General features: G+C 43.8%; 2 long non-coding RNA genes and 2 pseudogenes across 4 annotated transcripts in view; 3 read left to right on the top strand and 1 right to left on the bottom strand.

Moving 5' to 3' along the window:
* The first annotated feature begins 22,491 nt into the window (after window positions 1-22,491).
* On the top strand, window positions 22,492-31,460 carry LOC309618464. The gene is made up of 3 exons (XR_014238500.1): window positions 22,492-24,913; window positions 28,969-29,048; window positions 29,210-31,460. It is a non-coding gene; the product is annotated as an uncharacterized lncRNA (long non-coding RNA).
* A 6,219-nt stretch (window positions 31,461-37,679) lies between these two features.
* LOC309618444 lies at window positions 37,680-45,371 on the top strand. The gene is made up of 2 exons (XR_014238487.1): window positions 37,680-44,154; window positions 44,840-45,371. It is a non-coding gene; the product is annotated as an uncharacterized lncRNA (long non-coding RNA).
* Window positions 45,372-65,549: 20,178 nt separating this feature from the next.
* Window positions 65,550-126,310, top strand: LOC309620463 (annotated as a pseudogene). Its single transcript, XR_014249771.1, has 6 exons — window positions 65,550-65,587; window positions 66,932-67,137; window positions 110,880-111,009; window positions 112,625-113,041; window positions 123,556-123,621; window positions 125,001-126,310. The product of XR_014249771.1 is annotated as an uncharacterized misc_RNA (transcript).
* A 16,936-nt stretch (window positions 126,311-143,246) lies between these two features.
* Window positions 143,247-144,179, bottom strand: part of LOC309620401 (selection and upkeep of intraepithelial T-cells protein 1-like) — a 12,724-nt pseudogene continuing 11,791 nt past the window's right edge. Inside the window, exon 2 of the transcript in view lies at window positions 143,247-144,179. This exon is cut by the window's right edge and continues 9,842 nt beyond it. The product of the transcript in view is annotated as a selection and upkeep of intraepithelial T-cells protein 1-like (transcript).

The raw sequence follows: 144,179 nt of genomic DNA, 5'->3' as shown, positions 1-144,179 counted from the left end.
TCGTCACAGTTCAAGGTGGTCTTAGAGAGAGGGGGCACGTGAAGGGTGGGTAGGGCTTCAGCAGGCGCAGCAGGAAGCACTTGCCCAACGAAACAGGACAAGTGCATGGCCAAGATGGAGCCAGAATGGACGTCCGTGGTTTGGGGGAGGCAGCTTGAGACTGCGGAGTCAGTAAGTCCCGGGTTTCAAGTCTGCTCAGCCTTGAAATTTGAGACCAACTGGTTGCACATGGCTTTACATCTTTGTGTCTCCCTGGTCTCAATTTTTCCCATCTTTTCCATGGAGTTAATCCCGTCTCTGAAGATTGGCTGTGAAAACTGATGAAGTAATGCGTGTGCACATGTCTACCAGCCCAGGGACTGGTGGGGAGCAAGTCTCGGGAAGTGAATATCACGTGGTCCCTGTTAATGGTGAGAGCCCCTTCTCTTTTGCTGCACTGGGCTGCTTCCATCAACTGCAGGAGGAGGAAGAAAGCCAAGTGGCGAGGGCAGGAGAGCACGGCTTGGTTGTTTTCCTCTCCACATCCAACACCTCTTTCTGGCTTTATGGAAGCCATTATGGGCAAGGCGCCACCTGGCAGTACCCATAGCGATTCCCATTGCCCATCCCATTGACCACTGTGCTCCATATGTCAACCACACCCTGGAGCTGCCATCCCTATTATTATTGCCTTATTTCATGGGGTGGGGGCATGGGGAGGGGACAGCAACATCAGGGAAGGAACCAGGGCTTCTCTGTGTGTTTTTTCCTCCCTACCATACTGACCTTCATGTCCAGGCCATACGGACCTCGGAGGAACCTAGCACACCAAGGTGAGCTGTGAGCTGTGGAGCAGGTGGAGGAGCTGGGGACACCCCCCCCCCCACACAGCATCCATCCTAAGTCACATTGGTCATTGGCCCTGTCCCCGCTGCCCTGCCAGGACTCCCAGCTTGGCCCTGCCCCAGCTCTACCCTCTGGCCTAGGCCCCCTTCTAATTTGATTTAGGTTTCTGGGGAGAGGGGCTGGACTGGGGAGGGGTAGGCTCACACCTTCAGGTTAACCCTCTCTCTGCCAAGGAAGGAACATTTCTGAGGCGATTTGTTTAGATGCAAGTTCTTTGTTCTCTTGATCATTCATTCTTTCAATAAGCCCTTTCTTACGTCTCTCGGGCACCGTTCCCCGATGCTGCATCCTCAGCATTGAGGATAAAGAGGCAAGTCAGGACGAGTCCCTGCCCTGGATATGCTTACCACTTCTTTGGGAGGCAGAAAGGGAGACCTGTAATCACTGGGTACGCTGAAGGACATGAGAAAGATACTTGGGGGATACAGGGATCAAGAGGTTGATTCTAGCCCATCTCCGTCCGATGATCATTCATTCATTCATTCACTGAGCCTGGGCCCTGGTGGGGTCCTCAGAACTGGTGTGGGGCTGGGGATGGGCAGGCCCAAATTTAACTTTGAAACAGGCCATTAAAGAGACAGTGTCAGGGAATTGAGGGGGGTGGGAGCAACCTCTTCAGGAGAGGAGGGTTAGAGTGGGGGGCAGGGGGCAGCTCCCTGGATGAGGGGGAATTGACTTCGGCCTTGCAGAACGGAAAGGCTTTGGTTTCTTGGAGATACAAAGGTGGGCTCCTGGAGACCCACATTTACCACCTGCTGGGTGTCCTGGGATAGTTCTTATTTAAACTACCTGGGTCTTATTTGAAATATCAATTTGGGGCTGGTTTTTATACACATATTTATGTAATAGTAGTTTCACTAAAGGCTATATGTGCTCACAGACTTTTTAAGATGTAATTGCTTTGATCAAACTTTTCAGAGGAATAAATTAATCAAATAAGAATAGGCCATTCCCGATATCACGTGTCTTGATTTCTGGTCCAGAAATATCGGCTCTGTGCTTATATCCACCAGCTGGGGTCTAGTTTGACCTCTTAACCCAACCACAAGGTGTCCTCAGGAAAGGTTCTGCCCTCAGTCAGCTCCCCTGAAGTGGAAGGGGTAGTGGGGAGAAGGAGATGAAGGGATGAGGGGTCCCAGGTCCTCTCATCAGATGCAAGGTGGGGTAGCATTAGCACTCCCAGCTTGAAATGACCCTGAGCCCCAGGAAAGGAAGTTCAAGGATAGAGAAGGTGTGGTTCTCTTACTGGTTAAGAACAAGTGATTTTGAATCAGCTCTGTCTTTGGGCTAGTCAATTACCTAATGTACCTGTGCCTGGTATGTCTTCTGCGGGATTACTGAGGGCATCATATGAGATCATGTAAAACACTATCAACTTGTATCTGGCACTTAGTAAGGTGGCTGATTTAGTAGTTGTAGTTATAGCACTGGGAGCCTGCAATGGATATGACCTTTGGGACCAGAACCTTCACAATCCTTGAGATCCTGTTACCACCAGGACTGTTACCTAGCCCTCCCTCACCACTTCTAATTCACACACACCTGAGCAGGTACCAGTAGAGGCCAGAGGTTGAAGTGCTCAAAAATCATAAAACAAAAGAATGAAGATGATGACAGACCTAAGGTTGTCACTGTGGGAATCGGGGACCCCCCAGGCCCCCAAAGCCAGCAGTTTCTCTTTGGATACAAACTTCAGAAGAGCCCAGTGGCTCTGTGCCTTTACAAGGCCCTTTATTCTCCTCTGTATTCTGCTGGTTCTATCCATTACCCCTGAATGGAAATGGAAGCTTAATTTTTCTCGCTTGAAGCCATTAACACTCTGGGCTCTTGACAGGAAACACAGCTCAGCTTTAATTAGCCACAGCAAGCTCCCTGCATGAGCTTCTATCACAGCCCGAGGACTTCAAAGATAAAGGCTTCTCCATTCTCTCTAATCACAGCTATTAATGAGCCAATTAAGGCTTTCTCTGGGGCCAAGGCAAGCAGCTCCCTTAGTACCTTGGGCACACAGCTCTGCCCTGCTGCCAGGAAGCTTGAAAATGCCTGGGACTGGGAGCTCTGGCTCTGCAGCGTATCCGCTGTGGGTCCTCGGATGGAACTAATGTCCTCGATGAGTCACTTTCCACGACAGGGGAGAATAACACTATCTCTTCCAAGGAGCGATTCTTATAACAGGAATAATTGCAGGTCAGTGCTTCTCAAATTTTAGCTTGCTTCAGGAGGCCTTATTAAAACCCTTGACTGGGTTCCATTCTGGGCTCCTGACTCAGTTGGTCCGGAAGGGGTGGCATGCAAGAATTTGCATTTCTGACTTATTCCCAAGTGATACTGATGCTGCTGGTTCAGGGACACATCTGGAGAAGTGCTGCTCTACGCAAGCGTGAGGTATTACTTGAAGATTTTGATTGCACTCCCACCTATAAATGTCCCCCAACGTCTTTCCTTCACCTGCGCCTCACCTGACAGTTTCCAGGGGCCTCCCACTTGGGCTATGAACACGTGGACACACCAGTGTTTATGGCGGTGCGGTGGCCAGCCAGAGAGTATCTCCAGGTGCTATCCGTCCTGGGCAGAATTTGGCAGGACCACTTCTTTGCTTAATCTCCGTACTAAGATTCCAGGTCTTGGTGTTGACCAGAAGCCACTGAAGTCTCCAGCATCTCCTTTGGGAGGGGAAATGCGTCGGGACTTCCTGATTCCAGAGAAGGCAGAGAGTGTGGAGTCCTCAAAGTCTTCTTGACAGATGCACTGCCTGGTGGACACTGGCGAGATGGAAATAAACAGGAAAGAGGGCAGCTCAGCATGGGGAACGTGAGCAAAGCGGTGTGGCAGGCTCATGCATGTGATTTTAGGGGACTAGTTAGGTCTTCTACTGATGGCCTGACTAAAGTCTAACTGGCATCCCTCGGGCTGCATTTTGCCTGTTTCCTTAAGCAACAGAGACAGACTTGTACTCATTTCAACTGCTGCCTTCTGCTTGCAATGGCTGAGAGCGTGACTAGTGTCACCCTGTGCTTCCGGCTTTAAAGACAAACTTTTGTTGTCAAAGATGTTACCAGTTCAGGTATTTAGGATGCTGGGTTTCAGCTGGGGCTGTGGCCTCCGTGTCCAGACCCTTGTGATGCTCACCCCCACCAGCCATGACGTTCTTCGTCCCCCACCCCACCCCCAGGTCTAATTCAGCCTTCGCCGCCCACCTTGAGTTCTTCAGAGAGCTCGCCCCTGAGCACGCCTGCTTTGGCGGTATTTGCTTTCTAGACAGCATGTCCCAAAGCGTGTGCCCATGGGCCTCAGGGGATGTGAGCAGCTATAATGTGACTGAGGTGTCCCTTGGGGAGTGCTGGACCAGGTGAAGTAAGTCAGGTTTCTTCTCTGTAGGACCTCTCAGAGCCTTGAATATACTAGTGGAGGTGGGTTGGAAGACTCAAGAGGGATGCTTAACAAGCAACATTTTCCAAACTCCTTTCACCACACGGTGTATACTTTTCCCACAGAGGACCTTGCTTTGGTATAGAAGAGTTAAATAAGCTTCCGAGTCCAGTGGACTTGGGTTCCCCATCCTGGGACTCACACCTCTTTGAACCTCAGTCTCTTCATCTGTAAAATGGAGAGTGGTCCTTAGCTTGGAGGGCTGTTGGAATGTTTAAGTGAGGTGAAGTATGAAAGATGCACTGCCCAGGGGGAGGTATACAGTAGGGGCTCAATCAATGTGAATTTTCTCCTCTCCTTTTTGCTTTTCTGGTGGAAGCTTAGCATTTGAGTCAAATATGAACTGTACCAAATAGGTTGTGTGGCAAGTACTCAGCCTGTGAGGGTGAAACCGCACTTGAATTCACAGGGTCGGAGGAGTGAGAGCTCAGAAGGGACCGGGCCATCCAAGCAGGCTTCCTGGAGGAAGCTGTCTTTGCTGGGCCAGACTCTGAAGCTAGTTCTCCAGCAAAGGCCTGGGGCAGGGGAGGCAGGAGGGGGAACCTTTAGAACTGCATCTCTCTGCAAGCAAGCTCCAGCGGGAATCCTTTTCTTTATTTTTCTTTTCCACCCTGGAGGCCCATTTCCCCACCAAATCCAGCCAACACAGCACTTGCCTTCTCCTCCCACAGCCTGAACTTGGCCAACATCTCAAGTTCCAGAGGTGTGAGCCTCAGAGTGGGGCCCTCCTGACTTGTGGAAATTCACTGGGCCCGCTGAAGCCTGTTATACTGTTACTGTCAGGAAGCTCAGGGCAAGCAGGCCACCAGGACCCGGGGTGCTGGCCCGGAGCCTACCTACCCTGACCTTGGCCACAGGGGTGGGTGGAAGGAGTTCACTCAAAGCTGAGGAGGAAGCAGTACTGGAGATTTTCTCCCCCAGACTCTGTATCACCCCCTGAGCCCTGACCTCCACTAACCAACCATTTCAGGAAACGCCACTTTGAACCAGGCATATTTCCTCCTGAACTCATTTAATCTCCTGAAGTATCATTACAGTTTCCATTTTACTGATGAGAAAACAAAGACGCAGAGAGTCAGCTTGAAACTAGGTCCATTTGGTTCAAAGTCCAAGCTTTTTCCACTAGTCCTATGGAGACATTATTTCCCTTTGTGCCTTTCCTAGTTTGTCTGGCATGTCACCACCTCCAGGAAGCCTTCTTGGTCGTCACCCGAGGCCATGCTTATGTCCCCTTCTGAGTGTCTACAGTTGGAACCACAAGACACAGCTCCTGTCAGTCCATCTTTCCTGGCAGGGAAGGACGGGGTGGGTGTCCTATACTGTACCCTTAGTGCCTGGCACGGCCCACATCATAATCTCTGCTGAGAGAAGGGGTGAAGAAGTATAATTTTCAGGAGTATGCAGACCTATCAGGTGCTTTGCATCTCCGTCCAGTTCCGAGGCGCTCAGCATCTTTTAACCCCGCCAAAATCCTCCACCCTTCCTTACACCCGACGGGCTGGCCTCACAGATACTCACTGACTAGGCTTTCCAAGGCATCGTCTGCTTCACCTCCTGTGACTCAGCTTGCTTCCTGGACTTCAGCAGGACCCCCAGGTATTCATGAGCAGACTCCTGTGTCTGGACACCCTCAGGAGGGCCCTGTAAGATCTCGGCTCCAATTCTCTTCCTCCAAACCAGCCGTGGTCCAGCACGTCTGCGTCTGACCCGGAGCTCACCCTCCACCCGCCAACACCCGCTTCAGTGATTAGCGAAGGTGCCAGGGAAATTACAAAAACCATGTGACAGGTAAATGGCTGTTCCTGCAACTTTCTTAGGTTTCAAAGGGAGGACGGTTTGCTCCAGCATGTGGGCTGGGAATTCAGGCTTTGCAAGCACTTTCCAGAAGGCATGGGCAAGGCAGACCTTACAGGAGTCTGCTTTCCCTTCAGTGGAATCCAACTGGGCCTCTCGGCCCCTGGGACTGAGATCGACCATGAGCCAGGCTCCATCCAAACACTGTGGCTTTGTTCCCCTGCATGAAGAGCAGACATGCAAATGGGTTGTGAGCAGGAAGGTAACAAAGTAAACAGAGGGTGCGAGAGCTGGAGAACACCTTGGGTCACTAAGTGCAATCTTTTCACTTTCAGGACAGGGAAACTGAGACCCAGAGCAAGGCGTTGACCTAGTGTTCAACAGCTTCTTGGAGACTGAGCCGTGCCTGCAGGGAACCCATCGGTGTCTCTCTAAAATCTTGGGAAAGCTAGAGTGATAAATGAACGTCTGGGAGGAATTGTGTCCAGAATCTTCTCTCTGTACGGGCTGGTATAAATGTCACAGGCACATGGATTGCACTTGTCCCATCTGTGGCTAATGCTGGGCACGGGCTGCTGAGGTGTATAAGGGCAGTGAAGGCTGGCTGGGATGTATAGCCAGACGCTTGTCTTCCAGCCTCTGGCCACCTGGCTCTGTCCTCCAGGAATCTGGATGCCCATAGAACTCACAGGCAGACTACATCCTGGAACAGAGCTCACCTCGGGCACGAGTTGCCTTTGGCATGGGGAGACAAGAATCTACAGTTGCCAAACACCGCACTGTTTCTACAGGGTCCCATGAAATACCTGTGAAAGCAACTTCCACACATCAGTACTGGGGCTCCTACGGGTGGTCCTTATGTAGACATATATTGAGCAACTCTTATGTGCTAGCACCTTCAATAGTTCCCTATTGCCTACAAGAAGTGGAGTCTAAGCCCTTCCCACAATGCTCAAGACCCTTATGGACTTATCTGTCCTTTTCGTCACGTGTCATCTTTGAAAATTCAGTACATACCATTCACAGCCATCATTCGGAAAGCACCATCCCCTTTTTGGCCTCTGAATCTTTTTAAAATACTGCCTGGAGTGCTCTTTTCTCTTTCTATATCTGGAGGACTCCTCATCCTTCTCTCTAACCCAACAACCCAACAAAGAAAGTGACACTTCTCCATCAGGCCTTCCCTCTCCCAATCCCCAGGCAGTTGTACCTTCAAAATATATCTCAGACCTGACTCTTTTCACTATCTGCACTGCCAACTCCCAGCTCCAAGCCACCATCAGCCCTTGCCTGGTCTACTCCGTTAGGCTCCTAACTGGTCTCCCTGCTTCCAATCTTTTCCCACCACAGGCTGTTCTCTCTGCAGCAGCCAGGGTGATCTTTCATACATCATAAATCAGATCAAATCACTTTTGTGCTTAAGACCCTCAATGGCTGCCCGTTGCAATCCGTACCATGGTTGACATCATCTCCGCTGCCTGTCTCTCCACTGCCATGTCATCCATTCTCCACCTTTTCCAGCCACATGTTCCAGCCACAGTGACCACCTTCTTGTTCCTTGAACAACCAAGGTTATTCAGGAACCTTTGCCTTCCTATGTCCCTGGAAGGCTCCCCCACCCCAGCTCCTCTCTCACGGTGGGCTGTTTTCATAATTTGGGTCTTAGCTCAAATATCACTTCTGAGAGGGGTCTTCCCTGACCATTCTATCCAAAGTAGCCTCCCTTATATCTCCCGTTTATTGTCTGTGCAGCAATCATCCCTATATTAAGTGACTTTTTGTATTTCTGTGTTTGTTTTCTGTGTCTCCTGCTGCAGTAGAAGCTCAATGATAGCAGAGCTGTTCTTGTCTTTAGTGATGTATCCCCAGCATATAAAACAGTCCAGGTGCTGAGTGGGCGATTAATAATAAACATCTGTGAAGGACTGCCTTAAGCGGAGCCCTGGCAGACAGAGCCTTACGGAAGAAGGAGATCTTTGTGGGCTTCCTATAGGAAGAGAAACCTGGATGAGTCATAAAAAGACGGCAGGATTTATGTAGGCAGAGAGATTCAGAGATGGTGTCCCAGGAAGTGGGTCCCGCCAGGAGAATAAGCTGAACGGTCGGAAGGAGAGAAGAGGGCAGGGGAGAGCATGGCTGGGGCAGGGAGGCTGAGTGCTGAGCAGAGAAGGAGGTAAGGTCAGCCCTGTGCCCAGGCGAGAGGCTTGGGGCGGGGGAGTGGGGCAGACTCTGGAGCTCTTTTTTTTTTTTTTTAGCATCTTTATTGGAGTATAATTGCTTTACAATGGTGTGTTAGTTTCTGCTTTATAACAAAGTGAATCAGTTATACATATACATATATTCCCATATCTCTTCCCTCTTGCGTCTCCCTCCCACACTCCCTATCCCACCCCTCTAGGTGGTCACAAAGCACCGAGCTGATCTCCCTGTGCTATGCGGCTGCTTCCCACTAGCTAGCTATTTTACGTGTGGTAGTGTATATATGTCCATGCCACTCCCTCACTTCGTCCCAGCTTACCCCTCCCCCTCCCCGTGTCCTCAAGTCCATTCTCTAGTAGGTCTGCGTGGAGCTCCTGAAGGCCAGACAGGAGAGCCCTTTTCCCTTGCTCACCTTTGCACTGTTTCCCTGCAGCCTTCCTTTGCACGCACACGGTATTATTTCTAATTGAAAAGGTAGACAGGAGCCACAGGAACTTAGGAACTTAGGGCGTCACATAATATCCTCATCCGTGAATGGAAACGAAACGCACCCCTGCTGGGACTGAGCAATGTCTGTGCCAGTATGAGGCCTCGGAGAGGCTGGGGCAGAACTATCTGGATGGGCGGGAATAGCAAATTATAGAGACTTTGCCGGCAAATGGGCTCAAATGGGATCCAGCCACAGAGTTTTAAAACCACAGATGTTCAGAACACACTGCCCTATAGGCTCACAGAGGCTCTCAGCCTGACCTCCAACGTCCTTCAGCCTCCCGTTCAAAAGGACCTCAGTGACTCCTTGAATGCCTCCAGGGATGGAGAGCTCCCCACTCACATGCTGGAAGGCTCTCACTCTCGGAAAGCTTTCCTCATATTGAGGTGGCTCTAGTCTTCCTGGAACACCTTGACTGGACTTCCGTCTGCCCCCCGGACAGTACAGTGAACACACAACGGCAGCCGTCACACCTCCAGGGCCTTCTCACCAGACCTCGTGCTCTGGGCCCTTCTACCCCTTCTCCGTGTACTTCCAGTTCCCTCCACGCTTGAAGTACCTCCTCTGGGCTTGCCCCGGTTTGTCACCACTCTGCTTCCAATGCTTGGAGGAAAGTCTCCACAGGAGGGTGCCCTGGGAGTCCATCTCACACGCTTTTAACTCCTCCTTCAAGACCATATGGCATTGCTGGTGGGAATGTAAAATGGTGCAGCTGCTGTGGAAAACAGTATGGTGGTTCCTCAAAAAATTAAATGTACTGTATGATCCAGTAATTCCACTTGTAAGAATAGACCCAAAGAATTGAAAGCAGGGACTTGAACACTTGTATACCAATGCTCATTGCAGCACTCTTCACAATAGCCAAAAGGTAGAAGCAACCCAAATGTCCATCAGCAGATGAATGGATAAACAAAATGTGATACATCCGTACATATTATTCAGCCTTAGAAAGGAACAAAATTCTGACACATGCTACAACATAATGAACCTTGAAAACAGAATGCTAAGTGAAGTAAGTCAGATGCAAAAGGACAAATACCGTGTGATTCCACTTATATGAGGTACCTAGACTAGGTAAATTCATAGAGACAGAAAGTAGAATAGAGTCTACTAGGAGCTGGGGGGAGGGAAGAAAGGGAGAGTCATGGGTACAGACTTGTAATGGGTACAGAATTTCTGTTTGGGATGATGAAAAAGTTCTAAAGATGGATATTTGTGATGGTTGCACGACACTGTGAATGCACCTAATGCCATTGAATTGTACACTTAAAAATAGTTAATATGGCAAATTTAATGTTATGTATACTTTACCACATTTTAAATGGCCACATATATCTACCCTCCATTCTCTGCCAAAGAGCAGTCAAGCACCAGGCATTTGCAAAGTACCTACTAAGTGCAGGGACTCTCTGACACGCTGTGGGCCACTGGGACTGGCAGTAGAGACTATCCTTGTTCATAACGACGCTAGCTTAAGCAGGTACCATGAATTACTTTATTTAATCCACGTTGCCTTCTCAGGTAACTATTGTACAAATTTAGACAAATAGGGCTTCCCTGGTGGCGCAGTGGTTGAGAATCTGCCTGCCAATGCAGGGGACACGGGTTCGAGCCCTGGTCTGGGAAGATCCCACATGCCGCGGAGCAACTAGGCCCATGAGCCACAATTACTGAGCCTGCGTGTCTGGAGCCTGTGCTCCGCAGCAAGAGAGGCCGCGATAATGAGAGGCCTGCGCACCGCGATGAAGAGTGGCCCCCCGCTTGCCGCAACTAGAGAAAGCCCTCGCACAGAAACGAAGACCCAACACAGCCATAAATTAAAAAAAAAAAAAAAAAAAAAAAAATTTAGACAAATAGAACTGAGACTCAAAGAGGCTGATTAGTTTGCTCAAGGTTACACGGGGACGGACTGAGGATTCCAATGCGAATGTCTGATTCCAGAGGCTAGGTTCTTAGTCATGCTACTTCTTGGAAGAGACTTGGGAAATGCTTAAGAGCGAGAAGATACACACACACACACACACACACACACACACACACACACACACACACCCTCTGAGATGGTCTGCTGGGTGAAAGGTGTGCAAAGACCCCTCTTGGAAGGGAGCAGCCTTAAACTCCATGAGTGGCAGCTGGTCTCTGGCTCACCCTTCTACCCTCAGTCAGCATCTGTTGAATGAGTGCCCATCAGTGTGTCCTGAGAAAATCCTGAAGGAGGTGGCATTTCAACTGGGCCCTGCGGTGTGGGCAGAAGGGAGGGAGGAGGACCTTAGCGTCCACTTTGTCCAGGAGCCTCCGCTGACCTCGGGGCTGGGCTTCTGGGAGCCTGTGCTCTCCTGCCCTCCTCCACCCCCTCCACCACCTCCACCCTTGAGCTTCCCTGTGATAGTCCATTGTTTACTGCTGGACCAGAGGGGCTCTCCCAGTGGCTGGTGCCCCATCTAACCCTGTCTGTGCCCGGTGTCCAGCCAGGAACTGTCCTGGAGCCGGTGATCTGGGGTCTCTCACTGGAGAGAAGAACAAGAGGAGAGTGCTGGAGAAACCCGACAGAAGAGTTCAACCTTGAACCTTGTTCAATTCTCCTTATTTCCCTGTAATTAGAACAAATTCCCTGTTAGCTCAGTTTCCATTCCCGAAGGTGGAAGGAATTCAGGAAACTTCTTCCAAGATGCAGAGCCCCATTCTCAGTCTGACTGTCTAGACGTATGACCCTGAGGCTGCCCCCGCCGTGATCTCGCAGAACTGGCGGGGGCTGCGGTGGCAGCTGGCGCACATTACCTCTGGGGCTGGCAAGGCCTCCATTCTGGGCCCAGGAGTCCTTACCCCGAGAACAGCAGCGCTGGCTGAACCGCGGAGGCCCACACCTGGCTGACAGTCGCCAGTGCAGGTGAGGGCCGGGCTGCTGCTGCATCGCACAACGTTGGGGGCACACTTCACATCGAAGGCAAAGCGGATGGGCTTCCCTGGAGATGCGCAGCGCGGTCCCCAGCGTGTGAACCTGCTGCCCTCAGAGCTTGCCTGCCCGGACCCCTCTGCCCTGGGGCCCGGATCCCCTGCTGCCAGCACTGCAAGTTACTTGGACTTAGCTTCTCTCACCGAGCAACACGGAGTAGAGGAAGGAGTACAGGACAGACCTGGGTTCAGACTTAAAGTAGTCACATTTTAGTAGCTTTGAGGCCCTGGAAAAGCTATTTCATCTACTGGCGTCTTAGCCTTCTCATCTGTAAATTGGGGATAGTAAAACCTACCTTCAGGGTTCTTAGGAGGATTAAATGAGATCATATTTATAAAGTGCTTAGAACAGTGGCTGGCACATAGTTCGTTTTATATAAGTGTTTGTTAAATGGATACGAATTTATCTCAGTATTCCAAGCATCCAGTCTTGGAACTTGGAAGATGGTTTAAAAAAAAAAAGATTGTGGGATAAATGAACACCTGAATCATGTATCTGAGTCCTCACCTCACCACCCACATGTGGTGTGACTTTGGTAAGTGATCTGCCCTCTCTGAGCCTCACTTTTCCGTTTGTACAATGGGGGCGCCTGACATTATCCTGACAGTCTCTTTGGGCTTGAACATTCTAGGACCCAAAGCTTGAGACACGGGAGCCCACCATCCATCCTCAACTGGCTCTAGTCTTGGCCTACTTTATCCTCCGATCCCTGGTGGATCCAGGCTTTCTGAACTGCCGAACTCGACCCCTTGGAAATGCCAGGTCCAGGGATTGTCAGCATGGATTAGTTCTGGGAAACACTACAGCCAGCAGAGTGTCCCCAGTGAGGGCGCTTATCCTGCCTGGCCACGGAGGGGGTGAGCTGAACATTCCAATCAGCCAAGTGGCCTCAGGGGAGCATTAGAGAAAAGGACAGTGGGAAGCTGGTGTTGGAGATCTCTTAATCCTGGGGAATTTAGAGTCACCACAAAGTGGACTCCTAAATGAGCAGGGATTTGCTTCTTCTCCCAGCCTCAACAGACTGCTTCTGCACAGGCAGAGGTTTTAAATAGCAAAGGTGACTTGGCTTGATTTGGCCAAGCTCACAGCTGGACACATTCCTCCTTTGGTTCCCAGGGTTCAGAAATAGTCTGGTGGGGGCATGGAAGTGCCCTGGGAGAAAGGAGATGCGGTCTTCTCAGGTGTCCCTGAAGAGGACATAGGCTGCGTCAAATAAATGTGGAGGGGGCGTCCTGAACTACCATGGGGCATTTTAGGCTTAGTGGGTCTTGGAGTTGTCGTATGTGATCCTCCTAGATGGAGACACTGAGTCCCATGAAAGAAAAAAGATCTGCTCAAGGTCCCCCTTGAGCAAAAGAGCGCATGGCAGAGCCAAGGGTAAGACCTGGGTCTCCGGACCCTAAAGTTGGCTGACTCCTACTCCTTAGATATACAGCTTCTGCACCAGCTACAACCAGCACAAATCAGTGCAATGTTTTATTCAGTGCATGTTTACCAAGACTTTTTGCCACATGCAGGTCTTGGGCGAGGCACAGGGACGGGTGGGGCTGGGATGGGACAGAGATGAACGAGGCTCCACCCTTGTCCTCCAGCTGCTAAAGCAGGGACTTTGCAGCCTGAGAATGGATGCTTTAGGAGGGAGGAGCTAAGCGAGGGGAGCACATCTGGCTGGAAGGAGGAAGGGGCTGGGAGCTGGATAGCTGCTCCTGTTTTCTCTTTTCTCATTTTCACTGGTCTGCTCTCCCCTGTTAGTCCGAGGGAGGGATTAAGGCTCCCTCATTAGCTGGGGCGCTCCCTCTGGTCTGTCCGCTAAGGCAGCCTCTCCTCTCCCAAAGCCCAGCACGACTCCCCTGGATTCTCCCTTCCAGTGGCCCTCTGGTTTGTCCCAGCCTGGCTCTAGCCTGCCTGAGGTGAATCCTCTCTCACCTGGCGTGTTCCTGGGCTCCAGTCCACAGTTGTCGCATGCCTCTTGCTCATTGGTGCTCCAGTGGCCTTCCTGCAGCAAAACAATCTTTAGGAACTGAGCTTTGTGGAAACCTGATGCTGCCTCCAATTCTCTCCAGGGCTGTCCTGGGACAGGTGCAGCCAGACAGGTTCTGGCAGCCCCAGAGGTCAGAGTCAGGACCAGTGGGAGAAGCACAAGGGCAGGATTCAGCTCCGGGGGAGGCAGCACGGTCTGTTAGCCAGAGGCTCTGGTGTTCTAAGGGAGGACTCTGGCGGCAGGGTGGGGAAGAGGAAAGAGAGGGAAATGGTTTCCGCCACCTTGGGAGATATACGAGCAAGGGCTTGAGACCTTGTCACTTGCTCCCATGTTGTAGAGGGTGTTTAAGCATCAGATATAGGCACCACATTCCAGACCAGGACCTAGGATTGTAAGCACTCCAGCACACTGGAGTTCCATGCCTGCATCCCTTCTCGGGCGGGGCACAATTTGAGAACATTTGTGGTTGCAGATAAGCATGTGGGTCAGATTCATCTCAGCCTCCTTAGCCTTCAGCATGGAGCACGGCACTTGCTAGGGTCAGACGTGCTTGCTGAGTGAACGAATGATTTGTGAGTGCTGAGATCCCAGAATCACACCCGAACTGGGCCCAGTCTCTCCAGCTGAGGGATGGCTGGGGACTTGGGTGTGGAGCAAAGGCTCCCCTCTGGCTGCTAGTCTCTGAGAGCTCCCCCACTTCAAAGGACTTGTAGATAAGGAGGGCTTTCTGGGCTAAGTGAGATCCGGCCCTCCCCCAGCCTCCCCTCTCCCCAACCCCACACCAAATGTGCACATGAAAATCTAGCTTTCTTATCTGCCTAGGCTCAGATTTGGCACCCTGGGGCTTGAAAGGCTGACAGAGCAACTGATGGTACATCCAGATGTCCTTAAAGACCTCCAGCTGTGGGCCATGAGACATTGTTCCTTCTGAGGTGCCAGCCCCAACTTCCACCTGCATGAAGGTGTGAGGACCTGCTTGGCTAGGAATGGTAGAGGCTGCACTAGGAAGGCAGAGGATCCCAGTGAGAGTGACAGACCTGGCTGGAAGGATCCCAGGAGGGGAAAGAATGCTAGAGGACAAAGAAATCGGAGGATGAAAGCCTACAATTTGAACGTAGAATTCCCTGCATTAGGCAGAGTCCTTAACCTCACATTTGAAGAATGGATGATTGTTTGGCTGGAGGATGGATGGCTGAAATGGATGGTGGTCCATTCAAAGATTTATTGAATGCTTCCTTAGACTCCATGTGATGAATCAGACCCAGCCTCTGTCCCCAAGGAGCTCACAATACACAGACGATGACACCACAGTTGTAATTCGACTTGGAGATGGGCCTTGAAGAATGGAGGGGGTTGCGGCTACATGCTGAAGACGGGACTGAGCAGAATTCTCAGTGAAGTTCAGGGGTCACTCCCCTGGGATCTGAGATGTCATGAACCACTTTGAGATGAAATTCAAAATGAGCAAATATCTTGGTTGAAGTTTATGCCTTCTTAAAGTGGATTTCAGGATGGTTAAGATACAGTGGCCATAAAAGTTCATGAAAAGCTTATGGAAAAAAATTAAAAATTGAGAAAACTGTACCTCTCCATGCAGTTTGTGTGTGAATTGACAACTTGATGGGAGGACTACTCTCTCTACACTCTTTTATTTAATACAATCCAGAAGATTATTACACACACACTTTTCAGATAAGAACACTTGGGTTCAGGGAGGTTAAGTAACTCATTCAAGGTCGCACAACCAAAGTGGCAGAGCTGGGATGTGGTGCCACAGTTGTGACTTGAAAGCCAGCTGATCCTTCTTATATCACTGGATCTTAAGCTTTCCCTCAGCAGAAGGACCCCTGGTACAACTCCTGCAACTCCAGAGCCTAAGGAAACAAGATCGAAAGTCTTAGTTCTGCTCAAAGTCCTGGAAGCAGGAGAACAGGGTCAGCTTGATGGAGAAGTGGTTATTGTTCAGTGGGACTGAGGAGAGCCTTTGTTCAAGGCAGAAGAGGGAGATGGGTGAGGGAGGGAGAGCAGGCCCCTTTCCAGGGGGCTTTGAACCCCAGACCTGGAGCTGCCCTTATGTAGAGTTGATGCCCAGTAGCTGTTGGTTGGAGATCTTTACAAACCAACACAATGCAAAAGAAGCTTGGTATGGTAGAGGGAAAAGAAGGTTTGAGTTACTTGAATTCAGTTTCTGCTGCTCCTTTGAACAGAATTTATGGCAAGGACTTCAGCTATTAGTAACATTTATTAACTACTTACTTTGTGCCAGGAACAGTTCTAAGAAAATTACATAAATTAACTCATTTATCCTCACAATGCTCCTGTGAGGTGGATACAGCTATGAACCCATTTTTCATATGAGCAAGTAGAGGCAGTGGTTGTGCACCTTGAACAAGTGACCCATCTTCTGGTCCCAGATTTTACACTTAGAGCATAGAGAATTGAGCTAAATGAGATAACTCGTGTGAACATGGTCCCCCCACACAATTGGTATGCAAGAAACATTTGTTGAATTGTAGTCTGACATTGGTAATGAAGTGACAAGGCCAGTGTTTTCTGACTCCAAACTCTTTGGTTCCTTTGCCACTCCATCCTCCATCCCAAGGGTCCAGCACGTAGTAGGTGAGCATTCAATGTCTCAGAAGTGGTTGACGAAATTTTTGTGACTTCCAGGGCCTGTCTTGGACCAGCTGCTTCCTTGTACTCCACCCACAGAAGGGATGGGGTGTGTTTTCTTGAGGTGGGAAGTCCCCCCCACAGATACTGCTTCCCTGACTCACGGGCCTGGTCTCAAAGGGGAGCATTTGTGGGCAGCCTCAGGGGAGAGGTGGCGGGGATCCCCTGGCGAGGTTATGCTTCTCTTTCTGCTGTGTCAGCCCTTGGGCAGGGTGGATCCCCACTCTCTGGGTGGTATGTGCAAGACTGCGTAGGCTTGTCTGAGAGCCAAGGGTGGATGGGGAGCACGTGTGCCTCCCACTGCTGGGTGTATGTGTTTGTCTTAGTGTGAAACAATCAATCTTCGTGCCCGTTGCCTTCAAGAAGTGGATTATCTGGTCCTTCGAAAACAAAATCACTCAATTAAGGAAATGAGAGCTCAGCAACGTCAGGCTGGAAGTTCTGACTATGGGTGTCAGATGGTGGGTGTCCTGCCTGTGCTCTTTGCAGGGAGATCTCGCTGCCTGCCTAGGATTGCTGCGGAACTGGGGACAGCGCCCTGAGGACGACAACATCGGCTCTTGCACGGGCCCTGGAGGGAGGAAAGTGGGAGATGAAGCTAAGGAGAAAGGTAAGACTGTGGGGCAGAGAGAGGCTAGAGAGAAAGGTGCAGTGGGCCGGGGAGCAAGCCCGCAGGGTTCCCAGCTTCTGTCTGTCTCGTGGCTCCGGCGCAGTGGGAGGCGTGTGACCTCTGATGTCACGTACACCTGGGGCTTGTTGCAAGACCTGGGGATTTGCCTAGAGTCCAGTCTGTGCAGAGCTGACCAGGGAGGGTCCTCATTGCACTTGGAGCAGGGAGGTGGGTGGAGTTATTTTTCCGAGTCTGCCTGCAGGCTGAGATCACAGGACCTGGAGTCAGCCCTCCCCCGAGCCTGCAGAAGGATGCATTCTAGGCCACCTTGGCTTTCTCAGGAAAGCCCAGCTCACGATGACCTGTCAGACCTGCCAGACCCTCTCCCCAGCCCTCCTTGGAACCTTCCAGCTGCAGTCTGTTTGCACAGCTGGGATGGGGTTAGACGATGGGTCGGGAGGGGCTGCCCTCTGGGTCCTGAGGCTCTGGCCAAATATCCTTAGGCCACTTGGAAGTAGCCCAGAAGGATGAAAAGGGGCCTGCAGACCCGTGAATGGGACTCGGAGTCCTGGGCTGCTCAATTCCAGCTTCCTGATCTCTGTCGGGTCCCTGGGCCTCTATGAGACTTCATTTCCTTATCTGTAAAACAGAGAGAATAAAACACACAGCAGTCTTTTGGGAGAACTAAGCCTGGTCATACACATGAGTAACCAGCCTAATGTCTGACACATAGTGGGGGGCTAAAAATGTTAGTTCCCTTCCGTTTCTTCTCTATCCCTTTTCTCCTGTTTTCTCACTCTGCAGAGTCGTTCATTATTATTCTGATATGCATTCACTGAATACCATTGGCAGCAGGCACTGTAGATGCCATGGTGGGTGAGGCAGGCCTTAGCTCTTGAACAACTTACAGCCTTGAGGCAGAAACAAACAGACAAGGGCAATGCCACACAGCAAGTAGGAACAGAGCTGCCTTCTCAGAAGAGGTGCTGCTGGGCTGATCTTAAAGTCTCCTCAGACTTTCCTGAGTGGTCAGATGCCCTCCTGCTGCCCTTAATCCTTTAAGCACTGCCTCCTCCATGAAGCCATCCAGGCTTTCACCTGGCTTCCCGCAAGGTGTTGTACTAAATACTTTACCATCCAATGCTTGGAACAATGTCGTGAGATGGGTAATATTATTGCCTCAGTTTACAGATAAATCGCTGGGACTTAGAGAAGTCAGGTACAATGACAAGATGTCATCGGAATTCAGCCCTGAGTCCAGGGTTCAAGCTCTTTCCACAAAGCTAACTTGCCTCTTCCTGAGGTCTTCTTTCTACCCTGGGCTCCCTCAGAGCCTTTCAGAGGAGTTATCACTGGCTTTTAATGATTTGTTGACTGAGCTGTTGTCCCCACAGTCTAGAAACCCTTCAGGAGCTGGACCGTATCTGATCCCATCTGTGATGAGGGGCCCAGCATCCATGTGGCACAGAGCAGGCACATTGGTTGAGGTGGAACCAGGTCAGAAGCACATCACGACTGTCTCCCCACTTCCATTGGACAGAGTCCGTGATTGGAACAGTCACTCTCCTCTCTGGATTCCACCCTGGCAGCATGACCTCACACCGTTGGCCCGGGTCCCTACCCCCCTCCTTTCTTCCTGGTCCCAGGTGCTCTGGGGCTGGCAGGATGGAACAGGATAGGATGTGTGGTGGCCATATATGTCCAGCCAAGCAGGCCGACCCAGGAGGCAAGGATGAGAGTTCCTGGCTCACACCAAGGTGAGGGTGAAGGCCAAGGGCGGAGACATGCCTGATAAGAAGTCACACCTTGGGGCTTCCCTGGTGGCACAGTAGTTGAGAGTCTGCCTGCCGATGCAGGGCACACAGGTTCGAGCCCTGGTCTGGGAAGATCCCACATGCCGCGGAGCAACTAAGCCCATGCGCCACAACTACTGAGCCTGCGTGTCTGGAGCCTGTGCTCCGCAACGAGAGGCCGCGACAGTGAGAGGCCCGTGCACCGCGATGAAGAGTGGCCCCCGCTCACCACAACTGGAGAAAGCCCTCGCACAGAAACGAAGACCCAACACAGCCAAAAATAAATACATAAATAAATAAATAAATTTATAAAAAAAAAAAAAAGAATTCACACCTCATCAATCCAGTAAACCTCAGCAAGGCCTTGCTAAGGAGCGTAAGGAATTGAGGGTAGGACAAAGGGCTCCGAGAATCAGCCCCCAAAGCAGGAAGGAGATCTGGTCAACTCCTCAGACGTGGGTCCCTCTGTTGTTGGCGTCTGAGTGGCTGCTTCTCTTCCCCATCAGAGCCTAGCTATGCTCAGCCCATTTGCTTGGGTCGCAGCAGGCCCCGAGGCCACGGGAGCCTGGGAAGGAGCTCACCCGGGGGAGTGACTGACAGGTTGTCAGGCGCCCGACTTTTGGATGGGAACTCAGGCAGATCAGACGGCAGCTGAGATCCCAGGGGGAACTGGCCCTGGTGATGGATGCTCTGAGTCTCTCCCGTCTGCTTCTGCTCTGTCTCCCTTGCCCACCCCCCAACTCCCATCCCGCCTTCTTGTGCTCTCCTTGGTCACTGGCCAGTGGTGCTGGGGGTGGCAGAGCCAGCAGATCCATCAGGCAGGGGATGCAGGGAGGCTGGAGCCATCAGTTCATGAATCAGCTCAGCTCTGGTGCTCCTGTCAGTGGGAGACAAAACAGCGGCATCTGGAGGTTGTGCCCCAGGGGCCCAGTATACGCAGGGGAGAAGGAGGCCTCTGGGACCAGGCGGACCTGGCCTCAAACCCTGATGCCACCACTCACCAGCTCTGTGACCTCGGGAAGCCACTTGACTTCTCCAAGCCTCAGGGTCCTTCTCCGTAAAATAGGGATAATAGAACCTGACTTGCCTAACTCACAGGTTGTTGAGAGGATCAAATGAGAGAGAGGGTTTCCAAATTGCTACCAATGGACATTCCCATTATTGCTAAGCACACAGTGGGCTAGTGGCAGAATCCAGCTTACACCCACCTCTCTGCCTCCCTGACTTTTGTTCTCACTCTGTACTAGCATCGGTTTCAGCTTGGTTTGGAGGCAGAAGAATAGACTTGATGACCTCGAGAGTTGAGCCCCTCTGGGTCTGCCTGATTCAGTTCCAGGGGTTGAGCGCACATGAGAATCGGGCCATTGTTGTGTTTGTTTAACTGATTAAATGACTGATCGGTGAATGTGGCTTCATGAAATTGTACCTTCCAGGGAATTCCTAAGCTGATGGCTAGAGACTCGCGAAGGCTGTGTGATGGGGAGGAGGCCTGTAGGAGCTCCAGCCCCTGAGACTTGCAAACTCTTTGGGGAGGTGGGACACCCATGTAAGAGCTATTAGCTAAAAATACAGGGCAGAGCATCCAAGATACCACGTCTGGTCTGTTAATAGTAGCATCCCCAGTGCCTAACGTACATAATCAGCGTTCAGTAAATCCCTGTCAAATGAAGGAATAAAGAACGACCGGCACATCTTTGTATGTTACCCCAAGCCACGTGGCACTTCCATGCTCCTGGGAGATTCGGTGAAAACTTGCTGTGAACCTCAGACTGCTCAGCTGTTCCACAGTTGTTTGTCGCGCTTGTCTGCCCCTGCTCATGAGAGGGCAACCTCTTCCATGTCGTGTCAAACCACTAGACTCACACGCTGTTTTGCACTTCCCCTTTTTCTACAAAAATGTAATCGCCCTTGGAATTGTGCCATCACTTTACTGAAGATTTGAGGGTGTCACAGAGGAGGGACCACTGGTTTTGCCAACTTTTACAAGTTTCCCCGTTGAACTCCCTGACCTTGGCCCCCTCCCCAGCCTTCAGAGAAATGTAGTTCAGGGGGTATCTCCATCCCCTTCCTCCCCCAACCCACGGCTTTTCCTGCAGGTAGGAGGACTGCCAGTCTGCTTTCCCCAGTGCCAGAAATGCCAAAGAATACAATATTCTCTTTTTTTTCCTTCCACATGAATCTCCCAGGCCCTGTGAGTCCCCCAGAGGACCACGAGGCAGGTTTGGACTCAGGGCAGAGAAGCCCTTTCTAAAGCTGAGAGCTATCTAGACTGCCGAGCTCCCTGCCATGGGAGGTGAACCAGCACAGTGAAGCTGCAGAAGCTCCTCTGGGGTGCAGATGTAAATCCTCAGGTATCTATTCAACTTGGGGGTTGGATATGACAGCAGGACACTTGTTGATTCATCTAATCGGAGGGGCAACTCTAGCACTAATAAGCATCAGCGCTGCTCCAGCTTTTATTACATTCATCATGTGTAAGGATATGAAGCTGGGAAGCAGGCGACCCAGGTTTATGGCCCCAGCTCTTTTATTGACTCTCAGGGTGGGCCTGCTCAAATCCCCCTCCATCAGCGGGCCTCAGTTTCCCCATTTGCACAATGCAAATTCTCCAATGGGGACTGGGTGCTTCCCTGGGGCCCTGCAGCTCTGAGACACTGTGATTTCCTGGCATCTCAAGAATAGAAGGTGATGTGTTTTTTCTGCAACAGGAACTGAGTGTCAAGTTTGTGGGAAATTAAGAGTGACTGCATCTTCTTATCGCTCTGGCTCTGGGCCCAGCTGGGGCTCTGTCTGGCTGCCACAGAGGGGGAAGGCGCTCCTTAGACCCTCCTCTGGTCTGTGGAGAAAGTGAAGCTGGACCTTGGTGTTCTGCATGGGGTGGGCCCAGCCAGCCTTCTGACCTCTGTGCAGAGACACAGCACGGTGGCCTCTGCACCGGGAAGGGGGGATGGGGAGCATCTCTCTGCATCTCTGTGCTGCTGGGGTCAGCTTTTCTCTTGGGATGGGGCTGGGATCATGGAGGCCACTTCTGTCTGTCTTCCTCTTGCAATGCAGGCTCCTTGGGAGGATATGGGAAAGCATGGCTCTTTCTGACTCTCATTGAGATTGGTCCAAATATTCCAAAAATTTTCCTATCTAAGTTCTCAAAGATCTTCTTAATTATTAGTAACATTTGAAAGAAAATCAACTCCCACATGCCAGGTTCTGTTCTGGGCACTGAGGTATAGCAGCAAATAAGAAAGAAATGGCCTTCGGCTCTGGCCCCGTAGCACACACACCACCCGCCTCTGCCAGCTTCTGGGACCCCAGCCAATTTGCCATCAAGCCAGAGCACAGGCAGCTTGGTCAGGTGAGGCGAGATCATCAAGTGCTTCAAGAAGAAGGGATTCTGCCTTGTGGCCAGAAGTTCCTTCAGGCCTCTGAGGAACATCTAAAGCAGCACAACATTGACCTGAAAGACAACCCTCTCTTCCCCGAGCTGGAGAAATGCATGAACTCAGGGCCGGTTGTGGCCATGGTCTGGAGGGGCTGAATGTGGTAAAGATAGGGCGAGTAATGCTTGGGGAGACCGATCCAGCGGAATCTAAGTTGAGCACAGTACAAAGGGACTGCTGCATTCAAGTTGGAAGGAACATCATTCATAGCAGTGATTCAGTAAAAAAGTGCTGAAAAAGAAATCAAGCTGCGGTTTTAAGCCCAAAGAATTGGTGACTACAAGTCTTGTGCTATTGACTGGATCTGTGAATAACAGTGAAGCAAAGCAGCAGTCTCCTTCAGCACCGCTTGATGTGTCCCTGGGCACGGCTCTGCATTCCATGGACTTGGAAACAGTAGGATTAATCTTTCCTTCCTAAAATACTTGCCAGTAAAGACTTTGGAAACTGAGAAAAAGAAAAGAAAGATAGATAGACGGAAAGAAAGAAAGGAAGAGAAACAGAAGGAAGGAAGAAAGAGAAAAGGAAGGAAGGAAGGAAGGGAAAGAGACAAGGGTTATGATACGAGGCAGCCCGTTCTCTGACCGGAGCTCACAAAGGGCTATGGGACCATGGTGGGACTGAGGGGGCTGGTACCCAGATGTGGTAGGTCCAGACAAAAATTCTGAAGTCTAAGCAGGAATTTGCTAGACTAAGGGAATGTAAGGAGGAAACTGGCCTGTTCCAGGGAGAAGGAGCAATGCCTGCAAAAGCCCATCGTAGGGAGAGAGCAAGTTTCATTCCGGGCCTTGCAGTGGCTGTTTCTTACATGTGAATGACTGGTGAACGGCAAGGAGTAGGAGTTGGGGAGGGGAGTATAGGGCATGTGAAGGAACTGAGGCTGGCAAGAGAGGGCCAGGATCAGGCAGGGTCAGAGCCATGAAAGTGGAGGAGGCTGAACATTATCCTGGAGGCAGTGGGAGCCAGGGAGGCCTTTTAGCTGGAGTGACATGGTTGCATACGTAATTAGAGAAGATGTCAGTGATGCTGTGTGGAAGATGCACAGGAGGGAGAGGAACCTGGAGATGAGTTGGGAGACTGGTTCTTTGAACCAGATGTGGGATGATGATGGATGGTCTGCAGTAATAGAAATAGGACTGGAGATAATTTGTGAGACTGAAGAGGTGGAATCAACAGAACCTTGGTTCCCATGAACTCCCATGAATTCTGAATCATTTCGTTTTCCAAATCCACTGTATCCTTTAAGCAATTCAGGTATCACATCCACTAACACAGTAATAATAAAGGAACTAATATGGAATTGTATGGGCTTTATTTGTGCAGCTTTGGAAATGGGTCTTATCCACTCACCACCCATCGTGACATAATAGGAAATCAGAACTCTGGATCATCAGGAGCTGAATAACTTCACCTCACTTCGTCAATATAATCATAGCCTAAAGCAGAGAAACCTGACGTTTTAGTTACCTGAGTTGCAGCTGGTCACCAAGATCTGGTCTCTCTTGTCTCTGCCATCACCCTGCACGTAGCTGTCCACATTACAGTCAGAAAGATCTTTCTAAAATGAAACTCGGATCTTGCCTTCAAATCCTGTGGGAGTACCAGCGTTCCTCTCTCCCCTCTCAGCACCCTCTCCCTCAGTGGGCCTCATCCACCTCCAAGAATACCACCTATAGGCTATTTATTCTCAAATACATCTCATGGTCAGAATGCTATCCTGATCTTCAGACTCCAAATCCTACATGACAGCCCAAGCTTGGTCTTCCATCAGCCTCCCATCTACCAACCTCTGCCTCTTCTAATGCTTCCCAGTGCTGTAAATGCTTCCACCAGCCATGTGGGACTCATTCCTGGTCACCATCTTCCCTTTCTCTTACCCTCACGCTCAAGTCATTCTGATTTACCTGCTTCTTTCCAGCCCTGCTGCCGAGGCCCCCACCCCCGAATCTAGACCCCTGTGTTCTCTTGCTGGGATCCCTTCAGGAACCTTCTATCTGGAATCCCTGCTTCTGTCTTGCTTCTCTCTAAGCCATTCTTCATACAGCAGCCAAAGGGACCTTTTAAAACATAAAATGGAATATGTCATCCTCCACCGCTCTGCTTAAAATCAAGTAGCACTTCCCACTTCTCTTAAAATACCATCCAAAGATGACAGGGCTCAGCATGATCTGGCCCCTGCCTACCTGTGTTGGATTTGTAGCAAGTCAAGTTAGCTATGCTGGAACTACATTTCCCAGAATTCCCTTCACTGCATATCCCAGGTGTGCAAGGGGGCACAGAGAGGGTTTGTGGGAGATTTGGAAGGAGGAAGCTGAACAGCAGTCATATTCTTTTACACTCGAAGTGCAGGGTTCCAGGCAGTGACTGGTGCAGCCGCTCACGCGGCATGGGGCAGGGCTAGCCTGCAGTTCCTCTATCTCCTGCCACACCGTCCTTTGGCTTCTTCTTCTCGGGCCCAGGGGAGTGTTCAGCTCCACGACGAAGGGCCCCGCTTCTCCTGCAGGCCGCCGGCATAACCCAAGGAGGAGTTTTGGAGGCCCTGAGACCTTCAGGATTCCATCTTCACTTCTTTCCTCTTCGACTCTCTGCCCTGGTGACTTCAGGCCCCAGCATCAGACACAAAGACAACAGGCTCAGATAGACAGTTACACCACCTGTTACAGCTGCAGAAGGTCAGCTCCCTGTAATGAATCCCTTGCTCTTACTCCTAGCAGTTCTGTTTCTGGGACTGGACCGCGCCGTGACCAATGCCCTGCCTCACCAGGATCATCCTGGGCAACGCCCCCTCATGCTCACTGCGGCCAGCCTCCGTGGCCTTCAATTTGTTTTTTGTTTTCTTGAACATGTGATGCGCCTCCCACTTCTGAGCCTTTATGTGTACTCTCTTCTTCCTTCGTGTGTATGCTCTGCTTCACATTCTCTGCCTGGCCGACTCCTGTTCTTCCTGCGGATCTCAGGCCTGTTATGTTTTCTCATGGCACTAAGTACTTCTTTGTTTAATAGCCCTTAATGGTTTGTGGGGTTTTTTTGTGTGTGCATGTGTACATGGTGTGACCATTTCTATTATGTCTGTCTCCCCAGCAGGCCATGACCTTCATGTAGGCAGGGCCACATCTGATAGCTTCACCTCCTGTAGCCCAGCCTAGCCCTAGCGGAGTGGGCGCTCCATAGTAGTTCTTTCGTGATGATTTATCTCACAATTGAATGAAACAAAGAATGAGCAGACAAAGGGAAAAAAGAAAGAAAGGGAGAAGGAAAAAAAAGGATGAAAGAGAGAGAGGGAGGAAGGAAGGAAGGAAGAGAGAGAGAGAAAGAGGAAGGAAGGAAGGGAGGGAGGGAGAGAGGGAGGGAAAGAAAGAGAAGGGAATAAAAAGAGGTCTTATTTGTTGTGCAATTTTCAGCTAAGTTACCACTTCCCCAGGAGGTTGGGTTAGAGGCCCCTCTGGGTTCCCTGCTGTCACATCCCTTCCCACACTGGATCCTGAGTGTCTCCTGCTTTCTCCTCTCCCCCACCAGACTGTAAGGTCTCTGAGGTGGGGGCTGGGTGGGAGGAGCACAGTGAACGTGTGGCAAAGGTGCTGGATTCACGGGAAACCCGAGGTTCTCAGCCTGGCGTTCCTTCCAGGTCTTTTACCATAAACTCCCTGCTCACCCCCGGGGCTCAGCTCTTCCTCTCCCCAGAGTCTTCACCGTTACCTGAACAGTCATGCTCCCCTGGCCTCCAAGCCTTTGCACACGCAGTTCCTTGCTTGGGCTGGCCTCCGCTTCTCTATCCGACAGCATCCAGATGCTCTTCCCGCCAGCCTTCCAGAGCAGGCGCCACCCGGCCGGCCAGAGGGCAGGCTGCCGGGGGCAGGGAAGGCTCACTCAGCCTGCGGGGCTGATGACTTTTTTCCAAGGGTTTTCTTCCTCCCAAATGCTTCCCCAGTGATTGAAAGGTTTGCCTGAAATAACGAAGGTCACTGAACCAAAAAACCCACCAAAACTGAAGGGAGGGCTCAAGTCAATCCTGGATATTGTTTCCTGGGTTCTGGGGACCATAACTCCCTTCACTGCCAACACTCTCAGCTCTGCCCCTGCTGGGGTGTCCTACAACACACCCTGCCCTCCACCCCCTCCCAACTCAGCGCCCTTCCCCCTGCAGGCTGTGGAGTTAACTTGGGATCAGTAGTATGGCTGCCTGTGGTCCAGAGATCCAGTCCTTATGCTTCATTCATTCATTCATTCATTTATTCACTCACATGTATTCCTTTTGGACTGGGCACTAGGGGTACAAGATTAAGAGTCTCTGACTAGGTGAGAGGCATGTAAACAGTCACAGCCTCATATGGCAGAGGGGATCACAGGGGGCCAAAGAAGAGAGGACACGGGGGACAAGGGAGCCTTTTCCGAGGAAGTGACATCTAAGTGGATACCTGAAGGATTGTAGGATTTGGCTAGGCAGAGGGGCAGGTGTTCCAGGCAGAGAGAACAGCAGGTCAGGCCCTCAAGCAGAAGTGAGGGCTGAGAGGCTGACTGGGACCACATCACAAAGGGACTTAGAGGGTCACAGTGACAAACTTGAACTTTTCCCAGCGGGCAATGGAGAGCCACTTATAGGTCTTTGTCTATCCAACTGTGAAACGGAACTAACCACCTTGCATGTGATTCTGCTGAGGAGGGAGGCCTTCTAGTGCCTCCTCTGCTGTTATCTACCTCACTGTGGGGCCTGGGCCTGTCCTTCCCTCCCCGTACCCCAACCTGCTCCACGCCCAGGCCTCTTCAACTAGAGAATGAGGCACTGGGACTAAAGGCTCTGCCAGCTCCGAGATGCTCCTATTCTAGGATAATCTCTTTAGTTAACTAATTAATTAAATAAGATTTTCTGAGCACAAATTTGATGGCAGGCATTTTATTTATTTATTTTTTATTTGTTTATTTATTTATTATTTATTTATTTTTTAAAAAATTTTTTATTTATTTATTTATTTTTGGCTGTGTTGGGTCTTCGTTTCTGTGCGTGGGCTTTCTCTAGTTGCGGCGAGCGGGGGCCACTCTTCATCGTGGTGCGCAGGCCTCTCACTATCGCGGCCTCTCTTGTTGCAGAGCACAGGCTCCAGATGCGCAGGCTCAGTAGTTGTGGCTCACGGGCCTAGTTGCTCCGTGGCATGTGGGATCTTTCCAGACCAGGGCTCAAACCCGTGTTCCCTGCATTAGCAGGCAGACTCTCAACCACTGCGCCACCAGGGAAGCCCAATGGCAGGCATTTTAGAAGAAGATGGGGATCCCCAGTGCTCTCCTGCAGGAGCTCACGGTGTGCTGGGGAAGAAGATACCCGGAGCTGTACCCATAGCATGAAGCAGAATAAGTTCAGAGCTGTGGGAGCCAAGTGGAGTGAGCAATTCATTCTCCCTCAGGGATCTGGGGGCAGCTTCAGAGAGGAGGTGGCAGATGACCTGGGCCTTGAAGGCTGCACGGGGTTATGAAGATAGGGCCTGCTTTGTTCTGGGAGAATGAGTCACCTGGGGGGCTGGAGGCAGGAAGTGAGGCCTGGAGACAGGTAGCCACCAGGCCCTGGAGGCCCTGAATGCTGCGCTCGGCGTGTGCTCCACCTTCTGCAGGGCGAGGGGAGCCCAGAGGAGCGGGCTGAGCTCATCCGCTCTGTCTAGAGCTGACTTTGCTTCAGTGACTGGAGTCAAGATCATGTTGTGCAAACGGGAAAGCAAGGGTCATTTTAGAGCCCCAGCTCTCAGCCGGGCTGTGAGCCAGGTGCCCGAAATACGGGATCTTCCCTGTTTTAACCCTGATGAGAACTCTCTAAGACAGAAATGCTAATTTAGCTTTCACGGGAGGAAACTGAGGCTCAGAGCGGAAGCACTCTGCGTGAGGTCACACAGTGAGAAGGTGCTGGAGCCAGTGTCCCCGAGCGCCTGACCCCAGAGCTCTGCCCTTCCCCCCCGCCCCCAGCCACCCCTGACTGCTCGGTACCAGCCCTGGGCTCCGACCGTGACTTCTACCAGAGCCAGTGCCTGTGTCCAAGGCTCTGTCCGAGATGTTTCCGTCTGACCTCTGGGGATGGTGGGGTGTGGAAGGGAGTGAGTGTTGGAGGGGATGGGGAGGAAGTGCCCCCCATCTGTCCTGTCACTGCACACCCTCCAAGAATGGGCACCAGGCTCCCCACTGCCCTGGGTGGGAATAAACTCTTGAACTCTCCACAGAGATAACAAGTGCTATCTCCTCCCGGGCCTGAGTGTCGGCAGATGGGGCCTCTCGGGCCAACCTCCGGCTGCTTCCACCCACAGCTGTGAGGAAAAGCTGTCTGAAGATGGTGGGGGGCCCTTCAGGTTCTGCTCTCCCTTGGAGATGCCCCATCGCTTGCTTTCTTAGGGTCCATTCAGCACAGCCCCTGTCCCGTAGAGCCTAGAGTGAGTATGCAAGACCCAAGGGAGCTGTGGGGTCACATCCCAGCTTGGCCACTGCCCTGAAATGGGGCTGTGAGCAGACTGCTTCTTTGTGCTACAGCTTCTTCATCTGTAAAATGGGGATGATAACCCCTCCCAGGGGCCAAGTGAAACCGATGCCTGAACACAGCGAGCTCTTTGCAAACAGACGATCACTACAAAGCAGAGACAAAAAGCTAGCCGCACCGCCTGGGTCCAAATGCCCAGCTCCACCCTCTCCAGCTGTGTGAACTTTGGGAACTCTGGGAGAGTTTTCTTCAACTCAGTGCCTTGGTTTCCTCTTCCAGAAAATGAGGGTTTTGAGAGTGACACTGTTTAACTCAGACGAAGCACCCAGGACCGTGCCTGGCACAGTGGCAGGTGATATGTAAGTATCAGTTATTTATTTTTGGTGTTTCTCTCTACTTCACCCTCTGATCACTGGTCCTCCTGGGCCCTCCCTGCTCAGGAAAGCGCCAATGTCTCTCACTCTCCTTTTCTCCCCCTGGGCAAACCGCTCTCACACCCACATTCTCCCTCCCATTTCAGGGGGAGGGAGGCTCGGCAATCCCTTTCCAGCACGCGAGGAAGGACTGAGGCTGATGGGGACACAGGCTTTGTGGCCCAGCTTGGAGTGAGTAGCCTACATCACTCCGTCTCCCACAGTGCCTGCCTAGTGCTGGAGAACAGACCATCCTTCTCCTGATCCTACAGACAAAATGCCACTGTAGTGATTCATGGACTCAGGATCCCGGAAAGCCAAGACTGAAAGGGGCCCCAAGGGGTACCCGGCCTGTTCCACATCCCTGCCCCTTGCCCCCGATCTCCTAATAGAAGGCACCAGACCTCCAATATAATCTCAGGGTAGCAAGCCTGATCCAATGTCCCCTGCTGCTCAGACTAATGGCCAAGGAACACTAGGTCTGGGTCTCTCAGGCCTGGGGGTGAGCCTGTGTCCCTCCGCAGTCACAGCTGGGCAGACCGGCTCTGAGCCTTTGCTATTTGAGGGCTGTTTTGATAACCTCTTACCATTCCTCCCCTCTTGCAGAGCCCCACCTGATCACCCCACACCCTGGGCCTCCTCTTATCTCCTTGCTCTAAGCTCCCCATCCATTACTGTGCACGAGTTTTATCTGAGTCTCCATGGAATGAGATTGATTTCTATGAATAATTGGAATAGCTGACTGGTGACCCAGTGTTGCTGCCACCAGGGTGACTGGGGCTTCAAAGCTCACATCCAGCTCTTCCCCTCTCTCCATTCCCATGGCTGTTATCTGGTCCAGGCCACCCTGACCTTTGGCTTGGATCACAGTTACAGCTTTCTGACTACTCTCCCTGCCTGGTTTACTGCTCCTTCCCTCCCACCCCCTTCTTCCACTCCCACCCATCTCCTCTAGAGCAGCCAGATCCATCTGGTAAAGCTCAAACCCTTCCCTAGGCTTGCCAATTAGGGCCTTTCTGATCCAATCCCAATTTAACTTTTTGGCCTTATGGTAAAGATTCACCCTCGTGTTCCCTAGGCGTAATCAAAGAAGGTCTTCTCCCAAGTTGCTCCCTCTGGGGGTGTTCATTCATTCATTCATCAATCACCGTTGAACACCTACCTTATCCACGGGCACTAAGAATGCAGACAGGAATAAGGCATAGACCTGTCCTTAGGGAGCATGTGGGCTAGTGGGAGAGGCAGATGCATAAACAGGCCATCTGTAATGGAGTGAAATAGGTGAGGTGTCTAGGGAAGCACAGGGTTGGAGGGGGTGGAGGAGTGGAGCTGTGAGAACCTAGAGAGTCCTAACCCAGCCTGGAGTTAGTAGGGAAGGCTTCCTGGAGGAGGGGGCATCGACTGTGGTCTTGGAGGATGAGAAAACTGACCAGATAGACAAAGGACATTTTCCTGTTAAACAAAGCTTACTTCTTGATCCAGACCAATTCAAATACTGCACCCTCTAAGAATTCTTCTTTAATTGGCAAGACCCACACTGCCCTCCACCCAGGGCTGGCCTCATGAGTGTGCAGCTCGTGGAGTCCCTTAGAAGAGCCCACACTTAGAAGAGCCGCATGCTTGGTTTAATCTTCTGCTGTTGCTGTCTGAAATTATTCAGAATTTCAACAATTCACATTTGCACTAGGCCCCTCCAAGTTAAAGAGCTGGTCCTTCCTCCCTCAGCTCTTGTCACTTTCAACCTTGTATTATGCTTGTACCCTCCTCCCCAACGAGATGCCTTATCCTTTCCCTGAGGAGCATCTACAGTTCCGGGAGGGTCTGACTCATCCCTGTCCTCAAGGTCCAGCACAGAGGTGGGCACCAAAGAGCCTCTGTGAAGATTTTGGTGAATGCAATAAGACCCCACTGGAACCCAGCCATTTCATCAGAGCCAGGACAGCAACCCATGGGAGGGGGCGGAGTCCAGCTTGCACATGCTCCAGGAATTCAGAGACAGGAGAGATGGCTGTGGCTGGAGGTGGCAGGAAGTGCTCCCCAGAGGACCCACCACTGCTCTCCTGTCAAATGTCCCTTCTCAGCTCTCCCCGAGGTCTAGTCTCAATTCTCACCGCACTGATCCCCTCCCCCTTCTGGGCCTCTCCCTGGGCCTCTGGGCATAGCAGAGAGAAACTGGGAGGTAGGATGACAGCATCTTAATTTCCCTGCTAATTACAAGTGCTGGGAAGAGAGGTGCTAAATGCCACATAATTACCCAGGAGGAGACACGTGCCAGACTCCTGGCTGCTCTCAGCCCCAGGAATTTCACTTTAATGGTTTTCTTTTCTTCTTTCTTAAAAAAAAAAAAAAAGATAAAAAGAGTTAAGGCCTGGCTTTCTTTCTCCTTAGGCTTAGGAGTTAAAGAAAGCAGTCCCTTTCTTAAAGCCCTGTCTTTATCAGGGACCGAGATCCAGACCCTCCGCATTGGGTCTGGGGAGAAGGTCTGAGGATCGCAACTTGAGTTAGGCTGTGGGTGTGGAATGGGGTGGGTGGAAGGAGGAGCCCCAGCCTTCTCCTCCCTGCTTGCTTCCTGGAGACACACACACACGCCGCCGCCGTCACCGTCGCCACCATGGCTCCACCTTTGAGAACGGGAAACCCGAGATGCAGTCGTGTTCAGGGTTGCAGGCATGAGGAAGCAGGGAGGGGTCCCCTGTGGGCCCCCCTGCATGGGGTCCGCCACTCATCCCGAGGGCAGGGGTGGGTGCAGTGTCACCCAGTTGCTTGGCCTCACTCCTGTGCCCTGATGCCTGCCAGCTTCAGGCATAGCTTGAAAGGCTCCCAACAGGAAGCTATTAAGTTGATGAGCATTCTTGTGGTCCTGGATTGATACAGCGACGCTCTGTTTCGTAAAGCTGTTGTAATTTCCATAATAACATTTTCCTCTTCTTAAGTAAACTTGGACCCCAGCCCGAAGAATGTGGCTGGCTTTGCCTGGGGAATTCAGGACCTGAGATCGTGGAGGGAGCGGGAGCACTCCCTGGAAAGGTGGGAAGGGGAAGGGAAAGCCACAGCTCCCGGAGCCCAAGGACTGGGACTCATAGGGGCCGGTGGAGTCTGGCTGAGCAGGAATCTCTGGAGGACTCATAACTCAGCCCTGGGCTGGGCCATGGCCCCTCCCTCCTCCTGGGTGTATCCCTTTTATAACACAGGGAGGCAGCCTAGAGCAGTGGTCAGGAATACGGACTCTAGGTTTCGATCATAGAACCACTATATACTACTTGTGTGGTCCTGGGTAAGGCACTTAACCTCTCTGTACCTCAGTTTCCTCATCTGAAAAATAGGAATCATAAATGTACATAACTTACAGGTACATTGTGAGGATTAAATAAGATAATATATGTAAAGTGCCCAAAAGAGTACCTAGTGCAAAGCATGTGCTCCACACATTTTTCAAAGAAATCCACACAAATCACTGTGTCTCATAGGTAGTTTTATAATTCTAAGTTTCTCAGATTCTGGAGTCAGGCAATAATAAAATCTTGACATTTTTGAGCCAATGAGTTAAAAAACTCCTAAGATCATGTAGTAATGGAATCAAATAATAGTTAGCAATGTAGAGTCTTAGATTTACAGAATCCTGGACTATGAAACAAAATGATATTCACATCCTAAGGTCTTCAAGATAAGCCCGACACTGGGCATTCAGTGTCTGCTCCCACATCCCCATGACCATGAGTTTACTACCTTCAAAATTTGCCTCCCGGGAAGTTAATACTGAATACAGATCTCTCTCCTTTGGCAGCCCCACTTGGTCCTAGTTCTCTCTGAGCCACCACAGTGCATCTGCTTCCTCCTCCCAGGAGAGCCCTGAGAGACTGGGAGAGATGAAGACATCAGGTTTACCCAATGCCTGCTCTTCTCCTAGCTGCTTTCTCTTAGAACAAGGCTCTCCATTGTGTCACTGATAGGCTGCCTTGGTCTGACCAAGCCCTGCCACCTAAGGTCCCACAGTGAATACCATGTGAACTTGACCATGGTAGGGCTCAGAGGGACATCTGTTACCCTCCATTATCTTTTTTTGGTATATATTTTTATCTTCCAGTTTTATTGAGATATAATTTTTCCAGGTTTTAAATATTTAATATTATTTTCAGATAATATATTCATATATTTCCTCTGACTTTTTTTTTTTTAAAGGAACTCCTTTATTTATTTATTTATTTATTTTGGGCTGTGTTGGGTCTTCGTTTCTGTGCGAGGGCTTTCTCTAGTTGCAGCAAGCGGGGGCCACTCTTCATCGCGGTGCGCGGGCCTCTCACTGTCGCGGCCTCTCTTGTTGCGGAGCACAGGCTCCAGACGTGCAGGCTCAGTAGTTGTGGCTCACGGGCCCAGCTGCCCCGCGGCATGTGGGATCTTCCCAGACCAGGGCTCGAACCCGTGTCCCCTGCCTTGGCAGGCAGACTCTCAACCACTGCACCACCAGGGAAGCCTCTCCCCTGACATTTTATTAAGAAAAATTTCAAACTTAAAAATCAAAAGAATTATACAGTGAACACTTTTACATCATCGACTAGATGCACAAAAGTTAATATTTTGCTAGATTTGCTCTATCAGGCATCTGTCCATCCATCCCTCCCCCTCTATCCATCCATTAAGACAACTTATTATTGTGTGTGTGTCTGAAGTTTATTAATGGTACACACTCTTCCAAGCTATTTAAAAAATCTACTAACATCATTCTATTTTTTTTCATGTCCCTTTTAAGAAAATGGAAGTATAGTTGATTTACAACATCATATTAGTTTCAGGTGTACAACAGAGTGATTCAGTATTTTTATAGATTGTACTCCATGAGGTATAATTGACATACAGCACTGTATAAGCTGCAGGTGTACAGCATAATGATTTGACTTACATACATCATGAAATGATTATCACAGTACATTCACTGAACATCCATCATCTCGTATAGACACAACACTAAAGAAATAGATAAAAAACGTTTTTCCCTTGTGATGAGAACTCTTAGATTTACTCTCTTAACTTTCATGTATAACGTACAGCCGTGTTCATTATCTTTATCATGTTGTACATCACATCCCTAGCACTTATTTATCTTATAACTGGAGGTTTGTACCTTTTGACTGTCTTCATCTAATTCCCCCTCCCCCCAGCCCCTACTTCTGGTAGCCACAAATCTGATCTCTTTTTCTATGAGTCTGTTTGTTTTTGAGGTATAATCCACCTACAACACAATGTTAGTTTCTGGTACAAAACATAGTGATTCGATATTTCTATACATTTTAAAATGACCCTCTATCATCTTTTGATGTGGTCCAGGATCACGTTCTTTCTGGCAAGTGAGCTTCTCTGGAGCTCAACTCTTAGAGCCCATTCCAGTGAATAATTTCAGGAATGAGCATGTGTGTATGTGGGCATGTGCATGTGCGTGCCTTTGTGGGTGCAAACGTATAGAAGTTGGGAAGGGAGCCTTGAGGCCGGATCTCAGACGCTGAGAACATGGAGACTAAAGAGGGAAAAGAAAGGAAGTGAGATGATTGAAAGTCCTTCTGATGGGACACTGGCCCAGCCCTCACCAGGAGCAGCACCCACTCAAGTCGCGGCACGTGCTGCAGGATGGACAAGCCCCTGTCTTACACGCCTTCCAACTGTTGTGCAGAACACCCACAATTCCAATGATTGTTTCATAATTTCCCCGTACCCATTTCCTTTTAGAAGAAGCAGTCTGCCAGTGGAAGGCCTATTAGCCCCTGATGTTAGTGTGACCTCGAGTTCTGGGTATTTCCCCAAACATAACTGGCAGGGTATCTTGGTAGGGGTTGGGAATGAGGCATATGACTGTCTGGTGTGTCCTGCACCAAGATGTCTGAACAAGGAGCAGTTGGGGCCTAGATCCAGTCTGCTCACAGGATACACAACTTGGCAAGGGGCTGCGTCCAACCGGAGGAAGGGGCATCTTTTTCTAACACACACACAGGTGTCCTAAGGTCTAGCAGCAAGCAAAAGGGTGGTGGAGAGGGTGATGAAATAATGAAAAATGTAGGCCCAGAGATAAAGGAACTGAGAAGTGTAACAAATTTGTTTTGCCGCGAGAGGCACAGGGCTGATTCAAACTCAACTCCTTTCCTTGTTGAGCTTCAGTCTAATCAGGAGACATCCAAACAGACCATGATGAGAGGCTGGAGGAGGATGGGGATGAGTCTGGAGGAGGACCCTGCTCTGAGTCCTAGAGGCTAAACAGGAGTACACAGGTAGGAGAGGCTGGGAGGGGAAGCCTAGGCAGCATGGAGATGCTGGAGGATGGGCAACATGATAGTGTGATTTATAAGAAATAGATATTTGGTCATTCAGATGACCAAAGTATATTCCTTGTATAATTTTGGTCTTCGTCCACTGTTCTTGGCTCATAGCTCCGAAAACCCTTGGGATTTCCTGGAGGATAAGAGCAATGGGAATATCTTTTGTCATAATATAGGCTTTCTTGTCCTCAGTTCCAAATGTTTCAGAGCCATCAAGGTGAAATGGGTGTCTTGTTATTCAAGATGCCTTGTTTCACGATAACTGGGTTTAGATTAAAAGGTGGCTGTTGGAAAGCACCTCGGGGGGGGGGGGCTGATTGCCAAGGGAACCAACTGTGTGATTACAGGGTTGGAACTTTCAGTCCCACACTCTGATTCCTGGGGAAGGAAGGGGGCTGGAGTTTGAATCTATCTCCAGTGGCCAATGATTTAATCAATCCTGACTAATGAAGCTTCCATAAATACCCAAAAAGACTGGGTTCTTAGAGCTCCCATGCTGGTGAACCAGAGCACTTCCATGTGTCACTGTGTCTGGTCCCAAACTCCACGGAGGCAGAGAAGCTCTTTGTTCCAGACCTTGCCTTACATATCTCCATCTGGCTGTTGACTCATATCCTTTAATATCCTTTGTAATAAACTGGTAATCTAGTGAGTAAACAGGTTTCCTGAGTTCTGTGAGCTGTTCTACTAAATTAATTGAACTTGAGGAAGGAAGTGTGGGAACCTCTGGTTTATAGCCGGGTGGTTGGAAGCGCAGGTGACAACCTGGGCTTGCGATTAGCCTCTGAAGTGGAGGGCAGTCTTGTGCGACTGGGCCCTTACCCTGTGGAATCTGCCACTACCTCCAGGCAGGTATCGGCAGAGCTGAGTTTGATTGTAGAACACCCAGGTGTTGGAGAATTGCTTGGTGCTCTGGGAAGCCACCCGCCACCCCTCACCATGTTGGAAATGGGTGTTAGAATCATTTTAGGAGTGACTCTTAGCACCCAGCATAGGGCTTAGCATGAAGAAGTCCTTCAACACATATTGGATGAATGAATAAGTGATTAAATGAAGGTGTATGGGTGACAGTGAGGAGACTGGATAAAGTTGGGGAGATGGGCAGAGCCTGAATCTGGAGGCCCCCGCAGCTATATGTGAAGATTCTCCAATGTTACTCTTGTCGATGATGGGGAGCGATTGGATGATTCGATTTGTTAGAACGATCCTTCTGGCAAAGGCATGGAGGTGGCCCAGAGGGGTGAGGTTGGAGCAGGGTCACCATCAGCCATGTGTTGTCACCGCTCTGTCTTTGAGCTGGAAGCTGGGTGAGTGGGACAGGGCAGACCTGGCGCAGGTGCTTACTTCTGAGAGTTAAGGAAGGTAGAGCTAGGCGCACGGCTGAGCTGCCTGTGCAGCTGGAGGAAGGGCAGCAGGCGGAGGCACTTCTGGGCTCTCCTCAAGACTGGCCCTCGTGGGTGTGGGGCTCATTCTTCACCTGCAGGAGCATTGCCTGCCCAACCTGAGCCTGCAAGTCAGAAGCAGCATCTGGGGTCTCTCCCAGGATCGACATGAGACAATCTCCCTCCCAGTTCCAGAGCTTGGAATCCAGTGACTGCCTAAGTTGCCAAGCCAGCAGCTCTGGACCCCCAGGAACTTCCTCTGGGAAAGCAGTGTCGTGGTACTGGGTTCCGTGGATAAGGAGCTGGAGATGATGGGAGTGCCTAGAACGGGCTCAGAGGGGCAAGCCTGACGGTGCTGGCAAGCGGGGATGTGCAACTGGGGTCTGAGAAACAAGCAAAACCTGAGAGAAGAGGGTGCTGTTTGAGCCCCAGCTCTGCGAAGTGACCTTAGCCAGGACACCACCCCTCCCCGCCCATATCTGGAGAACTCACATAGCATGGGTCTCAGGAAGGGGCTGGGAGCTCTGTAGCCCTTCACTCCTCTGATGGGGACTTGAGGCCCAGGGCTTTCTAGCTGCTTTGGAAGAGGCAGGGGGAGTGAAGGTGTGTTTGGAGAAAGAGAGAAGCTGAAGCTCGCTGAGGGCTGTGGGGTGCCTGTGTCCCAAGGATGGGGAGCAGGCACTGAGCATGTGAAGGAGGCGGGGCGGAGGCTACCCAGCTGCTCTTTCTTCCTTCTTTCCTGCAGCCCCGCCTTCCAGAACTCCTTGATCAGCCCTCACTTGTGTCTGTGGCCACATCTCTAACTTAGGCTCCAGCTCCCTGCCCTTCTCGCCTCCCTCCTTCCCTGTCTGCCCCTGGTTGCTCGCCCCTGTTCCCTCCTGAGCAACTTCCCGTCTGCCTTCGGAATGCCCACCAGCCCTCAGCTCGAGTGCTTCCCCTGCCCAGCAGCCCTTTGCCTTTGCTGCCCTCCCTTCCTGCTTCACCTTCAAGCCCGGAGCCATGTCTCTCCCTTCTTCTCTCAGGAAACATTCTGTTTCACCTTGAGTCTTTTTTGTGCCCGGGAGAGTGGAGTCAGAGGGCCCGGTTTGAACCCCTGCTCTGAAGAGGGATGTAAATGTGGGCATACTCCTTACCCTCCCAATGCCTCCATTTCCTAGTTTCTAAAACAAGGGTATATTGGGAGTTCCCTGGTGGCCTAGTGGTTAGGATTCCGGGCTTTCAGTACCGTGGCCTGGGTTAAGTCCCTGCTTGGGGAACTGAGATCCCGCAAGCTGTGCGGCACAGCCAAAATAAATTTAAAAAAAAAAAGGATCTATGCCTTTGAGACAGGGCATCCATCTGTGCTGACATGCCTGGGATGGCCCCGGTTTATGCCTATTGTCCTGTGTAATTATTAATAGAGCCCCCTCACTCCCAGAAGTGTTTCTTTGTATGATAACTTATACGTTCGTCCTACTCCTGAAGCTCTTATGAAGATCAAATTAGATAATCCCCTGAGATAATCCGTGTACTCCTGAGCAGGGTGCCCGGCATAGAGTAAGTACTCATTAAACTCACTTTTGTTCTTTTGTTCCCCACAGACTGAGCTCTTTGAGGGAGAGACTGTGTCTGATTCAGTTACAGTTACCAAATGAGAATGGCCAATTATCTGAGAATTTAGAGCACAGTCAAGCCCAATAAATGCCAAGGTGATGCTGAGGGTGACCTTGTCTCTCTCTCAAAAGCCCGTCAGCAACATTATCACAACCTCCTTTGGGCACCACGCTGTGGCCTGGGAGCAGGGGTGAGCCTCACTTCCCGTGCACCTACCCTGCGTGCTCTTTCTTTGGGGTGTCAATGCACCCTCACGTTCATTGGAAAGGTGGGTCTGATGCTCCAGGACTGTGGCCATAAGAGTATCTCTGTTGTAGGATGATAGGAAACAGGGCCGGGAGTGGGGAGAGCTGAAACCGAGGAGTTAGCAGAGAAGAGAGGGCTCAGGGTTTATGAGCCCCAAGAAAGGAGTCTGTGTGGTCTTAATCTGGCTAGAGACGTGGGCACAGTCAAACCTGCATTTTGGCAAGATCACTGGCCCTTTTGTGGGGGATGAACTGGAGGGGTGCGAGACCACATGGGAGATGATGAGGGCAGGGCCAGCGAACTGGAGAAATGTCTAAGGATGTCTAGGGTAGTGTTCAACACGATGCCTGACACACACTTGTTGTTAATATTGGTTAGTAATAGTACCATTCATTATCAACATAATCATAGGAAGAATAATAATAACACCTATTTATTGAACATTACGATGCATGATGTAAAGGGATTTACCCACATCGTTTCCTTTAATCCTCATAACTATCCCATCAGGTCGGTGCTATGACTAACCCCATTTTACAAATGAGGAAACTGAGGCCCAGAGAATTTTGATATCTGGCCCAAGGTCACACACAACTGAAAAGAAACAAATTCAGGATTTCAAGGCACAACTGTTCAACTCCAGAGCTTATGCTGTCTTCAGCCTCCACACCAACTGCCTTGGAGGAATTTTTCAATTGTCCTGAGCACCGAGGAGAGAGACCCAGCAGAAGCCCATGTCAGCTGACCCTGGAGGAGAGAGGGAGGGTGGTTTATCGTGTAACAGGGTCGCTGAGTGAGACGAACTCTGAGGGAAGTATCCTGGCAGCCTCTGTCCCCGACGTCGCCTTCCACCGATACAAGCCAAGGCTGACCCAGAAAGGGAGGGAGAGAAGGGATCCCCCTGCCCCAGGCTTTGGTTCCTGAATGCCTCCAGGATCACCTGTCTTCCAGTCCGAGTTATATACGATTGACCCATGCAGCTTCCTCCAGAGACCACCATCTCTCATTTAATTGGTGGAAAATTGGTTGCTGTCAGGAAATCACCGATTTTCCACCCATTACTGGGGGACCAGGGCTGTGTAGCTGTGGGGGACTCTGGGTGGGAAGCACATGCTGATTAGGCCTTGCAGTTAACGATCAGGTTCGTGGACCTCTTCAAGCAGAGGAGACTCAGACTGCTCCCAGACTGCTTATTAACTCCCTGCGAAGACCCAATGGATAGGAGATATGGTTAAATGGAACACAGGGCCACAAAAGAGTTACTATTCATTAGGCTTTGGTTGTGGGAAGGGAGGAGAAAGGGAAAAAACTGTGGCCTCAGTCCAGGAACGTTAAACAGCCCCATAAGCTGGCAGAGAACTTTATAATTGCTGCTATTAAAATATATGTATTTATATAGGTGATTTGTTGGAGGAAAGAATTTTGGCATTCAGAGGAGATGCCTGCTAAGATCTCACCCAGGATTAAGTTGTTAGGACTAGATATTAACTAAGGCTCCGGGCTCCGATCCCTTCCTAATTAGCTCACAGAATATAATTTGCCTACAAATGCTACTGTTACAATCAACTTGAATTTGTCTGGAGCTTTCCTCCAGCTGGATTGGGTGAGTTTTACCCCATCATCTGAGCAGAGGGGAGTGGAGGGGCAGGAGGTCTGGGTTCCACTCCCACCCCTGTCCCTGACTTGTGAGGAAGGGGCTTCTTCAGTTTCCTCACCTGCAATAAAGGGGTAGAAAGGGAAAGGGGTAGCTCGGGGATACATCTGAGAAGCTCTTCTCACCAGAGATGTTCTGAGACCCACAGTGTCGGTGAAGATGCAATACTGGGCTGAGGTTGAGAGTACATTGATGCCAAACTTCTGCAGTCTCTACAACCCAAGAAATACAAAGGCCTTGCCTAAGGGAAGTCAGGGAGTACCCTTACAGGGCCAGAACTTCAACTGCCGATAGGGCTCTTTTCTGAAGATTGGGAGATGAGGGCATTTGTCAGTCTCGGTGACAGGCAGCACTATACACCCAGCCCTCTCACCCAGGTGGACCCCTCTGTCCTCTGACTGTCCATCTCTATTCCTTGAACACTGTGTTCATGCTTTCCCTGCTCCAGACATTCTTCCCTTCTGCTCACCACCTTCTCTACTTGGCAAACACCTGTTCATTCTTTAGCACCAAATTCGTGTCCCTTTTTATTAAACCTTTCCTGATTGTCCCAGGCAGACAGCGCTAGGTAGGCCCTCCCCTAAACTGCTTTTCTTGAATCCTCTAGTCAAGTCTTCAGTTAACCTTGCCTTGCAAGAGGTCATTGTTTGCACCTTGGTCTCACCTATCAGGCTGTGAACTTCTTGAGGCTAGGACCACACCATGTCTGATTTGCTTGAAATCTGTGTAACTCATCCCAGAGTAGGTATCAAAGTTGGCTGAGCTTGATTTATGTTTCTGGCTTCTGCAGTGTCTTTGAGAAAGGATTCGCAATACTTTGCCTCTGGTTTCGAAGAGGAAAATGGGCTTTGAGAGCGAGTGGGGCCCTGGTCCTTGGATGGTCTCTGGGGCTCTAGGGTCTGGACTCTGTTCTCAGCTCAAATACAGGCACTTAAGAGGGGGTCCCATGTTCCTACCCTACCGGGGACTTCTGGGCTTACAGGGGATGATTTGAGGAGGCAGGGCCTATATCTTCCTCTCTTTCTTCCTGAGATCCCTAACACAGATCTGGGCGTACTAACGGGATCTGGGGGAGGAAGTGAAGCTGTATTGCACTGAATTCAGTTGGTGATGATGGAACCCACCAAAGAGACTTCAAACCCGGGCCCCTAGGCAGAGGACTTTGTCTGTGGCTCCCTCGGTTGGGGGCTGAAGATCAAAAGCAAGAGAGGTGCTGCTGACTAGAAATATAAACAGGTTCAAGAAGGGCTTAAAGAAATTCCTGGATGACAGATCCCTAGCAGGTAACAGGTCATTAATAACTGAGAAAGATGATGATAGTAATAATAACAATTAATAATTATACCTCCAGGAGAGCTTTTATACTTTTAAAAGCTTTTTTTCTTGCCACTATCACCTTAGATACTCACCACCTGCTTGGGGGAGGTTGTGGATGCTCAGAAAGGTGAAGGGACCTGCCTGAGGCCACACAGCTCATTCGGGGCCGAGCTGGCACTGGATCTGAGGGGCACTCCTAACTGCCTCCCCAGGACGTTCTTAGCAGAGGGGGCACTATTCAGAGGAGGTGTGGGATATGTCCTGAGCCCAGAGCCCCATTTCTGTCCTTCTCCCCCGATTTCAATGGCTCTGGTCCTGTATCGTTATGCTGCTTTGGTAAGTTCCTCACTCCGGGCTGTACACAGGGTCCTGTCCAGCTCCATCGGTGACCTACCACATGACATTGAACAGGAGTCTTCCACTCGGTTTCTCCATTTGTGCAAGTGATGGTTAACCTCTTGGATCCACTGTTTCCTCTTTGTAAAGTGGGTGGCAGGAGTACCCGTCGCGAGGGGGAGATAGCCCAGTACATATAACATGCCCAGCAACCTGCCAGGCACATAGAGGGCACTCAGCAAATAGGAGTTTGGGGCAATGCCTGAGGAAAGGGGCCCCTGGGGTGGGACACTCCAGGCTGACTCGGAACAGACTGAGGGGCAACTTGCTGTCTGTCTGCCATTCTCCCACTCAAAGGTGTTCCACCTGGGTTCTGTGGATCCGGATGCACTTCTGGAGAATTCCCTTGAGTTTCATGGACACTTTGCAGTGGTTCTTTAGAAAGTTATTGGTGACCTGTGGTATCTTGCTAGAATCCTGAAGGGGCTATTTTATAAGTGGAGTGAGGCTTTGGGAATTTTGTGACTCTGCCAGATGTGCTCACATCTAAACGGGTGAGGGTATTTGTTCTGAAGCTAGTTCCTCTTATTTTATGCTTGCTCTACCCTGTTCTTTGGAGCACTTGTTCTCAAGTGAAAATCCTGGTCCCCCTTGGGGAGTGAAAGGGACCAGTGCTGCCATCTACAGACAGAAAAGTGATTAGATTCACTTCACGAAGAGCCTGTTTAGGAGCAACAGAAAAAGAGGAAAAAATCAGTCGCCAATCCCAACTGCCTCTCTCATCTTCCTACCCTAATGTTTTAGAATCTGTCATTGTTCACCACTATTGTCTTCAGATGTCTCACCTTAATGGAAGTTTCTGGTTGCAAACCAAGATACATACGGTGCCACTTCCATTTGGGACCACCACTGGAGCCCTGACACCATCACAGTGCCTTGTAGAGCGTACAAAGAGTTCAGATATCTGATCATCGATTGGTCATTATATACTGTGTCACTGCTTTGGTGTTGGATCAAAATTTGTGAAGATCCCGTGCAAAGCTTTGGTTTAGCAGATCCCATTGGGATGGGATGATCCAAAAGGAAGCACCAGGAATTGGCCAAATGGGAAATTTTTGTTCCTGTGGGATCAGTGGGGCCAGAAGAACTCCCTCCAGATACAACTTGGGCCAATGCCTGGAGAGCAAAGAGAGAATGTTCTGGGGTCAGAGATCCATCTGGTGGTGTGGGGAGCAAGGAGGAGATATGTGAGTCCCTGCACCCCAGATCTCATGGTGGAGTTGTGATCTACTGCCAACTTTCCATGGCCACAAAGATCGTGAACAGTAAGTGAACTTGCACTGGGCACCCTGGGGATACAGAGCTATTCTACAGAGAAGAGCAAACACGTATAGACTAATCTTAGAGCAACAGATGCTAACATGTCACAAGGAACCCAGTGGAATTTTCTCCATGTGTCAGAGGAGGAGGACTTGGGAGCTCAGAATGGAGAAGTGTCCTGCCCAAGGTCCCCCAGCAGGTGGAGAGCAGAGCCAGGGCTCGAACCCAGGCTCCCTGCTGCTCACCACAGGCTCTCTGGGAAGACTTTCACAGGAGACCACCCGAAACAGGACCTTGCTCTCCACCCAGACCTCCCCTTCCCTGAGGGCTACGGAGAAGAAGCTTAATCTTTAATGAACTGGCTTTCAGTTTAACTGCCCCCTTGGCAATGATTAATACCCAGCGACCTAGTCTGGCATCTGGTGATCCTGACCAAGACTGACCCAAGAGAGTGTTGGTGGTCTGTAGGCCCAAGTGTGGGCTTGCGTGCAGCTGGGCAAGGTTGAGGGGTGCTGCACTGGCCTCCTACCTAAAAGAATCTCTTCTGTCCTGTGCCAGGACTTCTATCATTAGATGTCACTGCTCGGAAGGAGGACATCACAAATGCCCCTGGTTCGGGGAGCTAGGAATAGAAGTTGTGTTTAAAGTCCTCCTTGGACTGTTGATTTGACATTTCTGGTGTCCAGCGGCTTAGAGGAATTACAGGATTCACGCTTTTTAGTCAAAGGTTAACAAGCTAGTGTGACATCACTGGATGCACAGCACAAGGAGACCGGAAGCCTTTCACGGGCAAGGGCAGGGTCTGGAGAGCAGAGCTGTGCGGGGAGAGAACTCCAAGACTTGGAGCTGCGAAGACCTCAGTGCTGAGTCTAGCTCTGATCGTCACTCACTGTGAGAAGTGGGTAAGCCGCTCTCAGCCTCAGTTTCATGGTCTAGCAAGTGGAGAAAAGAATACTTCTATCTGGACTCTTTTCAGGATGAAAGAGAAAGTCTGTGTAAAGTATCTTATCTAGAGGAAGCACGGACTACACGGTGTTTCTTCTCCCGTTTTCTCCCTTCTCTGGTTCACCTTGGCTGATCCTCTGCAGTGGGAGAAGAATCCAGATTTATCCAGGGAGGAGGGTTTTCCTCATGTGCTCTGGGATGCTTACAAGGACTGGTTCTCTCCCTGTGAGACCAGACAGTTGGCTCGATATCAAGACTCCATCCTTTCCTGCCTCTGTAGGTACCGGAACCAGTGAGCAGAGCTGGGCTCACTTTCCTCAGTATCCGCCTGCCTCTTCTGATGGTTTTAAGTGTGGCGAGCTGAGAAAGTGCCTCGGTCTGAGTCCACCACCGCTTCTTGCCTAGGTTTTGTTTCTTAGCACCAGCTGACGCCAGCTTTGAGTTCGGCAGCAGCTCCCTCCCACTGCTACCTAATGGGTGCTCTTGGACGCCAGCATCCGGCATCCCTGGCTTGGTTCAGAGATTTGGTATTTCAGTCCCCTACCCACGCTGCGGTACGCTTGTCCCCCGAGTCATCATGAGAAGCATGACCTGACAGGACCAGTAATTGCAACAATGTTATCCTTTCCCTCTATGCTCCAGCCCCTGCAGGACTGCCCTCGGCTGCCTGAAGATGACTTCCTCCTCATGTCTCTGTGTCTTCCTCTTTGCTCCTCCTTGGAACGCCTTTCCCAGAAGCTCTGTCTGGAGACCTGCTTGTCATTCAGCTGGGGTGTTGCTTCTCTGATCCCTGGACTCTGGGCCCCCCAGTCCTTGGCTTCCTCGGTCCAGCTCTCACCACTCTGCATGGCGTCGATGTGTCTGCCTGTCTCTCCTACAGACTGGAACCTCCTTGAGTAGTTCCCGAGTCCTGGCCTGGGGCTCAGTGCCCAGTGCCATTTTCTTGAGATCACTGAGGTGAAGTCCTGTGTGAAGGCAAGCAGGAAAGTGGCTCCTGCCACCTCCCAAGGGAGGATGGATTGGGAGGCCTGGGTTGGGGGTCAGGCAGGCTGAAGCAGAGAACCATGAAGCCCACAGCGGAAGCCATGGCTCCTTCTCTGTTTTGGTTTTGCTTTTGTGGGCTTTTCATTTCAGAAGTTAATCTAGTTAATGCCAACAATGTCATTTCAGCAAAGCCAGCAATTTCCTTTTTCCCTTTATTTAATGAGCCCCCGCCCCCCCCCCAATCACTATAATAAAAGGCATGCAGGTGGGTAATTACAGAGGTGTGAAATAGGGGTGCTGGACCAGGGCCAGCTAAGCACTCTGGAGCATCCATTGGGAGGCTTCTGGGGAAATACCCAGCCCCGCTATTCAGTTTCCGGTAGAAAAATTGAAGCTTAGAGAGAGTGAGGAAACTTATATAAAGCTACATAGCAGGTAGAAGGCAGGGCCAGAACAGGAATCCAAGTCCTTAAACTCCAGCTGGGTTCCTTTCCACTACTCAATGCCAATCCTATCCCCTTATGTGTATCCTGTGGAGCTTGCCATAGGAGTTCCACCTGCCATCCATCCGTCCATCCATCCATCCGTCCATCCATCCACCATGTACTCTATAGATACTCATTCAGTACCTACTACGGGCAGGCACTGTGAATACGGTGGAGATGAAGGCGGTCACAGCCCTGTCCTTGTAGAGATTGTCATCTCAGACAACACTTAGCCTGTTGGAGACACACTATGTGAACAGATGGTTTCAATATAGGGCGGTAAATCTATGTTTATTGTAAGCACTGGGCACCTAATTCTGCCCTTGGGGCCGTAGAGAACTTCTCAGAGGAGGGAATAAAGCATTGCAATGAGTCCTGATGACAGGAAGAGTTTGCAAAAGGTTGTATGCTAGGGCATAAAAGTTTTTAAAAGAATCTGGAAGGATATTTACCCAAATGTTAACAGTGTTTATCTCTGGAGAATGGAATTTGGAGGGTAGTGGGTAGGAGAGGTTAGAGAACAAATTTTTACTTTCTACATTCCACCGTTGGTATTATTCAAATTAGAGTGTATATGTATTAGCATTTTAATAATAAAAGATATTTCTATTTGGAAAAAATACTAGAGGGTATTTAAGGAACATCAAGTGGCTCAATGTGACAAGTGCAGAGTGCTGGAGGGAGAGAGGGAGAACATGAGGCCAAGGAGGTGGGCTGGGGTCAGTCTAAGAAGGTCCTGGAATGCTGGGCTAAGGAGTTTGGATTTTAACCATAGGGGCCCATGGAGGGGAGAGCAGAGGCCACATCCACAGAGCCTAGCAGTGCCTGGCACATTGTAGATGCTCAGTTAATCCATACCTGATGTGGAATGAATGGGAACGAGCAGATAATGTGGAGTCATCTGCGGTTTGAAGCGGAGTGTTGTGTTGTGGTGTTTTGCTGCCATGTGTTGGTGGCAGTGATGGGCAGTGGGGAGCCCCCTGTGGGAAAATGTGTACTCGCAGAAGTGGGGAATTGGTACGGGGAATCTTATAGGAAGAGAGAAAAGGATGCTGTGGTTTCTTCTCAGACCAGAGGAGCGTGGAATGGGGCCAGATCCATGGGCTTTGGCATAAGTCGACAAGCATGGGGAGCACTTTTTTATATAAGAAAATTCTCAGGACAGAGGCTTCTCCAGACCAGACAAGAGTTTTTGGTGTCCTTTGTGACCACGAACCATCACTTTCGCCTTCCAGATGTGTCTACTTCAGTCTCTCGCCCCTTCAGTACATCTTCAACACTACAGCAGGAGTGATCCTCCTAAAATGCAGTTCTGACCACATTGCCCCCTTGCTTGAATCCTTCAGGATAAAGTTCGGTCCCCTCACTTTGGCTTGGGAGGGCTTTTTGACCTGACCCTTGCTTATTTGTTCAACTTCATCTCCCAACATCTTACTCAGACCCTACTCTTCAACCAACTCCATTGCTCTCAGTGAACTGAGCAACTTCCTGCCTCTCTCATGGCCTGGATCAACTTGTCCCTTCTCCTGGGAATGACCCTACCTGTACACCCTCCCTCTACCTCCCATTTGCCTGATGAACACCTAGCCCTCCTTTAAGGTTCCATTTTTGGGTTATCTTCCCATTTTGGGTTATCTTTTTCATGATCAGAAAGAAGCCATTTCTGATCCCATCCCCCATTACTACCAGCGTTCACTCCTCTGGGTGGACTTATCATGCCCTCCCTGTGACCTTAGGCCCAAAGTGCTCTGTAATATTAACTAGATTTACTAGTAAAGCACCGTGGCACCTCATGAACTTAGTATTTGCATATCTACCTCTCCCCTGCCACACACCCCACTTCCCCCTCTTCTCCAGCTATAAGCTCCTCAGTGGCAAGGGTTATTTTCCGCTATCCTTAGCACCTGGCACAGAGGTTGGAACATACTAGGTATTCAGTAGATATTTGCTGAACCAGCGCATGAATGAGTAACATGACACCTCTGTAATGATTTCTCTTGTAAAATAGAAAATCAAAGCACACTCCTATCTTCCCTTACCTCGAGGTGCCAGGAGGGTCCAAACATCCCTGCAACAGAGAGCCTCCTGCATTGGAAGGCTGCCAGGCAAGGAAGCAGGAGACCTGAGCTCTCATCCTGGTCCCTCTGCCCTTGGGCGATTCCTTGCCCTTCTCTGGCCTTTAGTTTCCCCACTTGGACAGTGAGGATAATAATCCTGGTGTTACTTCCCCATAAAAGTGTTGTGAATCTCAAAGATGAGACCAAAACCACTCGCTGTGCAACTGCAGGCGGGACTGAGGTGTCAGCTGGGAAGACGTGGTCGTCTGCCAAGTAGCCATGCCCAGGTGTTCTTGGGTGGTGGTGGGGTCCTCTCCCACCGCTGATGCGGGCTGCTAAAAGCTCCTCCTCCAGCTCACTCATGTTGTGTGGCTCAGAGAATGTTAATTATTAGGCCCCGGCCCGCCCGGAGAGCCTCAGATGAAAGCAAGCTCAGAGTGTGAAGTCTAATCGATGCCCTGCGCCGAGCGTCAGGGCCTCTGCTCGCTCTGCCTGTAGATGGATCATTAATCCAGGCACTCCGGCCTGGAACACGGGGCCCAGGAAGTCCTGAAACATTCCTGACCGCCCACGGCTCAGACCAGCAGCCCCACGAGGCAGCCAGCCTGCCACCGTGTCTCAGAATTTTACAACCGCAAAGTTAGATGCGATGCAGAGAACAGCTAGTCCACGGGCAGAAATCCGGGCTCAGTCTGTACACTCGCCCGGACTATGCAGAGAGGAGCTCCTTGATGAACAGCCTGGACTGAGGAGATGGATCTGCGTGACTTTGGGCCTTGTTTCCCCTTCTGTAAAAATGGGAGAAGGATACCTACCTCACAGGACCAATGTTAGGAATAAATGAGTTTGTGTGAAAGTTTTAGGTTGAGATTTATGAGTGATACTCACCTTTGAGCTGTCATTATCACTGTTAACATTATAAGCCCCTGTCCCTGGGATGTGTTAATTCTTTATCCCTGGAGTCTTCTTCAACTGACAAGGGGTTGCTTCTCTGTTTGAAAACGTTGATATCCCCGGTGCCTTGAATATAAAGTCAGGACCCTCTTGCCTTGTGTCCAAAGCCCTTCAGCCTGTAGCCGCAAGCTTCCTTCTCAGCTGCATCTCCTACTTCTCCCCACCCATCAACTGCCACCCAAACGCAGAAAACTAACCTTTGATACCCACTTAGCGTGGCACATCCGAGCTCCTCACCCCTTTTTTCTTGGTGAATTTCCACCCATCTTACAAGGCTCTGCTTAGCCGTCCCCTTCCCTGAGAAGCCTTCCTGATTCCCTATTACAAACCTCTGGTGAACTTAGTTTTTGTTTCCCCTGGGTCTCTGTAGCATGTTGTAGCTCTCACTGCCGTAATACTATAGTATTATAATTGTTTGGGTTTTAGCTGTTTTTCTTCTTGAATGAATAGGGCATATTAAAATACATCTTCCCTGGGAGGACCAGCTCTCTTATTATGGCTAGTTATCACAACAATAGCCTGGTCATTGGTTCCTCAGCATGATTTTTTTCAACAGCTGTGTACCCGGGTTCTAGACAAAATGGCTCTAGAATCAGACAGACCTGGGTATGAATCTATACTCAGCCACTTCAAATACGTAAACTTGCCTGTTATTTTGACTTTCTCAGTCTGTTTCCTTTTTTGAACAATGGGGATGTTAACAAGGCCTACCTCTTAGGCTTCTTGTGAGAATTGTAAGAGGTGTCTACACTGAAGGGTAGACCTTCTTGCCCTGAGGCTCAGGACTAGCAGTCTTTCTACCTGGGTCCCAGTCCTGCCTCTCTCTGCCTCTCTGTTTCCTCATCTGTAATATAAGGTGATTCTACTATCAGAGTCTTTTAGACTTGGTCGTATGGCTGCACAATACAGGGCATGGCCTTCCAGGTCGAGGCCATTCTTTTTTTATTTATTGATTGATTGATTTTTGGCTGTGTTGGGTCTTCGTTGCTGCCCGCGGACTTTCTCTAGTTGCGGCAAGCAGGGGCTACTCTTCGTTGCGGTGCACGGGCTTCTCATTGCGGTGGCTTCTCTTTTTGTGGAGCATGAGCTCTAGGTGCACAGGCTTCAGTAGTTGTGGTGCACGGGCTTAGTTCCTCCACAGCATGCGGCATCTTCCTGGACCAGGGCTCGAACCTTTGTCCCCTGCATTGGCAGGAGGATTCTTAACCACTGCGTGGAGGCCATCCTTTATCTGCATCCTTTATCCATATCTTTATCCACACAGCTCCATTCTTACTCATTTCATAGATTGTCTAAGGTTTCTTAGATTGGTCTCAAAGGGCCCTTCTTGCTCTGACCTCCTATGATGCCTTGATTCCAGGAGTGAGGCAGGTGAAGGGGGAGGAATTGTGATGAGGGTGTGAGGTTGTAGAGGCTGAGAGGCTGGTCCAGTCATGTTCTAGGATCCCTGGCACCTGGGGCAGGTGAAGGAAGCAGGTCTGTGTCTGCCTGTGCACCTCCCCTCACTCACGCCTTGCACAGTGTCCAGCACAGAATAGGTATTAAATGAATCTGTTGAATGGAGAAAAGGAGGGTCCAGAAGGAGTGCTTCTTCAGACCAGGTAAACAGAAGTGATGCCAGCCCAACCACTGCTGCCTGTCCTGAGTACTCTCTCAGGGAAATAGCCACTGGACACACTCACCCAGCCTGGAAGGCTCCCACGTTCCAATTTCTCTGTGGCCAGCACAGCCACCAGATCATACCTTCAGACTGGCACACGGAAACTTCTTAGAGAAGAGTGGGTCTGAGGAGAGAGGAAGGCTGAGGGAGCTCCCCACTCAGGGAAACTGGGGTCCTGAGATGGTGTGGAGCATCTCAGGGAAGATGTCAGGAGCCCCTGAGTAGAGACAATGAAGGAACTCTGGGGGTTCCTAAACATTTGTCCTGTGTCTGTATCTGTGACTTTGTTACTTTGCGTGAGTCTTCAGAGGGAGCAGCTATAAACTAAGAAATGGGGAAGGACCTGTGGGGTAGATCATCCACAGGGTACAGGAGCTGAGGAGGCTGAAGTTCCTCACAGCAAAGAGCCCACGATGATCTCGGGCAAGGACAGAACTGCAGAGCTGAGGAGGGCAGAGGGTGGATGTCCTGGGTTTACAGGAAGGAAGAAACACGAGGGTCAATTTGGGAATAAGATGAGCCTTGTGGGCCCGCTCTACACTGCTCTATTGTGAGCTCTTGGAGGACAGAACTGGAGCTCAGTGTGGCTTAAAGGACAGGAAGCCTTTTGCTGGGAAGCCTTTGCTGTCCCAGTGGGCTCAGCATTGAGCCTGGCCCACATTGGGTGCATGACAAACGCTGCTTGAACTCAATTTCCCCTCTTCCAGTTCACTCTCTTATTTTAGGCTCTGATCTTCCTCCTCCAGATGGAGTTCTCCCATCTGGTTACAGAAACTGGATCAGTGGAAAGAGAAATTCTAGGATGTTGGAATTTCAGGAACGTTTCAGGATGCCAAGAAAAATAGTTCCATGATGAGCCGATGGCATCATAATGGTAGATCTGGAAATGAGATCAGATTCTGTCTGAGTCACAGTCTCATAGGATCAGAGACATGGAGGTCATCCCGTGTACTCCATGATGTTACAGATGGAAGAGCTATGGCTCTGGGAAGAGTAGAGCTAGATGGTGGCAGAGACAGGACTGGAACAGAGGGCTGCAGCCATTAACCTCACTCTGATCAGATGCCAGGTCCCTGCTGCCGGGTCCTTCTAAGAGCTGTCTGACATGTGTAGCTTTGCCTTATCAGCAGGAAGAAAAGCTGACAGCAGGCAGTCTTTCCTCGCCAAGCATCCATCAGGACCCACATAAATATTTTCCTAGCGTCTGCATGGCCAGCATCTAGCTGGCTATGTTCCAGGGGACAGTAAATCATTCAGAGAACTGGTGGCTTCCTGACAACTTTCGTGGGTGTGTTTTCTGACAACTATGTTTTTGGGAGCGGATGTTGAGGAGACCTTGCTGAGGGCAGTGAGCCAAGCGCTTACTGGACTCTCTGATGGCATTTCTGGTCAGGAAGGAAGTACCCCTGGTGTCTTGATGACAACACACTTGGGGCAGAAGATAACTTTCACTCAGTCTGAAAGGCTTTCAAGTGGGGCCAGGAATTGGTTTCAGGGATTAGGGTGGAATGAGGTTAGAACCTCTGGGGCCAAAAAGTCAGAAGAAATCAGCTCAAGTGTGGTAAATTGGGTAAGCTTGACCAAAGGCATGTTGAGGTCTTGGCAGATAAGGCAAGGAAAATGTTGGAGCTGGCATAGTCTCAGGTCATCAGAGTGACCAGTCTTGGAGTTCAAAGTTCAGGAGGGGGTGGGGTGTCCAGGCCCCATCCGTACTGATGCCTCCTCTAGGGCCTCTGACTAGGGCCAGCAGTGGGAATCTCCAGGAAGTATTTGGTTGTCCTGAAAGTCAGATCCTGGATGTTCTGCCATGGTTATAGTAGGAATTCAGTCAGCAATTTGAGGAAATAGGAATGGAGGCGAGGGCAGGAAAGAGAGTCTCGGGGCAGATAAACCTGAAAGCAGGTTTAGGGATACAAGACAAATTCTAGATTTCAGCCTCTGGTGGGAGGGGTCACTATCCTCTCTGCATTGGACAGGATGGGCTTAGTGACGGGGCAGGTGTGAGTGTGCAGCGTGGAGGCTCTCGGTGCCTGCACTAGTTCAGGGCAAGGGAAGTCAGACTGGCACTGACGCAAAGGCCCAGGGTCTCTGTCACTGAACGAAAAGCATGCTGCATCTCTGATGGGTATGAGGGCTTAGAATCCCCAATGGCTGGAAGGACCCGTACAGACAAGGTCTCACCTGAGCTTCACAATGAGATTACTGGGGCCACGTGTCCCATGTGTCCTGATTGCCAGCCCCAGCCCCACGTGGTTGTCCTTGAGAACTCACTGGAGATCACAGTTGCTCTGTCTCTAGGGGAGGAAGGGAGTGGGGCTCTGGAGGCCCCATCTGGCTTCCTTCACATGGCTCCTGATGATTAGGAGTGGGGCCCTTTCATCCCCAGTACGAGCCTGTCACCCAGGCATCTGACAAAACTCTTTTGAACCAGCCTGTACTCTAAGCTTGTACACTCTCTAGGGATGAGAGTTCTTAAATTCACTTCATCCTAAGCTGTGTTGCAAACACATTTGTCCTGATTTTCAAAGGAAATGTGGGATTGTTGAAAGACTATGGGCACTGGAATCAGACGGCTTGTGTTCAGGTACGGGCTGAAGAAGCTGTGTACTCTGGCCATTTACCTACCACCTCCGAACCTAATTTTCCTCGTCTGAAAGATGGAGAGATGGTCACTGGAGGGCTGAAATGAAGTAACGTGCATAACGTGCCAACCCCAGTTCCCGGCACAAAGGAGGTGCCTGCAGAGTGGTCTTGGCGCAGTCGAATTAGTCTGGGTGCCTTTGGGTGGTCACCCCTGCCCTCGGAGCCACAGTAGTCTCATCAGTAACATGGAGAAGGAACACCCACCTCACAGGGCTGTCGTGTTTGTTGTGCTTGTTGTTGTTTTTGTTTGTTTGTTCGTCTTGCTGCACTGCACGGCTCGTGGGATCTTAGTTCCCTGATCAGGGATTGAAACTGGGCCCTCGGCAGTGACAGCGTGGAGTCCTAACCACTGGGCAGCCAGGGAATTCCCTGTCACGTGGTTTTAATGAGATGCGTGTGTAAACTCCCAGTCTCCTTCTAGTTCCCAGGTTTGGGGGGAACCGCCTCATCACGTAAACAATTAGAAAAATGGGAGCTCACCCTCCACGTTCTAATGGATGCAAAGGTCTCTGATTCTAGGTTAGAAGCCTTCTTCAGTCCTTCCCTTCTCTCCTCAACCCTCCCTGATCCAGGGCGCAGCCCTGCTCACCTGGACGTTACACCTGCCTCGTTCCGGGTCTCCGCCCCACCGTGCCTCTGGCTCCCGTTGGTTTTCTGCACTCTGCTCTCCTGCTCAAATCCTCCTGTGGCCCCTCAGACTGAGTCTCACCTCCTTGTCATGGAATTCAAGACCTTGCACACTGGGGCCTGGCCTACCCTTCCACTCTGTCCCCAGAGGCTTCCCTACAGCCCCACAATTAAGTTGCATTTTCACACATCTTCAGTAAGAAAAGCCCTTTGGGCTCAGAATCAGCAGGTGTATATTCTGGACCTTCCGTTTTGCTGCCGGCTGACCTTCTACACACAGCTTCCTTTCTCTGGGCCTCTGTCTCTATCTTGGACATCAGGACTGGGCAAGATGACATCTCAGGGCCTTTCAAGCCTCAAGGCATTATAACAGAATTTGTAGCCCTCGACGGTGGCCAGGAATTCTTTCTCACTTTTGCATAAACACACAGATTCCCAAAGACTCACATGCCAACTCACAAAAGCACATACTCCCTCATGTACACAGATGTGTGTTTTCACACACACATCCTCACATACACACGAAAATCCTTCCTTATAAGCTCACCTTTGCACACTCACACAGACGTGGGACTAGTCTGTCTTGTTCATCACTGAACCCCCAGCATTTAGTGCAGAATACGCAGTAAATCCTCAGAACCTGCTTGTGGAGTGAATGAAATCATGCATCTACCCCCCAACCCCCATATTGATGCAGGGATTCACACATACCACGCCCACACGTACAAGCAATCACACGTACACACTCAGGGGCCTGAGCGTGTGCTGACCTGCGTTAGACACACCCAGCACACTCATTCCCACCCACGTTCCCACACTGTAGATCCCCTGCAGGGTCCCTTTCAAGAGCTCATCTAAGGGACATCCTTTTCTCTCATGTCACCCTGAAGGCTCCCTTGCTGGCATCGGGTTTGGTTCCGGTGACACCCAAGGACTTTGGTCCAGGTGTCAGGGATATTCCATAGCTTTCTATATGAACAGTGCTTTGTAAAAGTCCAATCACTTTATCAGATAATATCCCACTCCATCCTCTCAGCAGACCTGAGGTGGAGTCTCAGAGCAGGGATTATCCCCCTATGTCACAGACGGGCAGACAGAGACCTGGAGAGGGCAGCCGTCTGCCCAAGGTCAGAAGGCCACCGAGTAAGTGAACCCAACCAGAATTCATGCCACCCCCCATCCAGGACTCTCTCCATTGCCTCTCCCAGTGACTGTTTTAAGAGGATTATTTATCCTTCAGTTGTTTCCCACTCTAATTTATTTCTTTCCTTATCTTTTCTTATCCCCTGTTTCCGCTTACAAAGAGTTGGGTTTCAGGAGGGAGTGATGGAGGCCAAGTTCACCGTCCGAAGTAAAATCTCAAAGTAACTTTCCTTGTATACCCCAGCCAAGATTCCTGCCAAATGTAATGAGAACTTTCCACACCCCCATACACCCAACCTTCACAAAGAGCCAACTTAATCTGCAAAAGGAAAAAAAATGTTAATGAAGTTCATATCTACTTCAGAGAACAGAGTAAGCCCCCAGGCCATATAATTTGCCAACTAATTAAAACATTATTCACAACGTTTTATGATTTTAGAAAAATTTTGCATCACTTTTTGTTCCTTGGAAGGAACTGGGAAAGTGCAAGTCTACTCTAGTTGTCTTGGCTTTGGGACAGCTGGACTGGTTCTTACGAAGATGGCACTACAGGACAGTTTGGGGCTCCATCTGGGGCTCTGAGGACCCAGACCTGACAGTAACCCTGCTGTAATCTCTTTCCTGACTCCAGCAGCCCTTGGAAGAGGTGGTAAAGTTGGGTGACAAGACCTCTAGCTTTGGAGTCAGACTGACCTGTCTGAACCCCAGCTCTACCTCTATATGGCCATATGACTCTGGACAAGTCACTTAACATTATGGGTCTCAGTTTTCTGATCTGTGCAAATGCTACTGATATTTCTACCTTGGCAAGTTATTGTGAGAAGCAGGACTAGTATACATAAGGAAGCTGACACATAGTAGGAGCTAAATAAATGATAGACAGAATCAGATTAGCCAAGTGAGCACTTGATTCCACTCTGTGTTAGATTGCTAAAAGAAGGGTGTATGAAGTCATGGGACAGGTGTGGAAGAGGGACAGAAAAGGGCCAAGTTCCATATCTGGCTCTACAATGGATTTGGGAAGCTCTTGCTCCTCTCTGGGTCTTTGTCACCCCATCTGGACATCCCTAAGGGCTTCTCAGTCCTGTGAACTGTGTCTCCACCAAGAGTTAAGACTGGATCTTCTCCTCCTATCTCTACCCCTGGATGGTGTATAGGTCAGATACACAGTAGCTGCTCAAAATTACCTCAGGTGATGGATCTTGCCCATTGCTGGTCAACCAGGCCCAGAGAAATGGTGGAAGCAAACTCAGACATACTCAAGTCCAGCTATATGCAAGCGATGACATGTGTCATGTCATGTAACTGTCACATTGAACAAGTGAGACTCATGGAAGTATAATCAAGAAACAACTTTTATCAATAATTTTGCAGGGCTGAATCTTTTCCACCCCACTGGATTAAAACTTGAACTTGTTCCATGACTCCTTTTTTCTTTTTTTTAAATTAATTTTTAAAAATTAATTAATTAATTAATTAATTTTTGTCTGTGTTGGGTCTTCGTTGCTGCACGCGGGCTTTTTCTAGTTGTGGCGAGTGGGGGCTACTCTTCGTTGTGGTGCACGGGCTTCTCACTGCGGTGGCTTCTCTTGTTGTGGAGCACAGGCACTAGGCGCACAGACTTCAGTAGTTGTGGCACACAGGCTTCAGTAGTTGTGGCACACGGGCTCTAGAGTGCAGGCTCAGTAGTTGTGGGACACGGGCTTAGTTGTTCCGCGGCATGTGGGATCTTCTTGGACCAGGGCTCAAACCTGTGTCCCCTGCATTGACAGACGGATTCTTAAACGCTGTGCCACCAGGGAAGTGCTTAATTAATTTTTATTGGAGTATAGTTGCTTTACAACGTTGTGTTTCTTTCTTTTTTTTTCTCTTTGATAATACAAAGTTCCTCATTTATTTAAACTCACAAAACATCATTTCAGGTCCATAATTAATGTCTTGTCCAATGTAGTACTATTGCTACTATTTAGCAATAATAGTATTGATAGTTAATAAACTTCAAACTTCATTTAAAGGTAACGCTTCTCCACTTGGACCTGTAACTGTGGCTGGCCAGTCTCCTGCAGTGAGAACAAGGCTCAGTTTCTTCTATTTCTTTTTCTACCTAGAGCATCACTTCTCCTTCTTCATCTTGCAAACCACTGTGGATTTTTGATCTCTCCATTGTCAGGGATAGAGGGAGACAGAGAAAGAAAGGGGGATAGCAAAGTTCTTACCTGACTAGTATGGACTTGAAGATCCAAGGTCAATGCTCTCTGGGTTTGGCAGGCATTTAACCTTGCTTGTTCTCTCATGGGGCGTTTTTGTGGGTTCTTTGGAGAAAATCCATCCCCCTCCCCATACAGGTTACGCCCTGATGTGGGTAAATGCCTTTCTATTCCAGCTGGCTGCTTCTGACTCATTCCCAGCCCCTAGGCATCTGCCAGCGCCACCAACCTCTTTCTGATGAGGTCTTTCCTCTCTCTACAGAGTCCTCTGACAGGGTCCAGCTGACCTAGACCATCTCCCTCTCATTTGGTCCAGATCTGGCTCAGAGAAAACACTTCGGTATCCTCTGCTTGGTAAGCTCTGAGAATGCAGATTGGCCACCATGCAGACACCTCCCTTTGCTCTGCTGTTAGAAGAGCTGGTCAGCCAGCCTCTGCCCTTTAGATGTAGCAGTGGGAGTCAGATTCCAGTCCACTGTGTCCCCCAAATAGTGGAAACCTCAAGCTCTCCAACTATCCCATTAAAATCACTTTTGTCAGGCTTAAGTTAAGGGAGGGAGTACACGAAGATGCACAATGTACTTACAGCTTGTTCCAGAAATCCCCTATCTAATGCCTGCTCTATTCCTGGCCCCTCCCACCTCTTTTATGTGCCAGAGCTGGGTAGTCAGCAGAGAACCACAAAGACAGTTTTCAACACCACCTCTTGCAGCCCTTGCTTGGTGGTCTCGCACTTCGCTTAGGGGTGGGTTATCCATTATCTTAGGGCCTCCCATGAAGTCTGAACTAATGTAGTTAAATTTGAAGATTCTCTTTCCATTTTTTTTTAAGGCAAAACTTTGAGATAGTATTGCTATCTCCATTTAATGGATGATAAAACAGGTTCAGGGAAGCCAAGAAACTCTCAAGCATACAACTGGTTGGGATTGAAAACTGGGATTCTAAAACCTGAGTTCTTTCCTTGGGAGTTCCCTGGTAGTCCAGTGGTTAGGATTCTGGGCTTTCACTGTGGTGCCCCAGGTTCAATCCCTGGTTGGGGAACTCAGATCCCACAAGCTGAGCAGTGAGGCCAAAAAACCAAACAAACAGAAAATAAAACCTGAGTTCTTTCCACTCTACTATGAAGACTGAGGCTTAACCTCTGCAGCAGTTGGGGGACAGCATAATGTTTGACAGCCCATCCTACAGACAGAGCAAATGGGAGCCCTGCACCACCATCAAAATCCATGGTGACTGTCAGCTAATTATTAATCTTAAAACATGTTCCAACCCGTGAACTCATTTGAAGGGAAGTCATCCAGGACAAAATCCTTCCTGATGTCCAGGGAACTGCTTTGGAAGGCTCTCCTGTGCTTGACCCCAAGATTGATTCCCTCTTCCCAGCTCATCTAAAAATTTTTTTCCTGCTTTTTCAGTTCTTCTATTATACTGGAGAGAGACCCTCCATTAACATCATCACCAACACCACATATTTAAAAAGTGTTCATCTGTTATTAGCATCTGCTTTAATCTTATTCATCTCTGTGTTTGCAACAGTTCTTAGTAAATACTGTTACTCAGTAGAGGTTAGCTGAATTAATTCATTGGCTGAACACAGTTCATTGGCAAATGGGTGAGGAGTTGAGGAAGGAGAATGAGAAGGAAAGGACATGTGTACCTAATGGGGCTGTCACATCAACCAACAATGGCTCGGATCAGAGTCCTGACTCCCTGGGAGATCCTGGATGAATTGTCCTCTGCCAGCTTCAATTTTCTCATCTGACCAGTGAGGGTGAGGGTCCCCATCCTGCCAGCCTCACTGGGAGTGTAAGATGATTCTCAGACGAGATCTGAGATGTGAAAAAGAGTGAAAAAGTATCAGACGTGTGGGTTTGGCCTGGAAAAACAAAACTTCTGACTCAGCCTGACTCTCCTCACAGTGGGCTGGGGGGACCCAGAGAACTACCCTGGCCTGTGTGAGTTGAAAACAGAGGACTCTACTTTCTGGGATAAATTATCCACCAGGCAGAGGCGTCAGGGCTGTCTGCTCCCTGTCTGGCCTCCTCGACCATCTCACTTGATGAGACGTAAATCCCTGAGACTCACGAGTCATTTTTAATCTTCATCAGTGTTATTTTTTAGTCTTTCCCCCTTTTTTTTTCTATCTTAGAGGCTGCTTGCTATTTTATAGGGTTATGGTCCAGGAGGGCAGAATGGGGCTACAAATCTCACAGCTCTCCCTGCTGAGAGGGTGGGATGGAGGGAGTGAGCTACAGCCGTCGGCAGCATAGGGGCCCCAGGAAGCCTTAGCCAGGCCGGAGGGATTGCCCTGGGCACCCCCCTAGGAAGCAGGATCTGGAGTTCTCTCTCCCAGTGGGTGTGCTCTGGCCTCAGAGTTCAGAGCCAGTCGGACAGAGGAGCCTGGTCCCGTGGAGAGGACACCCGGTGTGTACTGGACTTATCTCCACTGCATCTTGGCTGGGTGACATTGACCAAGCAACTGAATGGCTCTTAGCCTCGTGTCCCTCTCCTTTGAAATGGAAATGACAATAACTGCTTCATAAAGTGATTGTGAGGATAGACCAAAATGACCTGGGCTGAGGTGTCTAGCCCACGGCCTGGCCCACAGGAGGCATCAGGACACATCAATTTTGTCCTCTCTTAAGGGGTCCATGATTGCGAAGTAACAAGTTTATCATCTGGTCTTCCTCTAGACCCTCTCAAATGTGAGCTCCTTGGGGGCAGGGACTTTGTCTGGCTTGGTCACCCCATGATCCCCAGTACCTGATATAATGCCCGACCTATTATCTGTGCTCAATGAATATTGGCTGAATGATGAACGAAACCAAGTTCTCTGCATGATTCCTGTGGGTGCAGAGGAATTTCCATACAGAGAACATTGCTGCTGAGACGCACAGACGTTCAGAATGAAAGGACTTTAGCGTAACATGCAGCTCAATGTTTTCACTGTTGAGAAAAAGCCCTTAGATTCAGGGAGGAGAAGGGACTTGCCCAGGATCCACCAGAGATTACAGGCAAAGCTGAGGCTGGAACCCAGGCCTTCTGATTCCCCAATATCTTTGCAGTTCACTCTGTTTTTAGTCATCTTTTTCAGGTAGAAGAGAGAGGTAGAAAGCCAAGTGAAAGACAAACGTAAGGAAAAGGAGAGCTAATGGAAATAAAGCATTTCTTCTTAAATAGAGAGAGAGAGAGAAAGAGAGAGGCTCAGGACTGAGGCTGACAAGGAATTAATGTCCCAAACCACATGACCATGTCATGTGACAGCCTGAGTGCTTGTCAACACACTGCAAGCTCTACCCTCACTCTGTGGCTCAGCGGTGCACTCGACCTTTGTCCATGCAGGTCACATTGCTGGGGGTGGGGAAGCTCCAGCTTCCACTAGAAGCCAACCCTATTTCACCCTGGCCAGTAAGACCTTCTGTTTTCCTCGTACCCTAGACGAGGACACTACAGCTCCCACCACTACTCTTTCTCATGCTACTATTACGACTAACAAAGTTAATATTTTCTGAACCCTTATGATGTGCCAGGCACTGTGCTAAGTAGTTTACATGTATTAACTCAGTTAATCCTCACAACCACCCCCATTTTACAGAGGAGACAATGAGGTTAATAATGTCATCTGTTTATGGTCATCCCGTTAGTAAAGGGAGGAACCAGGGGTAAAACCCTGGACATTTCACTGGGATTGAAAGCCCGGCACCAGCTGTCCTCATGGTTCACTCTCGCCTCACTCCTGCTGTCCAGTTAGATGTCACTCTGCTTTCATTGAATCTGCAGATTCTTCCACTTTATTCAGACGTGCTTTGACAACACTTCCCACTCCTCCGTGACTGCAAATATCCTAAATAAAATATTGTTCTAGGCCCTGTGCTAGGGATTGGGGATACAGATATGAGAAAAGCTGGGGAGACTGACATTTAAATGGAACGTGCTGGAAACTCAAAGAAGTGCATCCCAAGCATGTGGGGCATTACAGCCAGATTCTTAGGAGAGGAGGAGACACTTGAGCTGGTCCTGAGGTCGAGGGGGTGAGCATCAGAAGGGGGTGAGGACATTCTGGCTGGGCAAACAGGGAGTGCAGACAGGTGTGCTGGTGCAGTGTGGGATATGGGGGAACCAGTGGGGTTCACAATGGAGAGGGCCAGATGTGAGACTGGAAGGGCACTTGGGGTTGGGTCGTAAAAGACTTGAAGACCAGACTATGGTCTGGGGCTTTGTCTTGAGGCACTAGCCTATGTCAGGTCTTCAAGAATGAGAGATCTTCCTGTCCCCTGTGGTGACTGGCACGTAGTAGGTGCTTATTAAAACTAGCCGATTGGTTGATAAAGGCATTTGTCAAAACTTCTCCAGAGCACCAGACAGCATATTGGGGTTATTTCTGTTGCAGGCCCAGCCCTGCTGAGCAGAGAAGATTCTCTTTCTGCCCTCAATTTCCTCCAAGCTGGGACTTCACTGCTTCTGGCTGCAGTGGGTGCTCCTGGCTTCAGGATGTGTGGGCCAAGAACTTCTGCCAGCCCCCTGGGCTTCCTGTCAAACCTGAGATTTGGGTCAGGCCTCAGATTGCTGACCCAGGCCTAAACCACTTCTGCAGCTCTGAAGCCTACCCTGCCTTCCCTCCCGGCTCCACAGCCAGAGGGGTGTGTAGCCAAGTTGGGAAGGATCACACTTCCAAAACTCCAAACGCTGGGAGATGTGGGGCTACGACCAGGACTGCAGGGGGCCAGGGGTCCACCCTCATCCATGGGGGTAGAAAGAACCTCCCCACTGTAGAGCAATAAGCAGCTTTAAAAACTCTGGGCCCTGCTCACGGAAACAAATTCTCGGTTCTATTTTGCTATTTATAGTTACTTGTAAAATAAATAACACCCTTGATTGAAAGCTGTTAAATTGGTTCTCACTGCCTGCCAGGGCTCTGGGAAGCCCGCTAGGGTGTAACCACTCAGGACACTTGATTGCTGTTCCTTCTGGGTGGGGTCTACAGCACTCCTTCCAGACGAGTGTATTCACACCTGAGGCCTGTTAATGCCTCCTACAACTTTGCTCTGAACTGGCAGGCCTTTTTGCCTCCATCCCAGAGCCTCCCAGAGCGGGTGCCAGACACTCTACCATCTGCCACTCTCCTAGAATCCTAGTATTTCAGAATCTAAAAAAAATTTTTTCAGCCTACACTATTAATATCCAAGAATATTCAGGCTGTAAATTGTGAGAAACTTGGAATTCTGAAACTTGGAAATACGGAGAACGACAACATTGAATGATAAGTATATCGCGTCTAGGCCTCTGTCTACCACGGAGGTTTAGACAAGGCTGAATATATATCACTAATTGGTGTGTGTAAACTTGGCAGGAGGGCGGGGAAGAGTAATCCATTTCCTTTCTTCATTGTCCTTCATATTTCCATTTACTAAATGGCCCAGGGCGAGGCAGAGAAGGTGCTGCCTTCTAGCTGGCCAAATGTGTCATGAGGAGGATGCGTGAGATACCTATGGGGAGTATGGGGCACGTGGTGGCAGAAGCCAGTAAAAATACGAGTTATTACTATTATGTAGCCTCACTTATTTCCTGGAGAAATTCAAGTTATACTTAGAATTCTAGGCTCTTAATGCTTTAGAATTTGACTCCTAGGCTTCTAGAATTTTAGACTCCCAGATATTTAGACAAGGATATGGAATATTAAAGATATAAACTACTAGAATCTTAGGATCCTAGAATTCTAGGATAGCATAGCTCGAAGAGACCTAAGAATGTACCTAATTTAGTCTCATTCATAGTGGAATAGATTGGGGTTTGGGGAGGGTCTGGGCTAATGAAGACCTGTTAGAGGCTATTGCAACTTTTGTTGAGTACGGCAGCATCCAAGGCTTGAGCTGGGCATGCGGGAGATGGGGGAGGAAAAGGCACATAGTTACTCTTAATAACAGGTGTATAAACAGGGTCTCGATTAATGCTTCTCAGAGCAGTTAACAGTAAAATTATGAGATGCCAAATCCAGGGTTCTTACTTTATGCTGAGGAAACAGAGGTCTTGAGAAGGAAAGTGATTTGTCCAGTTTGGAATAATCAGTTGGTGACAGATCAGATCTGGACACAAATCTGTGTTTTTTGACTTCCAGCCAGTTATTTCCCTTCCACTGGTATGCCTCTACTGGACTGAGGTCACTCACCGCATTCCTTTGACAGCTTTATGGGAAGCAGGTAGTATATCACTGGGATACTTAGTAAATGGAAATATAAAGGACAGCAAAGAAAGGAAATGGATTGTGTGATAGGACCTCTAGACAAAATTCACCGGTTAATTCAGGGCAAGACTGTGGGTTTTACTCTTCTGTGGCCCATTCTGTCTTTCTATCTCAGACCAAGTCCTGAGCTTGCTGGGCTGAAACTGGACCTTGGTCACAAAGTGAGGCCTCAGTCTGGTCACAGACCAACACTTGACCTTGGCCAAAGCCTGAGCCTTGACTTCAATAACAAAATAAGATAAAGCATTTAGTCAGAAAATTAGAACACAGGCCATATTTTGTATTGAGCAGACCATCTTTTGTACTGAACAGATCTTCTAGGTTTAGAAAAAGAGAGTGGGCTCTGGAGTTCCCCAGAGCAGAGCCTCTTGGTTTCATGAGCAGGGGGTTTTTGAGAAGAAAGCTTTTCTTCCAAGCACATTTCAGATTTTTCTGTCCTTGTGGATGTGAAGTGACTTATCTGGTTGATGAATTTGGGCAGAAGTTCTAGGCATGTAGAGCTCAGCTCTGCCATTTTCTTTCTCTTGGGAGCTGTCTACTCATAGGAAGTGACTGCTGCTGTTCCTCTGGGGCCTGGGCCATGTAGGCTGGCGTGGTCCCTGGTCTGAGTACTCTACCTTGTTGGGTAAGTCTGTCTATTTATGGGGATTATTTAGCAGTACTATATTAGTCAGGGGAAGCTACTTTTGAACCAACAGCTCCTATGTTGCAATGGGTTTACGCGGTAAAAGTTAGTTTCTTGCTCATGTTGCTGACAAATGTGGGGTGGGTTCTCTGCTCCATGCAGTCATTCAGGATCCAAGTTCCTTCCATTGTGTGACTTTGGCGTCTTGTAGAGCAGTGGTTCTCCACCAGGGATGATTTGGCCCTTCAGAGGACCTTTGGAAGTGGCTGGAGATATTTGGGTTGTCACAGTGGCAACTAGGGGTGCTATTGGCATCTCATGCGTAGACACCGGAGACACTTCTGAATATCCTACAATGCACAGGAAGGCCCCACAACAAAGAATTATCTGGCTACAAGTGCCAATAGTGCTGAGGTTAAAAAATCTTGTTGGGACATTCTACCAGCAGATGAAGAAAGTGGCGGGGGGGCTATGGAGAAGTACATGTGAGAGTTTATGAGTCTTGCCTGGCAGTGGTATACTTTGCTTTGGTTTTGCCCAAAGTCCACTGGCTAGAACTAAGTCACATGACAACACCCAACAGTGAATGAGGCTGGGAAGTGTAGAGGGTTGATGGCCAGGAAGAAGGGGAGCAGGCTTGCTGAGCATCTGTCCAGGTTCTGACATGAGACACATCTGTCTCCAACTCTGGCCAATAAAAGTACTGTTTCATTCTCTATCTATATGCTCTTTTACTTCTTAAATCATGCAGGTTGATCAACCATGGATTCAATACTGACTTAGGGGGGCTTCCCTGGTGGCGCAGTGGTTGGGAGTCTGCCTGCTAATGCAGGGGACATGGGTTCGCGCCCTGGTCTGGGAGGATCCCACATGCCGCGGAGCGGCTAGGCCCGTGAGCCACAACTGCTGAGCCTGCGCGTCTGGAGCCTGTGTTCCTCAACGAGAGAGGCCGTGATGGTGAGAGGCCCACGCACCGCGATGAAGAGTGGCCCCCGCTTGCCGCAACTACAGGAAACCCTAGCACAGAAACGAAGACCCAACATAGTAATCAATCAATCAATAAATAAATCTTTAAAAAAAAAAATACTGCCTTAGGCAAACTGCTTTAACTCTTTGGTCCTCTGCTAATGTACAACATGGAGGTAACAGAATTCACCTCCCGGGGGTTGCTGTGAGGGTTTCTCCTGCTCTATCTTTTTTTTTATACATCTTTATTGGAGTATAATTGCTTTACAATGGTGTTTTAGTTTCTGCTGTATAGCAAAGTGAATCAGCTATACATATACATATATCCCCACCATATCTCCTCACTCTTGCGTCTCCCTCCCATCTTCCCTATCCCACCCCTCTAGGTGGTCACAAAGCACTGAGCTGATCTCCCTGTGCTATGCAGCTGCTTCCCTCTCCTGCTCTATCTTTACCTACATTCTGAGAAGAGATCCCTCCTTTGTCCACTCAGAAGAAAATTCTGAGGTACCCCATTCCAGAAAATGAAATTTCATCCTCATCACAAAACTCAGCTCTCTGACAGGAGAAGGAAGAAGTTTTCAAGAAGAAATTTCAATATCCAGGGTTACTAAAAAGCAGGATTCTGAGAAGTTTCTGTTACTCAGAAATTTGTTTTGAAAATGAAAATGACTGCAAAAAATGGCCCTTGACTGAGCAGGGGGACATTCGATCCTAGTTTCAGGCCTGCCTCTCTATCTGTGCAGCCTCGGGCACTCCCATGACGGGCCTTAGGGTCCTTGCTGTGCAGTTGGCAAGGTGACTTTCCTAATAGCTCTAAGGTTCAGTGTAAGCTTGTCTCCCTTTGTACATCCCTCTCTTGGCCCCTCTCCCCATTTTCTTGGCAATGGTCTCCACTTGAAGAATGGGATCTTGTTTATAAAGGAAGGGCACAGCAGAGGTGGAAGTTTAATGACCATCTCCCCTCCTGGGGAACCCAGCTGGCAGAGGAAAGTCCTCAGGAGGTTGTCATAGCTAACCAGGCCGTTATCCTCACTTCCTCAGAAGGAAATCTCAGTAGTGACTGATGTGGCCCATTTGGGCAAATTTGGGAGCCCAGAGAAATGCTTCCTGGCAGATCTGCATGTAAAGTTCCACATTAACCACAGTCTGCCTGGCAGCCACGGTCTCAGGCATCCTTGCAAGGCCTGCTCAAGAGCCTCAAAGAAAGAGGCAGAGAATTTCAGGTCAGGTGAGAAGTGAGAGGTCAGTCTGTGGGCATGGAGAGTGGATAGACTCTAGACTCTAGCTCAGAGAGGAAACTGTCTAGAGTTCTCTATGGAATCCCTGCAATGATTTTTCTCCTCATGCTTCCTTCTCATCCAGAACAGACCTCAGCATACAGCGGGCATCATTAAAACCTAGCTGGATTGACATGACATGTGGAGGCATACCTTGTACTATGGCACTTTGTTTTATCGAGCTTCGCAGATATTGCTTTTTTTACAATTTGAAGGTTTGTGGCAACCCCGTGTCGAGCAAGTCTATCAGTGCCATTTTTCCAATAACATTTGCTCTCTTCATTCTTTGCATCACATTTTGATAATTTTTGCAGTATTTCAAGCTTTTTCATTATTGTTATATTTGTTACAGTGATCTGTGATCAGTGATCTCTGATGTTACTACTATGACTCGCTGAAGGCTAGATGATGGTTAGCATTTTTAAATAATAAAGTTTTTAAAATTAAAATACGTACTTTTGCTTTTTAGACATCATGCCATTGCAGACTTAATGGACCACAATATAATGTAATATAACTTTTATATGCACTGGGAAACCAAAATATTTGTGTGACTCGCTTTATTGCTGTGGTCTGGAACCAAACCCTCAATATCCCAGAGGTATACCTGTTCATGATTTGATACTTAAATTGTCTTAAGTCAAGGCTAAAAAACTGTGTGCCAAAAAGAACACATAGTGGAAAAACATTAGACATGAAAGAGTTGCCTCTTCTCTCTACTCAGCAATGCCAAGAGCTGAAAGGAGGAAAGACAGAGGGAGGAAGAATGTGGGGGAAGACATGAAACTGCTGGCTTCAAGATCTGGCTGACCGAAGTCTTAATCCCCCCAAGAGAGCCGTCATTAAAGACTTGTTGACTTAGCTCAATACGCAGCCTGAAGCTTTCTGGGGCCACAGCTGCCCCTACCCTCTCCTCATTTAGAAGCCCCCTCCTTCCCCAACAGACTGGGACAAACAGTAAGGCTCCCTCCAACCAGCTTCTCCTCTGGACTTCTTTTTTTTTTTTTTATCTGAGCAAGAGATTGCCCTGCAGCTGCTATCAACTGGGATCAGATACATCCTTCCCAGGTAAATAAACATCCCAGCCAAACCCAAGCTTCCCTGCAGCTTTGCAGCACTCCAACCCGCAAGCCTGCACAAGAAGATAGGTCAGGAAAGAAAGGGAAATTTGTCATAATCGTCATGGGAAGTGCAGTGTTCATGGAAGGGATACTCCCTCCCCTCCGCTCTCCCCTAACTTAATCTCAGTGACGGAGGAGGTTCCAAGACAGAGACCCCTAGAGATTGGGAGTGTGTACAGGAAGAGGGGACTGGGAGTTAACTCCCTGGTTGGATGCTCGCTAAAGTGCTGAATCTGCAGCTACTTCCAGTTCCTGCTATGAGAGCACGGCAGAACATGAGAGAAAGTTCTAGGAAGAACTTGACCTCTGTCCGCTGGAATTTGAGAGTATGCATAAACCAGAGATTGATACTTGCTTCTTTATAAAAATAAATAATTAATTAATTAGTTTTTTTTTTTTTTTACTTGCTTCTTTTTATTTTATTTTTTAAAAATTTATTTATTTATTTTTTTGGCTGTGTTGGGTCTTCATTGCTGCGCACAGGCTTTCCCTAGTTGCGGCAAGCAGGGGCTACTCTTCGTTGCGGTGCACGGGCTTCTCATTGCGGTGGCTTCTCTTGTTGCAGAGTGCAGGCTCTAGGCGCGAGGGCTTCAGTAGTTGTGGCACACGGGCTCAGTAGTTTTGGTGCACAGGCTTAGTTGCTCCGAGGCATGTGGGATCTTTCAGGACCAGGACTCGAACCTGTGTCCCCTGCATTGGCAGGCGGATTCTTAACCACTGCGCCACCAGGGAAATCCTGCTTGCTTCTCTTTAAAAAGAGTTTTATTGAGATGTAATTGACCTACTGCACATATTTAAACTGTACAATTTCATAAGTGTTGACATATGTATACACTCATGAAACCACCACTATAAAGAAAGTAGTGAGTAGCCATCATCCCCAATTTTCCTCTGTACAAGTTTGCCCCTTTGTAAATTACTCCCCTCATCCCATTCCACACCAAGTTTCCATCAAACAACCATCAAACTGCTTTCTGTTACTACAGAACTCATTTGCATTTGCTAGAGTTTTACATAAGTGGAATCATACAGTATGTACTCTTTTCGTCTGGCTTCTTTCACTCAGCATAAATATCTTGAGATTCACCCATGTTGTTGTGTGTATCACTAGCTCATTCTTTTTTGTTGCTGAACAGCATTCCATTGTATGTATATACAACAATTTACTTATCCATTCCCCAGTCTATGGAACTTTGGGTTCTTTCCAGTTTGGGGCCGTTACAAATAAAGCTGCTATGTCCATTCATGTACGAGTCTTGTATAGGCATGCTTTCATACATCTTCAGTGGAATGGTTAGATCGTATGGTAGCTGTACCTTTTAAGAAACCACCAAATTTTTTCCCGAAGTGGTCGTACCATTTTCCGTTCCCACCAGCAGTGTATGAGAGTTCCAGTTCCTCTGCCTCCTTTCCAGCACTCAGCATGATCAGTCTTTAAATTATAGTCATTTTCATACATGTGTAGTGGTATCATATTGTGGTTTTAAAGTTACTAATGATGATGATCACCTTTTCATGTTTGTTTGTTTTTTTGCCAGCGATATATCTTATTTGGTGAAATGTCTTTTCAAATATTTTGTCCATTTTTTAATTGTGTTGCTTATTTTCTTTTTACTGAGTTGGGAGAATTCTTTATAGATTTTGGATACAAGTCCTTTATCAAAGTACACTCTACATATATTTTCAATTAGTCTTAGCTGGTCTTTTCATTCCCTTAAGAGTGTCTTTTAAAGTGCAGAAGTTTTTTTTTTTTTCCTGTGAGTTGGACTTTTTATTTAGATTCCTCATGTAAGTGATTCCATACAGTATTTGTCTTTTCTGCCTGGCTTATTTTACTTAGCATAATGCCTTCAGGGTCCATCCATGTTGTCTCAGGTGGCAGGGTTTCCTTCTTTCTCGTGGCTGAATAATATTCCGTGTGTGTGTGTGTGTGTGTGTGTGTGTGTGTGTGTCATTGTTTTTATCTATTCATCCATTGATGGACACTTGTTTCCATGTTAAGAATATGCTGCAATAAATATGGGAGAGCAGATCTCTCTTCCATATCCTGTTTTCATTTCCTTTGGATATATACCCAGAAGTGGGATTGCTGGGTCATATGGTAGTTCAGTTTTAGTTTCTTGAGGAACCTCCATGCTGTTTTCTATAGTGGCTGCACCAATTTACAGGCTCACTAACAGTGCACTGGGGTTCCCTTTTCACCACATCCTCCCCAATATTTATTTCTTGTCTTTTGATGACAGCCATCAAATAGAATAGAAGTGAGGTGCTATCATTCTGGTTTTGATTTGCATTTCCCTGATGATGAGTGATGTTGAGCATCTTTTTATGTACTTGTTGGCAGTTTGGATGTCTTCTTTGGGAAAATGTTTGTTCAGTTCCTCTGCCCATTTTTTAATCCAGTTGTTTGTTTTTTTGGTTATTTAGTTGTGTGAGTTTATATATATATATATATAGTTTTGGGTTTTTTTTGGATATTAACCCCTTATTAGACATATGATTTGGAAATGTTTTCTCCGATTTGATAGGTTGCCTTTTCATTTTGTTGATGGTTTCTTTCACTGTGCAGAAGTTTTTTAGTTTGATATTGGTCATATTTGCTTTTATTGTCCTTGTTTTTTGGTGTCAAATCCAAAAAATCATTGCAAAGTCTGATGTCACAGAGCTTATTCCCTATGTTTTCTTTTAGGAGTTTTACAGTTTCAGGTATTAAATGTAAGTCTTTAATCCATTTTTAGTTGGTTTTTATGTATGGTGTAAGGTAGAGGTCCAGTTCATTCTTTTGCCTGTGGCTGTCCAGTTTTCCCAACATCATTTATTGAAGAGACTGTCTTCACCATTGTATATGCTTGGCTCTTTGTTATAAATTAATTGACCATATTTGCTTGGGTTTATTTCTGGGTTCGCCATTCTATTCCTTGACCTATATGTCTGTTTTTATGTTAGTACCATGCTGTGTCTTTTTTTAATTGAAATATGGTTGATTTACAATTACCATACTGTTTTGATTACTATAGTTTTGTAATGTAGTTTGAAATCATGACGTGTGATGCCTCCAGTTTTGTTATTTATTTATTTATTTATTTTTTTCCAGATCGCTTTGGCTAATCTGGAAAGACATTTTGACTAATCTGGTTCCAAAGACATTTTAAGATTGTTTTTTCTATTTCTGTAAAAAATGCTATTGGAAGTTTGAAAGGGATTACATTGAATCTGTAGATCACTTTGGGTAGTATGGACATTTTAACAATATTAATTTTTCTAATCAGTGAATATGCAATATCTTTACATTTATTTGTGTCTTCTTCAATTTCTTTCATCACTGTTTTATAGTTTTCACTGTGCAGATCTTTCACTTCCCTGGTTAAATTTATTTCTATGTATTTTATCTTTTTCTATGTAATTGTATATCTGGCATAATATTAATCACCTTTAAGTGTGCCAAAAGTATAATTAACCAAGCTGTTGTTATCAGTCATTGAGGTTGTTTCTAAAATTTCACCTGAGAAACAATACTGAGTATCTTTGAATATAAATCTTTGTGCATGTATCTGATTACACATAAGATAATTTCTTTTAACTGGACTTATTTCAGTGTAAGCATTTTAAACATTTTGAGAACTTTCATGGGAATAAAGACACAGACCTACTAGAGAATGGACTTGAGGATACGGGGAGGGGGAAGGGTAAGCTGGGACAAAGTGAGAGAGTGGCATGGACATATATACACTACCATACGTAAAATAGCTAGCTAGTGGGAAGCAGCCGCATAGCACAGGGAGATCAGCTCGGTGCTTTGTGACCACCTAGAGGGGTGGGATAGGGAGGGTGGGAGGGAGGGAGTTGCAAGAGGGAAGAGATATGGGGACATATGTATATGTATAACTGATTCACTTTGTTATAAAGCAGAAACTAACACACCATTGTAAAGCAATTATACTCCAATAAAGATGTTTAAAAAAAAAAAAAACTTTCAAAAGCTATTGCCTATTTTTTAAAAAATGTATCCTCACTGACCCGCAATATTATTTTAAAATATCATCGCCTATTTAATAGCTGAAAATGATAATTTTTTGTTTTTATTTCTTTGATTCCTTAATGTAGTAGAACATTTTGTGTATATTTATTAGTCCCTATTGTTTTTCTCATGTTAATTGCTAATACCTGACTAGGAAGCTTTTTGACAGGAAAAAGGACTTTGTTTTTCCCCCTGTAAGCAGATGCCCCTGGCTGTATAGCAGAAGTTTTAAATTTTGAAAAGGTCTAACTTATTAAAATTTTCTTTTATGGGTTGTACTTTGATGTTGAATCTAAAAAACTTTGCTTGTCCTAAAGTCACAAAGACTTTCTCCTCAAAATATTATAGCTTTATGATCTACATTTAAGTCTATGATGCATTTTGAGTTAAATTTTTGTATGTGGTGTGAGTTATGGACTGAATCCCCCCTCTTTTCTTGTTTTTTGCTTATGCATATCCAATTGTTCCAACATTTATGAAAAGACTGTTCTTTCTCCACTGAATTGCCTTTACATCTTCGTCAAAAAATCAGTTGTCAATATATGTTTGGATCTATTTCTGGACTCCTTACTCTGTTCCATTGACCTGAATGCCTATTTGGATTCCAATGCTATGCTTTTGATTACTGTAACTTTATAGTAAGTCTTGAAATCAGGTAAAGTTATCTCACCAACATTGTTCTTTTTCAAAGTTGTTTTGGTTATTCTATGTCCTTTGCATTTCCACATGAATTTTAGAATCAACTTGTCAATTTATGCAAAAAGTTTCAGGATTTTGATTGGGATTTCATGAATCTATAGATCAATTTGGAAATAAGTGACATTTTAACTATGGTGAGTCTTCTAACCCACCAACAGGGTATATCTTCATTTATTTAGGTCATCTTTACTTTCTCTCAGTGATGTTTGGGAGTTTTAAGTGTACAGTTCTTTCATATCTTTTGTCAGATTTACCTTGAATTATGTAGTATTTTTGATACTTTTGTAAATGTTTTAAAATTTTTATTTCTGATAGTTTGTTGGTAGCACATAGAAACACAAGTGATTTCTTTATATTCATCTTATATCCTGCAATCTTGCTAAACATACTTATTAGTTATAGTTGATTTTCTGCACATGCCATTAGATTTTCTATATAGACACTCATTTTGCCTGGGAATAAGAGCAATTGTATTTTTCCTTTTTGATTTGGATTCCTTTTATTCTTTTTATTTAAGTATTATATTGTACAATGTTGAAAAAAAGTGGTGATAACAGAAATGCTTTTCTTGTTTCCGATATTAGAGGGGAAATTTAAAAACTTTTACCACTAAGTAGACTGTTATGTGTAGTTTTCTTGTAGATACTTTTTTTTCAGATTGAGGAAGTTCCCTTCTATGCCTAGTTTGTTGAGGGTCTTTATCCAGATTGATTGTATTTTATAAGGATGTTGAATTTTGTTAAATGCTTTTCCAGCATCTATTAAGATGACCGTGTGGTTTTCTTTTTTGGTTTGTTAATATGATGAATTGCATTGATTTTAAAAAATGTTTAATTGTGATAAAAAAAACACATGACTTAAAATTTACCATATTAACCATTTAAAAGTGTTAATTATATTCACATTGCTGTGCAACAGATCTTCAGAATTTGCAATGATTTCTGAGTGTTTAACATTCAGAAATCACCCTGCATTACTCGGAAAAATACAACTTGACCATGATGATCTTTTTTATATGTTTATACCTTTTTTATATGTTGTTGGATTTGATTTGCTATAATTTTGTTTAGGATTTTTCAGTTGTGTTTTTGAAAGATATTGGTTTGCAGTTTTCTTTTCTGTTAATGTCATTATCTGGTTTCAGCATGACAGTAATGCTGGCATCAGATAATGAGTTGGGAGGCACGGCCTCCTCTTCAATTTTCTGGAAGAGTTTGTGTAGAATTGGTATTGTTTCTTCTCTTAATGTTTGGTAGAATTCACCGTGAAGCCATCTGGCCTAGAGTTTTCCTTAAGGGAGAGTTTTTAAACTACAAATTCTATTTCTTTAATAGATACAGAGTTATTAAGGTTATCTATTTTTTCTTGACTAAGTTTTGGTAATTTATATCTTTTAAGGAATTGGTCCATTTCAGCTGAATTGTCAAATTTATAGCTATAAAGTTAATCATAATATTCTCTTATTTAAAATAATATCTGTGGAATCTGTGGTGATGTTACCTCTTGCATTCCTGATTTTATAATTTTTGTCTTTCTTTTTTCCTGTTCAAGCTGGGTAAGAGATTAACCAATCTTATTGATCTTCTCAAAGAACCAGATTTTGGTTTCAATGATTTTTTAAAATTGTTTTAGTGTTTTCTATTTTACTGATCTCCACATTGAACTTTATTATTTTATTTCTTCTTACTTTATGTTTAGTTTGCTCTCTCTTTTTTCTTTTAACTGCTATGTCTTCAAGTTAACTAATCTTTTCTTCTGCCGTGTTTAATATACCCTAAATTCCATCCAGAGTATTCTTCATCAAAGATGTAGTTTTCATATCTAGAATTTCTATTTGAGTCTTTTTGATATCTTTCATATCTCAACTTTTTCAATACATAGAATACAATTATAACAACTATTTTGAAATCTTAGTCTGCTGGTTTTAAAATCTGTCTCAGTTCTTAGACTACTTTGATAGATTGATTATTATCCTTATTAGGGACTGTGTTTTCCTGCTTCGTTGCATGCCCGGTAATCTTTGTTTAGATGCCGGAAACAGTGATTTTTACCTTGTTGGGAGGTGGATTTTTTTGTTCCTATAAATTTTCTTGAGTTTGTTCTGGGATGTTACTTGGAAACAATTTGCTCTTCTTGGGTCTTGCTTTTATGATTTGTTTGGTATATCTGCAGCAGTCTAGGGTGAATTATTCCCCACTACTGAGCAAAACCTTCTTGAGTACTCAAACCCAGTACTCAGGAATTATGATTCGTTTCAGTCTGGCTGGGGGAAGATGCAATATTTCCAGCCCTGAGTGAGTGTTGGACATTGTTTTCTAATCTTTTCAGATTATTTTTTCCCTGACCTCTATGTTTCTTTACATGAATTCATTGATCACTACCCTCCTGAATATCAGAGGGGGATCCTCTGCAGATCTTTGGGGTTCTCCCTCTGTACGGCTCTTCCTCTTTGTTACTCTGTCCTGTGGACTCCAGCCCACTTGGTACTCCCAACTCTCAGCTTCATTTCTTTCACTCAGATTTTTGTTCCCTGCACCACTGCCTGGAAACTCTCTCAAGGCATCAAGCTGGGATGATCATAGGCTTACTCATTTGTTTCTTGTCTCTCAAGGATCACTGTCCTTTGTTGTCAAGTGTCTTGAAAACTGTTGTTTTTTAAAAAAATATTTTGTCTGTTTCTTTTTGTTTGTTTAAGGCAGGAGGGTAAATCCAATCCAATAACTATCTTGGGCAAAGGTGGAAATCTCCTGGCATCTGCTTCTTACCATAGATTTCTGATATCAGCAAGCTTGTCAGAGCGACCCACTTCTGAAGGGAGAGTATGTACTCTTGTGAAGTTTTTCTGGGAAGAAGAAAATTCTCTGCTCTGTATCCACCTCACCAACTTCCCTTCAGCCCTTGGAGAGTGCGGAAAAAACCTCCACGTCTCTCAGGGCTCCGTTACAATGAGAGTACAGAGGAGAAGGTGGCAGCTCTGGTGGCCATGGACCAAGTAAGATGGCATCCAGATGGAGAGGAATTGAGGGACAAGATTGTTTCTAGGACAAAGGGAGACATGGCTACCCACCTCTTGGGGTTCTCAGTGATGGAAAGTGATGGCACAGAGATGAACATCTCTCTCCAAAAACACCCCACTTTATCTAATAGGAGACCAACACATTGCCAGAGGCCATCAACAACAGAGAGAAACAGATCAAGCCAATGTGAGAGCAGGGACTTCTTTCCATCAGTGACAAGAAGCCATTTATTTAAGGTGACTTCCTCTATCCCTTTTATTCTCCCTTCTTCCCTCCACGTGAGAGACACGAGACTGAGAAAAGAAAAGAGGAGGAGTAAAAGACAAGATCAAGTCCCCTTCCCACTCTTCGAACTTGAGTTACAAGTCTGGCAACCTTTGAATGGGGGAGAAGACTTGGATATGATATTGAAGTTGTGAACTGGACTGGACTTTGAGTAACTGACATTGATAGGAAAGCTATGGGATCTGCCTGGAAGAATCTTTAGGAGGTGAGACTGAGAGACTGGACAGAGCTAGCTACCTGCAGTGAATGGAGAAAATAAATTGATCTTTATTTATACCCCTATGAATCAAGTCTTCTCAGTAAACTGGCTACATCTGATCAGCTAACGATAGCTCCCAAATATTGAGACAGGCACTATGCTGAGTGTTGTACTTACCATATTTGTTCTTCACAACCTACAAGATAGTTACCATTTTATTTCCTCTATTTTGCAGATGAGGTAAACCGAGGCACAGCTGACTTGCTTAAATATAGAGTGTAGAAATTTCAGATCTGAGAAACTGATGGGAGTAATTTCATGTGTATCACTCCAGTCTAGGGAAAACCCATTCTACTCAGCTTCTTTGCTCTTACTCATGATACTTTCCTAAACATTTTGCCTGTGTTCAGAGTTTTTTACATTTCCCCAGGCTATATTCTGTCAATCCATCTCCTATTGAGACCAGGTCAGCTCAGCTGCTGGGATGGAGGTGGATGAGGAAAGGGGACATTATGGGAAAGCTTTCATTTTAAGAAGATGAAATGTTGGATCAGGGCTTATGTCTGAGTGAGAGGCATCAGATAGGTGGGTGGCCTTGGATAAGTCACTTAACCTCTTTGTGCTTTAGTTTCCTGATATGTCAAATGAGGATAGTAATTGCCTTAGTCCATTTGGGCTGCTATAACAAAATACCACACCCCAGAAGCTTATAAACAACAGAAATTTATTTCTCACAGTTTTGGAGGCTGGATGTCTGAGGTTAGGGTGTCAGCATAGTGGGGTGAGGGCCCTCTTCCAGGTCCAGACTCCTTTTTGTATCTTCATAGGGCAGGAGGCACTGGGGACCTCTTTGGCCTATTTTATAAGGGCACTAATCCCATTTATGAGGGCTCTGCCCTCAAGACCAAATCACTTCCCAAGGGTCCCATCTACTAACACCATCACCTTTGGGGGTTAGGGTTTCAACATATGAATTTTGGGGGGCACGAACATTCAGACCATAGCAGGAATAGTACCTAGTCCATAGGGCTGTTGTGAAGAACAAAGTGTCAGTATAGGCCAAGACCTGTATCAGTATCTGGCCTCCTCTATCCAATGATTAGCCATTATTGTTATCTGCCCTCTATTACTGGGTAAGTTCCCTTCCGCTGCTGAAAGAAAATGTCTGAATGAACCTAAACATATGCATTTCCTTTTTCTCCACATCTTCACTGTCTCCTCCCTCATGACCCCATCTCCATCATCACCCCAAGAAACATACCTTTACTTAGCAAAACCACTCTCCCCACTCACAAGAGAAAGAAGGGGAACGTTTTTGCTTATTTCTGGAAAGACCTCACATTTGACACGATTTCTGCCCAGCTTTCCTGAGTACACCTCCGGTTACATTGCTGAAGGATGTCAGAGTGAGTAGTTAAGCCCATCTCTGTCTGGTTACCCAGATGAGAAATTCTGGAGTCCTGCCTTCTCTGCAATGGGCTGTGTGGCCATGTGGGTCCCTGCAGTACCTTCCAAGTGCGCCAGGTGGCAGGTGTGCATCCGAAATGCAGGTGAGTCTGCTGCACAACCAGTTCTGCTGGTGGCACCAGAATCACCTGGGAGATTTCTAACAACATGGGTGCCTAGGCCCTGGCCCCGGGATCCTGACGCTGTGGGTTTGGTGTGGGACCCAAGCACATGCATTTTTAAAAAGCTCCACAGGGAATTATGATTCAGCTTGCTGCAGAGACCTGCATTTGGAGGCCAGAAGCCACTGCTTTAGAGTATTCCAGAGAACGGCAGCCACACGCAAGCATGAAAGGCAGCACAGATCACCACCCTGGGCTCTTGGACCTCAGAGGGTGAGAGGTTTTACAGCGTGTCAGAATTGACAGGGACCTGACGGCTCACTGATATAGCACTAAGCATAGGAGACTGAGGCTGGGAGGACTTGCCCACTGTCAGAGCCCTGCTCTGTGGTTACCGTGCTGTCACTTCCCCACTAGCCCAGGGATCTGAGAATACTTTGGGGAAGCTACAGGAAGGACCCTCCTGCCCGAATCAGTGCCTTTAGCTGCTATTGGAACAACTCCAAGCCCAAATAATTCAAAACTGTGTGAACATGTTTTTGCCTGAATCAGGATTCACCCCCTGGTGGCCTGGTCCCAGAGACCATGTTCTTAATTGCCCTGCATCACTGCCCCTCTGCCACTGCCTGAGCACTCTCCTTGCCCCCCACCCCGTGCCCCCCTCTGCTCCTGCCCCGTCTTCTCAGAGACCTTGGGCAAATCAAGACTTTTCCCTGCCTCGGTTTCCTCCTCTGTGAGACAGGGATAATGATTATGTGAGGAAACATAGTCATTGCTGTGTGTAATTGCTTATCTTGCCTCTAAACGCTCTCTGACCTTCAATACTTTGAAGATGGACTCTGGTTTCCCAGAGGCTGAGGACCTTGGAAAATCTATAGCCTAAACCCTTCAGTTTATAGAAACTGGGCCCAGAAAGCTGAGTTACTATGACAGGGGAATTAGGATCCAGGTGACCTCACTCCCAGACCCCTGTCCTTTCCTCCATATCACAGGCACACGGCCCTGCAGCCATTCCACGGAGCCTCTGATGATGATCATTTTAAATATTCCTGACTGCTAGCTGGTCGTCTCCCCTTACCCCTCTTCCTGCTTTCCTTCCATCAACATTTAGTGAGCACCTGTGTTAGGTTGCTGTTAGAGAACCTCATTCATAATAGGTACTGAGTTAGCATTTGGTGGTGGTTTATTTATTTACATTGAATCACGTATTTAGCAAAAAGCACTTGCTTTGTGTGAAATTCTCTTCAGGGAAGCTGTGAGGGATCCAAGAGAAGCAAAGAAGGACATGATCCATGTTCTCTGCCCTCAAGGAGTTGGCAGAGTCTGAGAAAGTTCACACACACACACACACACACACACACACACGCATACCCCCCCACACACCCACACACACATACACACACACAATCCACCTCCCACACCCACACACACACACATGTACACATGGACACACACACACGGACACACACATGGATGCACACACCCACACACACATGGACACACACACACACGGACACACACACATGCACACATGGACACACACATGGACACACACACATGCACACATGGATGCACACACCCACACACACATGGACACACACGGACACACACACACACCCCATGAGGACACTAAGCGTCCAGCAGAAGGTGTAGGAGCTACATCAGCACTGCTGTGTGCATGGTGGCGGGAGGGCAGTCTGGCTTGGGGTTGGGAGGCTGCTGTGCTGTGCTCCACCCACCTCTGCGATGGTGCTCCCTCAGCCTAATCTCTGACTCCCTTTCTCTTTTAACCCCCAATATGCCGGGTTCCTCAGGCTTCTGTCTTGGACCCTCTTCGCACTCTATGTTGTTTTATGCATTTTCATCTGTTTCCCTGAGATCATCCACGATCATCCACTTCTTCATGCTTCTCAGTCTGTATCTGCAGAGGGAAGAGCCTCTGTGAATTTTGGACCCTCACATGCGCCTGCCTCCGGAACATCTGTGACCAGATAGCTCAACTGCCCTTGTCCGAAACAACTCATTTCCCTCCCAACTGGCTTTTGCTCCTTGAGCTCTGGGCTGTCAGAAACCTGGAAGTCATTCCTGATACCCCCCTCTCCTGTGCTCCTCCAGCATCCCAGTAATCATGACGTTCTTCGAATCATAGAACCTCGGAGCTCTAACTCTCCTTCTCACAGATTCTTTTCTTTCCAGCCCATCTTTTCTCACCTGGGCCACTCTGAGAAACTTTACCTAATTGGTCTTCCAATCTTTGGTCAAGCTCACCCACCAGTCCTCCACACTGGATCCAGAGAACTCTTCTCAAAAACAAACAAGCAAACAAAACCACTCCATCACTTACAGCCCTTCAGTGTCTCCCCTTTGCCTGCAGAGTGAGCTTTCTGCTTCTGAAGGTGGCCTCTGTAACCTGCATTATGAGTTGAGTTGTGTCCCCTGCAAAAGCTGTGGAGATCCTAACCCCTGGTACCGCAGAATGCAACGTTCTTTGGAAATGGGTTAGTTAAAATGAGATTAAGTCAAATGTGTTAAGATGAAGTGACATTCGAGGAGGATGAGCCCTTAATCCAATATGACTGGGGTCCTTATAAAAAGGGGGAATTTGGACACAGACACAGACACAGAGGGAGGAAGGCCATGTGAAAACGGAAGCAGTGATTGACGTTTTGAGGACCTGGGGCTGCTACCGGAAGCTGGGAAGATCAAGGAAAGATCATCCTCTAGGTACTATGCAGGGAGAGGGGCCCTGCCAACACCTTGACTTTGGGCTTCCAGCCTCCAGGATTGTGAGACAACAAATTTCTGTTGTCTTACCCACCCAGTTTGTAGTACTTTATTACTGTAACCCTAGCAAGGTAATAGTACCTGTCATGATCCAAATATCAACTACCAACCTCCGTATATCTTTCAGCCTCATCTGCAGTCATGTACCCACTACTCCAGCCACACTGGGTCGCTTACAGCTCTCTAAACACACCAGATACATGCACACCCTCACTCATGCCGGTCCTTCCGCATGAAGGCTCTTCCCCTTCCCCACCCCCATCTCTTCTCCAGGCCTCACCCCTTTGCTCCTGCAGGGCCTTACGCCTATTCCTGGGCCCCTCATTTGGTCATCGTTGCCTTGAGAGCAGGGAGTCTGCTTCTCTCTTTTCTTTCTCTGTGGTGTCTTAGCACTGAATCTGACCAGCTTGACGCCACAAGAATTTATTTGAGTTGGGTCACACACTCTCCCACAGTTTCTGTGATGTTGGTGGGGAGTGGGATTCAAAACACTCCTTCCTCACCTGGGTTGCCAAAGGGGATGTTACTACCCTGGTTTCATCCAACACTCACTAAGAGTGAATCAACCACAGGCCATGACATCCAGGAAACCTCCTCCAAACTGCCAAACGCTTCTCCCCCGGCTGTTGCCTGGCTCTCAAGCAGGCCTGAGGGAGGGGGACCCAGAGAAAGAGATTTTGCTTTTGTTCCTTTGAGGTCAACACCTGATCGCCGTCCCTCTTCAAATGAAAAATGGGGAAAACACCAGCTAACTATTGTTTAGTGACCCCAACCCTTACCCCTTTAAAATAAACACTCTTTTCAATTAGGAAGATTTGTCACCGGGGACAGTAATTCCGTGTCCTACCAAAACAAACACAGTTGTAATTAGTTTTATCCAGGAAGAAAATTAACTCTGTTTATCTTAGCATAATTAATCATTGACCCTTTCTGTCCGGGCAGCTTGGGGGAGGGTGCGGGAGTGGGGGGTTATGATCTATAGCAATGGGGCATTCAGGGACCCATCTATCTCTCCTCTTGGTTACTCAGCTGTCCGCATGAGTTATTTGAAATAATATTCCTGGCCAAGAGTTATGGAGCTGCCTCAGAGCTAGATTTGGAGAAACACTAAATAAGGCTATGGTTTTTATGGTCTCAGTCAGCGGAGAATTTTAGATGAGTATGCATCAGATGGGCCTTCAGGCCTGCTGTAGGCCGCGGGATTTGCCTTTCACAGTGACCTTCACGAGTCCTGGGGGTGGAAGAGGAGCTGCGGGCAAAGGGGTTGGCTCCTGCTGATGGGGGTGAGGCTCTGCTGCAGTGAGAAGGGCATAGACAGATTTGGCTCTGGTCCTAACTCTGACATCCTCTAGCTGTGTGACCCTGGGCAAGATACCTTATCTTTCTGAACCACAGTCACGTCCGAAGTTATAAAAGAAAAAAAGAGGGTGGGGAGATCAGGGTTAGTAATTGGTACCCTTGGGGATTTTGTAAGATTAGAAGCGAGGTGTACCAAGCCCCCAGCCCAGTGCCTGGTAGGTTTTATTATTCTTGCGTGAACTGACTGAAGGTTCAGGGGCGGAAGAACATATGGAAGATCTTCTCTATTTTAATAGTTCCTGCAACTCACGGAGACCCTACTGTGTGCTGGGCTTTGCCTTAGGCCCTGGAAATAGAAAGAGGGCTTTATCACAACCCACGTCCTCACGGAGTTCGCAGCCCCGTGGGGAGAGAGACAGACACTCCCAGACATTCTCAATCTGTTATCGCAAATGCTAAGCCAGAGACACGGAGTGAGATCCCTGCGGTGGAGGTGCAAGCAGAGACTGAGGGAATTTGATTTCACAAGCTCTGGACCATTCAGTTAACATGTAATACCTCACTTAATCCTCATGATAAGTCTAAAAATAGGCACGAGGGAGGGGGACCCAGGGACAGCGTAATTGAGGCTCACAGATGTTAAGTCATTGGACCCAAACTGCACAGCTGGAAAGTGGTGGAGCTGGGATGTGAACTTGGCTTCTACGATGCAGAAGCCTGGGCTTTGTCAGTTTCACCTTGGTCGGAGGTCCTGGCTGAGTTTTAATGGCTGGTGTCCTGCCCCAAGGCCTCGAGTCGGGGGCATTAAAGCATCATGTTCCCTAGGGCTGGTGTCAGGAGTCCCCGCGATTAAAATTGCAGCTTCTTCGGCTTCAGGCTCTTCCAAATAAAAATCTCTTGTAGGGGGATCATTTTAAACAACTATCTATGGTGATTCTCATGCTCTCACCATCTGTGAGAATCATAAAAATCTACCTTTTGTTCATGATGTTGAGATGGCTAATCCCAGAGAAGCGCTTGTCCTCCAGACAAGGGGACAGAAGAACTGTGAAATCAAGGAGGCCCGTGTGCTGAGATGGGAGGGTGGAGAGAGAAGGTGGGTGGGGTGGGACCCCTTGAGAGGGGCCTGGTGAGCTCCCACTGGGATGAGTGGCTGCCAAAGGCAGAGAGATGGATTGGCACCTGTTTTGAGTACTAGGTCTCTCCCTTACTTCCAGGACAGCAGAGAGCTACAGAGGTCATTTTGGGAAGCAGGAGAGAGCTTCAGGCTCTGCCCACCTCAGTCAGGGAGCAAGGCAGCCTTTAATGATGCACATGTTGCTGGCAGGAGAGGGGCTTTGGCCTCCCCCAAACCTGGCAGGGAACCAGAGCAGGGACCAGTCCATTTTTGGTGCTGCAAAGGAGCCCAGGGAAGAGGGCAGCCGCAGATTCTGAGGGCACCGAGGACAGTTTGCCTTGGCCAGAACTGCACGCTGGGTCCCACTCTGCCAGTAACAGGCTGTTTACACTTGGACAACTTCCTCCCCTCCAAAGTGCCTCAGTTTCCTCATCTGTAAAATGAGGGTAACAATATCTCTTGTCAGACTTTAGTGAGGATTAAATGACTACATCATACACATTATCTCATTTAATCTTCACAGCAACTTTTGAAATAGGGATATAATCATTGTTAAATTTAACTGAGTGAGAGTGAGAGGGTTCAAGTGACTTATCTGAGGTACATATGTTTTCAGTGGCAAAGCCAAGGTTTAATTCTGTCTGACTCTAGAACCTTTGGAACCACGTTCCATAATGCCTCTTTTCTAGGAATGAATGAATGAATTCCCTCACATGCAGTCATCCAGCCTCGGAGGTTTTTCTGACAAGGGTGATTGCCTCCTCTTGAAGCTAGGCTGAACCCCTCCTGTGCTTCTCCCTGCAGCACATGACCCTAACAGCCCGGCTGGAGGATGCTGCTTCCATCGCAGGAGCCCTCGAACTGCTGACAGCACTAGAGGCTGTGTGGCACAGTGGTTCCAAGCACAGGCTCTGCAGTCAGGCCAACCGAGTTACAATATTGTTCGGGAAATCCTTGGACTGAAGGACTCTCGGTGAGGCTGATACTGTCTGATGATGGGCTTCCCCAGGATCCCAGGTTTCTTGGGGGCACAGGAATAGGCCAAGAAGAAGCTTGAAGGAGAGAAGACCCTGGGGGCTGTATCTCTGACTCCAAATCTCTGAAGGGCCCAAGGCAGAGCCAAGCTTTAGCTTAAAACAGGGACAGCTGTCCTAACAGTGGGCTGCCTTGAGAGTTCCAAATCTGGCGGTGTTCAACGGAGTCTGCGGGCCGAGGACTGCTGATCAATGGGACTGGGCCAGCAGAGGGGTGGGAGGGCAGAGCCATGGTGCTGCAGATCCCCTGACGGAGGAATTATCTGCTGAAAGGATTGGTGACAGACGGGGCCATGTGAGGCACCGTTCATCTCATAACTGGAGAATGTCAAGTTTACAGTTTAAAGTTTATAGGACAGTCCTTCAGGGGAGGCTACCCAATGAATTTCTACTCACAGTGGAGGTGTGGATACTCTGTGCCTCAGGATTTTCCTGCATGATTTGGCCTTTCGGGAAAAACAAGAGAATAGGATGGTGTCCTAGTGCATTTGGGCTGCTGTAACAAAATACTACAGAACGGGTACTATATAGATGACAGAAATTTCTCAGTTCTGGAGGCTGGAAGTCCAAGATCAAGGTGCCAGCTGATTGGTGTCGGGTGAGGACCTGCTTCCTGGTTCATTGATGGGCTGTGTTCTTGCTGTGTCCTCACATGGTGGAAAGGGAGCTCTCTGGGGTCTCTTTTGTAAGAGCATTAATTGCATTCATGAGCGGTCCACCCTCATGACCTCATCACCTCCCAAAGGCTCATCACATTGGAAGTTAGGATCTGAACAATTGAATTCGAGGGGGAAATAAACATTGTCTACAACAGGTGAGGCTAAGAAAGAGGGGAGAAAGGGCAGGGGAGGGACATCAGAAGGTGGCATCTGCTGTTCAGTGGACGCTTACTGGATTCCAGGTACACTCACAACTTAGTCACATTGACTCCTCCTCACACAAGCCTCTGTGCTTGTTTCACAGATGATGGTCTGAGGTGCCCTCTCAACCAGGAAGGCCCCAGGTAGGCCTGGCTGGAAAGCCTGCTGGGTTCTGGGTAGCACATTGCCTTCTTCAGGGTGGATAGCACAGTGCCTCTTGCCTGAAAGTTCGTCAGAGGTCATTTCTTGGCCCCCGCAGCCGGCCTTCTACAGTCTGCTTGTCCTCCCTTTGATTCTTCTCACCTGTGGGTCTGTACAAAAAAAGAGTGGGACTGGGCATATACCCTGAGAAAACCATAATTCAAAAAGAGTCATGTACCATAATGTTCATTGCAGCTCTATTTACAATAGCCAGGTCATGGAAGTAACCTAAGTGTCCATCGACAGATGAATGGATAAAGAAGATGTGGCACATATATACCATGGAATATTACTCAGCCAGAAAAAGAAACGAAATTGAGTTATTTGTAGTGAGGTGGATGGACCTAGAGACTGTCATACAGAGTGAAGTAAGTCAGAAAGAGAAAAACAAATACCATATGCTAACACATATATATGGAATCTAAAAAAGAAAAAAAAAAGGTTCTGAAGAACCTAGGGGCAGGACAGGAATAAAGACGCAGTTGAGAATGGACTTGAGGACACAGGGAGGGGGAAGGGTAAGCTGGGACGAAGTGAGAGAGTGGCATGGACATATATACACTACCAAACGTAAAATAGATAGCTAGTGGGAAGCAGCCGCATAGCACAGGGAGATCAGCTCAATGCTTTGTGACCACCTAGAGGGGTGGAATAGGGAGGGTGGGAGGGAGACGCAAGAGAAAGGAGATATGGGGGTATATGTATATGTATAGCTGATTCACTTTGTTATACAGCAGAAACTAACACACCATCGTAAAGCAATTATACTCCAATAAAGATGTTAAAAAAATAAATAAATAAAATAAAATTAGGCCATCTGCAAAAAAAAAAAAAAAAAGAGTGAGGGTGCTTGGCTCCCTCTTGCGGTAGGATTAGTCAGGAGCCAGCTTGCAGGAGCCAAGCCTTTCAGGAACGTTGAGAAAATCACTGCAGTGGGAAAGGTTTGGCTAAGAGCATATTCCAGGAGTGGAGTTCTCCGGCACACAGTAGGTGCGCCATACAAATCTGATGAGTCACTGAATGAAATAGAGACCTGGAGGTCGGGAGGAGTCCATCAGGGTGTCCACTAAAAAAAAAAAAAAAAAAAAAAAGCACCACCTAAAAGTTGAGAATTAGGTTTTATTTGGTGGACTTTCTAAGGACCTCAACCCTGGGAGGCAGCCTCTCAGATAGCTCTGAGGGACTGCTCCCAAGAGGTAAGGGAGGAGCCAGGATATATAGGAGTTTTTGCAGCAATGACCAGGTAGTGAAAACATCAAAGATCACTGTTAATTAAAGAAAACCAGATATCTCAAGTAAATGAATTTAGCACTTTGCTATGTATGGGAAGATGCAAGAGTCTGGACTCACTGAAATCATTCCCCTGATAGTCACCTTAGCTATCTAGAGCTAATATCCTGTTCTTGCCCATCCTGAGTCCACTCAGGGTGCACCCCTGGGGTGGCTGCGGTGGCTGAGGGCTGGGCAGCAGGGAGCCTGTTTACCTCCATCCTGAGTTCCCACAGGGCTCACCTTCGGGGGTGGCTGATGTGATGGCTGCAACATCCTTTGGTGACTGACAGGCCCGGCGACACTCTTTATTCGCAGGGGGAAGAGGGAACCAAAGGGGGAAGAGTGCCAGCTGGGCAGAGCACGAAGCTCCAGTCTCTGCTCTCCAGCCACCCCTGGGAGCCCTGGGCCAGTTAGTTTTCCTCGGAGCCTCTGCCTGCAAAATCACGGGGCTGATTTATGTCAGCGGTGTCCATTCTGGGCTGTACTTATTAATCACCTGGGAAGTTTGAAAATATCCTGATAACTGGGACCTCGCCCTAGAGACTCTGACTTTTTTTAGGTCTGAGGTGGGGCCTGTGCATTGCTATTTTTTAAATCTCCCCAGGTGATTGCAGTCTGCCGCCACGGCTGAGAAAGGCGTGGGTTATTTTTCTGGACCCCTCAAACTCCCATTGCCTGTAATTCTGAGATTGTTTTTAAGGTATTTCACTAAATTTAATTTGTATCCTGTAGTCGTAGATGATGTTATTTCACCATTAGGACAATGAGCTGATATTTGTCACCAATAAACCTCAAGATAGATCTGGATGTTTGTGTCCATAGGGTAATTCCATCAATAGGTGATGGGAATATGATTTATTCCCCATGCCTCTAATGTAATTAAGTGTGCATTATAAGGAAGGCTGCACTGTTGAGATGCAAATTAGTAATGGCAGTTTACCTTCTAATTGCCATTTTGTTAAGGTTACCATAGTGTTGTTTCAAGTGCTTAAAAGTGCATTATTCATGTAACAAACACAGGAAGTCCACCAGGAAAGAAAGTACAACACACTCAAGAGACGATTCGAGGCCTCTGGACTTCGTCATATCCATGAGAACTATTATTTCATCCCCTCCCCTGTTTGTTCTCCCTGTATCCTGCAAAATGTGCCAGAAACAGACCACTGGGGTAGTGGCGGAAGGAAAAGGGAAAACAGTCTGCAGCTTGGGCAGCTACTCTTGAGATTCACCACTTTGAGCAAGTTGTCCTTTTTTTTTTTAAAGATTTTTTTGATGTGGACCATTTTTTAAAGTCTTTATTGAATTTGTTACAATATTGCTTCTGTTTTATGTTTTGGTTTTCTGGCCAGGGGGCATGTGGGATCTTAGCTCCCAGACCAGGGATTGAACCCACAACCCCTGCACTGGAAGGCAAAGTCTCAACCACTGGATCACCAGGGAAGTCCCAGAGCAAGCTGTTCTTATTAGAGATGTCCAAAAGGCAAGCATTATTTTGAGGTATTTCTCGAATGTCTCCCAGCTAGGGAATACCATACAATGAAGGGGAGAAGCATGTGAAGAACACTTTTTCTAAAAAAAAAAAATTTATTTATTTATTTGGTTGTGCCGAGTCTTAGTTGCGGCAGGCGGGCTCCTTACTTAGGGTTCACAGGCTCCTTAGTTGTGGCACGTGTGCTCCTTATTGTGGGCAGCAGGCTCCTTAGTTGCGGCTCACGGCTCCTTAATTGCAGCGTGCGAACTTTTAGTTGCAGCATGCACGTGGGATCTAGTTCCCTGACCAGGGATCGAACCTGGGCCCCCTCTGTTGGGAGCACAGAGTCTTAACCACTGTGCCACCAGGGAAGTCCCTGAAGAACATTTTAGAATTCTGAGCTGTGTCTGTGTCTGGCAGCCTGGCCTCCCCTCTGCTCTGCAGTCTCTCTCTCAATCCTGAGAGGGCTCTGGCCTAGCCACGGAGTGGGTATCACAGAGAGGATGCTAAGGGGACCCAGATGAGACTGCTGCCAGATGACACGAGCTCTGACTTGGATTAGCAAGAAACCACCAGGAACAGTCCTCTCAGTTCTACGAACCACCATTAATCAAGCGCTGCCATTGTCCAGGTGCAATGCTTGAATGACCCCCTTCACCAGTCTGAAGCATAAAAAAGATTTACAAGCCTTTTACTTCTTAATTAATTGTTCAAGGCCTACCTGCTTATAATATCTATCCTCCTTGTGGTATGAGAATGTCAACAACTTCCAAGAATGTCATGTAGCACAAAGGGTTTGGCGATTCTTCCAAGTGCACTCAATCTATCAAGGAGATTCTAATCTTCCTAGAGATTCCTCAGCTCCATGCAAGTTCATCTCCTTCTCCTAAGTAGTCAGATCTTGGGAGGTTTTGCAAAGAACAATTTTTGTGAGCCTAAAGCCTCCTGTTATACCCATCCCACATCTCAGTGTGTACTTTGTGGTTTCTTTTTGCAATAACTAAGACGTACATCTGAGGTGTTCAAAGGAAAACCAAAGATCTACTGCAAGATAATAAAGTTTACACTATTTGTCAGGTAGAAATCACTGGCAATTTCTCTTGATGAAAAAATCTTAAGTTCTGTCTCACTTGGCAGTCTATCATGCATGTGTACATAATTTAATCCTTTCAACAATTTTGTAAGGTAAGAGAGTTAATCTCATCGTTCAAATTTTTATTATTATTAGAGTGATATAAAAAAACTAATAAGTTCTTAGCGCCTTCTTTGTTTCAGGAACTGTGCTAGGTCCTATATAAATAATAAATACTATCACTAATCCTTACCATAAGACCACAAGGTGAATATTATCATTCCATTTAACAAACTAGGAAATCAAATCTCAGAGGAGCAATTTGCTCAAGATTCGGTAGTTTGCACATTCTGTAAGTGGCAGAGCTAGGATTCAATGGCACATCTCACTCACTCCCAAACCCACGATTTGCACAGCATAGTGACCTGCCTGCAAATGTTCACCTGTCCTGGATATGGTGGGACATGCTTTTCCAGAGGGTCCTGTCCTAACAGGGGCAGGGGACACATTTCAGATATGTTGTATAAGGTGCTCCTGCCTAGGGGACCAGGGGGCTGCACAATGTCCCTTCCAGCCCAGGGACTGACTCATTGTGAGTCAGCAGACAGGCTCTTTGTCGAGCACAATCTGGCACAAAAAATGGGTTAAAAAGTATTTTTGAAGATTGAAAGTGTTCTGAGTTGGGACTGAATTAATGATAAAGAAAATACAGTAGAAACAGGGAAAGGGAGGTTACTGTAGTCTGCAGTGGTCAGGGAAGTAGAGGCAGATTTTGACCCAAGACGTGAAATAACTTACTTAGTGATGTCCATCAGACTGAGAAGAATAGGGTCTCTGGGAGCAAATCTCTGTGACCCCTTTTGTAAGACTTTAGAAAGCCTGCAGTATGAGTTTTAACCCTAGATGGCACTCATGTACTTTTTTAGCTTTTATAGCTTGGCTTTCAAAGGAACTCAAGCAGTGGTTCTGGCCAACGTCTGTCCAAATTTGCATCTAACTGTGTTTCTCTAGGTCAGGGTGTCCACTTATGATTAATAAAATAGAGAGAAAAGACACGTTTTTATCTTGTTTATTCTTACTTCATTCACGTATACCTCCTCTCAGCCTAAAAAGGATTTGAGACTGGACAGTCTGACATCCTGTATGATACATATTTGAGGCAGATGACACAGATGCTTTTGAGATAGTCCTTCTGATGCCAGCGTGACACAGCATGAAGGGACAAGATCCCGGCACAGCCCTGACCTGGGGTAAAGTACCTGTTTTGTCTCAAGTGGCAAGTAGAGGAAATGTGTCTTCTTCAATTCCATATTTATCGCTCTCTGCTTGCTCTTACCTAATCTACTCTTTTGAAACACAGATAGGTAGACAGGATGAAAGTAAGGCAGGGTCAAGATTACAATAATGAGCATTGTGTTTGGAGAGGTCATGAGAAGCAGAGATTCTAAAATGTACCAAAGAGATGTAAACAAACAACAAACTAGGGATATAGGAACTGGAGGTGAGGCAAGGGCTGGTGAAAGTAAGATCCTATCATCCTTGATTCTCTAGCCATGGAGAGGATTAAGTGGATTTGAGGTTGGATGAGGAGAAGTTGTGGGAATGGGGCTCAGCCTGGGCTGGTTGAATTTTTTGCTGAAACCAAAGCATCTTTCCTTCTCCCCAACCTGCCAGTAACTCATGGCTATGCCTTTATTTAATAAATATCTGAGCACCTCTCATGTTATAAGAATTGGTAGAGGCACTGAGGATATAGCTGTGAATAAGATAAACAAATTCCTATCCTCGAGCTTACATTTTAAGAGGGGAATAAATAATAAATAACAAGATCAGGTGATGATAAATGTTATAAGGATGACAAAATAGGGAGCCATGATAGAGAGTGGTTAGAGGTGGGGTTTATTTAGCTGAGGTGGTCATGGTAGACTTTTCTGGGGTTACATTGGAGCTCAAATGGAGCTGAAACCTGAACAACGAGAAGGAACCAACTCTCTGTATTGGCGTTCTTAATTCCAAGGAAGCTGCAGCTAAAGGCAATAGACTTCCCTGGTAAAATCCAAGAAAGGCTTGAGACTCTATGAGCAGGAAAGAATGTGAATGAAAAGTGGGGAAGGAAACAGGGAGATAAATTGAAGCTTTGTAAACGCAATAGTCAACTTGCACCCTTACCCCTATTCACAGCATGGCCTTTAGCCAGCATTTATCCCTTGGCAAAACCCAACCAATCAAACAGACCACAAACAAATAAAACATTGATTCCTTTTAAAAGATATGGAACAAGCCATATGTGGAAGTCTTGAATAGCAAGTGTAGCTCTTTTCTATCTAGGTGAAGCCCTCCATATCCTGTTGCTTTTCTAGGAGAAGGGTGCTCCAGAGAAATAGCTCATTCCCCATCAGCTGATAAGGTTTGATTGTCCATGTCTCACTCAACTAACAGAACTCTAACTTTACCTTTTAATCTTCTTCAGTCTTAAAGGTAAATTGGTAAAATTATTACAAGATACTTGAGAAAAGCCTGCAATGTGAAAAAAGACCAACGTTAAAAGACAGAAAACAGAAAGAAACAGAGAAATTTGGAGAACAGAACAAAATCAGACATGCAAATGAACAAAAAATAAGTTCCCCTGTATCTCCAATAACATTAAAAAGACAAGTTATTAAATAAAAGTTAAAGAATCAGAATAAATTACTGTAAATTAAAATTTAGGTTATAAAAATTTAATGGAAATTGGGAAGAAAGAGTCAAGAAAATGTCCTAAAATATAGAAGAAAAAAATAAAGTGAAAAATAAGTGAGAAAAGAAAATTTGTATGGTGGATAAATCTAGGAAGTTCAACATCTGAGAAATGGGATTTCCAGAAAGAGATGAGGAAAAATAAAGGGGAGGAAATTATTCAAAAGTAAAAAAAATGATAATTTTGCCAGAGTAAAATGGGTAAAGAAATTTTAAAATTGAAACAATCAAGTAGGATAATTAAAAAATAAAGACCCACAAATAGTTATAAGATTTCAAGACAGCAGGGTTCAAAAGGAGATCCTAAAAGTTTCAAAGAGTGAGAGAAAGAGAGACAGAGATTCTCACAGAAGAAAAATTTAGTTAAGTAGATAAGCTTATCAGAAACACTTTCAGATTTCTCATCAGAAAGACTTCATCAGACCAGCTATACACATTCTTTTTCAAGTATTCATAAAAAAAATTACCATTGAGTTATGAAGTAAGTTTCCACAAATTATAAAAATTGAAATCATATGAAGTATATTCTCTGACCACAGTGGAATTAAGCTAGAAATTAATGTCAAAGAGATAACTAGAAAACATTGTATGGAAAATTACAAAATCTACATCTAAGTATCCCTGGATCAAAAAGAAGCCAAAGTGAATATTAGATTTGAGCTGGATGATAATTAAATCACAACATATCAAAATTTTAGGGTAGCTAAAGCCCTGTTCAAAGGTAAAATTATACACTTAAAGATACATAACTGGAAATAAAAGGCTGAAACAATGATCTAAATATCCATCATAAGAAGTTAGAAAAGAAAAGCAAATTTATCTCAAAGAAAATACACGAAGAGCAGAAATTAATGAAATAAAAAAATCATACAATATAGGGGATCAACAAGGTAAAAAAATTTTAATACTAATAACATTGATCTGTTTTAAAAACAAGATCACACAAATTATTAATATCAGTAATGAAAAAGAGAACACAATTATAGATTGCATAGACATCAAAATTAGTAAAATACACATTAAATCATGAAAGTTGAATAAGATTACTATAGACACTAAATTTAATAAGATGTTGTCATACTAATAAGATTAAAACTTTAGATGAAATTGACAAATTTCTAGGCACAAAAATTTGACCAAACCAACACAAAATGATGCAAAAAATATGAATGATGAATTCAAGAAATTATAAATATTTCCACCAACCCATAAAGTAAATTGCAAAACCAAGTGATTTAAATGTTACATTCTACCAAATATTTAAAGAGGGAATAATGTAAAGCTTATGTAAGTACATCAAATAAATAAAGAACTGGAAACACTCCAATATAACATTTATATCAAACTTGATAAATTCAGTATAAAATAGGAGTTACAGGCCAATAATGACCTAAGTCATACAATTTGCATAACATGAAATTGTTGATATCTAACCATCTGAACCTAGAAAAATGACAATTTTATGTGGTTCAACATAGTAAACGCAAAAATTTTAAATATATATTATCAAACCAAACCAGTCTGGGATCAGTTGAGGCAGTCTAGGATGAGGGGTTAACCTGATTGGATTAAGGTGAGCACCTCATTTAATCTATCTGCCTAGCAGAAGAAAGGGTAAACCCCCTGGCAACACCATTGAGAACTTCTATACTTTTTAACACACAATGCCTGGCATTTAGTTAAAAATTACTAGGAATATGTAGAAACAGGGCCTTAGGATAAATAACCAAGAGAAAAAGCAAACAATAGAAGCTGACCCAGAGATAATCCAGGTGTTGAAGTTAGCAAAGACTTTAAAATAATTATGATTAATATGCTTAAGAAAAGAGAGGAGAAAGATAAAATAGATGAGTAGAAAGAAATTTCAACAGAGATTTGGCATTTATGAAAAGAATTAAGTGGAATTTTAAAACTAAAAAAAAGACTATATGAAGTTAATAACTCAATGGATGAAATAAAAGTCAGCTGAGCACAGAAAAGACCATAAGGGCTAGTAAATAGAAAGTATCCAAACTGAAGCACAGAGAGATAGAAAAATGCAAAACATAACAGAATGTAAGAAACGTGAGGGTTAGGTCATAGGGTTTAGATAAATGTAACAGTAATCACAGAAGGAGAGTAATAAGAGAATGAGGGAGAAGCAATATGAGAAGATAGAATGGCTGAGAATTTTCCAAAATTTTATACAAATTTTATACAATATGTACTCTTTTTTTTTTTAAACATCTTTATTGGAGTATAATTGCTTTACAATGGTGTGCTAGTTTCTGCTTTAGAACAAAGTGAATCAGCTATACATATACATATATCCCCATATCTCTTCCCTCTTGTGTCTCCCTCCCACCCTCTCTCCCTATGCCACCCCTCTAGGTGGTCACAAAGCACTGAGCTGATCTCCCTGTGCTATGTGGCTGCTTCCCACTAGCTATCGATTTTACATCTGCTTGTGTATGTATGTCCATGCCACTCTCTCACTTTGTCCCAGCTTACCCTTCCCCCTCCCCATGTCCACAAGTCCATTCTCTAATAAGTCTGCATCTTTATTCCCGTCTTGCCCTTAGGTTCTTCATGACGATTTTTTTTTTTTTTTTTACATTCCGTATATATGTGTTAGCATACTGTATTTGTTTTTCTCTTTCTGACTTACTTCACTCTGTATGACAGACTCTAGGTCCATCCACCTCACTACAAATAATTCAATTTCGTTTCTTTTTATGGCTGAGTAAATATTCCATTGTATATATGTGCCACATCTTCTTTATCAATTCATCTGTCGATGGACACTTAGGTTGCTTCCATGTCCTGGCTATTGTAAACAGAGCTGCAATGAACATTGTGGTACATGACACTTTCTGAATTATGGTTTTCTCAGGGTATATGCCCAGTAGTGGGATTGCTGGGTCGTATGGTAGTTATATTTTTAGTTTTTTAAGGAATGTCCATACTGTTCTCCATAGTGGCTGTATCAATTTACATTCCTACCAACAGTGCAAGAGGGTTCCCTTTTCTCCACACCCTCTCCAGCATTTATTGTCTGTAGATTTTTTGATGATGGCCATTCTGACTAGTGTGAGATGATATCTCATTGTAGTTTTGATTTACATTTCTCTAATGATTAATGATGTTGAGCATTCTTTCATGTGTTTGTTGGCAATCTGTATATCTTCTTTGGAGAAATGTCTATTTAGGTCTTCTGCCCATTTTTGGATTGGGTTTTTTGCTTATTTGATATTGAGCTGCATGAGCTGCTTGTAAATTTTGGAGATTAATCCTTTGTCAGTTGCTTCATTTGCAAATATTTTCTCCCATTCTGTGGATTGTCTTTTCATCTTGTTTATGGTTTCCTGGGCTGTGCAAAAGCTTTTCAGTTTCATTAGGTCCCATTTGTTTATTTTTGTTTTTATTTCCATTACTCTAGGAGGTGGGTCAAAAAGGATCTTGCTGTGATTTATGTCATAGAGTGTTCTGCCTATGTTCCTCTAAGAGTTTGATGGTGTCTGGCCTTACATTTAGGTCTTTAATCCATTTTGAGTTTATTTTATTTTATTTTATTTTATTTTTGAGTTTATTTTTGTGTATGGTGTTAGGGAGTGTTCTAATTTCATTCTTTTACATGTAGCTGTCCAGTTTTCCCAACACCACTTATTGAAGAGGCTGTCTTTTCTCCATTGTATATTCTTGCCTCCTTTATTAAAGATAAGGTGACCATATGTGTGTGGGTTTATTTCTAGGGTTTCTATCCTGTTCCATTGATCTATATTTCTGTTTTTGTACCAGTACCATATTGTCTTGATTACTGTAGCTTTGTAGTATAGTCTGAAGTCAGGGAGCCTGATTCTTCCATCTTCTTTTTTCTTTCTCAAGATTGCTTTGGCTATTCGGGGTCTTTTGTGTTTCCATACAAATTGTGAAAGTTTTTGTTCTAGTTCTGTGAAAAATGGCATTGGTAGTTTGATAAGGATTGCATTGAATCTGTAGATTGCTTTGGGTAGTATAATCATTTTCACAATGTTGATTCTTCCAATCCAAAAACATGCTATATCTCTCCATCTATTTGTGTCATGTTTAATTTCTTTCATCAGTGTCTTATAATTTTCTGCATACAGGTCTTTTGTCTCCTTAGGTAAGTTTATTCCTAGGTATTATATTCTTTCTGTTGCAATGGTAAATGAGAGAGTTTTCTAAATTTCATTTTCAGATTTTTCATCATTAGTGTATAGGAATGCAAGAGATTTCTGTGCAATAACTTTGTATCCTGTAACTTTACCAAATTCATTGATTAGCTCTAGTAGTTTTCTGGTAGCTTCTTTAGGAGTTTCTATGTATACTATCATGTCATCTGCAAACAGTGACAGCTTTACTTCTTCTTTTCCGATTTGGATTCCTTTTATTATTTTTTGTTCTCTGATTGCTATGGCTAAAACTTCCAAAACTATGTTGAATAATAGTGGTGAGAGTGGGCAACCTTGTCTTGTTGCTGATCTTAGTGGAAATGGTTTCAGTTTTTCACCATCGAGGACGATGTTAGCTGTGAGTTTGTCGTATATGGCCTTTATTATGTTGACGTAAGTTCCCTCTATGCCTACTTTCTGCAGGGCTTTTATCATAAATGGGTGTTGAATTTTGTCAAAAGCTTTCTCTGCATCTATTGAGATGATCATATGGTTTTTCTCCTTCAATTTGTTAATATGGTGTATTACATTGTTTGATTTGCCTATATTGAAGAATCCTTGCATTCCTGGGATAAACCCCACTTGATCATGGTGTATGATCCTTTTAATGTGCTGTTGGATTCTGTTTGCTAGTATTTTGTTGAGGATTTTTGCATCTATGTTCATCAGTGATATTGGCCTGTAGTTTTCGTTCTTTGTGACATCTTTGTCTGGTTTTGGTATCAGGGTAATGGTGACCTCGTAAAATGAGTTTGAGAGTGTTCCGCCCTCTGCTATATTTTGGAAGAGTTTGAGACGGATGGGTGTTAGCTCTTATCTAAATGTTTGATAGAATTCGCCTGTGAAGTCATCTGGTCCTGGACTTTTGTTGGTTGGAAGATTTTAAATCACAGTTTCAATTTCAGTGCGAGTGATTGGTCTGTTCATATTTTCTATTTCTTCCTGGTTCAGTCTCGGAAGGCTGTGCATTTCTAAGAATTTGTCCATTTTTTCCAGGTTGTCCATTTTATTGGCATACAGTTGCTTGTAGTAATCTCTCATGATCCTTTGTATTTCTGCAGTGTCAGTTGTTACTTCTCCTTTTTCATTTCTAATTCTATTGATTTGAGTCTTCTCCTTTTTTTTCCTTGATGAGTCTGGCTTATGGTTTATCAATTTTTTTAATCTTCTCAAAGAACCAGGTTTTAGTTTTATTGATCTTTGCTATCATTTCCTTCATTTCTTTTTCATTTATTCTTGAACTTATCTTTATGATTTCTTTCCTTCTGCTAACTTTGGGGTGTTTTTGTTCTTCTTTCTCTAATTGCTTTAGGTGTAAGGTTAGGTTGTTTATTTGAGATGTTTCTTGTTTCTTAAGGTAGGGTTGTATTGCTATGAACTTCCCTCTTAGAACTGCTCTTGCTGCATTCCATAGGTTTTGGGTCATCATGTTTCATTGTCATTTGTTTCTAGGTATTTTTTGATTTCCCCTTTGATTTCTTCAGTGACCTCTTGGTTAGTAAGTAGTGTATTGTTTAGCCTTCATGTGTTTGTATTTTTTACAGATATTTTTCCTGGATTGATATCTAGTCTCATAGCGTTGTGGTCAGAAAAGATACTTGATATGATTTCAATTTCCTTAAATTTACCAAGGCTTGATTTGTAACCCAAGATATGATCTATCCTGGACAATGTTCCATGAGCACTTGAGAAAAATGTGTATTCTGTTGATTTTGGATGGAATGTCCTATAAATATCAATCAAGTCTATCTTGTTTAATGAATCATTTAAAGCTTGTGTTTCCTTACTTATTTTCATTTTGGTTGATCTGTCCATTGGTGAAAGCGTGGTGTTAAAGTCCCCTATTATGATTGTGTAACTGCCGATTTCCCCTTTTATGGCTGTTAGCATTTGTCTTATATATTTAGGTGCTCCTATGTTGGGTGCATAAATATTTAGAATTGTTGTATCTTCTTCTTGGATTGATCCCTTGATCATTATGTAGTGTCCTTCTTTGTCTTTTGTAATAGTCTTTGTTTTAAAGTCTATTTTGTCTGATATGACAATTGCTACTCCACCTTTCTTTTGATTTCCATTTGCATGGAATATCTTTTTCCATCCCCTCACTTTCAGTCTGTATCTGTCTCTAGGTCTGAAGTGGGTCTCTTGTAGACAGCATAGATACGGTCTTGTTTTTGAATCCATTCAGCCAGTCTATGTCTTTTGGTTGGAGCATTTAATCTATCTACATCTAAGTAATTATCGATATGTATGTTCCTATTACCATTTTCTTAATTGTTTTGGGTTTGTTATTGTAGGTCTTTTCCTTCCCTTGTGTTTCCTGCCTAGAGAAATTCCTTTAGCATTTGTTGTAAAGATGGTTTGGTGGTGCTGTATTCTCTTAGCTTTTGCTTGACTGTAAAGGTTTTAATTTCTCCATCAAATCTGAATGAGATCCTTGCTGGGTAGAGTAATCTTGGTTGTAGGTTTTGCCCTTTCATCACTTTAAATATGTCCTGCTACTCCCTTCTTGCTTGCAGAGTTTCTGCTGAAAGATCAGCTGTTAACCTTATGGGGATTCCCTTGTATGTTATTTGCTGTATTTCCCTTGCTTCTTTTAATATTTTTTCTTTGTATTTAATTTTTGATAGTTTGATTAATATGTGTCTTGGAGTGTTTCTCCTTCTATTTATCCTGTATGGGACTCTCTGTGCTCCCTGGACTTGATTAACTACTTACTTTCCCATGTTAGGGAAGTTTTCAACTATAATCTCTTCAAATATTTTCTCAGTCCCTTTGTTTTTCTCTTCTTCTTCTGGGACCCCTATAATTCAAATGTTGGTGCATTTCATGTTGTCCCAGAGGTCTCTGAGACTGTCCTCAATTCTTTTCATTCTTTTTTCTTTATTCTGGGCTGCAGTAGTTATTTCCACTATTTTATCTTCCAGGTCATTTATCCGTTCTTCTGCCTCAGTTATTCTGCTATTGATCCCTTCTAGAGAATTTTTAATTTCATTTATTGTGTTGTTCATCATTGTTTCTTTGCTCTTTAGTTCTTCTAGGTCCTTGTTAAACGGTTCTTGTATTTTCTCCATTCTATTTCCAAGATTTTGGATCATCTTTACTATCATTATTCTGAATTCTTTTTCAGGTAGACTGCCTAATTCCTCTTCATTTGTTAGGTCTGGTGAGTTTTTACCTTGCTCCTTCATCTGCTGTGTGTTTCTCTGTCTTCTCATTTTGCTTCACTTACTGTGTTTGGGGTCTCCTTTTCGCAGGCTATAGGTTCGTAGTTCCCGTTGTTTTTGGTGTCAGCCCCCAGTGGCTAAGGTTGGTTCAGTGGGTTGTGTAGGCTTACTGTTGGAGGGGACTAGTGCCTGTATTCTGGTGGATGAGGCTGGATGTTGTCTTTCTGGTGGGCAGGTCCACGTCTGGTGGTGTGTTTTGGGGTGTCTGTGACCTTATTATGGTTTTAGGCAGCCTCTCTGCTAATGGGTGGGGTTTTGTTCCTGTCTTGCTAGTTGTTTGGCATAGGGTGTCCAGCACTGTAGCTTGCTGGTCGTTGAGTGGAGTTGGGTCCTGGCGTTGAGATGGAGAACTCTTGGAGATTTTCGCTATTTGATATTATGTGGAGCTGCAAGGTCTCTGGTGGACCAATGTCCTGAACTTGGCTCTCCCACCTCAGAGGCAGAGCCCTGATGCCTGGCTGGAGCACCAAGAGCCTATCATCCACACTGCTTGGAATAAAAGGGAGAAAGAAAGAAAGAAAGAGAGAGACAGAGAGAGAGAGAGAGAGAAAGAAGAAAGAAAGAAAGAAAGAAAGAAAGAAAGAAAGAAAGAAAGAGATAAAATAAAATAAGAGAAAATAAAATGAAATAAAATAAAGTTATTAAAATTAAAAAAAATATTTAAAAAATTTGAAAAATAATAAAAAGAAAGAAAGAAAGAAGAGAGCAACCATACCAAAAAACAAATCCACCAATGATAACAAGCGCTAAAAACTATACTAAAAAAAAAAAAAAATCTGACAGAAACTTAGGACAAATGGTAAAAGCAAAGCTATACAGACAAAATGACACACAGAAGCATACACATACACACTCACAAAAGGAGAAAAAGGGAAAAAAAAAAATATATCATTGCTCCCAAAGTCCACCTCCTCAATTTGGGATGATTCGTTGTCTATTCAGGTATTCCACAGATGCAGGGTACATCAAGCTGATTGTGGAGATTTAATCCGCTGCTCCTGATGCTGCTGGGAGAGATTTCCCTTTCTCTTCTTTGTTCGCACAGCTCCCGGGGTTCAGCTTTGGATTTGGACCCGCCTCTGCGTGTAGGTCGCCTGAGGGCGTCTGTTCTTTGCTCAGACAGGACGGGGTTAAAGTTGCAGCTGCTTCGGGGGCTCTGGCTCACTCAGGCGGGGGTTGGGGGGGAGGGAAGGATACGGATGTGGGGCGAGCCTGTGGCAGCAGAGGCCAGCGTGACGTTGCACCAGCCTGAGGCACGCCGTGCGTTCTCCCAGGGAAGTTGTCCCTGGATCACGGGACCCTGGCAGTGCCGGGCTGCACAGGCTCCCGGGAGGGGCGGTGTGGAGAGTGACCTGTGCTCGCACACAGGCTTCTTGGTGGCGGCAGCAGCAGCCTTAGCGTCTCATGCCCGTCTCTGGGGTCCGCGCTGGTAGCCGCGACTCGCGCCCGTCTCTGCAGCTCGTTTAGGCGGCGCTCTGAATCCCCTCTCCTTGCGCACCAGGAAACAAAGAAGCAAGAAAAAGTCTCTTGCCTCTTCGGCAGCGCCAGACATTTTCCTGGACTCCCTCCTGGCTAGCCGTGGCGCACTAGCCCCTTCAGGCTGTGTTCACGCCACCAACCCCAGTCCTCTCCCTGCGATCCGACTGAAGCCCGAGCCTCAGCTCCCAGCCCCCGCCCGCCCCGGCGGGTGAGCAGACTAGCCTCTCGGGTTGGTGAGTGCTACTCAGCACCGATCCTCTGTGCGGGAATCTCTCCGCTTTGCCCTCCGCACCCCTGTGGCTGCGCTCTCCTCCGCGTCTCCGAACCTCCCCCCCTCCGCCCCCCGCAGTCCCCGCCCGCGAAGGGGCTTCCTAGTGTGTGGAAACCTTTCCTCCTTCACAGCTCCCTCCCACTGGTGCAGGTCCCGTCCCTCTTCTTTTGTCTCTGTTTTTTCTTTTTTCTTTTGCCCTACCCAGGTACGTGGGGAGTTTCTTGCCTTTTGGGAGGTCTGAGGTCTTCTGCCAGCGTTCAGTTAGTGTTCTATAGGAGCAGTTCCACGTGTAGATGTACTTCTGATGTATCTGTGGGGAGGAAGGTGATCTCCACGTCTTACTCTTTGGCCATCTTGAAGTCTGCCCCAGTATATATTTTTGTTTTTCACTAATCAGTCAATGGCATTTTAAGAAAGAAAATTAAGAGAGATGAAAGTGTCTTTAAATTTATCCACATATTTACTATTTCTAGAACTTTTCTCCTCTGATAGTTTGGAATTTACATCTGGTGTAATATTCCTTCATCCTGAAAACTTCACATTACATTTATGGTAGTGCAGAAATGCAGGCAAAAAATTCTCTCTGTGTTTATTTTTCTGAAGATTTTTGACTTACATTTTAATTTGATACAGAATTTAAGGCTGACTTTTTTTCTCTTGAAACCTGTTTCTCATTCCATATTGTTGGACCTTATTTTACTTCTACTGAGAAGTCAGTAGTGATTCTTATCTTTTGTCCCCTGTATCTAACATGTCTCATTTCTCTGGCTACTTTTAGTTTTAAACAATTTAATCATGAATGCCTTGGAGTGTTTTCCTTCATATCAATATTTCTCCTGCTTCCAGAGATGTCAAATACCTTATTTTTTCATTGTTGAAATGATTCTTACCTGGACTTCTCCCAGCCTTCTTCTTACAAACAAACTGTCAGAAACATTCTCTTTCATGTCTCCATGGGCACTTGCAAAAGAGTTTCTTTGAGGTATATAGCCAAATATGTCCTTAGTATGTCGTAAATACGTAAATCCTTAATTTAATGACGAGTTAAGAGATCCCAGAAAAGATGGGTTATTTTCATTTCCGCATTCCATGGATGTTAGCTCCCACTGTCCCAATCCTCATCAGTACTCAGTGTTATCCATCTTCTTAATTTTGCTCATCTGATCGGTAAGAAGTTTTATCTCTTTTTTCTTATATTTGTATTTATCTGATTACTAGCAAGATTATGAATTTCTTCATACAGGTTTAGATATTCGGATCTACCCTTTGTAGATTCCTTATTTACACAATTTAACAAATTATTTATCACATTTTCTGTCTTTTTCCTCTGTGATTTACAGGTATTCCTGTGTAGGTATTAATCCCTTAATATCATTAGGCTTTGAAAATATCTTCCCATCATGTCAGACATCTGCTGTCTTTGTCTATAGTGCCCTTAATTTAGCATAGATACTTAAGGTTGTCAAATTAATTTTCCCCATACAGTTTATACTTTGGGGTCTTATTAAGAAATCCTTTGTGCTCCAATGTCACAAAGACATTATCCTGAGTTTTTATTTGTATGTTTTTTTCCCATAGAGTAAGCCAGTTTTCCTCAAGAACCCCTCCTTTTCAACTAATATGTGATTCCACCCGTTTTTAGTCAGGACTTTGGCAAGGAACACAAGGCAGATTCAGATGACATTCTGAAGAAAATCAGATGAAGAAAACGTTTATTTAAGAATGATTGGTCATTTTCACAATGTTGATTCTTAAAACCAAAGAGCATGGTATATCTCTCCATCTGCTTGTATCTTTCATCAATATCTTATAGTTTTCTGCATACAGGTCTTTTGTCTCCTTAGGTAGGTTTATTCCTAGGCATTTTATTCTTTTGGTTGCAGTGGTAAATGGGAGTGTTTCCTTAATTTCTCTTTCAGATTTTTCTTCGTTAGTGTATAGGAATGCAAGAGATTTCTGTGCATTAATTTTGTATCCTGCTGCTTTATCAAATTCATTGATTAGCTCTAGTAGCTTTCTGGTAGCATCTTTAGGATTCTCTATGTATAGTATCATGTAATCTGCAAACACTGACAGTTTTACTTCTTCTTTTCTGATTTGGATTCCTTTTATTTCTTTTTCTCCTCTGATTGCTGTGGCTAAAACTTCCAAAACTATGTTGAATAATAGTGGTGAGAGTGGACAACCTTGTCTTGTTCCTGATCTTAGAGGAAATGGTTTCAGTTTTTCACCACTGAGAATGATGTTGGCTGTGGGTTTGTCATATATGGCCTTTATTATGTTGAGGTAGGTTCCCTCTATGCCTACTTTCTGGAGAGTTTTGATCATAAATGGGTGTTGAATTTTGTCAGAAGCTTTTTCTGCATCTTTGAGACTCTCATATGGTTTTTCTCCTTCAATTTGTGAATATGGTGTATCACATTGATGATTTGCATATATTGAAGAATCCTTGCATTCCTGGGATAAACCCCACTTGATCATGGTGTATGATCCTTTTAATGTGCTGTTGGATTCTGTTTGCTAGTATTTTGTTGAGGATTTTTACATCTATGTTCATCAGTGATATTGGCTTATAGTTTTCTTTTTTTGAGACATATTTGTCTGGTTTTGGTATCAGGGTGATGGTGACCTCGTAAAATGAGTTTGGGAGTGTTCCTCCCTCTGCTTCATATTTTGGAAGAGTTTGAGAAGGATAGGTGTTAGCTCTTCTGTAATAGTTTGATAGAATTCGCCTGTGAAGCCATCTGGTCCTGGACTTTTGTTTGTTGGAAGATTTTTAATCACAGTTTCAATTTCAGTGTGAGTGATTGGTCTGTTCATATTTTCTATTTCTTCTTGATTCAGTCTTGGAAGGTTGTAGTTTTCTAAGAATTTGTCCATTTCTTCCAGGAAAAACTGGACAGCTACATGTAAAAGAATGAAATTAGAACACTTCCTAACACCATACACAAAGATAAACTCAAAATGGATTAAAGACCTAAATGTAAGGCCAGACACTTAAAACTCTTAGAGGAAAACATAGGCAGAACACTCTATGACACAAATCACAGCAAGATCCCATTTGACCCACCTCCTAGAGAAATGGAAATAGAAACAAAAATAAGCAGATGGGACCTAATGAAACTTAAAAGCTTTTTCACAGCAGAGGGAACCATAAACAAGATGAAAAGACAACCCTCAGAGTGGGAGAAAATATTTGCAAATGAAGCAACTGACAAAGATTAATCTCCAAAAGATACAAGCAGCTCAATATCAAAAAAACAAACAACCCAATCCAAAAATGGGCAGAAGACCTAAATAGACATTTCTCCAGAGAAGGTATACAGATTGCCAACAAACACATGAAAGGATGCTCAACATCACTCATCATTAGAGAAATGGAAATCAAAATTACAATGAGGTATCACCTCATACCAGTCAGAATGGCCATCATCAAAAAATCTAGAAACAATAAATGCTGGAGAGGGTGTGGAGAAAAGGGCACCATCATGCACTGTTGGTAGGAATGTAAATTGATACAGCCACTATGGAGAACAGTATGGGGGTTCCTTAAAAAATTAAAAATAGAACTACCATATGACCTAGCAATCCCCCTACTGGGCATATACACTGAGAAAACCATAATTCAAGAAGAGTCATGTACCACAATGTTCATTGCAGCACTATTTGCAATAGGCAGGACATGGAAGCAACCTAAGTGTCCATCGACAGACGAATGCACAAAGAAGATGTGGCACATACATACAATGGAATATTACTCAGCCATAAAAAGAAATGAAATTGAGTTATTTGTAGTGAGGTGGATGGACGTAGAGTGTGTCATACAGAGTGAAGTAAGTCAGAAAGAGAAAAACAATACTGTATGCTAACACATATGTATGGAACCTAAAAAAAATGTTTCTGATGAACCTAGGGGCAGGACAGGAATAAAGATGCAGATGTAGAGGATGGACTTGAGAACACGGGGAGCGGGAAGTGTAAGCTGGGACGAAGTGAGAGAGTAACATTGACATATATACACTACCAAATGTAAAACCGATAGCTAGTGGGAAGCTGCCGCATAGCACAGGGAGATCAACTAGGTGCTTTGTGGTGACCTAGAGGGGTGGGATAAGGAGTGTAGGAGGAAGGCGCAAGAGGGAGGGGATATGGGGATATATGTAAACATATAGCTGATTCACTTTGTTATACAGCAGAAACACAACAATGTAGAGATATTATATTCCAATAAAGATGTTAAAAAAAAGAAGGAAGAGTGATTGGAATTAAGTGAGCCAGCAAGATCCGCAAGGTCTGTCTACAGTGGGAACTTATCACTCCTCAGCATTAATGACAAAGGTTGAAAAAGAGTGTCGCCAGAGCCTTGGCGATCCAGAGCCCTGGGTGATGGGCCATGCACAAGAGCTATAGCTGTAGGGGGATGAGCCCGTTGACGAAGTGTGGCAACAAAACAGGAAGGGAGCAAGGAAAGAGATGCTTTGGCCTCTTTTTCTTCCCATCCTTCAGTCTTCCACTGATGACTCTCATAGGCCAGAAGAGAAGGGGCCCCAGGTGACAGACTTGGTAGAGGTCAGCCCTGCAAGCTACTGAATAAAGAAAAGAAGGAGAGAATGGATCTGAGGGGACAAATGGAGAAGACCTACATACACCACTTATATCAAATACCACATTTTTCTCGACTCTCTAATCTATTCCACTTGGATTTGTCTTTTTTACACCAATACTACTCTGTGTTTTTTTTCTTTTACTATGGCTTTATTATATATGTTAATATCTGGTACAGTGAATTTAAAACCCTTCTCTTTATTGTTTTATAATTATCTTAGTTATTAATAAATGTTAATTCTTCCACACAATTTTGAGATTAAACTACCCTATTGCTCCTAATATTCTGCTAGCATTGTATTAGAATTTTATGGTCTATATAGTAATATGAAGGCAAATTTTATCTTTAAAATGTTAATATTTTCCTCCTCCATGAACATGATATTGTTATCCAGTTGCTTAGGTTTAGAAAAATCTTCTTAAAATTCCAAAGAGATCTCACACATTTTTAAAGTTAACTTAATCTGGAGAAAAGTTGTACTATTTTTTCAAATTTATTTGTATTTGTCCATTTTCTTATTACTTTCCATGTAAATTATGTCATCCACCTTTGTTCACTTTTCTCCTTCCTTTCTCATACTTGTGCTACACTGACGGCTTTATTTTCTTATTGTGTTAGATAAAAACCTTTACTTATTTAGATTTAAAGGGAAAGATTACAAAGATTTTTTTCTCATTAAAATGTTTATGGAGATTTTTATTGATAGCCTTTATCAAGATAAGGAAGATCCTTCCTATTTCCATTTTCAGAGACTATAATCACAATATTCCTTGATATAATATTCTTAAGACATTACAGTGTAGTTTCTCCTTCATAGATAGTTTAAATTGATCCAGATTATATGCTACATAACAAACACTGTTTCATGCTTTACTTTCAAGGAGAGGCAAGTCAAGTTGAAACCTATTCTTGCTTGGGAATTGTTGATTCCTGATGGTAAAAATGAGTTTGAACAAGCAGTCCTACACACTGGGTGAAGTTGTCACCTTCACATTTCTCTTGTGAGGGGAAATTATATTAGGCTTGAAAAATAAGCAGTTGCATGCAGGCATCCACTGGGGTTCTTACAGAAGGCCCTGCTGGTTGCTGTGTGATGATAGCACATCTGCTAGTGGTTTCTGTGGCAGCAGGAACCCAGCTGATCCATGCATAGATCTACAAGGCATGTGGATGAGGTTCTTTCTGAAGGGCCTGGAGTCCTTCTTAGACCCGTGCTCTGTTCTCTGGGAACAAGTAAATGGGAAAATTTGAGATGCATTTATTTGTTCCATCTCTTTCATTACTCCTTTGCTTTGAGCTGCATAGAATGCTATCCAATGCCCTTGACCTTAGGTTCTTTTTATTCTGTCTGGGTTTTGTTTTGATTTGTTTTGTTTGTTTGTTTGTCTTTTTTGGGGGGAGGATGGGTGGTTTTTGCTCCTTTTTCACTTCTTTCCTTACAGAGCAGTTAGCTTTAGAAGTTAAGAAAAGTAATATGTAATATGTATGGTAGGTCTCTCTTACTTTAAAGAGTAGACTTCCTTCAACTTTCATTAGAAAGGAGGTAATAAACAAATAGTTATACGTGTGCCAAGTAGCAACAAGTATATGCTACTCATTCCTTTGGATTGATGATAATAGTAAAAAATATTGCCTATGTTCAAGATATCCCTAAAATAGAGTAAACTAATTGTTCCATTTCTAGATAGAGTAGAAGCCAAGATTATGCCCTAAGTAACTAAAATAACTCTGAGAATTTAAACAAAAATTTAATGAGTTGATTCATTTTATATATACATATGTGTATATATGTTTGTGTATACATATTAATATAAGTTTCATTACTTTATAAATCATGAATATAAATCTCCCACATATATAAGATATAATTTCAGTGATTTTTAGCCCATTTGTGTATGTTTAAGGGTGGGTGAGATACATTCAAAATACTGTATCTGGAAGGAATCTAGGTCTTTAAACAATTTTGGGAAGCTGGTTTACCATTCTTGAGATGCTTGCCTTTGGTCTTTCATCTTGTTTAAGAAAACTTTAAAGATAAATATTGAATTAGTATAAATATTATTTATAATATATTTGTATTATAAAGAATAACAATAAACTGAACAACCACGTAACTGCAACCCATTTAAGAAAAAAAGACATGTAAATTAAACGAGGTATAAGAAGACCGAAGTTGGTTTCCAAGGCTGGTGGGACAGCTTCATAAAGTTAAGGAACCAAGCTTCTTCTTTTTACTTGCTGCTCCATTTTCAGCCTCTTCCACTTCAAGTTCCGAGTTCTGTCTGAGGTATAGCCATAGGATGGCCTTCAGTCTGGCTCTAAGGAGGAAGGGAAGGTGTGCCTCCTGAATTTAGGGATTGAAGAAAATTCTTTACAGTTCTGTTTATATAGCATTTACCAGAAATCAGTCCTATAGTCTCACCTGGCTGCAAGGAATCTGAAAAGTGTAATCTTTGAGTTGTCCAAGTTATTCCATAAACACTGGATGTTCTTTCTAAGTAAGGAAGAAAGACAGAATTGTCTCTGTTAAGAGACAACTAGCAATTTGTATGGCAAGGAGTAATTAATATATTTTAGATATTGAGCCTTTTGAGCTCTAGTTGTTGTAAATGTCTTCTTCTTTATCAGGGCTTATCATTTTACTTTCTTTATAACGTCTTTAGATATAAACACTATTAAATTTAATGGAGTTGAATTTAACATTTGCCATTGACATTTTATTCATAGGAATAAAAGGAATTTGTTCATATTTCAATTTCATGAAGTTTGCTGATATAAAATGGTCTAACATTTGCATAGCTTTGGCTTTCACAAAGGATTAATCTTTGTTAATTTGATCCATTCGGGACACATTTGTGTGTGGTGTGAAGTGGAGATTCTAAGGCTCTGCTGAAGAGCTGATACAGGTGAGATAAATCTTGAATTCGGTCTTCATCAAGGAGTTTATTTAAATCTTTCTGAAGAATCGCTGTTAAGTGTTCACCTAGAAGTTGTTTTTCCACAGTAGCAATTAATGACTTTTGGGTGGTCTGATCTAAGTAAGTAATAAGTCTGTCTGCTTCTTCTTCTAGACGTTTGTTAACATGATGAAGATATTCAGGAACCTCTCTTTCCTGCATTAATTTTTGGCCTTCAGCTGCATAAAGTCGGTTAGTTTCTTCCACAAATGGTTGTTCAAAAGAATCCTGATAAATTTGCAAATCAGAGAGCATGCTTAAAAGGCTTCGGGGTAAACTTCCATCAATTGCTTCACTATTCTTTTCCCAAATGGAGGGTAGCATTGAATTTTGAAGAACGTAAGTCCTGTCCAGAAACAAAAAAATGTTCCTGATCATGATCATTTGTCTGCAATGGTTTTGCCAACATCCATCGATCTTCCTTAGAAAAAGAACACTATTCAATGAATCCTCTCTGAACTGATGAATTTGTGCTTTGATGTGATCTTCACAAATCTGTCTCAGCTGTTTGTACAAGTTTGCAGAAATCTTGTAAGAACAGAGATTTTCCACAGCCTGATAGAGTTCTTCTTAATTGTTCTTAATTGAAGTACTATTCTGGATTAGCTTCCACTGCTTTTTTCAGTTTCTGCCGTGTTTCATCTGTGTAGCTTTCTGGTAATTTAGGCTTATCTTTAAAGTTCTTGATCACTAACTTCTTTGCAGAGCCAGGCTTGCTGTTAGCAAAGCTAGAGACGGTGGTAGAAGATTTGGCTAGGCCATTTGCGTGATGCACCGAAGCCACAGAAGAGATTCATATACTCTTATTTTTAAGTTGCTGCTGCTGAGATGTTGCAGCAGTTGGTGAAGATGAGGAGGATTCCTCAGCCATCTTCGCATCAAACCCTACAAACTCCAGGGTGTCTTCAAAACGCAGCTTCTTCTGTATCGGTACGTGGCTGGGAGCAGCCACTGAAACCCCCAGGCAGGAGAAGGACGAGGTTGAAGGGGATGCTGAATCCCTGGGTTGTAAAGGCGTGGAAGAGGAGGGAGAGGTGGAATCAAGTCTTCTCTCTCGTTACTACTGTTACTGCCGCTACTGCTGCTGCTGCTGTTTAACTTTCTCTTCTCGGCAGAGGTGAGTGGTGGTGCTGGTATTACACCAGGGCGGAGCGGTGCTGGTGTTACCATCAGTGGCAGATCTGACCTCCTGAACAGCAGCAGCAGCAGCTGAGGGATTGGGGAGAAGAAAAACCTGTTGGAAACATGAAAATAGCGGGGTCAACAGGCAGACGAGCATCAAAAACCTACGTTTATATGCCTGCGTGCGTGTAGGAGAGAAGGTGGCAATGCTAGAGGGGGAAGGGAAGAAAGAGAGGAGAAACACAGAGGACGAGAAGGAAAGTGAAGGGGACGCCCCTTCACTTCACAACCGGGGGAATGGGAGGGTTTGGGAAGGAGGATAGGCTGACACCAGGAGTGAGCAGAACAAGGGGGGAGAGCGAATAAGGAGACAGACAGATAAACGGCCGTGCCGTCCCCGTCCCCTGCTTTTCCGTCTCTTTCCCCCCTTTCTGCAGGAGCAACTCAGTAAGTCTGTGAGGCTGCAGCTCCTCCTCCTTTTCTCCCTCTTGGCTTGTATGTTTAGGCTTCTTGTATTGTTCCAGTTTAGTTATTACCAATAATGTTATCAGGAAATTTATTGTATATATCTCTTGTGCATTTGTGCATACATTTCTATTGATTATGTTCCTAAAGTAGAATTGCTGGATCATAGGCTATGTTTATTTTCAACTCTAGTAGAAGATGCTAAAGTGCTTTCAAATATCATCCTACCACTGTACTCTCACCAGCCATGAACATGAGAAATGCCCTGTACACTGCATTACACCACATTACATCACATCCTCATCAAAACTTGGTATTGTCGGCCTTTTTTATGGTACCCATTCTAGTGAGTGTGATATTGCCTTGTGGTTTTAATATGCATTTTCCTGATTCTTAATGCGGGTTTCTACCTTTTCTTATCTTTACTGCTATTTGGGTATTTTCTATGCTGAGATTGTTCAAGTCTTTTAACTATTTTTCTTTCAGCATATCTACCTTAAAAATAATTTTTATAATTAAAATTTTGATATGAGCCCTTAATCAGTTGACGTTTTGCAAATATCTACCCCTACTCTTTGACGCTGCTTTCATCTATCACACTCTTTCCGAGTCCACTTATTTTTAAATGGATATATTAAATCACTGCAAGAGACACCTTACCTGTAACTTTTCTCTCCTTTAATACATTCTTTTATATTCTTGTATTGTAAAACACACATCTCAGAACAGATTTACACAGCTTATATTTTGCATTTATGCACTCCGTTTTCCAGCAGGTAAAATCTAGCATTTTATTTACTGACATATTTGAGATTCTTCATGAACCAGATGTTGCTTAACTGTTGAGTATATAAAACCAAATACATGTTCCTAATTCCAGCATGCTAATATGTATCTCCATACTTAAGCAGTGTTTTGTGTTGTTTTGTTTTTTCTCTGTTTAGGATCCCTAGGAAAAAGAGCCCGTGTCCAAATTATTACTAAATGTTTATTGGAGGAGGGTGGCAATTTAGGCAGCAAGAGTGAGGGGGGAAATTAGGAAATAAAGCAAGAAAGGACAGGCATTTATCTTCTTACTTCTTCTAATTTCTTGTATCTGACTGATTCAACTTTATCTGGCAGGCAGTTAACACACCATTCTGTCTGATATTTTTTACACACCGTTCTACCTGATTTTTTTTAATGCAAGCCCTCTGTTCAGCTGCTGGGGAATCTAGATCCCACCTCCCTGATGTGGCATTTCCTTTGAATGTGGAAGTAATGGGTGGAGCCAGAAGGTCCATGGATCCAGGCAGGTCAGACCCTGCCAATAACAGTGGGATTATGAATGTTTTGCTAAAGCTGGCTTGTCGCCCAGAGGAGAGGGCACACAAGTGTTCCCATTAAGAAATGAGATAACCTCAGCGGCAGTAGCCAGGTCTCTGAACTGAGCAAGTGGCTTAAGCCAAGATGCAGATGAGGCTAAGTGAGTGTGGGATATGCATATCTGGGTTCTGTACACCTTTTATGCTCTTGTCTACCACAGATGCCCTTCACAGTAGTAATCTCATGAAGACAATGAGCCACAGTAAAGGCACAGGAAGGAAAGAGGAAAAGACATAATCTCAGTGGGTCTGACATCTGTGGTTTGACTAAATCATTTAGTTGCACATCAAAGGGAATTTTCTCAAAAGACAGGATTTCAAAATTCTCTGTTTCTTTTTCTGAGTTACCATGATTCTTGCTGCCTGATCCCACAATTGCTATTTCATTTTCCAGGTGTGATGGAGCTGGCATTTTCTTACGTATCTGGATACTCAGTGGTCATTCTCCTCTTACAGGTGATAGTAATCACCTCAGGTAGGGATATCTACTTCTTTTTCATAGTGTGTCACATCTATAAAGAAAAATAGGGAAGGTAAATGACAGTGAAGAAACTGAGGAGGCTTCTTCACTGCTGTTCCTCAGATTCTACCCTTTCTGTTCTAGTTCTGAGGATAGAAATTAGTGTTAAAACAACCTATGATTATAAAATGTTATTTCAGTTTCTGTGTCTTTCTGAGCCCCAGCTCCGTGCTGCAATGTTGTGCCAAGGAGAAGGGACAGATACCTGGCTAACATCTACTCTCAGGAGACTCAAATTCTCACTGGCAAGTCATAATGATTAGATCCCTTATATTTAAGAACAAACCACGATCATTTATGTGATGATATGAATTATAAGTTTGGTAGGCCCTCAGATAAAGGAGAAGTTGGTGTGAGCTGGAGCTGTCCACAGATTTTTCTTAGAGCAATAGGCCTTAAGTCTGATAATTTGGATACCTTACAGTGAAAAGGATAAACACTCTTGACAGAGACAGGAATGAATTTGGCATAATCAAAAGGAGGAAAAACTAAGATTATGGGAGGAGCTTGTGATAGTTACCTATAACTTCATAGCAAATTATCCCCCAAATTAGTGATTTAAAGCAACCATTTTATTATATCTCACATCTGGTTGGGCAGGAATTCTGGCCAGTGCTCAGCTGCGTGACTCTTCTGTTCCACGTGACATAGACTGAGGTCTCTTGGTATATTCAGCTAGTGGGTGGAGTGTTCCAAAGGGCTCAAGGTGGCTTCATTCACATGTCTAGCACTTTGGTGGAGTAGGCTGGAAGGTTGGGATCCCCTGGGATTGTCAACTGACATGTTAACCCATGGCCTTTCTGTCATGATGGTCTCAGGGTTGTCAGACTTTGTATATCGCTGCTGACGGCTTCCAGAAAGAATGGTACAAAAAACAAACAAACAAACAAAAAAAAAAACAAATGAGACCAGCTCATTTCTTAAGACAGACCCAGAAACTATTGCAGGTTGTCTTCTGCCATATTCTATTGAGCAAAGCAATATCAGAACACACAGTTTTAAGAGGAAGGGACATAGGCACTTTCTCTTCATGGATGGAGCATCAATATATTTGTGGCCATTTTTAACTCGCCAAAAACTGATACTGAAAAAAGCAGCTGGTGTATTTGATAAGTAAAGGCTGTTGTTCAGCAATAGTGGTCCACATCCCACCTCTCAATATTGGGGACTATCCACATTCCTTTATGAAATATTTACGGAGTGCCTACCACATTCAGGCAATGCTTTATGCACTGGGGATAATAAAGAGAATTTTTTAAAAAGATAGAGACTCTGTTGTTGTGTGGCTTACATATTAATTGGTTATGAGAGAAAATAAAGATAGGAATTAAAAATATCAGGTAATGATACGTGCTACTGAAGATATGATTAGGGGAAATGTTAAGTGGATGGTGATAAAATTTTTCTCTAAGGAGTTGACATTTAAGCTGGGACCTGAGAGGTAAGAAGGAGGCAGAGATGGGAGGGTCTGAGAGAAGAGCGCTGCTGTCAGAGCGAAGATATCTCTGAGAACAAAGTTCTGAAGTCAGAAAGGACTTGGCATCAAGAATCGGGAAGAAGGCCAATGTGTCCAGAGCAGAGGGACCTAGGTGAAGCATTCTCCTGTGGCCTTCAGAATAAATCCGGTCTCCGACTTCTTCCGCAGAGCAGTTCACTGTGAGCGGCTCCAGGAGCCACCAGGTGGTCCTGGTGGGCGGAAGTGCTGAGCTCAGCTGCCAGCTGTCCCTGCCACAGTGTGCTTTCATGAGCACTATTCCCATCTGGCTTACCTGTACAAGGATGGGGAAGAACTCTCTGGAAAAAGCACTCACAGCTATATGAATCGCACAGTGCTCCTGAAGGACACCCTGGGAGAGGGCAAAGTGACCCTCAGGATCCACAATCAGTGTTCTTGGTGGGGGGCAGTACCACTCTTTCTTTAAAGACCATGACGCCTATGAGGAGGCCATCATGTTTCTGAGGGTAGCAGGTAAGGACAGGAAAGAGTCATCTCCACATTTCCTTGGTAATGTTACCCTGGACCACTTCCTGATATAGTTTGCATATTTATATATGTGCATAACATACATATACATACACTTGTAGGGACTACCCTTGTGGTCCAGTGGCTAAGACTCCATGCTCCCAATGCACGGGGCCCGGGTTCGATCCCTGGTCAGGAAACTAGATCCTACATGCTGCAACTAAGAGTTCACGTGCCGCAACTAAGAGAGCTCGCATGCCACAACTAAGACTTGGTGCAGCCAAATAAATAAATAAATAAATATTTTAAAAGATACACATGTACATACATACAGATATAAAAGTATTATATACATCAATATATAAATATTTATATATCCATATCTTCTTTTTAAATGCTAATATGGTATATGCTTTGCAGCTTGGTTTTTTTTTTAACATAATTGTATAAACAGAAGGAAACTTCATATCACTGTATGATTTTTTTCCTATTCCTTCTATGGTTGCAAAGTTTTCCATTGTTTGGATGATTCAGAATTATTTTACACATATTCTACTTTTTTTTTTGCAGGTCATCACCATTTTATTTTATTTTATTATTTTTTTTAACATCTTTATTGGACTATAATTGCTTTACAATGGTGTGTTAGTTTCTGCTTTATAACAAAGTGAATCAGCTATACATATACATATGTTCCCATATCTCTTCCCTCTTGCATCTCCCTCCCTCCCACCCTCCCTATCCCACCCCTCTAGGTGGTCACAAAGTACCGAGCTGATCTCCCTGTGCTATGTGGCTGCTTCCCACTAGCTATCGATTTTATATTTGGTAGTGTATATATGTCCATGTCACTCTCTCACTTTGTCCCAGCTTACCCTTCCCCCTTCCCATGTCCTCAAGGCCATTCTCTAGTAGGTCTGCATCTTTATTCCCGTCCTGCTTCTAGGTTCTTCAGAACCTTTTTTTTTTTTTTTTTTAGATTCTATATATATGTGTTAGCATACGGTATTTGTTTTTCTCTTTCTGACTTACTTCACTCTTTATGACAGACTCTAGGTCCATCCACCTCACTACAAATAACTCAATTTTGTTTCTTTTTATGGCTGAGTAATATTCCATTGTATATATGTGCCACATCTTCTTTATCCATTCATCTGTCAATGGACACTTAGGTTGCTTTCATGACCTGGCTATTGGAAATAGAGCTGGAATGAATATTGTGGTACATGACTCTTTTTGAATTATGGTTCCTCAGGGTATATGCGCAGTAGTGGGATTGCTGGGTCGTATGGTAGTTCTATTCTTAGTTTTTTAAGGAAACTCCATACTGTTCTCCATAGTGCTGTATCAATTTACATTCCCACCAACAGTGCAAGAGGGTTCCCTTTTCTCCACACCCTCTCCAGCATTTATTGTTTGTAGATTTTTTGATGATGGCCATTCTGACTGGTGTGAGATGATATCTCATTGTAGTTTTGATTTGCATTACTCTAATGATTAGTGATGTTGAGCACTCTTTCATGTGTTTGTTGGCAATCTGTATATCTTCTTTGGAGAAATGTCAGTTTTTTTTGGATTGGGTTTTCTGTTTTTTTGATATTGAGCTGCATGTGCTGCTTGTAAATTTTGGAAATTAATCCTTTGTCAGTTGCTTCATTTACAAATATTTTCTCCCATTCTGAGGTTGTCTTTTTGTCTTGTTTATGGTTTCCTTTGCTATGCAAAAGCTTTTAAGTTTCATTAGGTTCCATTTGTTTATTTTTGTTTTTATTTCCATTTCTCTAGGAGGTGGGTCAAAAAGGATCTTGCTGTGATTTATGTCATAGAGTGTTCTGCCTATGTTTTCCTCTAAGAGTTTTACAGTGTCTGGCATAAAATTTAGGTCTTTAATCCATTTTGAGTTTATTTTTGTGTATGGTGTTAGGGAGTGTTCTAATTTCATTCTTTTACATGTAGCTGTCCAGTTTTCCCAGCACCACTTATTGAAGAGGCTGTCTTTTCTTCATTGTATATTCTTGCCTCCTTTATCAAAGATAAGGTGACCATATGTGCGTGGATTTATCTCTAGGCTTTCTATCCTGTTCCATTGATCTACATTTCTGTTTTTGTGCCAGTATCATGCTGTCTTGATTACTGTAGCCTTGTAGTATAGTCTGAAGTCAGGGAGCCTGATTCCGCCATCTCCGTTTTTCTTTCTCAAGATTGCTTTGGCTATTCGGGGTCTTTTGTGTTTCCATACAAATTGTGAAATTTTTTGTTCTAGTTCTGTGAAAAATGGCATTGGTAGTTTGATAGGGATTGCACTGAATCTGTAGGTTGCTTTGGGAAGTATAGTCATTTTCACAATGTTGATTCTCCCAATCCAAGAACATGGTATATCTCTCCATCTATTTGTATCATCTTTAATTTCTTTCATCAGTGTCTTATAGTTTTCTGCATCAAGGTCTTTTGTCTCCATAGGTAGGTTTATTCCTAGGTATTTTATTCTTTTTGTTGTAATGGTAAATGGGAGTGTTTCCTTAATTTCTCTTTCAGATTTTTCATCATTAGTGTATAAGAATGCAAGAGATTTCTGTGCATTAATTTTGTATCCTGCTACTTTACCAAATTCATTGATTAGCTCTAGTAGTTTTCTGGTAGCTTCTTTAGGAGTCTCTATGTATAGTATCATGTCATCTGCAAACAGTGACAGCTTTACTTCTTTTCTGATTTAGATTCCTTTTATTTCTTTTTCTTCTCTGATTGCTGTGGCTAAAACTTCCAAAGCTATGTTGAATAATAGTTGTGAGAGTGGACAATCTTGTCTTGTTTCTGATCTTAGTGGAAATGGTTTCAGTTTTTCACCATTGAGAATGATGTTGGCTATGGGTTTGTCATATATGGCCTTTATTATGTTGAGGTAAGTTCCCTCTATGCCTACTTTCTGGAGGATTTTTATCATAAATTGGTGTTGAATTTTGTCAAAAGCTTTCTCTGCAGCTATTGAGATGACCATATGGTTTTTCTCCTTCAATTTGTGAATATGGTGTATCACAATGATTGATTTGCATATACTGAAGAATGCTTGCATTCCTGGGATAAACCCCACTTGATCATGGTGTGTGATCCTTTTAATGTGCTGTTGGATTCTGTTTGCTAGTATTTTGTTGAGGATTTTTGCATCTATGTTCATCAGTGATATTGGCCTGTAGTTTTCTTTCTTTGTGACTTCTTTGTCTGGTTCTGGTATCAGGGTGATGGTCGACTCATAAAATGAGTTTTGGAGTGTTCCTCCCTCTGTTATATTTTGGAAGAGTTTGAGACGGATAGGTGTTAGCTCTTTTCTAGTGAAGCCATCTGGTCCTGGGCTTTTGTTTGTTGGAAGATTTTTAATCACAGTTTCAATTTCAATGCTTGTGATTGGTCTGTTTGTATTTTCTATTTCTTCCTGGTTCAGTCTCGGAAGGTTGTGCTTTTCTAAGAATTTGTCCATTTCTCCAGGTTGTCCATTTTATTGGCATAGAGTTGCTTGTAGTAATCTCTCTTGATCCTATGTATTTCTGCAGTGTCATTTGTTACTTCTCCATTTTCATTTCTAATTCTATAGCTTTGAGTCTTCTCCCTTTTTTTCTTCATGAGTCTGGCTAATGGTTTATTAATTTTGTTTATCTTCTCAGAGAACCAGCTTTTAGTTTTATTGGTCTTTGCTATTGTTTCCTTCATTTCTTTTTCATTTGTTTCTGCTCTGATGTTTATGATTTCTTTCATTCTGTTAACTTCTGGGTTTTTTTGTTCTTCTTTCTCTAATTGCTTTAGGCATAAGGTTAAGTTGTTTATTTGAGATGTTTCTTGTTTCTTGAGGTAAGATTGTATTGCTATAAACTTCCCACTTATAACTGTTTTTGCTGAATCCCATAGGTGTTGGGTGGTCGTGTTTTCATTGTCATTTGTTTCTAGGTATTTTTTGGTTTCCTCTTTGATTTCTTCAGTGATCTTTCGGTCATTTAGTAGTGTAGTGTTTAGCCTCCATGTGTTTGTATTTTTTACAGACTTTTTCCTGTAATTGATATCTAGTCTCATAGCGTTGTGGTTGGAAAAGATACTTGATATGATTTCAATTTTCTTAAATCTACCAAGGCTTGATTTTTGATCCAAGATATGATCTATCCTGGAGAATGTTCCATGAGCACTTGAGAAGAAAGTGTATTCTGTTGTTTTTGTTTGGAATGTCCTATAAATATCAATTAAGTCCATTCTTGTTTAATGTATCATTTAAAGCTTGTGCTTCCTTATTTATTTTCATTTTGGATGATCTGTCCATTGGTGAAAGTGGGGTGTTAAACTCCCCTACTATGATTGTGTTAATGTTGATTTCCCCTTTTACGGGTGTTAGCATTTGCCTTATGTATTGAGGTTCTCCTATGTTGGGTGTATAAATATTTACAATTGTCATATCTTCTTCTTGGATTGATCATTATGTAGTGTCCTTTTTTGTCTCTTGTAATAGTCTTTATTTTAAAGTCTGTTTTGTCTGATATGAGAATTGCTACTCCAGCTTTCTTTTGATTTCCATTTGCATGAATTGTCTTTTTCCATCCCCTCACTTTCAGTCTGTATGTGTCCCTAGGTCTGAAGTGGGTCTCTTGTAGACAGCATATATATTGGTTTTGTTTTTGTATCCATTAAGCCAGTCTATGTCTTTTGGTTGGAGCATTTAATCCATTTACATTTAAGGTAATTATCGATATGCATGTTCCTATTATCATTTTCTTAATTGTTTTGGGTGTGTTATTGTAGGTCTTTTCCTTCTCTTATGTTTCCATCCTAGAGAAGTTCCTTTAGCATTTGTTGTAAAGCTGGTTTGGTGGTGCTGAATTTTCTTAGCTTTTACTAGTCTGTAAAGGTTTTAATTTCTCCGTTGAATCTGAATGAGATCCTTGCTGGATAGAGTAATCTTCATTGTAAGTTTTTTCCCTTTCATCACTTTAAATATGTCCTGTCACTTCCTTCTGGCTTGCAGAGTTTCTGCTGAAAGATCAGCTGTTAAACTTATGGGGATTCCTTTGTATGTTATTTGTTGTTTTCCCTTGCTGCTTTTAATATTCTTTCTTTGTATTTAATTTTTGATAGTTTGATTAATATGTGTCTTGGCATGTATCTCCTTGGATTTATCCTGTATGGGACTCTCTGTACTTCCTGGACTTGATTAACTATTTCCTTTCCAATATTAGGGAAGTTTTCAACTATAATCTCTGCAAATATTTTCTCAGTCCCTTTCTTTTTCTCTTCTTCTTCTGGGAGCCCTATAATTTGAATGTTGGTGCATTTAATGTTGTCCCAGAGGTCTCTGAGAGTGTCCTCAATTCTTTTCATTCTTTTTTCTTTATTCTGGTCTGCAGTAGTTATTTCCACTATTTTATCTTCCAGGTCGCTTACCCGTTCTTCTACCTCTTCTACCTGCTATTGATCCCTTCTAGAGTATTTTTAATTTCATTTGTTGTGTTTTTCATCATTGTTTGTTTGCTCTTTAGTTCTTCTAGGTCCTTGTTAAACGTTTCTTGTATTTTCTCCATTCTGTTTCCAAGATTTTGGATTCTCTTTCTATCATTATTCTGAATCCTTTTTCAGGTAGACTGCCTATTTCCTCTTCATTTGTTTGGTCTGGTGTGTTTTGACCCTGCTCCTTCATCTGCTGTGTGTTTCTCTGTCTTCTCATTTTGCTTCACTTACTGTGTTTGGAGTCTCCTTTTCACTGGCTGCAGATTCATAGTTCCCATTTTTTTGGGGTCTGCCCCTCTGTGGCTAAGGTTTGTTTAGTGGGTTGTGTAGACTTCCTGGTGGAGTGGACTAGTGCCTGTGTTCTGGTGGATGAGGCTGGATCTTGTCTTTCTGGTGGGCAGGACTGCATCTGGTGGTGTGTTTTGGCATGTCTGTGACCTTGATATGATTTTAGGCAGCCTCTCTGCTAATGGGTGGGGTTTTATTCCTGTCTTGCTAGTTGTTTGGCTTAGGGTGTCCAGCACTGTAGCTTGCTGGTCATTGGTTCTGGGTCTTAGCATTGAGATGGAGATCTCTGGGAGAGCTTTCATCATTTGATATTACGTGGAGCCATGATGTCTCTCGTGGACCAATGTCCTGAATTCGGCTCTCCCACCTCAGCGGTGCAGGCCTGACACCCAGCTGGAGCACCAAGACCCTGTCAGCCACACGGCTCAGAAGAAAATGGAGAGAAAAAGAAAGAAGGAAAGAAAAAAATAATAAAATAATATAAATTAATTAAAATTAAAAATAATTATTAAAAATAAAAAAATTATAAAGTAATAATAAAAAGAAAAAAAAAAGAAAGAAAAAAGTAGAGAGCAACGAAACCGAAAAACAAATCCACCCATGATAACAAGCACTAAAAATATACTTAAAAAACAAAAAGCAAAAAAAGGGCAGGCAGAACCCTATGACAAATGGTAAAAGCAAAGCTATACAGACAAAATCACACAAAGAAGCATACAAATACATATTCAGAAAAAGAGAAAAATGAAAAAAATTGTATATCGTTGATCCCAAAGTCCACCTCCTCAATTTGGAATGATTCGTTGTCTATTCAGGTATTCCACAGATGCAGCATACATCAACTTGATTGTGGAGATTTAATCTGCTGCTCCTGAGGCTGCTGGGAGAGATTTCTCTTTCTCTTCTTTGTTTGCCCAGCTCCTGGGGTTCAGCTTTGAGTTTGGTCCTGCCTCTGTGTGTAGGTCACCTGAGGACGTTTGTTCCCAGCCCAGACAGGATGGGGTTAAAGTAGCAGCTGATTAGGGGTCTCTGGCTCACTCAGAACTGGGAGAGGGAGGGTTAGGGAATGAGGGGCGAGCCTGTGGCGGCAGAGGCCAGTGTGATGTTGCACCAGCCTGAGGTGCGCAGTGTGTTCTCCTAGGGAAGTTGTCCCTGGATCACGGGACCCTGGCAGTGGCAGGCTGCACAGGCTCCCGGAAGGGGAGGTGTGGAGAGTGACCTGTGCTTGCACACAGGCTTCTTGGTGGCTGCAGCAGCAGCCTTAGCGTCTCATGCCCGTCCCTGGGGTCCGCGCTGACGGCTGCGGGTCACGCCCGTCTCTGGAGCTCATTTAGGCGGTGCTCTGAATCCCCTCTCTTCGCACTCCCCGGAACAGTGGTCTCTTGCCTCTTTGCCAGCTCCAGACTTTTTCCTGGACTCCCTCCCAGCTAGCTGTGGCGCACTAGCCCCCTTCAGGCTGTGTTCACGCAGCCAACCCCAGTCCTCTCCCTGGGATCTGACCCCCGAAGTCCGAGCCTCAGCTCCCAGCCCCCACCCGCCCCAGTGGGTGAGCAGAGAAGCCTCTCGGGCTGGTGAGTGCCAGCTGTCACCGATCCTCTGTGCGGGAATCTCTCCGCTTTGCCCTCTGCAGCCCTGTGGCTGCGCTCTCCTCCGTGGCTCCGAAGCTTCCCCCACGCCAGCCCCCACCCCACCCCGTCTCCGCTATTGAAGGGGTTTCCTAGTGTGTGGAAACTATCCCTCCTTCACAGCTGCCTCCCAGAGGTGCAGGTCCCGTCCCTATTCTTTTGTCTCTGTTTTTTCTTTTTTCTTTTGCCCTTCCCAGGTACGTGGGTAGTTTCTTGCCTTTTGGGAAATCTGAGGTCTTCCGCCAGCATTCAGTAGGAGTTCTGTAAGAGTTGTTCCACATGTAGATGTATTTCTGATGTATTTGTGGGCAGGAAGATGATCTCCACGTCTCACCCCTCTGTCATATTGAAGGTCCTCTTATGCATGAGTCTTTGATAAAAGACATCTGTGCTAATCCTTGGTATAGTCACGATGCTCTGATGTGTGTTAATCCTCCCAATATTGTCTTGAGACATTAGGCTGCCTCCCTCCCTCCCCTCGCAGCTGCTTGTAGGAACAACTGGCCCCAAGGATGTGCAATGGAGTGGCTCTGGGCTGCTGCAGCCTTGGCCCTCGGCAGCCTCTCATACCTTCCTAACTAATCTCTGTTGAAGGGCACTTGGGACCAAACCCAATTATTTTTTAAAATTTATTTTATTGAACGATAATGGATTTACAATGTTGTGTTAGTTTCTGCTGTACAGCAAAGTGGTTGAATTATACATATATATATTCTTTTCATATTCTTTTCCATTATAAAACCCAATTATTGATGTTACCTATAGGTTGGCTCCAAGTCATGATTCATAAGCATTTTTGGATTAGAGATCTTCTTTGAGAAATTAATGAAAAAATTAAAATACAAAATTTTACTTATTTTATTTCCTACTCAGTTTCAAGACTATTGAAACCTACCATTTAACCCTCTTGACTATGCATTTAGATGTCATTTAGAAGTGAGATTATACTATATCATATGCCTTATGGCTTTTTCAAATTTATTACACATTTCTGAATACCCACAAACAAAGCACATTACATCTCTTTGTAGCTCCAATTATAAACTCAAGTTTCAAATCTTAACAAAGATGAACACAAAGGACAGCTCTATGAGGTCAATTAGAAAGTAGTAAGAATATGTAAGAGTGTACAAAATGGAATTCTGTTTCCAGCCATATGGGAGGTCTGAATACCCTAAACAACACTCAGACTACAATAAATATGCTGCAATACCTATCTATCTATCTATCTATCTATCTATCTATCTATCTATCTATCATCTATCTATCATCTATTTGTCTATCATCTATCTGTCATGTATCTACACACCATTGTTTTTAAGTTATTTTTGAGCTATTGAGAAGCATTGCTAAAGGAAATTTTTCAAACAGAAGGTAAATAATACCAGAAAGAGATGTGGACATTGGGAATTAAGGAAGAGTAAGAGAAATGGTAAATATCTGGATAAATCTGTTAGAATGTTCTTCTCCTCTTGAGTTCTTGAAAAACCATTGACTATTTTTCTCCACGTTGTCCTACTAATTGGCTCTGGATACAGTTGAGGTACAGTCACAGGAAGTGTATAGCAAATTGTATGTCTTAGTCCATTCAGGCTGCTATAACAAAATGCCACAAATCTGGTAGCTTCTAAACAACAGAAATTTATTTCTCACAGTTCTGGAGGCTGAAATGTTCAAGATCAAGGTGCCAGGATGGTCACATTCTGGTGAGGGCCCTCTTCCTGGTTCATAGCTGGCACCTCCCCACTGTGTCCTAACATGGAAGAAGGGATTCAGGGAGCTTTGCATGATCTCCTTCATAATAGCACTAATCCCATTCATGAGGGTTCCAACCTCATGACCTCCGAAAGTCTGCTAATACCATCATATCCGGTGTTGGGATTTTGATATGTAAATTTTGGGAGGGACACAAAAATTTAGACCATAGCAGTGGAGGTAAGTAAAAAAAAATCCTTTAAAACATGTGTGATGGTGGAAAGCAAAAATCAATATTGTCTGATTGGATTTTAATGTATCTAGATATAGATGTAATATATAAGACAACTACAACATAAATAGGGACAGTAGACGGACCTAACTGTAGTGGTAAAATTGGGATTCTAAGTAGGTTGTAGAAAGTCGAATATGTATATTTTAATACCTAGAGCAACCACTGAAACCAAACAAATGGACAAAAACTATACAAAATGATAAATTTCAAAGCACAAAAGATAAATTAAAGTGTAATAATAAAAAGTTCAAAGTACTCCAAAAATTCAGGAAAATGGAAACAGAAATAAGAAGTAGGGAAAATATAGAAAATAAATAATAAAACTGTAAACTTAAATCCAAACATATCAATAATTACATTGAATGTAAATTATCTAATTTGTCAATTTTTTCTTTACATGCTTGAAGCCATATTAGGTATATGCACATTTAAAATTGATAAATGTTACTGATGAAAGAGAACAATCATCATTACAGTGTAGCTAATAATGCTTTCTTACCTTAGTAGCTATTTTGTCAAATGTAGTATGGCTACACCAGTAGTCTTTTGCTTTGTATTTGCATTGTATATCTTTTTCTAACCTTCAATCTTATAAAATCTTTTATATTTAAACTTGTCTGTGTGCTTATGCTTTTATGTTCCTTTTGTAAAAGTCATATAATTAAATTTTAATTTGTAAATCTATTTTGACAATAATTGTCATTTAAATGGATCATTTATCTCTTTTGCTTATTGATGTTTCAAACCTCTAACAATTTTTGTGCTTATTTGACCTTCCTCTTTTATATACATGTTTCCATTCTTACATTCACTTTTATTTTATTGTGTATTTTTAGTAATTCCATTTTTATTTTTATAATTTCAATCATTCTATCTGTTATCACTTATAATTGGCATATAATTTATACAGTATTTCTATTATTTAAGTTATTCCCTTAGAAATTATAACAGGTACACTTAACTTACCAAGCTTAAAGTAAATTAATACCTTAAACACTCTCAGATTATAAAACAACCTTGGAATAATTTAATAACGTTTAGCCCCATTCAGTTACATACTGTGGTTATTGGGGATTTTAATTCTAGGTATAGTTAAGCCTCATAAGAGGTTATTATAATCATGCTTTATATAACATTGTTCATTTATATTTATCCATATATTTACAGCTTTTTTTTTTTTTTTTTAATCTTTATTCTTTCTTGCAGTTCAGACTTTTCTTTCCGTCTGGCAACCTTTACCTCAACTTTATTTCAATGGCTACAGAATTTTAGGTTGGAAGTTGTTTTCTTTCAGTGCACTGAATATATTATTTCACTCTTTTGGCTTCCACTGCTGCTATTCTATTGAGAAATCTGCTGTCAGTTTGATTGCGACTCTTGAATGTGAACTGTTCTATTCTCTGGCTGATTAAAGAGATTTTATTTGCCTTTGTGTGTGTGTGCATACCTCAGTGTGGAATTCTTTTAATTTTTCATGATAGGGATTTGTAGGGCTCCCTGATTTTCTAAGTTAATGTTTTTTACCAGGTCTCAAAAATTATCAACTACCATTGTTTCAAATACTTCCCTTTCTCCATTCTTTAACTCTTCTTCTTTTACAACTTTAGATAACTATCAGTCAGAAATTTCTACTCCATGGTATATGGCTCTTTCCTTTTCTTCTTTATTTGCCACGTTTTCTCTTCATGTTCATGTCTTCCCATTTATACCCAGCTTATTAATTACCTCCTGAAATATGACTACTTTGTTGTGAAACCCATCCTTCGAATTCTCTATTTTAGGTATTATGTTTCAGTACCGTCTGTTCTATTTACTACTTTTCACATGTACCATTGCTCATGTTACTTGTTATCATTTTCTGTCCTGCATAGATTTCTTAGCTTGTCTCTTTCAATTTTTGAAATATAATATGTATAAGTGTTTTATAATATTCTGTCTTATAATTGAAATATCTAAAATTGTTTTGGATCTGTTTCTGATTTCTGCTGAACGTTGTTTTTGTAGCTCTAATTTATTTAACAGATATTTAATAAGGGCCTACTATGTGCCAGGCATATTTCTAAATACTGGGGATTCAACAATAAACAAAAAATTAAAAGACCCTGACCTTCTAGAGCTTACATTTTAGTGACAACATTTGGCATTAATGAAATGAAAACTACCATCTCTAACTTCTCTATTGACCCTTTAAGGGTCTTATGAATATGACAGACTTTTAAAGATTTGAATTGAATGATCATGGCTCCTTCTTTATCACTATTTGTCCATTTGTTACTTAAATAGATTGACTTCGAGCTCCTTCAACATTGTGATGATACCTAGTGCATATTGCATATTCAAATTTTGCCTTCTACCACTGAGCTGCAATTACAAATAATTTTGTTTTATCAAACTGCCCAGTGGCCCATTGTATTACCTCTATGACATTTCTGGAACTCTTTGCTTCTACAGCTCCTAACCAAGAGTATAAAAGCAAATAAGAGTCTGTCTTTGGTTACCTGCGGATAAGTGGGTAGAGATGGCACCTCATAGTTTGCATTCATGGTTCAGCCCAAATTGCATGCACCCTCTGGCTCATCCAAACTACCAAGTCTTATCTTGTCATAAAGCCTGGAGTTGCTGTCACAAAATAGGCTCAGAAAAGACAAGTAAATGACGGCTAGAAGACAGATTTTCCTTTGTCAATGCTCCCTCTTCTCCTTGTTTAGGGGGCTCTACACATCTGTTTCCCTTATTTGTGCATCTTTTCCAGTCTCCGTTTCATTTTGTTTAAAAAAATATTGTTTTTTTAATCTTCTCTTTTTTCCAGTCTCTGTTTCCAATGACCTGTTCCCATTGTATCATACTTGGATGTGTGATATACGTGTAATCCTGACTGTACTGATGATATTTTTTGCCATACTCATTCCTCGTCTACTGCAAGCCCTGAAGGGTAAGGGAGGCAGCAAGGGTAGGAGCTCTGAGGATGTTGTCTCCTATAACCCCACCTGAATCCTCTGAGTGTTAAGCCTACACTCTTAAAACTTCTGTTACAGGATTAAATAAGCTCTAGAAGAAAATGGTAACGTGGGTTATTCACATGTTTTCTTCTGCATCAGCAGGAAGAACAAGGGCATTTTAGGGTTTACCTCATGTCTTGCTAAGTGCTCATTCTACTAAATTCCAAAATCCCCCTTAACCGATAAAAGAACACATAATTGTGACAATAGGGGTTTTAACATTTACATTAAAGACTCAGCGTCAGCAGAGAAAGACCTCAGCCCAGCCACACCTAGCTGCTGACCAATTAATTGTTGAAAGTTTTCTTTCCACAGGGAAGGTCCTCTTTGACATCTCTATGTAACTCTTCCTTCACCTAAAACTTATGACATGGTAATGAAGACACATGTCGAGGGTCGGGTAGCATATGATCCAAATCATGAACAATTCCCATGTGAGTCACATGTAAGCAAAAAGAAAGAGCAGATGCATAAGAGACAGAGCAACAAAAGCAGATTCATTTCATACCCTTCTGAATGCCATAGCTCCAAACCCTAATTAATCACTCAACCATTATACTTCTCTGGGACTAATAAATAAGTGTAGCTCCTTTAAGAAATTGGGGGTTACATAGTGAGGAAGAATGGAGATCACATTAAGCTTCATACTCTGCCCTTTCAAGCCCATGAATAAAACTTCAAAAAAAAAAAATCCCACTTACTGAAACTTTTCTCATTTTGCTTAAAGTTCGACATTTAATTCTAGAGGCTTTTTCCCCCATGTGGGCCATAGACACCTAAACTTTAGTCTCTTTTATAATCATTTCTTCCAGTTCTAGATACTGGAAATAGAAATGAGGTAGAGATATTTGGGCAGGGTTATAGAATCTGAATCTTCACTTCTTGTTATTTACTATCCACTGATTATACCAACAATATTCCCAAGGGAAGTAATAAACAGAGGAATGGCTAGGAAAATTAGCACTCCATAGTATTAAGAACTTTCTCCAAAAGAGTTAAACTTCAGCAAGTGGAGATTGGGCCTACTGCTATTTAAATTTGAGTTAAGCCTCATACCATGAACTAAAATGGCACCAGATGGTTTAGACCCATAAGTTCAACAAAGATCTGCCCTGTTGACTTTACTACTACAGTTGTGAAGGAAGGCTAGTACAACAGGGCACAGCAGTCAGGAAGAAAATCAGGACAAGGGTAAGAAAGACAGGACAAAAGTGTGTTTGCCCCAGTGGAGTATTTTGTTAAGGCTCTGCTTCCTGCCAGAGATGAAAATGAAGGTCCACATACAGGGAGAGGTAGCATATCATCCAAATAGTAAACAATGTCCATGTAAGAATAGCATGCCAACAAAAAGAAAGAGCAAAAGAAACAGCATATGAGCCAGAAACGGGCTGTGCTCACTCTAACATAAGTTCATTTTGTCCCTTTCTTGCCACTGTTCTAGGTTTTTCCCTTCTGTCAAAAGAGGATCAGGTAGATTCCAAATTGGTCCTAATTTGGTGGTGTCCAAAATATCTACCAGTGCCCTAAGCTTGTGAATCAGGAATGCCCCTTTTCTGAGAGGGGCCAAAGTGTGTGTCTTGTCCTGACTTGTTTCTATCTAAGTCAAGCAATTGCAGAGGTATCAGGCTTCCTTTACCTGGACTGCAATTGCCAAAGGAATGGGTCATAGCTATGATATTTGAGTTAATGTTCTACTTCCAAACCATATCACTTAACTTCTTCCCTGACAAATATATTCCAAATATCCCAATATGGAATTAGAACTGTATGTGTCTTGGGAGAGACTCTACTCCCTTTTCAAAACTGTACTCTCCAAGTTTATAGTAGACAGCTCTCAAATTTTGTAGCTTGCATGATACTTAAACCGTTATCTTTGCTTGTCTTTATGTATCTCTCCATCATTCAAGGCTTCTTGAATGACACTTGTAATTTACATGAAAATGATTGTTTGTTCTTGTTTACACTCTAGTACTTAACTGTACAAAACATTACAGTCAAAGGGGTTCTTTTCTTTCTCCAATTTTGTTCTATATAGAAAATGTAGATTTTCACCTTGATCTTCATTGTCCTGTGGAGGTCAGTGAGTACCAGCATGGCCTCTGATGTACACTTCTCCCCCATATCTAACTTTAATTAGGCTTGAATCTATACACCTTTAGTAATGCTCACTGCTTCCCTAACAGGTTTTCTACAGGGATGGACATTCAACTTCTCATCTGAAACATAGGACACTTGAAGACAGTAGAACCAGTAAAATAAAACTTCGAGGAAAAAGCATTTTGGACTAAGAGCCTGCACTTTTGTGCAAGCCCAAATAATTTCCAATGTATGAGAGCAAATTAAAATTTTCATAGATGTTCAAAGAGTTCTAAAATATATTACCTATGTATCTTCTTTGCAAATTTACATGAGAAATTACCTGAGCCAAATGTAATTGTACCATAGTTAAGATCTCAAGCTGGGAGAATATCTCATATGTAGGAAAAGTGGTAAGTTAAGAAACAAATAAATGTATCATAAAATCTAAATATTTCCCTGAAATGATCCAAATGTACCATAATCAGAAATATAAATGGACTAAAATCTCTGACTTTCAAACTGAGACTCAAATTGGATGAAATTACAAAATAGAAGATGGTTGGTTTTCAGGACATATGCTATGATGGTTAATTTTATGTGTCAACTTGACTGGGCTATGGGATGCCCAGATAACTGATAAAACATTATTTCTGGGTGTGTCTGTGAGCATGTTGCCAAAGGGTTTAGAATTTGAACTAGTAGACCGAGTAAAGCAGATGGCTCTCTCCAATATGGGCAGGAATCATCCAATCTGTTGAACCATCCAATCCAATAAAACAAAAAGGTGGAGGAAGGGCAAATTCTGTCTTTCTTGAACTGAGATGTCCATATTCTCCTGCCCTCAGACATCAGAGATCCTGGTTCTCAGGCCTTCATACTCCAGGACTTAATACCAATAACCCTCAGTTCTTAGGCTATTAGCTTTAGATTGGGAGTTACACTTTCAGCTCCCCTGGTTCTCAGACATTTGGATTTGGACTGAATTATACCACCAGCTTTCCAGGTTCTTCAGCTTGCAGATGGCAGACTGTGGTACTTCGTGGTCTCTGTAACCACATGAGCTAATTCCTATTAACATATGTCCTGTTACATCTGGAGAATCCTGACTAGAGTGTATGCTTAAAACTTAATGATGAAGTCAGTTTCAGTGCAAAGGGATGAAAAAATAAATACCTGAAAAATAATGCTGCATACTGATATTAATACTAGTAATTACACAGAAAATATAATTGCTACACATTAGTAATAGGTGCCAGTGTTTTAAATTTTAGCCATTCCGGTTGGCATGTGGTGCTATCTCACTGGGTCTTAATTTGTATTTATGTGATGACTACAAATATAACTCAGTGAAATGCATTGGGAAAAAGAATACATTTAAACATGATATACTTGTCTTCTCAGTGCAAAATGAATCCAAGGCAATGTATGAGTGTCTACATGAGACTTAAAGAGAGTGAACTTTTATACCTTAATCCAAAATACCAGAGAAGGAAAAGTTTGACGTGGACCTAACAACTCAAAGAAAGATTTCTGAAGAAGGTGGGGTTTGAATTGGACTTTTAAGATAATTAATGTTTTGGGCTCAGAAATTAGGAGAAAATAAAGCAATAGGGGGCAAGACTCAGTGATGCTAAGGGATAGAGTTTTTGTAAGAAAGGCTTGTTTTTAAGCAGTCTTGATTCTCTCTTAGCTCCCCGGTGATTTGAAAAGTTCCTTTGTAAGATCTGAGTGGTAGATGAGAACTAGGAACATGCTAATGTACTTCTCTGATGACACAGTTAAATGAATTGTAGAATCTGAGTTCAGCATATTTCTGAGAATGTGTTGTATCTGGAAATCCTTGGCTTTCCGGCAGGACTGAATTTTTATCATATAGGAATATTTTGTTCAATATTATTAGGTCTGAAGAGTAAATTGAAAAGGACATTTTTTTCTAGGGTTGTACAGGTACACAGATTATTCATTTCCTTTTCTTTAAGCCTAAAACAATCATGGTCCATAAGGTAATTCACATATTGATTTTAAAATATATATATTAATACACTATTATAAATTGTTACACATAAATTTTAGAATCACAGGCACTATATTAAGTTACGGAAAATATTTAAAATGATTTAGGAAAATCTTTGTTTATTGCCCTCTCCTTGGGCACATCTAGAAATGCTTAAACTTATTTAAAACATCAATGTTGCTTCTTGGAGAAAAGAACTTCACTTAATTGAGATGCGGTACTGTTTTTCATGGCCAAGATGTGTGACAAGATAGTAAATGAGCTCATTAAAGTCACCTTGTCTTGGGACTCATTTCCTCGTTGGTCATTACTGAGTTTTGATAAACTAATTTTTACTGAAGTGTCAATATTTTGTCATCCCTGAAACATGACATTCTACCACATTGTCCCATTACATTTTAGTAGTGGTCTGAGGTTGGTTAAAGCAGTCTTATAAAGTTCAGTGAACTGGATTTTAAAGAATCATGGCCAACACAACTAGTCACAGGAGGGAGATTTTTTGACTGAGCAACTCTTTAGCAGTCAGCAATTTGTACCAAAGGAGCAACATGAGATTTAGTTTAGCAAAACTTCCGATAAAAGCAGTAATGGCTTCAATAACCCTATATGTCTCAGATATTTGTACCCACCATCCCCTATTCTGATGGTTCTCTAAAATATTAGTATTACAAGAACTCTTTTACATTTACTACTCTATAGTTTTGTTTTCTTGTGCAACATCATCTAATTTTCCGCTTTCACATATTTCTGTTAAGTTGATGATTTCGTTATCTCACTTGTCATGACCTAAGACCAGATCCCGATCCAATTGCCTGCTACCTATCTTTACCATAGACACATCAAAATCAATACCCAGAATTGGTACGCCTTCCCCTTCAATGCTCTGTAATTCTGTTTTCCGCACTCCTATTTTTCTATCTTGATTATTAGTATCTCTATTTTTATGATCTCTCAAAAAATAAACCTGGGCATCGCTCTTAACTTTTTTCATCTTCTCTTTTCCTGCCCCCAACACATCCACTTGTTTAATCAGTACTGTTCATTTTTCCCTCAAAATATGTCTTTTAGAAGTACTTCTCACTAATGAGGAATTGACGAATCACATTGGGAACTCCAAGGAGGGCAAGTATATTAGAAATTTTGGAACAGGGATGGGATAGGAATTAACACCATGCATTTGAAAAATCTCCAGATGACAACCCTAGCTGTCAAATTAAAATAAAATGTAAAATATACCACAAAAATGTTTAAAATATGGGGTAAATTACATGAAGACAATAAAATATAAGAAAATGATTAATAATATATTATTCAAAACTATTATTCTGATGATAGAGACTGTTTTATGGACAAAGATAAATGAACAGAATTGACTTAAAATACTGAAAATCATACTATATCAACCACAGTATATCAGGGATGATTCTTAGAAAAGTAAGGGGTACAAATTGTTGCCAAAATTCTATTCCTGGAGTTTGAGGTAGGGCAGACATTGAATATTAGTGACAGTATATTGTGAGTCATAGATTACAACAAATATATTTCTCGATACCTCAAGTTTATTTAAAAACATACAGAATTGTCTCTTAAGTAGGTTATAGATGAGCTATTTTTAAATAACTCTTTTTTAAATCTTTCATAACAGACTTTTCAATGGTGCACTTTTTTTTTTCTTGAAGGGAAGGGGAAAAAAAAGGAGCAAATTTTCCTAATTATTTGACAAAGCTAGCATATATTGATATGCACACTGTCAAAGAGCACCAAAAAAATAAATACAACTTTTGAATTTAGCCAAGAATTATACATATAGTACTTGTAAGTGAAATTAAACATTACATGAAAATTAACTTCTAGCTCATCCAAGTAGAGGATCAGAGGATCTTTACTATTAGGAAACTTATTAGCATAATATAATGCATCAATTATTCCAATGAGAAATATGATAATGTTAATACAGTTGATGCCATTAGAGTTATTACATTTCAAATGAGTTCCTAATTCAAGAATTAATCAAAAGTAAAATGTCTATTTAACATTACATATATTAACTTTCAAATAGAGAGTATTGGAAATATCAAGTATTATTATTATTAAGTAGCTAGAGAGAATGTTCCTTATTCCTGGCATTAACTCATTTAAGAAGGTAGGTAGGTATGCCTGTAGGAGATGGCCTAAGATACAGAATTTTAAAATGAGCCCAAGATCAAAGAGTAAAAAGCCCCTGTATTTTTGAGATGTTGTTTATATTGGATACCATTGGTAAAAACTTTGGAAGAAGATCTGAGTATCCTGTGGTTTGACTGATACTACACTTCTAGTGGAGTCTGTGGTGAAGATCTCTGAGTCTATATACACCAGAAAGGGGTCATGTTTCATTTGAGAGTATACCCTTACCGAGTCAAGAAGCTAGATACAAACCAAGAAACTAGAAAATGAGTTTCAGAAAGTAAAATGTAGAATCAATTAATATAAGAACAGAAATCAAATAAAAAATGTTCAGATTCCCAACAAAAAGAACTGATTTTTCCCCTAGTAAAACAGACACACACCATTGTTAAGATTTGTTATGAAAAAAAGGGACAGGTCATATATAAAAATATAACAGGAAGGAGTAGATAGTTCTGCCTCAAGCCATGACAGAACAAGTGGTTCCTGAACTCTTCTTTGAGAACTACTGAAAGAGATGAATAAAACACGTATTTATAAAATGCTTGAGTACATCAGTGAAAATGGTAAAGTAAGAAACTTCAAAAATCCTTCCCTGGTACAGACTGAATGTTTGTGGTCCACGCCCTTGCCCAAAATTCATATGTTGACACCCTAACCCCTAATGTAACTTACTTGGAGATAGGGCCTTTACAGAAATAATTAAGGTTAAATGAGGTGATAAAGATAGGGCCATGATCCAGTAGGATTAGTGTCTGTATAAGAAGAGACATGAGAACTCGTATACTCTCTCTCTCTCCCCTTGCTTGCACAAAAAGAAGGGGTCATGTGAGCACACAACAAGATGGTGGCCACCTACAAGCCAGAAAGAGAAGCCTCACCAGAAACTAACCATGCAGGCACCCTGATGTGGGACTTCCAGCCTCCAGGACTGTGAGAAAAGAAATGCCTGTTGTTTAAGCCACCCAGTTTATGGTATTTTATTATGGCAACCTGAGCTGATTGATACTTTCCCTTTATAAAACTGTAAGTAAACTAGGAAAAAATGCACCAGAAATCAACTTTTTTCAGAACTCTGGAAACTAACCACAAGCTTGCAACCAGGGGAACACTTAATCAGAAAAAAATAGTTGAATTTCAGTAAGAACAGTGAGCTTTGTGGCATTCTAACTGGCATTCTAACTTAACCTGTTCTTATCCCCTGCTTTCCAGCTCAGTGGTAACGTTGACTATAACAGCCTGAATTCCCCTATTAGTACTGGAAGAGGGAGTAGAATGGACTTCAATAGCAAGGGTACAAGCAGGATGGAACCCACATGCATGAAGTAGACCCTCACTAGGATGGACTGAAACCCATATGCATTCTTATTGCTTTTGACCTTGTTGAAGAGAGTATGTTGCAGAAGCCAGAGCCCTTTATCACAATTGACACACACACATTTGGCTTAGGACTCAGAGAAATTGAAGGTGGATTCATGGGAAAGTAGAGCAATTGCAGGTCTAGCTTCTACATCATGCCAATGAAAGGAATCAGCAGATCAGCAGCAACATATACAAGCTACAAAAATGGCTGCTGCTTCCTTTCCACCCTCCGTCTCCCAGGAATTTTCCTTATGGCCTACCCTAACTGGAAACATAAATGAAAGGGCATTCTGGAAAGTGTAGTCAAGTTGACACACATTTAAGGACATGATCACAATGTCCTTAGATCAATTTTTTATTTTTACATATGAGAAAGGACAGAACCCTCTGAACTTAAACTAAGGGAAAAAATGGACAATAGAAACAGACCTAACAGACTAAAGTTGACTGAGATAGTGAAATTAGCTGATAAGTTTAAAATAACTTTAATTGATTTGTTCAAGCATGCAGAGGAAGAGATAGATAACATTACCATAGAAGTGGAATCTATGGTAGGAAAATATTGGGGATTCCCAGGAGGAGAAAATATAACTTCTGAAATAAAAAACTCATTAAAAAGAGTTTAGCAGCATATTCAGCAGAAAGAACATGGGATTAGGGAATTGGGAGACTATTTAATTGTAAATATCCAAACTGAAGAACAGAGAGGAAAAAGAATATAAAATAAAGAAAAATTCATAGGGATATAAGAGAAACAGTGAAAGGATATAACAGATATGTAACTAGACACCCGAAAGCAGAAGATGTATTTGAAGAAATAATGACTGGAATGCTATTTTTAAACCCATGTATTCATGGAGTTATGTGAACCTCAAGCAGGATAAACCATATCAAACACATCGTAGTCAGACTATGGAAATCAAATTGAAACAAATCTGTTTAAAGCAGTCTGAGAATAAAAGACATATTGTCTTCAAAGAAACAACAATAGGACAGATAGCTGACTTTTCAACAGATAATACAAAAGGCAGAAAATAATGGGATTATCTATTTGACACAACGGAAGGAAATAAGCTCCAACCAGGATTTTGTTCCATATGATGCTATCCTTTAAAAACGTAGGTTAAATAAAGATGATTCCATAGTGGCCTTAGAGAAGTAATTCTACTTTAGTTTAAGGAGAAATTTACAGGCAACCAAATCTCCTGGTTCTTGAATCAAATTAAACAACGTTATATGCCTTTATCCTGGCATAAAAAGCTCAGTCAATGACTGTATTTCCGTAAGTCAGTATTTTTGCTTCAGGACTTCTAGGTTTTTAGGAAGACTATCTCCCTGATATCTACCATGTTGATTTCCCTCTGAATGTAAACTTCTTCCAAGTTTCTTCTAGATTATAGTTGGAACTTGTTTCTGCCCTTGACCTTTGTTATAAATTCAGTCATTATGAAAGCCAACCCTGAAATAAATTTATATACTAAAATTTTCCCTTGTGTCACTTATCAGAGTAAGTATTCTGGCTTCATTTGGAAACTTTATGCCTCCTACACTTATTTTACAAAATCATTCTTTTAGTTCAATGCACAAAAGACCTGTTATCTGTTTATTTAATTTTTAACTGTAGACTTTCATGCTAATAGCCCTCTGATGCATTTCCCTGATTGACGTCAGATTTCCTCTGATAGATATGTAATTTATGAGCTCCAAAACTACCAATAAACCATAATTGAAGGATGTAGAGAATTGTCTTTTAGAGTTCTCTGCTTAGGAATTTTTGTCTGATTTTCTTCTCCAAAATGATTATTTACTGTAATTTGTCTTAAAGTTTACTCTCCTTACCCCTTTACATGGATGTAGATTTTAACACATCCTAGAAAGAAAATTCTAACATTCAGAATTCTCCAGCCAGGAAGAAGTCTGTCTCAAGATAATCGTGAGTTCACCATACTTGGGAGTATTCAAGCAAATAATTGACAGCCTAATTAAAAGATAAAAGAAATTAATGGAATTTCTTCCCTATGCTAGGTAACTTGATGTTTGAAGTCCTTTGTCTATGTGTTATTATGGGACTCCAATTACTTTGTTTTCTTAGCATCCTCAGAAATCCTTAAGCCACAGCTGTGATTTTCCCATATCTTTCAGTATATCTGTATACAGGGAGTGATGTCTAATTACAGCCATATGCTGGCTCTACTCAAAATCACTTGAAACTCCAAGCTCTGCCACATCTCTGGGTCTTGCTCTTCTTCCTTACTGATCCTAATTTCTAAATAACTCCATATAGAACTAAAAGTAAACAAGAACTTAGAGACAAGGGTTAATACTGCTTTTTCAACATGTTCCTGTTAGAAAATCCTGGTTTCCTAATTTTTACATTTCCTTTCTCTTTCTTCCATATTTCCAATTCCCACCAAATGCTTATTGGATGAAAAGTGTGCTGTAAAGCATATTTATACTCATGATTAGTATAGCCATGCTAATTTTATTACTGTATTATTTTGGACTGATAAATGTGCATGGCAGATAGTGTGGGTGCTCTGAGGTATTCTTTCTCTGCCTCATTTTAAAGTCCTCTGAGATTTGTTTGTCATTGTTGTATGATTCCTTGTCTCAGATAAGTTCAGATAGGAAAAACATTGATCTGGGTTACATTTCCAAGATCTTCTACCTCAGTAGTCTTGGTTGAGTTCTAGGTATCCAGGTTCTCATGCTATTTGGGGTTGCTTTCAGTAAAAATTTTATTGCTTCAACACCCTTATCAGCATTAAGCAGGAATTAAGGTTCATCTTTACTGTGAATTTATAAGTGTGTGTGTATATTTTATAACATTGTGTGCATATGTCTATTTAAAATTTCATTTTAAGGCATTTTTCTCAGCATTCTTTTGCATTGGCATGTAACACTTTATGTGTCATTCTCCTATTTCCAATTTTTGGTACTAAATGCAATGCTGCTAAGAAAATTATTCAATGCGTCTCCTTGTATAGGAGCTTCAATGAGATGTATGTGGAATTTCAGAATTAAAGGCTATTTGAATTTTCAGCTTTACTTGATATAGCTGCCATTTATAAAATATACCTGCCAAGTATCTTGATGAATGGATCAAATAATGAAGGAAAATGACAGGAGGCACAATACATGCAAACTCAGAGTTAAAGGGGAAATTGAAAATTCACTTGTATTAAGCATTATAATCCTGAAATATTTTCAAATGACTATTTAGATTGATGATATTTATGTAAAGATAAAAATATATCTGTGAGATCCAATTTAACAAATATTTTATAAGCCACTAATATCTCTTCTCATTGGTTAAACCTGACAGATGGAAACTAATGTAGTAGAGGGAAAATGCATAAAAATTGCTAGAATATGGACAAAGTTAAAATGTTCAGGAAACTTTTTGTTGTTGAGAAAAATAGTTAATAGAGTGATAAAGTTTATACCTTTTAATCTTAATTTTAAATTCCCAAATCTCTAATGGGGTCTCTAATATTGCACAAGTAGAATTAAAATATTTGAACAAGAGAAGAAAAATATATACTGAGAAAAATCCAATCTATCCCAAAGAGAACATTAAGGAAAATAAATAACAAAGCATAAAAAAGATGAGACAAATAGTAAACACAAAATAAGATAGTAAATTTAACTATCTTCATAATCACAATAAGTTTAAATGGACTAGGAACTCCAGTAAAACTTAAAAAATGAATTTAAAAAATCCAGCAGTATGCTATTTAAATGAAATCTAATTAAAACTTAAGACTACAGAACGTTTAATTATAAAAGGCTAGGGAAAAAATAATCCCTAAGCAATAATCAAAAGAAATCTGATATAGTTGGATAATATACAAAATAAGATGAAAGAAGTACAGAGTTTCAATATCTAATGATAAAAATTTCATTCTTTCCAACCATAAATAAAACATTAACAAACAGTAATCACATATTATAATTACAGAAGTCCAAAAACTTTAATAATAAGTACCATACAGGCCACATTCTCTGATGACACTGAAATTTAGTTGGATATCAATTTTTTAAAAAATATTTAAAACAATTTAAAGTCTTCTAGAAATTCAAAAATATTTTAAATAATTATAGGCATAAAGAAAATTATATATAAAAATTTACACACAAAGGAAATTCTGGAAAGATAGAAAATGTGACCTAGAACCTAAATCTTCCTCTTTCTCCACACAATAATAAACAGAGAAACTTTTGGGCCAACCCAATGGATAGCTAAAACAAAATCCACTGGGAAACATTACCAACAAAAACTAAGTGCCAATGTATATTCATGAATAAAGATATACAAAGGATTGGAGAAAATGTGAGAAATAAGTGAATACAGGCAAAGAAGATTCAAAATATGTATAATAGCAGACATTGGAATGCAAAGCCAAATCAAAAGAACAAAACAAATACTAAAAACTATAATTCAAGAAAACCTTCCATTAAAAAAAAAAAAACCACCCAGATTTGATGCTACATATTAACTAAGCACATCACATGCAGAAGAATTCAGACTCAAAACAATCATTAGCAAGACATGTTCTGTTAAAATTCTTGGACATTTAAAGTAAAAGAAAAATATCCCTCTGGTCACCTAGCCAAACAACAAGCAACATGAAAGGAAAATAAAATCAGATTATGATCAGATATTTCAATAGTAATACTTTAAGCTAGAAGACAGTAGTGTGACAGATTTAAGGTATTCAGGAAAGTAAATAAAACTCAAAGATTTATAAACAGAAGAAATGACTTTGGAAAATAAAAGTTACTGCTAAAAGTTACTGCTATTAAATGTAGTAGTTACTTTTAGAACTAAAATGAAATGAAGGTTAAGAACATGAAAAATGTTTAATATCATAGTTTTTAAGGAAAGACAAATTAAAACCACAGTGAGTTACTGTTATGCACACATTAGAATGGCTAAAAATGCAAAGACTGGCCTTACAAGTGTTGACTAGAATGTGGAGCAATTGAAACTCTCATTCACTTCTGGTACAACTTTCAAATGGTATAACCACTTTTAAAATAATTGGCAGTTTTGTAAGCAGTGAAGCTTACACATATAATATGACCTAGCCATTCCACTACTAAATATTTAACCAAAGAAAATGAAGACATATACAATCATGCAAAAACTTACACGCAAATGTTCATAGCAGCTCTATTTGTTAGAGCAAAGAACCTGGAAACAATACAAAAGTCCATCAACAGTTGAATGGTTAAACAAAGAGTTGCATGTCCATACAATAGAATACTATTCAACTGTACATAAAACAACAAGGACAAATCTGAAAATAATTAATCTGGATAAAAGAAGTGTGATAAAAATGAATATGCCCTTTATGACTCCACTTAAATGAAATTCTAAAAACTACATACTAGGGACTTCCCTGGTGGCACAATGGTTAAGAATCCACCTGACAAGGCAGGGAATACGGGTTTGAGCCCTGGTCCGGGAAGATCCCACAGGCCGCAGAACAACCAAACCCGTGCACCACAGCTACTGAGCCTGCGCTCTAGAGCCTGCGAGCCACAACTACCGAGCCCACGTGCCACAACTACTGAAGCCCACACACCTAGAGCCCATGCTCTGCAACAAGAGAAGCCACCACAATGAGAAGCCCGCACACTGCAACAAAGAGTAGCCCCCGCTCAGTGCAACTAGAGAAAGCCTGTGCGCAGCAACGAAGACCCAATGCAGCCAAAAATAAACAAATAAATTTATTAAAAAAAAAATACATACTAATCTCTGTTGATAGAAAACATCAATGTTTGCCTGAAGATGGTGGTGGGGAGAGAGTAAAGAATGGATTATCAAGAAGTATGAAGAAAATTTTGGAATTAATGGATATTAATTATATAGTTTAAAGGGTGTATGGATATGTCAAAATTCGTCATATTGTACACTTTAAATGTATGCGATATAATGTACATCATTATACCTGGATAAAGTTTTAAAAAAGAGAATAAAAGGGCTAACTCTCTCTCTATAAAAACAGGGAGAATTAAAGGAGCATATGCAAATTCTTTGAAATTTTGACAGCACTTTGAATATGCCCTCTCGTTACCTTACATCCTCCACTGATTTTGATAAGTCAACCATGAATGATGTGGTTCCCTTGTACATGATGAGTCTTACGCAGATATATATACCATAACTTCTTCATCCATTCATCTGTTGATGGTCAGTTAGGTTGTTTCCATGCCTTAGCTATTGTAGACAGTGGTGCAATGAACATTGGGGTGCATGTATCTTTCCAAACTAGAGTTTTTGTCTTTTCTGGATATTTGCCCAGGAGTGGGATTGCTGGATCATATGATAACTTTATTTTTAGTTTTTAAAGGAGCCTCCATACTGTTCTCCATAGTGGTTGCACCAATTTGCATTCCCACCAACAGTGTAGGAAGGTTAAGAGTGCATTATTAGTGTTTATGTACTATGCACTAATTTTTAGAAAGTTTTGGTTCATGGTTCTTATCTTTATTTTGTGGATGACCTTTTTATTCCTACTTATTTCTTTTTAATTATTTTTTACAGAATATTAATATATCTTTCAACATATATTTTGGTAAAAGTTGCATAGTTTTGGTCTTTGCATCCCTGTATTTTCAACTTTTCTGTCATTGAGCATTAGTTAAGTCTCTTGTAAACATCATAGATTTGAAAATAGTTTTCTTTCAATGGACATGTTTAATTACGGATAGATATGACAGTTAATTACTGATGGGTATAGATTTATTTCTATTTTCAGAGTTACTTCCATTTTGCCCTGGAGATTATTTGTTTTTATTCCAGTCATTCCCCTAATTTGTTGTCTTCTGTCTTCTGATTACTTTCTATCTGTCTTCTGATTACTGTCTATCTTTTTTTTTTTTTTTAAGTTAACATAGTTTGCAGAAGAGCTACAAGCGAAATGCAAACTTGAGTGTACAAATATATTTTACTTGCCCTCCATCTGGCAATTATTTGGCTTTATATAAAATTGTAAAGCCACAGTTACTTTCTTTGGAAATCTTAGCATATTGTTCCTCTGTAGTCTCTTTATCCACTGTCCCAGATGAAACATTTGATGCTTGTTTAATCCCTTAATTTTGCAGGAAACCTGTCAAGGAAATAAAATGTACTTGAGGTATTGTAAATTCAAATTTTACTAAAGGCAAGTAGCTGAAATAAAAACATGTTTGAGAACAAATTGATTTCCTCTGAGATACCAAAAACATCTTTGGAAAAGCCATGAGAAACAACTTTTATGTAGAAGTCATTAACTTGAATTCCCTGGCTTAAATCAATGAGAGGGAAACCTCTGCTGGGAGAAAGTGTACAAGGAATAAAGGCATTCTAGAAAGGAGTCTGATTTAATTTGCACAGTATCTCTTTGCAACTGAAGTAAATGAATACCCCGGTGAAAATATAATCAATAATATATATTCACTCTCTCTTTCTTTCTGTCTTCTCCCTCCCCCACTCTCTTCCTGTACCCTCATAACTCAGATAACAGTAAATCACTATATGTTGTGTTTGTTTGCTTGGAAAAGGCTATTGCACAATAATAGTGATGCTTACATCATAAGACACATCAGAAACTGCAGTAGATTTGTGGATTTGCTTTTAAAATTTTTCTAAATATTCTTATGCATCCCCTTACCCTTCTGGAACTTGAAAAATTATTGTGAAACATAAGAGACATCAAAATGGAATAATTAACTTTTCAACACAGGAGAAGAGCTAAACTCATTCAATGAAAGGATGCAGAGAAAGCAGTTATTGAAAAAACAATGAGATTCATACTAAAACCCTAACACAAACTTGGTAGAACCAGAGAAAACATTAAGACAAATTGTAGAAAATGAATTTGGGGAAATTATTTTTTCTTTGTAAAACAAAATTGACTTGATTATGGGAAGTGGTTGATTTTTTTAAATTTAAAAATCTCATAGCTAATTTAGAGCATTTCAATTTATGGTCAAGTTTGACCATTTTCAATTTTGGCCTGTCATGAGGTTGCTGCTATAAACTCTATAATATTAGCAGTGTGAGACATATTAATAGAGTGTCAATGGTGACAAGTAGAGTGAACTGGGTCTTTTCAGTTGACTACATTGTATAATCTCTCTTTCAAATCAATTAATGTATTGTCTTAATTTTTTTAAGTAGAGATCTGGGAAAACCAAAAAGATAATTGGCAAAATCTTTAAGCGGCTAATGCAACGCTATCGTTGGTCTCCATGGGATACAGAGGAGCAGTGCTGAGAAATGGCCTTAGGGCGCCAAGTGGATGAAAACAGGATTCGTTTTTAACAATTCTGGTCCCCTCCACTGTGAATGACAGTAAAATTTCTCCTTGATTCTAACTCTTCTTTTAATCCCACTGGGTCAGCAGGTAAACCTGACTTTTTTTTTTAACATCTTTATTGGAGTATAATTGCTTTACAATGGTGTGCTAGTTTCTGCTTTACAACAAAGTGAATCAGCTATACATATACATATATCCCCATATCTCCTCCCTCTTGTGTCTCCCTCCCACCCGTCTAGGTGGACACAAAACACCGAGCTGATCTCCCTGTGCCATGCGGCTGCTTCCCACTAGCTAGCTATTTTACATTTGGTAGTGTATATATGTCCATGCCACTCTCTCACTTCATCCCACCTTACCCTTCCCCCTCCCTGTGTCCTCAAGGCCATTCTCTACACCTGCATCTTTATTCCTGTCCTGCCCATAGGTTCTTCAGAACCTTTTTTTCTTTTTTTTGTTCCATATATATGTGTTAGCATACAGTATTTGTTTTTCTCTTTCTGACTTACTTCACTCTGTATGACAGTCTCTAGGTCCACCCACCTCACTACAAATAACTCAATTTTGTTTCTTTTTATGGCCGAGTAATATTCCATTGTATATATGTGCCACATCTTCTTTATCCATTCATCTGTTGATGGACACTTAGGTTGCTTCCACGTCCTGGCTATTGTAAATAGAGCTGCAATGAATATTGTGGTACATGACTCTTTTTGAATTATGGTTTTCTCAGGGTATATGCCCAGTAGTGGGATTGCTGGGTCATATGGTAGTTCTATTTTTAGTTTTTTAAGGAACCTCCATACTGTTCTCCATAGTGGCTGTATCAATTAACATTCCCACCAACAGTGCAAGAGGGTTCCCTTTTCTCCACACCCTCTCCAGCATTTATTGTTTGTAGATTTTTTGATGATGGCCATTCTGACTGGTGTGAGGTGATACCTCATTGTAGTTTTGATCTGCATTTCTCCAATAATTAGTGATGTCGAGCATCTTTTCAAGTGCCTCTTGGCTATCTGTATGTCTTCTTTGGAGACATGTTTATTTAGGTCTTCTGCCCATTTTTTGATTGGGTTGTTTGTCTTTTTGATATTGAGCTGCATGAGCTGTTTGTATATTCTGGAGATTAATCCCTTGTCAGTTGCTTCATTTGCAAATATTTTCTCCCATTCTGAGGGTTGTCTTTTCATCTTGTTTATGGTTTCCTTTGCTGTGCAAAAGCCTTTAAGTTTCATTAAGTCCCATTTGTTTGTTTTTATTTCCCTTCCTCTAAGAGGTGGGTCAAAAAGGATCTTGCTGTGATTTATGTCATAGAGTGTTCTGCCTATGTTTTCCTCTAAGAGTTTTATAGTGTCTCTCCTTACATTTAGGTCTTTAATCCATTTTGAGTTTATCTTTGTGTATGGTGTTAATGCACAGAAATCTCTTGCATTCCTATACACTAATGATGAAAAATCTAAAAGAGAAATTAAGGAAACACTCCCATATACCATTGCAACCAAAAGAATAAAATACCTAGGAATAAACCTACCTAAGGAGACAAAAGACCTGTATGCAGAAAACTATAAGACATTGATGAAATAAATTAAAGATGATACAAATAGGGGGCTTCCCTGGTGGCGCAGTGGTTGAGAATCTGCCTGCCAATGCAGGGGACATGGGTTCGAGCCATGGTCTGGGAAGATCCCACATGCCGTGGAGCGACTAGGCCCGTGAGCCACGATTGCTGAGCCTGCGCATCTGGAGCCTGTGCTCCGCGACAAGAGAGGCCACAATAGTGAGAGGCCCGTGCACCGTGATGAAGAGTGGCCCCCACTTGTCGCAACTAGAGAAAGCCCTCGCACAGAAACGAAGACCCAAAACAGCCATAAATAAATAAATAAATAAATAAATTAATTAATTAATTAATTTTAAAAAAAGATGATACAAATAGATAGAGAGATATACCATGTTCTTGGATTGGAAGAATCAACATTGTGAAAATGACTATACTACCCAAAGTAATCTACAGATTCAATGCAATCCCTATCAAACTACCAATGGCATTTTTCACAGAATTAGAAGAAAAAATTGCACAATTTGTATGGAAACACAAAAGACCCCGAATAGCCAAAGCAATCTTGAGAAAGAAAAACAGAGCTGGTGGAATCAGGCTCTTGGACTTCAGACTATACTACAAAGCTATAGTAATCAAGACAGTATGGTACTGACACAAAACCAGAAATATAGATCAATGGAACAGGATAGAAAGCTCAGAGATAAACCTACACACATATGGTCACCTTATCTTTGATAAAGGAGGCAAGAATATACAATGGAGAATAGACAGCCTCTTCAATAAGTGGTGCTGGGAAAACTGTACAGCTACATGTAAAAGAATGAAATTAAAACCTTACTTTTGAGTGGATGAATACTGGGTACAGGCTCCTTTCTTCTTCCTTGTATCATTAACCTGTGCCTTTGGATGCAAAGATATTGATTGGGTTGTTTTCCTTAGTGGCAGAAACTAGGCATGAGAAGCATAAATCTGCACTGTAGGAATCATGGACTTGTCCTTGCCTTTGTTTAATCTCAAAGGGTGGAATGTTTCTCCACATTGGAGAGGTAATGAGGGTCTGACTCCAGGCCAGATTCCCATGTGTGATTCCTTATGTCTGACCATAGGAAATTACAAAGGCTTTGCATAGCAGACCCCATGCGGGAAAGCTGTCCTCCCCACACCAGACTTGGTGCAGAGTCAACGCCTTGCACTTTCTGGAGGAAGCTGCAGTCAAGGACTAGGTCTCCGGCCCCCAGCAGCCATGCTCATATGCATACCTGCATTCCCAGTCCAGGTACCTCCTTTTGTAGGCCTCGTTTTTGGGGTCCTCAGCTGAGATGCTTTTTAGTCGCCTCTTCTGA

The sequence above is a fragment of the Balaenoptera borealis genome (assembly GCF_965194805.1).
Source record: "Balaenoptera borealis genome assembly, chromosome: 1".
Classification (NCBI taxonomy): Eukaryota; Metazoa; Chordata; class Mammalia; order Artiodactyla; family Balaenopteridae; genus Balaenoptera; species Balaenoptera borealis.
The sequence above is the reverse complement of the archived record's forward strand: the minus strand, read 5'-3'. Positions and strand labels throughout refer to the sequence as shown.